The sequence below is a fragment of the Schistocerca gregaria genome, chromosome 5 (genome assembly GCF_023897955.1).
Source record: "Schistocerca gregaria isolate iqSchGreg1 chromosome 5, iqSchGreg1.2, whole genome shotgun sequence".
NCBI lineage: Eukaryota > Metazoa > Arthropoda > Insecta > Orthoptera > Acrididae > Schistocerca > Schistocerca gregaria.
Window position 1 is genome coordinate 563,262,807 of NC_064924.1, and position 144,179 is coordinate 563,406,985.

Genomic DNA, 144,179 nt, shown 5'->3' on the forward strand with positions numbered 1-144,179 from the left:
AAACTGAGATTTAATCCGGAATAGTGAAGATCATCCTCTCTTCTAGTATTGTAGCTATGCACTTCGCTATTATTTTTGATTTGGGATGGGTTATTAATGACAAATTTAATAAGTGGATATATGTATTGCGAAGGTACTGTGAATATCCCCAGTTTCTCAAATAAATGTCTGCAAGGTGATCTTGGGTGGGCTCCAACTATTATTCTAATTACACGCTTTCGTGCAATGAATACTTCCTCTCTTAATGACGAATTGCCACAAAATATGATGCCATATGAAAGCAGTGAATGAAAATAGGTATAATAGGCTAGTTTAGTGATATGTTTATCTCCAAAATTTGCAATAACCCTAGCATTAGTAGCTGAAGCTAACCGTTTCTGCAGATCATCGATGTGTTTCTTCCAATTCAATTTCTCATCAATGCACACACCCAGAAATTTTGAGTATTCTGCCTCAGCTGAAGATTTCTGTTCATAGTCTACCCTTATCAAAAGTGTTTGCCATTTACTGTACAGAATTGTATAACTGTGTTTTCTCAAAATTTAGTGAGAGTCCATTTGCAGAAAACCACTTAATAATTTTCTGAAAGACATTATTTGCAATTTCCTCAGCTGATTCTTGCTTGTTCGGTGTGGTTACTATACTTCTATCATCAGCAAAAATAACTAGCATTGCATCTTGATGAATATAGAGTGGCAAGTCGTTAATATATATTAAGAGCAATGATGGGCCCAAGACTGAACCCTGTGGCACTCCATTCTTGGTAGCTCCCCCGTTAGAGGATTCTGCTGGTTTTTGCAGATATTGTGTTCGCTGAAGAGATCCACTATCTGGAAACTTTTCACCAGAGACAGCAGAATATCGTTGTAAATGAAAGATTAAACGCTATTTACAAATACAGTGGCCAATCAAATTAGAAAACTTTAAAAATGTTTCAGAAAAAAATATTGTCTAATTTTAATGTTGCTTGAGAGCAACATTGTCAAATAAAGAGTTAACATCTCCTGCATCATCTTTGCAGGTGTTTTTAGCTTTCATAATTGTGTTTTATCTGCACAGTGCTCCATACTGGAAGCTCCTTTGTGAGATTCTCTGGATGCCTAAGTACGCTAACACGGTAAGGATCTGGATCTGTTGTTGAAAGCAACTAAAAGCCAGCTCATAGGCAACGTTCATCCAGCACACTACGAAGACACTAACAAATGCGTCGTTGGTCGGGAGGTATGTAAACATCAAGAAAACATATTTTAAAGCTACTGACTTATTGGTAATCAGGTCACCAAGTTTCTATACATATCTTTCATTCGTTGGCTTTATCACATCGACAAAGGACCTAAAAACAGAAGGAAAGGGTCGTTACTAGGAGGTCTCACAGAAGTGAGAATATCTTCAATAAATTGAGAAATTGTTTATTTGCCAAGTTCCACAACACGCGCGCACTCACGCACCCGCACACGCACACGCACACACACACACACACACACACACACACACACACACACACACACACACACACACACACATTCAATAAAATAAAGTAGTCCTTATCTTAGATTATACATGACACAGACTTACTGCACTACCTCTAGCCACGGGACAAGCCAAGTCGTAGATTTACCCTCTACCGATTCCGTGAATCAAGTCTCGCGCTAACCGATTCTAACGATCTTTCTGCTCACACCAAAGAGAACGGTTTGGCCTAGTCAGAAAAAAGACTATGTCCTCCTCCCAATTTCTTTAAAACTATCACATAATAGTATTATTTCCGTATGTGATGAAATCTATCAGTCGAAACTAGCAACTGCCAGATTCTACAAACACATTTTCATCTATGTCGAATGCTTTGTATTTCTTATTACTCTGCTAGTGGTAAGCAAAGTAAAATCTACATATTGTATAAATTTTCAAATGTGTGTGAAATCTTATGGGACTTAGCAGCTAAGGTCATCAGTCCCTTAGCTTACACACTACTTAACCTAAATTATCCTAAGGACAAACACACACACACCCATGCCCGAGGGAGGACTCGAACCTCCACCGGGACCAGCCGCACAGTCCATGACTGCAGCGCCTTAGGCCGCTCGGCTAATCCCGCGCGCAGTTACAGGTGATGCAGCTATCGAGATACGCCCTTAACTGTGCGCGCACTGCCTCTACTTGAACGTAAGTAGCGACCAAGCGGACATTGTACATAAACTGGGTAAATGTGAGGGCGTGGCAGAGCGCTAGAAAGAGGCAGTGGGGTTTTTCTGAGCCCGTGGCCGTACGGTGTGTGAAGTTCCTGAATTTGTTGGTGTTTCGCGGTGGACTCTTCTGCATATCTAGAAGTATTGGTGCACACACGTAGCCTGAAACATGACGTTAGAGCTGTCGTCTGAAACTATTCTCACGGAGAGGGACCATAAACGACAGGAATTTCTGCAGCCAGGGAATGAACATCCACTCAACTCGTTAGCGCATTGAACATTTGGAATCAGTAACGACGCAGGCACTTAAAGACGACAACAGAAAAGTTCATCGTTGTGGAAAAATACGCGACGGGTTTTCTTAACACTCCTCCATACTATTACATCTCCAGTGGTCTCTAAAATCACCTAAAGTGAACACCATAGAAAATCTGTGATAGATGTTAGAAAAGTGGGCAATACACCGACATCAGCATCCCTGCAATTTTGGTGGAACTGCCCAATAAAATCCTCAGCGACTGGCTTAACCTGTAAATGACGCACTTATGAAACACCGTATATACACTTCTCAACTGAAACCAGGCAATTATCAAGTCCAGGGGCTGAATGCAGTGGGTTCATAGTCGTTCTCCTAGAATTCTTCATACATTCAGACTTCCACCGTCATGCTGCCTGCAGAACTGGAACTCGTCTGGAAAGAGGAAGAAGTAGCATTCTGTGTCCTGTGTTGTCGTTGTGTCCACCACTGTTGACGCGTGTGCAAAGGTCTGGAGAAAATGCTGCTCAGGGCAGCAGCTGGAAAGTGTCTGTGCTGTAGTTAGTTTGGATTGTGTGGGAAACATACGTTATTGTGTTATCTTCTTGAAAGGTAGTGCCATGGACACCTCCGAGATAGGGCGCAGTCAATGTTCTTGAAACGGCAGAAGTTGGATGGCAGTTGTCCAAAGTACCGGCTATGCGAACAAAATGTGATCGTATTGTGCACGCTGTAACACCTATAACATCACGCCAAGCACTGTGTCCGTATGACCGTGACAAATGCAGAGGGTTAATGTTCGTTCTCCTAGGAGACTCCATACATTCCGACTTCCATCACCATGCTGTCTGCAGAACTGGGACTAGTAGTATTCAGTTACAGTGTTGTCGTTGTGCCCAACACTCTCGACGCGTTTCTCGCAATGAAGGGAAACTCCAACAGCAGTCACTGTGCTAACACTCTGTGGTCCTTGAAGCGTTGTTGCGGTGTTCGTGAGAATACTTGTTTCGGTGCATACAAGCCCATTTCTTGATTCAGTGTTGTACCAGAAGCTTCACGCAAGGTTCTGCTACCAGCCTTGGGATGTAAAAGTCAGCCATCGACGTACATCTGCACGAAGAGTCCTACCATCAGAAGTTGACTGTATTGCTACATGACGTAGCACGACGCAGCGTTTCCACAGCCAACCAAGTGACGGGAAACTTCCTCCTGTCCTAATACACCGTGCCTGAGGAAATATAAATGCTCCCCGCTCAGTCAGTAGCGTCTTTCCTCTGTCGTCATGGATTCGACAGCCGCGGTCTGTGTTCCAGTAGGCTGAGATTCTACGGCGTGAAGCATGTCAAGTTTCTGAAATAGGAGCTGTCATCTGGACCTGATGGCACTGGGCTTCGAATGGCCCTCCTCATTCCACACTGGGATCAGATTTCGGGAAATCCTGACTAACGCAGTTTCCATGGGCCATCATCCTGCCACTGTCAAAAACTTAACACTATCTTCTCTCAAACAAGCAAACCTTCAATGCGTTTGCTGCATGAAAGACCTGCTGTATAAACTTTCCTTGTCTAAAAGCCGTACATTACTTCATTTGTACATCTGTGGTGAATCCGACGACAATTCGACAATAGTTGCATGTCGTCTAACGGTATTTTAATTTGAATACCCAGCAGTGTATAAATGATAAATTTATCACACATCAAAATCTCACAGCAGAAACTGACACTGCCCTATCCCTTCACCAAACGGTTTTTGATTTTTTTCATCTTTTCTATAGTTTCAGTCTCAGATAAGAATCGATCAGTACCGTTAGAATTCAGGTTTACATGTGTAGAGTTGAGATGTGTGGGACGTCTTTCCTCCGGCAGAAGAATTTAAACAGTTTCATTATTATCAAGGGTAGGTCGGTTTCATTGTTCCTACTACCCAGACGGTAGACCTTTGTTTACCAAAACTGCACTGTTCTGCGCGTCCCCGTCGCCCTTTCAAGTTGTTGTTGTTGTTGTGGTCTTCAGTCTTGAGACTGGTTTGATACAGCTCCCCATTGTATTCTATCCTGTGCAAGCTTCTTCATCTCCCAGTACCTATTGCAGCCTACATCCTTCTAAATCTGCTTAGTGTACTCATCTCTTGGTCTCCTTCTACGATTTTTATCCTCAACGCTGCCCTCCTGTACTAAATTGGTGATCCCTTGATGCCTCAAAACATGTCCTACCAACCGATCCCTTCTTCTAGTCAACTTAAGCCACCAATTCTTCTTCTCCCCAATTCTATTCAATACCTCCTCATTAGTTATGTGATCTAGCCATCTAATCTTCAGCATTCTTCTATAGCACCACATTTCGAAAGCTTCTATTCTCATCTTGTCTAAACTATTTATCGTCCACGTTTCACTTCCATACATGGCTACACTCCATATAAATACTTTCAGAAACGACTTCCTAACACTTAAATCAATACTCGATGTTAACAAACTTCTCTTCTTCAGACACGCTTACCTTTCCATTGCCAGTCTACATTTTATATCCTCTCTACAACCGTTCAGTTAGTCTTCCAGGTCCTTTGCTGTCTCTAACAGAATTACAATGTCATCGGCGGACCTCAAAGGTTTTATTTCTTTTCCATGGATTTTAATATCTACTCCGAATTTTTCTTTTGTTTCCTTCACTACTTGCTCAATATAGAGATTGAATAAGATCGGGAGCAGCTACAACCCTGTCTCACTCCCTTCCCAACCACTGCTTCCCTTTCATGCCCCTTGAATCTTATAACTGGCATCTGGTTTCTGTACAAATTGTAAGTAGCCTTTCGCTCCCTGTGATTTACCCCTGCCACCTTCAGAATTTGAAAGAGAGTATTCCAGTCAACACTGTCAAAAGCTTTATCTAAGTCTACAAATGCTAGAAACGTAGGTTTGCCTTTCCTTAATCATTCTTCTAAGATAAGTCGTGGGGTCAGTATTGCCTCACGTGTTCCATCATTTCTACGGAATCCAAACTGATCTTCCCCGAGGTCGGCTTCTACAAGTTTTTCCATTCGTCTGTAAATAATTCGCATTAGTATTTTGCAGTTGTGGCTTATTAAACTGATAGTTCGGTAATTTTTACATCTGTCAACACCTGCTTTCTGTGGGATTGGAATTATTATATCCTTCTTGAAGTCTGAGTGAATTTCACTGGATCATACATCTTGGTAGAGTTTTGTCAGGACTGGCTCTCCTAAGGCTGTCAGTAGATCTAATGGAATGTTGTGTACTCCCGGGGCCTTCTTTCGACTTAGGTCTTTCAGTGCTCTGTCAAACTCTTCACGCAGTATCATATGTCCCATTTCATCTTCATCTACATCCTCTTCCATTTCCATGATATTGTCCTCTAGAACATCGGCCCTGTATAGAAGGGCCTTCCACCTTTCTGCTTTCCGCTCTTTGCTTAGAACTGGGTTTCCATCTGAGCTCTTGGTATTCATGCAAGTTGTTCTTTTTTGTCCAAAGGTCTCTTTAATTTTCCTGTAGGCAGTATTTATCTTATCCCTAGTGATATGCGCCTCTACATCGTTACATTTGTCCTCTAGCCATCCCTGCTTAGCCATTTTGCACTTCCTGTCGATCTCATTTTTGAGACGTTTGTATTCCTTTTTGCCTGCTTCACTTATTGCATTTTATTATTTTCTCCTTTCATCAATTAAATTCAGTATCTCTTCTGTTACCCAGGATTTCCACTAGTCCTCATCTTTTTACCCGCTTGATCCTCTGCTGCCTTCACTATTTCATTCCTCAAAGCTACTCAATCTTTTTCTACTGTATTTCTTTCCGCCATTCCTGTCAATTGTTCCCTTATGCTCTCCCTGAAACTCTGTACAACCTCTGATACTTCCAGTTTATCCAGGTCCCATCTCCTTAAATTCCCACTTTTCTGCAGTTTCTTCAGTTTTAATCTACAGTTCATAACCAATAGATTGTGGTCAGAGTCCACATCTGCCCCTGGAAATGTCTTACAATTTAAAACCTGGTTCCTAAATCTCTGTATTACCATTATATAATCTATTTGAAACCATTTAGTACCTTCAGAGTTCTTCCATGTATACAACCTTCTTTCATGATTCTTGAACGAAGTGTTAGCTATGGATTAAGCTATTGTGCAGAATTCTACCAGGCGGCTTCTTCATTCATTTCTCTCCTCCAATCCATATTCACCTACTGCGTTTCCTTCTCTTCCTTTTCCTACTGTCGAATTCCAGTCACCTTGACTATTAAATTTTTCGTCTCCCTTCACTACCTGAATGATTTAATTTATCTCATCATACATTTCATCAATTCCTTCGTCATCTGCAGAGCTAGTTGGCATATAAACTTGTGCTACTGTAGTAGGCGTGGGTTTCGTGTCTATCTTGGCTACAATAATGCGTTCACTATGCTGTTTGTAATAGCTTACCCGCACTCCTATTTTCCTATTCATTATTAAACCTACTCCTGCATTACCCCTATTTGATTTTGTATTCACCTGACCAAAAGTCTTGTTCCTCCTGCCACCGAACTTCACTAATTCCCACTATATCTAACTTTAACCTATCCATTTCCATTTTTAAATTTTCTAACCTACCTGCCCGATTAAGGGATCTGACATTCCACGCTCTGATACGCAGAACGCCAGTTTTCGTTCTGCTGATAACGACGTCCTCCTGAGTAGTCCCCGCCCGGAGATCTGAATGGGGGACTATTTTACCTCCGGAATATTTTACCCAAGAGGACGCCATCGTCATTTAATCATACAGTAATGCTGCATGCCCTCGGAAAAATACGGCTGTTGTTTCCCCTTGCTTTCAGCCGTTCACAGTACCAGCACAGCAACGCCGTTATGGTTAATGTTACAAGGCCAGATCATCCAAACTGTTGCCCCTGAAACTATTGAAAAGTCTGCTGCCCCTCATCATGAACCACGCGTTTTTCTGGCCTCTCAACAGATACCCTCCGTCGTGGTTGCACCTACGGTACTGCTATCTGTGTCGTTGAGGCACGCAAGCCTCCCCACCAACGGCAAGGTCCATGGTTCATGGGGGAAGCCATTTCAAGTAAACAATTAAATGGCACAAGGACCATTCCTTCCATATGCTAAATACACTCCTGGAAATGGAAAAAAGAACACATTGACACCGGTGTGTCAGACCCACCATACTTGCTCCGGACACTGCGAGAGGGCTGTACAAGCAATGATCACTCGCACGGCACAGCGGACACACCAGGAACCGCGGTGTTGGCCGTCGAATCGCGCTAGCTGCGCAGCATTTGTGCACCGCCGCCGTCAGTGTCAGCCAGTTTGCCGTGCCATACGGAGCTCCATCGCAGTCTTTAACACTGGTAACATGCCGCGACAGCGTGGACGTGAACCGTATGTGCAGTTGACGGACTTTGAGCGAGGGCGTATAGTGGGCATGCGTGAGGCCGGGTGGACGTACCGCCGAATTGCTCAACACGTGGGGCGTGAGGTCTCCACAGTACATCGATGTTGTCGCCAGTGGTCGGAGGAAGGTGCACGTGCCCGTCGACCTGGGACCGGACCGCAGCGACGCACGGATGCACGCCAAGACCGTAGGATCCTACGCAGTGCCGTAGGGGGCCGCACCGCCACTTCCCAGCAAATTAGGGACACTGTTGTTCCTGGGGTATCGGCGAGGATCAGTCGCAACCGTCTCCATGAAGCTGGGCTACGGTCCCGCACACCGTTAAGCCGTCTTACGCTCACGCCCCAACATCGTGCAGCCCGCCTCCAGTGGTGTCGCGACAGGCGTGAATGGAGGGACGAATGGAGACGTGTCGTCTTCAGCGATGAGAGTCGCTTCTGCCTTGATGCCAATGATGGTCGTATGCGTGTTTGGCGCCGTGCAGGTGAGCGACACAATCAGGATTGCATACGACCGAGGCACACAGGGCCAACACCCGGCATCATGGTGTGGGGAGCGATCTCCTACACTGGCCGTACACCTCTGGTGATCGTCGAGGGGACACTGAATAGTGCACGGTACATCCAAACCGTCATCGAACCCATCGTTCTACCATTCCTAGACCGGCAAGGGGACTTGCTGTTCCAACAGGACAATGCACGTCCGCATTTATCCCGTGCCACCCAACGTGCTCTAGAAGGTGTAAGTCAACTACCCTGGCCAGCAAGATCTCCGGATCCGTCCCCCATTGAGCATGTTTGGGACTGGATGAAGCGTCGTCTCACGCGGTCTGCACGTCCAGCACGAACGCTGGTCCAACTGAGGCGCCAGGTGAAAATGGCATGGCAAGCCGTTCCACAGGACTACATCCAGCATCTCTACGATCGTCTCCATGGGAGAATAGCAGCCTGCATTGCTGCGAAAGGTGGATATACACTGTACTAGTGCCGACATTGTGCATGCTCTGTTGCCTGTGTCTATGTGCCTGTGGTTCTGTCAGTGTGATCATGTGATGTATCTGACCCCAGGAATGTGTCAATAAAGTTTTCCCTTCCTGGGACAATGAATTCACGGTGTTCTTATTTCAATTTCCAGGAGTGTACGTCGCGTCACAACATCCCGAGCTGCAGATCACTCCGCTACGTGCAAATCGGCACAACAGCAGTTATGTATACCCACATAGTGGATCAGATGAATCACTGAAAGGTACAGTTCGTGCCTTACCAATAGTTATCCGGCCCAGTTGTTGGCTCGCAGCGCTCCAGCCTCTTACGAGATGTTCCTGCAACTCAAGGCTCCACTATATTCTTGCTGCTCGTGTTATACTGCCGTCTACATCTACATCTACATCTACATCTACGTGATTAATCTGCTATTCACAGTAAAAGGCCTGGCAGAGGGTTCAATGAACCATCCTCAAGCTGCCTCTCTACCGTTCCACTCTCGAACGGCACGCGGGGAAAACGAGCACTTAAATTTTTCTGTGCGAGCCCTGATTTCTCTTATTTTATCGTGATGATTAATTCTCCCTATGTAGGTGGGTGCCAACGGAGTGTTTTCGCAATCGGAGGAGAAAACTGGTGATTGAAATTTCATGAGAAGATTCCGTCGCAATGAAAAACGTCCTTGTTTGCTGATTGCCGCTCCAATTCACGTGTCATGTCCGTGACACTATCTCCCCTATTTTGCGTACATAGTTGCTGCACAAAGCACTACCAAAACCAGAAACTCGGCAATTTTATTGAGAATCCGTTCCATTCTTTATCCTCCAACTGTGTCAGTTTTAGCTGGTGGGGGGGGGGGGGAGGGGGGGGGGCGATAACAACTTCGATGGAGTTGGCCACTACGAACGTTTGTCGGCGGCGATTACTAAGAAGAAACACTAATTGTTAAAAGAGCGAATTAGCGTGGTACGTCTGTCCTCAGAGATAGAACTCATGTGTGTTTAAAGCAGTTCTAAGTAGTTTAGGAAAGTTTTCTGAGAGGATTATCGGCTTGTGCAGAAAATGATTATTTCGCCGATTTTGGTAGAGAGTAGACTCGCCAGGTACAGGAAAACATTCCATTTATTGAAGTCAGAGATTAGTTTCTCCTAGTTGTGATTAATAGTGCGCTCTGCTGCTTAATAGCTACGCGATGGTACGCGAACCGTGTTTCAATATTTTAGTGAGATTTTCGGTTAGATGGTGTATGTAAAGCGACGTGTTCAAGCTAAGTTGTCTAGTTATGTTGTGCTTGAGCATTAAAGCGCGCACTCGGGGACAGCAATGTTGCATTGTGTCAGTGTGGTTGTGTAGATGTACGCAGCACTGAGGAATAGTGACTTAGCCATATTTAGTTAGGTTTTATTGTGTGGCTTTGGTGTGAACGTAGTAATATAATAAGTTCCGGAAATTTCGTTGGGTGCACTAATTGTATAATCTACATAAGATATAGTTCTGTGTAAAAGCTATTTATTGAGAAGCTGTCGGAAGTTTACTGGGAATTTGACAGCTTTCCCCTTGTCCCCAAACGACAAATTAAGAACCATTTATTAGAGAACAAGGTAATTCTCTCTAAAAGAGATCATCGAGTGCTGGGTTTTCAGTTTTAAATAACAGTGGGTTTCGGAAGTCACCTCCTGAAGTGTTAGAGCTATATTTGGTTATTTAAAGTTCATGTAGTTGAAAAGAGGTGGTGACATTTAGGTTTCTTTTTGTTATTACATTTCCGCTTAGTGGGGTTTGGAATAGAGCTCCAATACTCGTAAAGCAAAACGCTGCCTTATACCTTTACCCGACTTGTTCTTTATCATCAGTCTATTACAAAAAAATAATTTATTTCAAACAGACTAATATCTTGAATATGTCTTTTCGAAAAAAGTAAATTCAAAACCCAATAAAGTAAAATACTATAACTTTGGTAAACGCCAAGTTCAGAGAAATTAAAGAGATGAATAATATTTTTCAGGTGATAACTTACAACAGAAAGAAAGATAATTAATCTTTATTTAGATAGGAAAATCAATTTTATGCTTTATTGAAAAGCGATTAATTATAAATGAAAAATTATTTCACGTAATTCTGAAAGGTTGAGATTAACGAAATAGTTTATTATGATAAAATATCAATAGACTCAAGGATATTGTTATAGCAAGGCGCTACTTATAGATGTTATCGTTGGTTGACAACGGGAGATAAACAATATTAAATTAGATCTTTGCCTTGTGAACGCATTCTCCAATTTACGTAAAAATTTATAGCGTTCACACTAATTGAGTGTATATACGATTATTCGTTTAAGCTTTAAAAGAGGAGCAACTGCAAGAAGCAACGGTTCTACGAGATATATTCATCAGTTATATACGAAAGCTATCGTTTCTGGTACGTACGTTTTCGAAAGAGTGTTTGGTTGTGTTGTCAGCCTACACATGGTTAGCTTCGCTTTAGGCTGCTGTCTTGGTAAAGTAAAAATGTAATTCGTACTCCCGTAGACTCCTGCATTTAGTATTTTTCTGGTGATCGACATTAGTTTTGGTGGTAGTTTATCTTTCGAATCTAGCGAACCCTGATAATTAGATGTGCTGATAGCTAACACTGACCTCATTATAGCATGAAAAGTGTTATTGTGTCCATCTTTTTGTACATTGTGATCTCGTAGCGAGCCGTAGTGTGCTTTATAGCGTAAGAAGCTGAATATCAAAACTTACGTGACGTCATTGTGTTAGTACAGAGGATTATTTCAAGTCACACAGATTTATTTCGTTCAGTGTAGGCAAGGTCTTCGCAGGACAACTCATTGTAGTATTACGAGAGTGAGTTACATTGTCCGACGTTGCTTCTCAACTACGTGTTACAGTGCTGTTAGAGCCTGTTCGCAGAGTATATCTCCTACTAGTTAGTGGCATCTACAGGGAGGCGCAGTACTATAACCAGCAGAGTTTTCTTGTATTGCCTGAAACCGATCCAATTACCGCATCATCAACCTACACCGCAATGTCTTCCCTCTGCAAGAAACGTAGAACCTGCATCTCGTAAGCAAGTGTTGTGCTCTAACATAAGATAGACGGAAGACGGGAGGTTGCAGGTCAATCTACAATCCCACAGTGGTTAGGTGCAACTCCAGGAAGAGCAACTGTCAGTGATAACGGGTTAATTACTTTGATCAGCAGCAAATACTTTCACAGGCCACCTACGAGAGGCACAGATTTTGGGAGAAGTTAGAATGCTCGCTGCAGGAAACCCGAGGATTAAGGAGTCTGGTTATCACCGTGTATTTGTATCCAGTTTAACTATTACTCTGAAGGGAAATTCTAAACAGCAGAAAAAGCAACGGATGCAATGCGTTGCACAAAAGTAGTCTGTGTTTGAGTTCGTGTAGTGTGTCATCAGCGCACGAGTTGCTTGTTGCCAGTACTATATCGTTCTCTGGATGTCGGTATGTTGCGGTACACTTTCACTGTACGGCTTACAGTATTGTTTTTACGCTTCCAGCATAAGACCAACTGTCACTGGATTCAGATCTTGGGAAATTTAACTTTCCCGCTTTTATATAAAACGTTCTCGGTCTCAAGCCGCGTCAATTCGAATAAAATCCTCGAGCTTTCGACGACCATCTCCGCCATCGTCGTCAGGAGTTCACTGACTGCCGGGGCTGCTACGGTTCCTCGCTTATACAGACATGATGACATCATCAGCAGCCAAATAAATACAGTTCGAAAATACAAAAGCAATAGCTCCGCTAGCTGTCCGGGTCGAAATACGCACGCGCGCCCCACATTGGGTCTATCTGATTGGCTGCTGCTGATGTCATCGTGCTTATATAAGCGCGGAAGCGTAACAGCCGGGCAGTCAGTGAACTCCTGACGACGTTGTTGGAGATGGTCATCGAAAGGTCTAGGATTTTATTCGAATTGACGCGCCTTGAAAACCGAGAACGTTTTATTCATGTGTGTCGTCGCGAAAGACTCCTAGAACACATAGCTTCCCCGCTTTTGTTTTCGCCTACAACTAGATGTCTACATCGTAAGCACATCCAACTTCCTGGCGGCGGTGGTTGAAGGTCTCCTTCACATGGATTGAAAAATGCTTGTACTTCTCCTTCACAGACATTCACTCTCCATTTTCCCACTGCCGTTTCCACTCATACGTTATACAGCGAGAAGGACATCTAGTGCGAATCTGTTTTTCATAGCAGACATCGTGCGATGTGCAAATTTTTGCATTGACTTCCGATGATTTTTTTGACGTTAGGCCAACATTTGAGCAAATCCTTTTTTCTCATGTCTTGAGTAAAACATTATCCTTTGGTCCTTCTGTACAATTAAATCATTTCCATCGCTTGGAGACTCTTCTGGCGAAGATATCTAAATCGTCGACTCTAGTCCATTCACATGGTGTGCGCTGGTCGATATATAATGCCTCCTTTTCTGTGACGTTCGACGTATTCCATTGATCCATTAAGTCCAGTACGAATGCTGCAGACGTTCTCTCATTTTCAGTTATTTCCGTTGTTGTACGTACACAATAGTCGCTATGTAACAGTTCGATGAGAATGTCAATAACGTTCAGCGGATTAATCTCGCACAACAGCAGTACGTGTGCATAAACACGATAATCTAATCGCAACACGCACGTCTAATGTCCGCAGAGCTGTCATCAGCATGCAGTTATTATTATTATTATTATTATTATTATTATTAATAATAATAATTAATATTATTATTATTACTAATAATATGTCCGCACGTGTGATTCCATTGTTCCTTTATTCTGTTGTCCCATTGTTTATGTTTATTCTGTGAAACTGTAAATGTTCTCTATAGATTTACTACTTTAAAAGAAATATAGGGAAAGCAGACTGCCAAGAGGACATTTCTGTAAGCTCCAAACAGCCCTTTTACATGTCATAAACATGTTGTCCCATGAAACACTTTCACGCTTAATACAGTAAAAAACATTGCCTTATAGGGTATGAACCCGAGACCTTTCGTACACCAACCTAACGCCCTATCAACACACTAATGGGATTAATGCGTAGCAATTGCTTTAGCTGTGCCCTGGTAGTTCTGGTGTTGCTATTAATTAACGTTTACGCCCGTTCTGCTGGAAGAGAGTACATAGCTCAAACCAGATCGTAGTTTTGATTGATATTCTTACCAACATACAACGTTTGGTACAGATCTGAGTGTCTGGCATCTGAACCTTTCGGTGTAAGACAAGCCTGTTTGTGACGATCTTCTACTGTGACGCTTTACAACACCGTCTAGGTGGTGGACGGAGTTACCAGTTAACTCTCTGGGCGAGCTGCAGAGAACCTCTGCAATTCGCAGAGCGTTACTGTTTATCTTCGGTAACCTAACGCAAACACTTTGCCTTGGGCACTCTGCATTGTGTCTCACATTTTCTATCTTGAAGTGTCCTTACTGGCTTTCAGCAGCCTGAAGCTTAACAATGTGCGAGCAATACATCGTCATGATATGGCGCAAGCAGCAGAATCGACCTGCTCTCATAAACACGCGAGGCAGAGAAGCAACCCAGGCCCGGATCGTACCCACACAGTGGTTCAACGATCAGGCAGCCTGAGTGTGGTTTTTAAGCAATTTTCTACGCCCGTTTATGCAAATGTTGGGTTAGTTTCAAACCTCCAATTTAGAAAATAAGATACGCGAGAAGTTTTAATACAACAACACGCAGGACAAACTTTACACGATCCACAGCCAGATGGTGCACGCAAGTACCTTTCCGCATGTTAATTGTCAGTTGTAATGACAGGAAAGGAATCCAGCCGCGAAGTTAAAATTATTCTGCCGAAACATGACTAATAGGAGGCCCCGTAGAATGGTATGAATGCTAGGAGAGAGAGCAAAATTATTAGAAACCAGATTTACTTCCTAAACCACAAATTACTGACAAATAAAATAAAAGGTCCCAGAAATCTACACCTACGTCAAAGTCCGCAAGCCACCTAATGGTGTGTGGCGCAGGGTACTTTTCCTACCACCAACTAGGCCCTCCAACCTCGTGGGAAGAATGACTGTCCGTAAACTTCTGTATTGGTTCTAATTTCTCGAATTTTCTTTTCTTGATCATTACGCGAGACGTATGTGGGGGGAAGTAACTTGTTGTTCGACTGTTCTCGGAAGATGCTCTCCCGAAATTTCGATCATTTTAAGTCTCTTCGCGATGCACAACGCCTCTCTTATAACGCGTGACAATGGAGGTTGTTGAGCATCTTCGTAAGGCTCTCGTAGCGACTAAACGATCCCGTGACTAAACGTGCCGTTCTTCGTTAGATCTTCTCTTTCTCCAATCCGGTAGGGATCCCACATAGACGATCAATACTCAAGAATCGGTCGAACAAGCCTTTTATAAGCCACTTCCTTCGTGGATGAGTTACATTTCGTTAAGATTCTTCCTATGAATGTGAGTCTTGCATCTGCTTCTCCCATTATTTGTTTTATGTGGTTATTCAGTTAAGGTCGTTCTGGATAGTTACGCCTAAATATTTTACGGCAGACACTGTTTCCAGCGGTTTTTCTTCAACAGTGTAGCTATACAGTAGTGGATGTCTTTTCCTATGTATGTGCAATATGTTAAATTTATTTACGTTCAGGGTCGACAGCCAGAGCCCGCGCCATTCATCAGTTCTCTGGAGGTCATTCTGCAAATCGTTACTATCTTCTGGCTTCCCACTTTGTTGCAGACAACCGCATCATCTGCGAACAGCCTTAAAGAACGTCCGACGTTTTCTATTAGATCATTTATATTTTCTGTAAGCAGTAACGTTCCTGCCATGCTTACTTGGGGTACTCCGGAAATTACCTTTACATTTGTAGATTATTTTTCCTTTGGAGCGACATGTTGAGTTCTATCTGCAAGAAAGTCTTAAATTCAGTCGCAAATGTGTTCCGATACTCGACAAGCTCAAATGTTTTTGCGCTAAATGGCAGTGCGGGACGGAGTCAAATGCCTTCCTGAAGTCAAGGAACACGGCACCAACCTGAGCGCCATTGTCTGTGGCGCTGTGGATCTCATGGAGGAGCAGAGCGAGGTGAGTTTCGCAGGATCCATGTTGATTTTTACGCAGGAGGTTTTCCTTCTCCAAGAACGTCATAATTCTTGAGCATGAAACATGTTCTATCATTCTACAACAGACTGATTACATAGATATATGTCTGTAATTGTATGCATCTATATTACGACCCTTCTTAAAAACTGGAATGACCTGCGCATTTTTACAGTCACTAGGTACCCTTTGTTGCTCGAGCTATATACTGTAAATTACTGCTAGAAAGGGAGAAAGTGGTTTCGCATATTTTTTTGTAGATTGTTATAGGTATCTCATCAGATCCTGACACCTTTCCACTATTAAGTAACTGTAGTTGATTCTCTATTCCGCGAAAGTTACCTCAATATCTGATATTTCGACGTTCGTACGACGATTGACAGGAGGGACCGTGTTAAGATCTTCCGCGGTGAAACAGTTTCGGAAGAGCGAATTCAGTGTTTCGGCCTTCTCTCTGTCATCTTCCGTTTCGGTGCCTCTATGGTCACTGAGTGTATGAACAGATGATTTTAACCCACTTACTGATCGTGCATACGAGTACAACCTCTTAGGATTTTTACTCAGATAGGCTGACAAGGCCGTCCGAGGTGGCCGAGCGGTTCTATGCGCTACAGTCTGGAACCGCGCGACCACTACGGTCGCATGGGCATGGGTGTGTGTGATGTCCTTAGGTTAGTTAGGTTTAAGTAGTTCTAAGTTCTAGGGGACTGATGACCTCAGCAGTTAAGTCCCATAGTGCTCAGAGCCATTTGAACCATTTGGGCTGACAGGATTTTTCTTTCGAAGTCATTGAACGCTTCTCTCATTGCTCTCCTTATGCTCATTTTCGCTTCGTTCACCTTTTGTTTGTTAGCTAGTTTTCTATCTCTCCCCATTCTCAGATGAAGTTCTCTTTGTTTGCGGAGCAGCTTTCTATCACGGCTATTAAACCATGGTGGGTCTTTCCCATCCCTTAAGATCTTACTCGGAACATACTCGTCTAGGGAATATTGCACGATTTCTTTTAATTCTTTCCATTTGTTTTCCACATCTTCGTCCTGATAACCGAATACTTGATGCTGTCTGCTCAGATACTCTAAAATTTGTATCCTGTCACTCTTGCTAATCAAAAATACCTTACGGTCTTTCTTTACATTCTTTGTCAGAGCAGTTGTCATAGATGCTATTACAGCCTTACGATCAGTGATAGCTTCCTCTACGTTAAGTCATTAGATTAGGTCAGGTCTGTTTGTTGCCAGGAGGTCTAAGACATTTCCCTCACGAGTTGGTTCTCTAACTACCTGCCCCAAGTAATTTTCGGAGAAGACATCCAGAACAATGTCACTTGAATCACTGTCTCAGGCACCAGATTTGATAGCATGACACTCCCAATCTACACCTGGCTAGTTGAAGCCACCCCCCTCGGCATGATCAGGAAAATTATTAACGATGTTCTGCAAGTTATGTTTGAAAAACTCTACCGCTACAGCTCCTGAATCACACGGTCTATAAAATTATCCGATTATCACTTTTGACCTATCTTTAATACTTTACCCCAAATAACCCACAATCGGAATCCGCGATAATCTAGCCAGACTTTATCGAATTCTTTACTGCAATAAACACGCCGCCACCATTGGCGACTAACCTATCCTTACGACCAATATCCCAGTCTGAACTTAGGATTTCGTTGTTGCTAACATCCGGTTTCCGCAAGCTTTCTGTTTCTAACACTATCTGTGCATTATATCGTCCAGTAAGCGATACTAATTCTGGAACCTATCCTTGTATGCTCCGCCAGTTTACTAAAATCCTGTTAACCTTTTCTATCTCTGATCTGCGACGATGAACGTTCTCTGGGGACATGAGGAATGAGCAAGTTGGATAGGTCCTCCTCATACTGCAGATGCTTAAAAGAAAAGAAGAATAGCATGGCGAGATTGAACATTTTCCCTCTATGTGAACAAAAGAAGAATGACTCACTTCTGTTCTGGGTACAACATTCTGGTAACGGCGGCCAGATTGTAAGAAAATGACTTGCAATGTGCGCTGTCGGTGGTGAGGGTACGGTAGCTGCCCACGCATGCACACGCGCACACACACACACACACACACACACACACACACACACACACACACACAAATCGTGCCGCGCTGCAGATTCCAGATACAGGCCGAGCGCAGACCGTCATCAGATTATGCCGTTCTATTGGCTATTATTCTCCGAGACCGGTAATGATTTGAGATTGCAGGCGGTCGTGATTGGCGGCCCTCGTAAAGCACGGCGTCCCTTCCCTCATCTGATGTGCGGCTAATGGCCGGCGCCCATGCTCCCAGACTGTGTGCGCTGACCACTTGCGTCTGAGTCGCGCCGGCTCTGTGATGCCAGTGTGCGCGAGGATTCTGCTGTAAGCTTTGATGGTTCAAATGGCTCTGAGCACTATGGGACTTAACATCTGTGGTCATCAGTCCCCTAGAACTTAGAACTACTTAAACCTAACTAACCTAAGGACATCACACACATCCATGCCCGAGGTGTAAGCTTTCAGCTTCCATAACCTAGGACTCAGCAGCTGCTGGAGGCCAAGAAGACACCTACTGGATTCTATGCTCTTCAGAATTGTGCGTTCAAGTTTCTATAAAATTTCACTTTAGTGGCTTTAGGCTATGTCATCCAGACACCCTCTTACCTGACACGTTAACCCATGAACCATGTACAAACGGCAACAGGCAAATTAACCACTGACGACAGAAAAAAAGAGAAATCGCAATAACAAGAAGGAGCTGTGTGACGTAAACGAAAATTTGTGGGTATTTTTTTACATCTGAAAGGAGATGTCTGTTCAAATTTTGTGTCATTCGCATAAGAGTGGCAGTAGTTTGCGTTGAATACACGCGGATGTTAGTTACCTTTAAGTAGGCAGAAACGCCATTATCAATACCTGACTGAGTTTGAACGCGATCGTGTGGAGGGTTACGAGAAGCTGGATGTTCCTGGTGCGATACTGGAGAAAGACTTGGCAGGAATGTAGCCACTGACAAGGCTGCTGCTAGCGGTTGCCACGGGAATATATGGTCTCAGCAAAACTATGCTCCGGACAGCCACGTGGCACTACCGTGTTCGGCGTATGAACCTGGCCCATCGCACCGCATCTGCAGCAGCAGTCTGAGCAGCACTTGGGCCTGCAGTGCCACAACGAACTGTCGCAAATAGGTTACTTGAAGAACAGCTCAGAGCCAGCCGCCCTATAGCGTGCATTTCACTGACCTCAAACCACTGACACTTGCGCATCCAATGGTGTCAATCTAGAGCTCATTGCATTGGAAGGCAGGGTGGATGTCTGTTGTGTCTTCTGATGAAAGATGCTACTGCCGCGATGACAGTGATGGCCGTGTCTTGGTTAGAAGGACGCTGAAACCAACCTGTCTGCGTGCTAGATAACTGCTCCTACATCTGGAGTTACGGTCTGAGTTGCGATTTCATCTGACAGCTGCAACCCTCTCGAGGTTACCCTACATACCCTGACTGCAAATTTGTACGTCAGTCTGGTGAGTCGACCTGTTGTGATGCCATTCGTGAACAGCATTCCAGGAGATGTTTTACAACAGGATGATCCTAGCTGTTGTAACCCAACATGTTCCAGAGAGTGTCTTGACCCGATCGATCACTAGATCTGTCTCCAGTCATGCACATATGGGACACTATCGGATGACAACACCAGCTTCATCTACAACCAGCATTAACCATCCTTGTACTGACCGATCAAGAGCAGCACACATGAAACTCCATCCCGTAAACTGACATCCGGCCCTGTACACCATGCCTGCATGTTTTTGTGCTTGTTTCAACATTCTGGCGGTTACATTGATTATTAAAGTACCAGCGATTCACATTTGCAACGGCTTATCTCGCGCTTACATTACCCTGCGATCTTGCAACGTTAAACACTTAAGTATGTTACCTACACAAAAGTATTCTCGAACTTTCATTGTTTTACATTAATTACTTTTTGGTGTTGCGATTTTTTCTTCATCAGTGTATACATTGCTAGATTTCAGGAAATAGTTTGATTCAATGTGACACTGCAGATTATTAAGAAAGACATGAGTGTATGGAACAGGTTCTCAAATACGTGAGTGACTAGAGGACTTCTTAAATAATAGAACCATGTACACGTGAGTGCTCACCGAAGACCAACGTAAAGGCAGGAGTGCCATCGGCATGTTTGATAGGACATGTTGTGCTATAAATACAACAACCTTACGGGTAAGGTGGGCAGAAGTCAAGTGTATGGACCGCGATGAAAAGATAAGATAAATCAGGACTCTTCCGGAAGCGTGTAGACAATCGTTTCTCCGTCGCTCCATTTGTAAGGGGAAGAGGAAAGGGGATAATTAGTATAGGCAGAAGGTACCCTCCGACATTCACCATACGGGAGTTTGTAGAGTGTATATACAGGGTAACGTAGCTTATGCAGGCCATCTCACATATGTTCAGAATGAATAAATAAATATATCAGGATGTGACTTTCACCAAGTTATGGCAAACAATATGGTGAACTTCCTGACGATCATAAGTAATTTCTATCACATATGTTCGCCGAATTACGACACAGGCTTTATTTTTTCCTGATGGAAATACATACTTTTTTCTGTGACATTTGAAAGAATCTTCTAAGAGAACTTCAACGACATAGCAAATATCAATCTTCGCAACATGTGCTAATTGTCAGTAGAATGTCGACGCTGACTGAAAGAAATGGGTAAAAACAACAGTGCTTGTCTATCAAAGATTGTTCCATCTTTCAAGACCCGCTTTGTTGGTTCCTACTTTATTGATGGGAATCTAAATACATTCAGGTATCTCTATTTCCGAAGATATACTGCTGCCGCAGTAATTGGGAAACTTCCTTCTGGACGTAAGGCAGTCCTGGTGATGCCAACATGGTGGCTGTCCCATTCCGCGTACAAAATGACAGGCCTCTTAACATTTGGAAGGCACTGGAACGATCGTTCTGGAGACGCAAAAATGGTCTATATTCTCACCGAACTTGAATCTTCTATTCATTTACCTGAGGCGAAACTTACGCTAGAGATATATTAAGAAACACCGACGATTCTCGAAACCTTAGACGGCCGCTGTGGCCGAGCGGTTCTAGGACCTTCAGCTCAGAACCGCTCTGCTGCTACGGTCGCAGGTTCGAATCCTGCCTCGGGCGTGGATGCGTGTGATGTCCTTAGGTTAGTTAGGTTTAAGTAGTTCTAAGTCTAGGGGACTGATGACTTCAGATGTTAGATCCCACAGTAGTTAGAACCATTTTTTTTTTTTGAATCTTTAAAATACCATATACCACGGGCCTCTGCTGCTGTTAACTCTAGATCCAATTCACCGTGCAGTATTCATCCTCCAGAATCACTTTACAGCGTGTAGCAATGCTCAAGGACAACATTTTGAACACTTGGTATCACGGCAGTGACAATAAACACACGAACCGTACCCGAGTTACGCATTTGCTTACATTTGGTGTAAGCGGGCAGACGTTTGTGGAACCTCTTCTCCTGGTGGCGAGACAGTGGTTTGTGGCACTGTTGGTATCTTGATACTATTTTATAAAGTCTATATGTTGCGTCGCTCAAGTTTTCTTATAAGCATGTTTCAAATGACACACAAAGTAGTATGGAGTGCTCTTAGTAAAAACAAAGTCAGTATCGTTATTCGAACGACTATAAATGACACAAATTACTTGGGAACTCAGGAAATTTGGCATATTGTCCCCTATCAATTGACGAAAATCGCTACTCGATGCATTTATTCAGTCTGAATGTATTTTGGGTGCCGGCCGCCGTGGCCCTAGCGGTTCTAGGCGCTTCAGTCTGGAACCGCGCGACCGCTACGGTCCCATGTTCGATTCCTGCCTCGGGCATGGATGTGTGTTGTGTCCTTAGGTTTTTTAGGTTTACGGCCATCTCATCCTAATATGATAGATGTAACTGCACACGGACAGGGGCAGGTATGTGCTCTGCCAGCCGTTGTCAGCTTTCGTGACCAGAGCCGCTACTTCGTGATCAAGAAGCTCCTCAATTGGCTTCACAGGGATTGAGTGCGCCTTGAACAGTGTTCGGCCGATCTGGACGGTCATCCATCCAAGTGCTAGCCAAGCCCGACAGCGCTTAACTTCGGTGTTGCGGCTAGGCCGTTGACTTTTGTTTCCCTTACACTCCATCCAAAAGTCAAAGTCAGTCCCATATTGCGGAAACGGCAATTGGAGATGGATGCTTGAATCCCGTATTTCTGTGTTGGGCAAGGTGTTTGCAAACTGGAAATTTGTGATAAGTTCCTATGGGACCAAACTGCCGAGGTCATCGGTCCCTGGGCTTACACACAACTTAATCTAACTTAAACTATTAACGCTAAGGACAACGCACACATGCATGCACGAGGGAGGACTCGAACCTTCGACGGGGCAAGCCGCGCGAACCGTGGCAAGGCACTTAAGACCGCGTGCTGCCCCGCGCGGCAATGTCATTGTACAGCTGAGCAGCGTTTCCGTACTGGAAGCTGTTTTGAAGTATCAAGTGTGCAGATGTGTCGTGTGGAGAATTGTGATTAGTGTTTGCATAGTGCAATGTTGTATTTGTGTTGTTACGGATGACACAAAGGTTGCCTACACTTATTGAATTGTATTAAGGGATCCTTGCCTTGGGTCAACCGACTGTATAACCATCTACAAAGTACGTAACTGTATGAGACACTGCTGAGACGTTTGGAATTTATTCCAGGACATTGGCGAATGGTCTGGTGATCAGGAACACCCGACCATCTCACCTTCATTTGCTGGCCCAGCACAAGTGGTGAAAGTTTCAGCCACTACCAGGATTCGAAAAGTCTACCTTCGATTCGAGCAGCAAAGCACAGACGTACGCTAGCGGCCTCGGCTGTGGAGACAACTCGTTTTAATTCTGATAATCGAATAAAAACCCGCATTGTTTTAACAAATTCTTCAACTGTAAGTCAGTAAGTTATACCACAACCGAAATCAAACAAAACTGACATTCGTGTGAAGAGGTACACACATGTATTGTGCATACGACAAATCCGTAGAACTACCGGTACGTCCTTCATTTTATATGTGTAGTGTATACCATCACCAATAAATTATGAATTCAACGGGCACTGTTTATTGAAAATAACAGCGCTAGTTTTGCGGAAGAGCACAAGAACAAAGTTAGTACTACATTATTCTTCCGAGTGCCCGTCTGGCACAAAGTTTTAACCTACTAGGAAGTTTGAAAGGCAGTATTACCTTCGTCAGAATAGTTCGTTTCGGAAAACATCAAACGTGCACATGGATGTAATGACTTGTGTCACGTTCAGTGTCCGTTACACATGGTCACACTGAATATAAACTATACATATTTATGCTTTATGATACATATTTGTTCCAGACAGGCTTGAAACAGAAAGCATCGACATCACGAAAAATAAGAGGCTTTGAGGCAGAAAGAGCCACTCATGTGCGTTGTTCTACAAATTTCTGCATTTATAAGGATCGTCGACTTGCACATAATCAACATCTAATCTCACTATGAGTGCGCTCAAGATCTGCCTGTTGGAAGATCCACTACTTTTGGTAATACTAGTACTTTTAACGACTCTCATTCGGGAGGAGGGAGGACTAATGTTAAAATCCTCGTCCGGTCAGTCTGATTTATATTTTCAGTGATTTCCTAAACTGTTAAATACACATGATGGGATGGTTTCACTGAAAAGGACACAGTAGATTTCCTTCCCCATGCTTCTGAAATCCTAGCTTACGCTCTGTTTCTAATGACCTTATTGTCGACAGGATCTTAAAATCTACTCTTCATTCCTTCCCTCATTTCTGTGTTGTCGACGGATATGTAAGTACATGATGCAGTTTAAGGCTGCACCGTAGTGTACTGTATTCCAGTTCAGACCCTTTTCTTTTCCCGGAGGTTTATAGGTAGTTCACCCTTCTAAAACAAAATATTCCACACACCTAGTAATTTATTTTTATTTTATTTGTCGTTATAATTTGTGTAATTTTTTATAATACTGGTTCTTCTGCATATTACTTTGTTGGTGGAAAGATAAGTTTACTTCAATAAATGAATTATCAGGAATTAAATACAAAAATTTTGAAACTTATCGTGGGTGAATTCAGCCCTAATATTCCGTATTCTGGATTTCGATGTATGTTGACGCGAGTCGAAACAACAAACGAGTCTTAAAAGAAATTATTTATATTTGCAAATGTAATATAGTATTAATTGATGTAATAAATTATTACATAATAATTAAAAGTTTATCTTCTCTCGGTTAATATTTCTACCTGTTTGATACTTTCTTATCTAATTACGAATATCATAATGAAAATCTACCCAAAATATAACAGCTTTTAGGCAGATTTGTATAAAAGAAAGGTATTGATTTATTACTTATGTAAGAGAACTGTCCTCTCACAGACGAGTAATTATGCGTGGTTTCGTTAGCTAGCTGCCCTCGCGATTTTCTTAGTATTAAATTTATTCCCGTCGAGAGAATCGATTACGTATTATACAGCATTACTGTGCGCATCCACACTAAATAATGACTCCTTACTTAACTATAATCGTTTGATTGACCCTTTCTAAAAGGTACAAAATCTGAATTTCAACCTAGAATGGGGCATTGCTTCCTCAGCAGGGTAGAGCAGCTGAAAGTGTGAACCCAATGCAAGCCTGGTCTTGTTTTCTTGCCAAGACGAATGACTCCCCAGCACCTCGCGCAACATGCATGGCAAGAGCCGCCATTTATCCCGAGGCGAGCAGAGCCCCTGCTAGCGTTGCATTCCCGCAGGCCGCGGTGCTGAACGCTGGCGAGGCTGCGGCTATCCATTCACCACCCCGCGCCACGCTCTCCTTTGCCGCCGTGAATCTCCGTTTCCAGAGCAGGTGAGGTGCCGCTTCTGCACTGCCTTGTAAGGGCAGCAGCGCTAACACCGCCATGTGTTACCACGGTCGGCGCTCCAGGGCGGACACACATTGTCCCCCAGCCCAAGGCTCTCACCCCACCTCGCCTCACACTGACGCAAGAGCGTAGTCGAAACACAGGAACTATGATATGTGCGCACCTGCTGTAACCTATTATGGTCCGAATTTTTTACATTGACTTTAACTTGTCTTAATGTTTTCTGAATTGTTGTAGAGGTTTGGAAACAGCCTTAGCAAAAACAAAATCCGCAATTTTGCCACAATTTTTAAATTTTTCAAAGAAAGGGCTTGAAAGATCCGTCATGTCACAACGTTATCGTTATCGATAAACTTTTTTGATGACCAGAAGACACATTCTATGCATATCAAAACGCAAAGTGTGGTACCACATATAGATACAACCCCGACTGGCGTCTCTTACTTGGCAAAGGAACTGCAAGTTTTCGTCAGGCGCCGACAGCGGTCGCGCGGTATTTGGTGGACCCAGAGGTGCGCGCCTCCTGTGCCACGCCCCCAGCGGCTCTGTACCAAGAGCGCCCTCTGCCGCCACGGCGGTAGCCAGACAGCTCCAGTCGCATTTTGACTCTCTTCGCTACGATGCCGTCGTTCGCGCTTAGTTGAGACAGCCTTTTCCTTGTTGACATTGTGATAACTGGACTCTGTTTCTTACTGCATTATTTGCAATGAGTCTTCCTACACAAGCTGTTGGACTTAACAGGACCTGTTGGTCAGAAAACTCGAACCCTCGGTCCAAATTTGTCACATAAATAAATGAAACATAAGCTACTCAAAAAGCCATTACTTATCAAAACTAAAAAAAAAAATAGCATCCACTTAGTCGCCGGCCGGAGTGGCCGTTCGGTTCTAGGCGCTACAGTCTGGAACCAAGCGACCGCAACGGTCGCAGGTTCGAAACCTGTCTCGGGCATGGATGTGTGTGATGTCCTTAGGTTACTTAGCTTTAATTAGTTCTAAGTTCTAGGCGACTGACGACCTCAGAAGTTAAGTCGCATAGTGCCCAGAGACATTTGAACCATTTTTGAACCACTTAGTCGCCCTACAGGAAAGTCATTGTATGATGTCTGTACTTTTTGTTTGGTGACTACAATACAACACTGCATACACCTGCTTATTTTTTATGCTCGCTACAAATGTAATAATTCTAATGGTCTTAAGAAGTGCACTATGTGTGTGAAACAGGTAAGGAAATAAAATTTCTTTTGTGCAGCGGGTTGGTGATATTTCAGTAAGTATATTTACCGCTGCTTAATATGGATAAAGTAGTAATATTTTCTGCTCCTAAACAGTTATTAGCATAAACAGATACACCATGAAATATGAGAAACAAGAGACCGCACATTATCACAGGAAACACTAAAAATGGATTATCGAAAAACAACATTCCGATTCCCCACAATCAAACGGCTTCAGTTCTTACTGCTTTGGAGCCACAGATTGTATCTCTGGGAAAGTTCCTCGATATATTGATAAAATATCAAACTAAGACGACTCAGGGCACTGCAGTCCCCTCAGGTTTCAAGCTACAGAGAACCTCATAGGCTCTTTTCTTGTAATTCAAATCATAAAGAAATAATATAGTTTTTCCTAAGTATTTAACTGCGAATTCCGGAGGATGGGTTTCCAGTTAAAACACTGAGTTGCTCTTAGCAGTGCAAGTACCCTTAAGACTTTGGAGTTCGGAACAGGAGGAGCAGCTTTGAAATCCTCGTCGGGGAAAGCTGGTTTCGATTTTTGCTGCTTTCCCCGAATCTCCGGAGGAGAATCTCTAGATGATTCCTAATGTTATCTTAGCCGCTCCGTCTTTCTCTAACTGGTGTTTCGTCTTAACTGTTTCCTTTAGCGAAAAGTCGCCAAAATCTCTCTTTCCTTTTTTCTCTTGACTCTTTTGTTTTTCCAATAGCGAGGGAACAAGGATGCATCTGTTAATGGTGGTACTACATCGCTAAAAACTGTTTCAAGCTTGTGTTTTTTACGTGAATAGTAACCAACACGTAATTACTAAACTTTGGCAACGTTGTTTATTAACATTGCTGCTCTTCGTGAGCACTGAATGTTGGTTTCCTATACGACTCTTTTGGAGTATTTTCCTGTTTTATTTTGAGAGGTAAAACATTATACACAGACAGCGCCTACGCTTGTCTGAGTGTGTGTGTGTGTGTGTGTGTGTGTGTGTGTGTGTGTGTGTAAATGTCCGAAACTGGTAATACAATTTTTATATATATTCTGTCTTTGTTAGAGATTTTAGCGAGTAATGTTCATTTAACAAGGAGAGCAGGAAGTTTATTAGTGGCCTCTGAAGGCGCAGTTCACAGAGGTTTTGTCATGCAGTAGGAAAGATTTCTAATTTATTTTTTACGTTATATTATTTCCATATTTTCTAATTTATTTTTTACATCACATTATTTTCACCTGATTTACAACTACGAGAATTAATCTGAGCCGGCCGAAGTGGCCGTGCGGTTCTAGGCGCTGCAGTCTGGAACCGTGAGACCGCTGCGGTCGCAGGTTCGAATCCTGCCTCGGGCATGGATGTGTGTGCTGTCTTTAGGTTAGTTAGGTTTAACTAGTTCTAAGTTCTAGGGGACTAATGACCTCAGAAGTTGAGTCCCATAGTACTCAGAGCCATTTGAACCATCTGAATTAATTCGATAAGATTCCGTCCGACAGCATCCTTAGGCGTTTTGATTTTATGGCGCTTCGCAGTTTCTGCAAAGTGTCAAAAGTGCTGCGCACTGATGGTGGTTCCGCGGCCAAGGAACTCGACGAGTGGAGGAATCATACTTTTGTAGGATACGCAAGCCCCACACTGCCAAAAGGACGAAGGCTAACCTTCAGCGATTTGGTTGGTAAACACTCCCACTTACTCCGTACAGTCCGGATCTTTCGCTGTGTGATTTTCACATCTTTGGCCACAAGAAGAAAGTCATTCGAACGTCGTTTTCAGTCAGAAGAGGAAGTGCAAGAATGGGTGCGAATAGTAAATGGTTGACAAAAAACACGTGACCGCTTAGTAACAAACAATACTGAGCTAATAACGAGCATCAAAACGAATACGAGGATTAGTGAACATAGGATTGTCGTAGCGAGAGTGAATACCGTAAATCCCAAATCCGCCAAAAATAAACAAAAAACACATCTATTCAAAAAAGTGGATAAAAATTCGCTTGAAGCCATCCTGAGAGACAACCTCCACTACTTCCAAATTAACAGTGTAAGTGTAGACCAGCTTGAATTGAAAGAAATCAAATCGACAGCAATTGGGATATGTATAACAAGTAAATGGCAAACGACGTAGCTGGTTCCGCATCGTACACAAATCAAGTCATAGCAGTGTAGCAGAATCGACGAAAAAACATGCCAAACCCAAACTAACGCAAAATTCCCAAGAATAACTACGTTTTACAGATGAGCGAAATTTAGTGTAGATTTCAACGTGACATGCTTATAGTAGTTTCCACAAGGAAACTTTTCTCTAAACAGACAGAAAATCCAAACTGATTCTGGTATTCTATATGGTATGCTAGCGCCAAGACACAGTCAATGTCTTCCCTGCGCGATGGCAATGAAGTACTATCGATGACAGTGCTGCTTAATCAGAGTTACTAAACACAGTTTTCCGAAATTCTTTCACCAAAGAAGAAGTAAATATTCAGAATTCGAACCAAGAACAGCTGCCAACATGAGTAACTTAAAAGCAGATACCTTCCGAGTAGTGAAGCAACATAAATCACTTAATAAAAGAAAGTACTCCGGTCCAGATTTTTATACCAGTTAGGTTCCTTTCCCAGTAAACCGATGCAATAGCTCCTTTCTTAACAACGATATACAACTGCTCGCTCGGCAAAGGATCCGTACCGAAAGACTGGAAAGTTGCTCAGGTCACATCAATATTCAATAAAGGCAATAGGAGTAATCCACTAAATTACAGGCCCATATTATTAACATCGATAAGCATCAGGATTTTGGATCATACATTGTGTCCAAACTTTATGAATTACCTTGAAGAGAACGGTCTAATGACAACAGTCAACACGGATTTAGAAAACATCTTTCTTGTGAAACATAACTAGCTCTTTACTCACACAGTGTTGAGTGCTATCGACAAGGGATTTCAGATTGCTTCATTTTTTCTAGAGACCCTGAAGGCTTTCGATACCATACCCCTACAAGCTTCTTAAATGGTTCAAATGGCTCTAAGCACTATGGGACTTAACATCTGAGGTCATCAGTCCCCTAGACCTATAACTACTGAAACCTAACCAACCTAAAGATATCACACACATCCTTGCCCTAGGCAGGATTCGAACCTGCGACCGTAGCAGCAGTGCGGTTCCGCACTGAAGCGCCTAGAACAGCTCGGTCAAACCGGCCGGCCAAGCAGCCTAAAATCAAATTGCGTGCTTATGGAATTGTTGTTGTTGTTGTGGTCTTCAGTCCTGAGACTGGTTTGATGCAGCTCTCCATGCAACCCTATCCTGTGCAAGTTTCTTCATTTCCCAGTACCTACTGCAATCTACATCCTTCTGAATCTGCTTAGTGTATTCTTCTCTTGGACTCCCTCTACGATTTTTACCCTCCACGCTGCCCTCCAATGCTAAATATGTGATCCCTTGACGCCTCAGAACATGTCATACCAACCGGTCCCTTCTTCTGGTCAAGTTGTGCCACAAACTTCTCTTCTCCCCAATCCTATTCAATACTTCCTCATTAGTTATGTGATCTACCCATCTAATCTTCAGCATTCTTCTGTAGCACCACATTTCGAAAGCTTCTATTCTCTTCTTGTCCAAACTATTTATCGTCCATATTTCACTTCCATACATGGCTACACTCCATACAAATACTTTCAAAAATGACTTCCTGTCACTTAAATCTAGACTCGATGTTAACAAATTTCTCTTCTTCAGAAACGCTTTCCTTGCCATTGCCAGTCTACATTTTATATCCTCTCTACTTCGACCATTATCAGTTATTTTGCTCCCCAAATAGCAAAACTCCTTTACTACTTTAAGTGTCTCATTTCCTAATCTAATTCCCTCAGCATCACCCGACTTACTTCGACTACATTCCATTATCCTCGTTTTGCTCTTGTTGATGTTCATCCTATATCCTCCTTTCAAGACACTATCCAATCCGTTCAACTGCTCTTCCAGGTCCTTTGCTGTCTCTGACAAAATTACGATGTCATCGGCGAACCTCAAAGTTTTTATTTCTTCTATATGGATTTTAATACCTACTCTAAACTTTTCTTTTGTTTCCTTTACTGCTTGCTCAATATACAGATTGAATAACATCGGGGAGAGACTACAAGCCTGTCTCACTCCCTTCCCAACCACTGCTTCCCTTTCATGTCCCTCGACTCTTATAGCTGCCGTCTGGTTTCTGTACAAATTGCAAATAGCCTGTCGCTCTCTATATTTTACCCCTGCCACCTTCAGAATTTGAAAGAGAGTATTCCAGTCAACAATGTCAAAAGCTTTCTCTAAGTCTACAAATCCTAGAAACGTAGGTTTGCCCTTCCTTAATCTAGCTTCTAAGATAAGTCGTAGGGTCAGTATTGCCTCACGTGTTCCAACATTTCTACGGAATCCAAACTGATCTTCCCCGAGGTCGGCTTCTACTAGTTTTTCCATTCGTCTGTAAAGAATTCGCGTTAGTATTTTGGAGCTGTGACTTATTAAAGTGATAGTTCGGTAATTTTCACATCTGTCAACACCTGCTTTCTTTGGGATTGGAATTATTATATTCTTCTTGAAGTCTGAGGGTATTTCGCCTGTCTCGTAAATCTTGCTCACCAGATGGTAGAGTTTTGTCAGGACTGGCTCTCCCAAGGCCGTCAGTAGTTCCAATGGAATGTTGTCTACTCCGGGGTCCTTGTTTCGACTCAAGTCTTTCAGTGCTCTGTCAAACTCTTCACGTAGTATCGTATCTCCCATTTCGTCTTCATCTACATCCTCTTCCATTTCCATAATATTGTCCTCAAGTACATCGCCCTTGTATAGACAATCTATATACTCTTTCCACCTTTCTGCTTTCCCTTCTTTGCTTAGAACTGGGTTTTCATCTGAGCTCTTGATGTTCATACAAGTGGTTCTCTTTTCTCCAAAGGTCTCTTTAATTTTCCTGTTGGCAGTATTTATCTTACCTCTAGTGATATGCGGCTCTACATCCTTACATTTGTCCTCTAGCCATCCCTGCTTAGCCATTTTGCACTTCCTGTCGATCTCATTTTTGAGACGCTTGTATTCTTTTTTGCCTGCTTCACTTATTGCATTTTATTATTTTCTCCTTTCATCAATTAAATTCAGTATCTCTTCTGTTACCCAGGATTTTCACTATCCCTCATCTTTTTACCTGCTTGATCCTCTGCTGCCTTCACTATTTCATTCCTCAAAGCTACTCATTCTTTTTCTACTGTATTTCTTTCCCCCATTCCTGTCAATTGTTCCCTTATGCTCGCCCTGAAATTTTGTACAACCTCTGATACTTCCAGTTTATCCAGGTCCCATCTCCTTAAATTCCCACTTTTCTGCAGTTTCTTCAGTTTTAATCTACGGGTCGTAACCAATAGATTGTGGTCAGAGTCCACATCTGCCCCTGGAAATGTCTTACAATTTAAAACCTGGTTCCTAAATCTCTGTCTTACCATTATATAACCTATCTGAAACCTTTTAGTACCTGCAGAGTTCTTCCATGTATACACCCTTGTTTCATGATTCTTGAACCAAGTGTTACCTATGATTAAGTTGTGCTCTGTGCAAAATTCTACCAGGCGGCTTCCTCTTTCATTTCTTTGCCCCAGTCCATAATCACCTACTACGTTTCCTTCTCTCCCTTTTCCTACTACTGAATTCCAGTCACCCATGACTATTAAATTTTCATCTCCCTTCACTATCTGAATAATTTCTTTTATTTCATCATACATTTCTTCAATTTCCTCGTCATCTGCAGAGCTAGTTGGCATATAAACTTGTACTAGTGTAGTAGGTGTGGGCTTCGTATCTATCTTGGCCACAATAATGCGTTCACTATGCTGTTTTTTAGTAACTTACCCGCATTCCTATTTTCCTATTCATTATTAAACCTACTCCTGCATTACCCCTATTTGATTTTGTGTTTATAACCCTGTAGTCACCTGACCAGAAGTCTTGCTCCTCCTGCCACCGAACTTCACTAATTCCCACTATATCTAACTTTAACCTATCCATTTCCCTTTTTAAATTTTCTAACCTACCTGCCCGACTAAGGGATCTGACATTCCACGCTCCGATCCGTAGAACGTCAGTTTTCTTTCTGCTGATAACGACGTCCTCTTGAGTAGTCCCCGCCCGGAGAACCGAATGGGGGACTATTTTACCTCCGGAATATTTTACCCAAGAGGGCGCCATCATCATTTAATCATACAGTAAAGGTGCTTGCCCTCGGGAAAAATTACGGCCGTAGTTTCCCCTTGCTTTTAGCCGTTCGCAGTACCAGCACAGCAAGGCCGTTTTGGTTAATGTTACAAGGCCAGATCAGTCAATCATACAGAATGTTGCCCCTGAAACTACTGAAAAGTCTGCTGCCCCTCTTCAGGAACCACACGTTTGTCTGGCCTCTCAACAGATACCCCTCCGTTGTGGTTGCACCTACGGTACCGTATCTGTATCGCTGAGGCACGCAAGCCTCCCCAGCGGCCGTTCGGAGTGGCTGAGCGGTTCTAGGCGCTACAGTCTGGAACCACGTAACCGCTACGGTCGCAGGTTCGAATCCTGCCTCGGGCATGGATGTGTGATGTTCTTAGGTTAGTTAGGTTTAAGTAGTTCTAAGTTCTATGGGACTGATGACTTCGGAAGTTAAATCCCAAAGTGCTCAGAGCCATTTGAACCTTTTTTTAACGACTGTATTCGATATTTCCTGTCATAAAAGCCACAGTTCATAGTAATTGACCAAAAAAATAATTGAGAAAACAGAAGTTATTTCTGACGTTCCCCAAGGTAGTGTTACAGGTCTACTGCTGTTCTGTATCTATATACACGAGACAAACTGACCAGCCGTATTATGTTGTTTGCAAATGATGCCGACATTTACCATCTATTAAAGTCAACAGAAGATCGAGACCATGTGATTTAGATAACACATCTACATGGTGCGGAAATTCGCAATTGAGGTCAGCCAAATGAGTGCCAAAAGGAATCCGTTAAACTTCGGTTACACGATAAATCAATCAAATTTAAATCCCTTAAATTGAACTACATATAAAGGAACTACAATTACGACTAACGTAAATTCGAAAGAACACATTTTGTAAATTTTGGAAATTTGTGGTAAGTTCCTATGGGACCAACCTGCTGAGGTCATCGGTCCCTATGCTTACACACTACTTAATCTAACTTAAACCAACATACACTAAGGACAACACACACACCCAAGATATGCCCGAGGGAGGACTCGAACACAAAGTAAATGATGTGGAGAAGGCGAAACAAAGACTGCTTTTGGTTGGCAGAACGCTTAGAAGATGCAACAGATCCACTAAAGAGGCCGCCTAGAGTAGGCTTGTCCGTCCTCATTTCTAGTACTGCTGAGTAGTGTCGGACCCTTATCAGATAGGATTAGCGGAGTATACCTAGAAAGTTTAAAGAAGGGCAGCTCATTTTGTATTATCCAGAATAGGGGCAAGATTGTCACGGACATTTGGGGTGACATCATTAAAGAGAATATTTTATTGATCCTGACCTATACAGGAAGAAACAATCATTGTAATAAAGTAAGGAAAATCAGAACTCGAATGGAAAGATATAGGTGTTCGGCTTCCCACATGTTGTTCGAGAGTGGAATAATAGACAATTATTACGAAATTTGTTGGATGAACTCCCCGCCTGGCACTTAAGTCTAATTTGCAGAGCAGGCACGTAGATGTAGGTACAGATGTAACTGTCTTAACGCTCGTGTTGATTACTACTGCATCGAAACAGTCCACGGCCCCCTTGTGGTGGGTGTTCGTTTTCCATTTGACTGCCATTTATAACAAGAGTAAAATAATGTTGATTCATTCTCACATCACTGTTTAGGGAATCAGTTTCACAACTATCAGTGAAAGCACAAACAGCGAAACTTACAGAATATTCACTTAACTCGTGGACCACTTACTCAGTCTACAGTTGTTGTTGTTGTTGTTGTCTTCAGTCCTGAGACTGGTTTGATGCAGCTCTCCATGCTACTCTATCTTGTGCAAGCTGCTTCATCTCCCAGTACCTACTGCAACCCACATCCTTCTGAATCTGCTTAGTGTACTCATCTCTCGGTCTCCCTCTACGATTTTTACCCTCCACGCTGCCCTCCAATGCTAAATTTGTGATCCCTTGATGCCTCAAAACATGTCCTACCAACCGATCCCCTCTTCTAGTCACAGGGCTACTATAAATAGGTCTCACTGTCAAAGATGATAGCTGGGTTTGAGAAAGATATTACATACGTAAGGTGTATTGTAACACTCTGAGTCTCACACGTAACATCTTTCCCACACACACTTAATACTGTCGACTTCGACGGCGATAGTCAGTTATTGTCTGGTGGCGCCCTTACCTCACAAAAGCTCTCACACCAGATAAGTAAATGTTGTAAAGTACCACTGCCTATGAGTTCATTAATTAATACTCATGTCTGCAGATGAACGTTGTGCCGCTTATATTTGTGATGCTAATGTGTGAAACAGAAAGCTGCTGAAGGAAAAGATACTTGCTCTTTGTGCGTAAAGGGAACGTAGGCGAAGTGATGCGTGGGAGAGGCGCGGTTCTTCCGCGTCTCATCCCGCACTGAAGCAGCCGGCGGCCGGGTCGGGTCGGGTCGGGTTGCCACCTGTGCGGGAGGCGGCCCGCCAGGGGACGGCGTCGTGACGTCTGCCAGCCGGCAATCCACTCGTTAGTCGCGCGGTTTCTCAACGGCGAGATCCACCCGGTCGTTAAATCATGCGGCACATAAGGCGCTTCAGAAAAACTCCCTTCGCTACTTTCGAACCAGTCGGCGTGCTTTCACATCGGGCATCGCCCGTATTCTTCTGCCAGCCATATGTTTCGCTCGTGCTGTGGGGCCGGGTGAGGGGGAGGGTAGGGGGGGGGGGGGGGTCGGAAGCTTCTTTATAACACGAGAAATTATTGTAGGCGACGTTCCGTAGCTGGTCGTCTCGGAGAGAGCCTGCTTTTTGGGAAGGACTGGCTACCGAGGTGGCAGTGTTCGTTCTGCGGAGAACGTGATACACGTCCGAACGGAGAAAACCAAGCAACAGGCGAAACGTCAGTCTACGTCTGACGGTGTGTGGCGGAGGAAGCTTTTGGTAGCATTAACTGAACCCCCCCCCCCCTTTTTTTCCCCTGTTCCACTCGCGAATGGTGCGTGGGAAGAACGATTGTTGGCAAGTCTCTGTATCAGCTCTAATTTCTCGAATTTTCTCATCGTGGTCATTTCGCGACATGTGTGTAGGAAGATGTAATACGTTGTCAGACTCATCCGGGAAAGTACTCTGGCCAAATTTCATGACTAAATCTCCCGGTGATGCATCGCTTGTAGCGCCTGCCACTGAAGTTTGTTTATCAGCACTGTAAAGCTCTCGTGCCAACTAAACGACCCCGCGACGAAACGCTACGCTCTTCGTTTGATCTTCTCTATCTCTTCTATCAGTTCGATCCGGTAAAGGTCCCAGACTTATGGACGATACTCAAGAACCGGTCGAACAAGAGCCTTGTAAGCGACTTCTTTCCTCGATGAAGTACATTTCATTAAGATTATTCCTATGAATCTCTGTCTGGCATCTGCTTTTCCAACTATTTGTTATATGTATTCATGTCACTTGAGGTCGCTCTGGATGGTTACTCCTAGATATTTGCGGTAGATTCCGTTTCCAGGAATTTTTCATCAATTGTGTAATTGTATAGTAGCAGACTTCCCCACTTACTAAATAGTTTTAAGAATATTTTATGATTCGGAGAAGAAAGGAAACAACGTTCCGTTGAAAACGACTTCATTAAAGACGGAGCAACAACTTGTATTGGGGAAGGGTGGAGGTAATTATCCGTGCCCATATTAGAGGTGCCATGGAAACGTTTGCCCTATGTGATTTAGGAAACCAATGAAAAACTTAAATTTGTATCACTAATTTTTGAGAACGTTTCTCATGGGGGGAAAACAGCGACCTGGCTAAATTATGAACGTCAACTAAGCAGTCGACGTTCGTGGAGTCACAACACCCGTTCCGTTCGCCGCCACCACCTATAATCATGATGTAAATGATCTGAAGATGGTCCTTTCTGAACGAAGTCGGTAACCACTCTAATTAAATATTTTATTGCGGAAATTTGGACAGCCAACCTCGTGGACACAAGTCCAGTGTCTTAGTGTTTTAGGAAATGATCGTGTCATTGTTAAGGAAACGAGTGACAGAACATAACCAGCTTTTTAATACTTCGCTGGTCGTATCGGATTACGCAGTGTAGTACCTGCCTTACAACGGAACAATCATCTTGGCTCAACAAATAAATCTCTAACACGCTCCTAGGAAATGAATAAGTTACCTCAATTGATTTTAAGAAAAATCTTTAAATGTAAACGAATTATAAACATGTCTAGTATTCAAAAGACTGTTCCTCGAAATTAATCTAAGAACGCGCATTACAGATATAAAATTTGTTTGCATTTGCTAATTTAGGGGACAAAGTGCACCAATGCTATTTAACTCCTACTATAGAATTCCTTTTGAAGACTGTCTGAGAAGTTATACTAAGTACTCTTCAATATAAGCGTGAATGACGATGCGATAAACATAGGTGCCAGTTTCCAGAATGTCTGAAACACTTGCACAGTTAGTTAAACGTTCATTCATCCAACGGTGTGGCGTACGGTAGTGCCACAGCTATATTTGTTGTTGTTACCATGATGTGTCATGATCCGTTAACAGAAATAATATGTTCTGTATGCCACCACAATTTATTTTTGAGAACGAAGTCTTACATTGCTGAAAGATGAAGATTTTGTGGTGCTTCCGTCTGACAAGAGAAATGCCACGGTTGTTCTTAATACCACTGAATATGACAGCAAAGTAGCATCGTTGTTGAAGAATAGCACATAGAAATGCAATATCAGGACCCAGCTGTGTCATACAGCAGAGAAATGGTGGAGCTCCTAAAGAATTCTGTCTACCACAGGATGTCATCAGAAGTCTTAGAGCACGAGCTTTTGACTCCTAGGCTGTACGGATTACCTACGGTTCACATGGAAGGTATTCAACTGAGGCCAATTGTTAGCGCTGTTGGTTCTCCTACCTAAAGGCTAACTAAGTTGATAACTCCGATAGTTGACCGCTGTGAACATCACATCAAAACTCTCAGACCTTCATTGAGAAAATCAAGTGGATTGGATTTGGTTCAAACGATATTTTAGTCAGCTTGGAGGTGATCTCACTATTTAGAAAAGTTCCTGTGGAGGACACAGCAAAAGTGTTGGCAAGGCATTCTCCTCCTGAAGCGATAAAGTTGCTCCGACATGTGATAATGACCACCTATTTCTTGTATGGCGGCAAATTTTATGAAATGACGGGCGGAATGGCTATGGGTTTTCCCTTGCCTTCAGCAATGCCCAACACTTTAATGAAACATTTTGAGTGACGTCCATTAAATTTTTCTTCCCTTCATCAATCTTCATTTACTTGTCATGTTGACGACACGTCTATGGTCTGACCACACGGCTTAGGGGCTCCTCTTTAGATATCCCATGAACATATGAACAGTACCCATTCAAACATCCAGTCCACAGTCGAGACAGAGAAAGAAGGAAGGTTGCCATTTTTGACGAACGTTGAATGGGAGTCTCAGCCACTCAGGCTACCACAAGCCTTTGTACATTGATTTATATCTTCACGCCCGGAGTTTTCACCATCCAATGCAAAAGACAGCATTTTTAAATCCACAGAGCAAAAACTGTTTCTCACGCGGGAAACTTGGATTCCGAAATTAATTATCTGAAGTATTCGTACTGAAAGAACGGCCATGGCTCACATAATATGAAGTTAGCGTTATCCAAGAAAAAGAAACATGAAAATGTTCAACATCCACTTAATTCCTTCATTTCTGCGGGACTACATCCAGAAAAATCGGCAGGGTCCTGAGAAGACGGCAAATAAGATCTATTTTGTGAACGCCTAACAAGATAAATGGAAATGCTACGCCGTGGTAAGGACAGTCTCAGCCTCAAAATCCCTGACACTTATAAAATCACTTGTGAGTGCTGTAGCAATTACATCGTCAGTCTATCCGCATCGTTTCCGACCGCTCTGCAGAGCATCAACGGTATACTAAAGTATCGAGGACTGGGGAAATCTGCAGTTTTTGAGCACAGCTTCACAAATAGACATAAAATACCATTTAACGAAACAAAATTTTTGTCCCAGGCATCTACATAATGGGACTTTGTAATTAAAGATGCTCTAGCAGTAAGAATGTGTGAGAATATCTTCAGCCGTGAAGGCTGATATAATCTTTCCGAGAACAGAATAATTTATACAACAATTTATTTTCAATTATTTGGTACAATACCTGCGAATAATGTACTGGCTGGCACTTTATGCCAATAAAGAATTGTAGACAACGGACATTTCGGCTTAAGACAAACGCTAAACTTTATCAGAAGTTAACTATTTCGTACATTATAATCATAACCATCACCCATCTGACGTGTTTGTTATTGTCACGGTCTTAGTTTGGAAGACTGGTTTGATATTGCTCTTTACGATGGTCTATCTTTTATCTCCATCTCCACATAACTACTGTAAGCTACAGCCATTTCAGCCTGCGTACTCCAGTTATGCTTCGGTTTCCACCCATAATTTTCACTGGCCGCACTACCCACCACGACGAAACTAGTTATTTCTCGATATCTCAGAATGAGTCCTATCAACCGATCCCTTCTTTCTGTCAGGTTTTGTTACAAATTGCCTTCCTCACTTTGTTCATCACTTCCTCATTAGTTATCCCATTTAATCTTTCTGTATTCTTCCATGGCATCAGATTTCACAAGCTGCTATTATATTCGTCTCTAAACTGTTTATCGTTCTTCGTTCACTTCCATACATGGTTACGCTCCAGATAAAACACCTTCGGAAAATCTTCCTGACATTAAAATTTATTTCCGTTCTTCAGAAAGCTCTACTTTCAAAAATCTTTATCTTTCTATTGTTAGTCTACGTTTTATATCCTCTATTTCGGTCATCGGTAGTTACTCTGCAGCCAAAAGAGTCATCTACTACTTCTGGTTCTTGTTTCCTTATCTAATCCCCTCAGAATTGTTTTAGTTAATTCGACAACATCCAATTACCAATTTTTTACTTTTGTTGACACTCATTTTCTAATCCGTTCAACAGTTCTTCATAGAAACTCTTCATAGTAGTTACCCGCACTCCTGTTAGTTATCCATTAGATCTACAACTGCGTTACCACTATTTGATTTTATGTTCGTCATTCTGTACTTAGCTGAGTAGGAGTTTTCTTCTTCCTCCCATCTTCAAAGACCTTACTGTTACACATCACTGGATTCGTCTCCATAGCCTGTGTCAGAAAATAAGTACTTTCGGAGTTATTCTTGGTGGTAATAGTTAGTGACTCACCCTGTATAATTTCACATTTACAACAGCTTCTTTTCGATATGTTGACTAGTTTTGGTCTTTTGGTAACTGCATTAAGTACTGGTTTCTATCTTCCTGTAGTCTGAGTCGCACGAAACTAGTACAGTGCGATAGTTAAAAGAAGTTAGATATCATGCGGAGACTTATCCCACAGTCGTTCTTCTACTGCTTCTTTTGCAAATACTGCATAGAAATGACAGTGGTACCAGAAGAACCCTCCACCACACACTGTAAGGAGGTTTTTAGAGTACTTGTATAGACGTAAATGTTTCTTTTGAATTCTTATCCTTTATAACGAAAATGTGATTTTCAGCACTACTTTTCAACCTGAATATGATCTGTGCACCGGATCAAAACTGGTTATCAAAATATAAAATTGATAATGGCAAGTGAATCAGAGATTTTTTCATTATATCAGTACAGGTGATGCTTTCTATAAGACTTCAGGTCTTGAGATATGATGGATGCATGTGTTGATATGGAACAGGTACGTAGGAAGTAAGAGCTGACCCAAAATTTAACTTTGTAAGGTTATATTCTCTTAATTTTTGCCGCCAAAATTTATCTGTACTTTTAGCGTTGTTTGAATTATTCAGTGCACTTTCGCATTTCTTCAGTTAACACTTTGCCGTCCGCACGTCTCGTACAAATTTATTCGCTTGGCGCCGGCGGCACTAAGTCGGATTACTTGGCTTGTCGCGGGCCGCTTGTCACCTTTCCGTTCATGACAAGCTTCAAACATATTGACTTTTGAGCGCTATAATTTTCCGGAAATCCTCTATTTTGCCTTATCGTTCCACAAGCTCGAATTTTCTTTTCAAGCAACATCTCTGCAAGTTCTACACTGTTATAACAATTATCGATACAGAGGTGATGCCGCTTTCCCTCAGAAGAGTCAATAGTTCTGTCACTGTGTTTGCCAAAAGCTGTCAAGTGCCCGAATATATCTTGACTGAGGAAATGGATCCCGTACTCGAATCACACACAATCCGAATGAGTATACCGTATTTCGTAATTTTCGACGGATTGTGAACTTTAAAATTTAACTGTCCATGCCATGGTATCATTCCTTCAGCAATTGAGATGTTTTGACTTAGATTAAACTTTTCTTTAAACTCTTTGGAAAAATAATCAGTTACGAATTGCACTTTTACAAGCCGGTCGGCACTATCCAGTTTATTGTTGCTGTCGAGAAAATGAAAAAAAATCTTAATATTTGCCTGAATGGGTAGCTTGATATCGTTTTTCGAAATACTGGAGTGTCTATCAAAGGATTCGTTAATCAATAATCATTGATCCTTGCTTTTCTTATAGTTCCCATAAGGATAGCAAGTCCAAAACATTTTCTAAGTCCGGGTCACGTAACGTCGACAAATTTAGCATTTGTTAAATCCAATTTCCTTCAATTGCGATTCTGACTGTAGTACTTTTTGGTTTCGTTGCTAATATATTCAAATAGATCGTTCCTAATATAAAGTTGTATGATATCCTCGACGCTCTGTGTATATTTGGGAAATATGTTTGGACCCGGGGATCCTCCAAATTTATTGTTGGTTCTCTGTATATCAAAGTCTGACCACAGTGCACTGTCTTCTTCGTGTGATTCAGCCGAATCAGTTGGCAATCGTAGCGTTCGCCGAATTCTTTTTCGACGTATTTCACTATTTTCCTGTGATTCTGCTTCACCTTCAGTTTTTTTACATCCAATGTATTCCTCCCAATCGACCAAGTTGTCCGCAACGTCAGATAAGACGTACGCGCATTCGTCGTAAATAATCCTATTGTCTCTTTCGCCAAGTATTTATAAGAACAAAACACTTGTTGACGTGTGTAACTTATTGTTGCCTGAACAAAACACCAACAGAATGCAAAAGATACTAACGTGCTGTCGCCGGCCATTGCGCGATACTAGGCAGACGACACCACTGTGGTGTCGCCGGACGGCATAATGTTAAGTATCATTCAAACCAATCGTTTCTATTATGTTGAGTTTCATAAAATTCTAAGTTTGCTATTAGGCGTCATGCTCTACACACTCAGTTACCACCTGATGCAGTTTTACTGTTATAGGTCTGTAATTTTTGTTAGTAAAAAATGGAACAAATAAATAAAAAATCGAAATCTGAGCACATTACTTCAGTGAATATTTTATGGGAAAATGCCAGTCCGAAAGTACTGGACAGTCTTCATGTAATGATGACTTTAGAATGTGCAGTGCTGAGTACAGGAGTCTATGAAGCATAATTACACTCCTGGAAATTGAAATAAGAACACCGTAAATTCATTGTCCCAGGAAGGGGAAACTTTATTGACACATTCCTGGGGTCAGATACATCACATGATCACACTGACAGAACCACAGGCAAGTAGACACAGGCAACAGAGCATGCACAATGTCGGTACTAGTACAGTGTATATCCACCTTTCGCAGCAATGCAGGCTGCTATTCTCCCATGGAGACGATCGTAGAGATGCTGGATGTAGTCCTGTGGAACGGCTTGCCATGCCATTTCCACCTGGCGCCTCAGTTGGACCAGCGTTCGTGCTGGACGTGCAGACCGCGTGAGACGACGCTTCATCCAGTCCCAAACATGCTCAATGGGGGACAGATCCGGAGATCTTGCTGGCCAGGGTAGTTGACTTACACCTTCTAGAGCACGTTAGGTGGCACGGGATACATGCGGACGTGCATTGTCCTGTTGGAACACAAGTTCCCTTGCCGGTCTAGGAATGGTAGAACGATGGGTTCGATGACGGTGTGAATGTACCGTGCACTCTTCAGTGTCCCCTCGACGATCTCCAGAGGTGTACGGCCAGTGTAGGAGATCGCTCCCCACACCATGATGCCGGGTGTTGGCCCTTTGTGCCTCGGTCGTATGCAGTCCCGATTGTGGCGCTCACCTGCACGGCGCCAAACACGCATACGACCATCATTGGCACCTAGGCAGAAGCGACTCTCATCGGTGAAGACGACATGTCTCCATTCGTCCCTCCATTCACGCCTGTCGCGACACCACTGGAGGCGGGCTGCACGATGTTGGAGCTTGAGCGGAAGACAGCCTAACAGTGTGCCGGGCCGTAGCCCAGCTTCATGGAGACGCTTGCGAATGGTCCTCGCCGATACCCCAGGAGCAACAGTGTCCCTAATTTGCTGGGAAGTGGCGGTGCGGTCCCCTATGGCACTGTGTAGGATCCTACGGTCTTGGCGTGCATCCGTGCGTCGCTGCGGTCCGGTCCCAGGTCGACGGGCACGTGCACCGTCCGCCGACCACTGGCGATAACATCGATGTACTGTGGAGACCTCACGCCCCACGTGTTGAGCAATTCGACGGTACGTCCACCCGGCCTCCCGCATGCCCACTATACGCCCTCGCTCAAAGTCCGTCAACTGCACATACGGTTCACGTCAACGCTGTCGCGGTATGCTACCAGTGTTAAAGACTACGATGGAGCTCCGTATGCCACGGCAAACTGGCTGACACTGACGGCGGCGGTGCACAAATGCTGCGCAGCTAGCGCCATTCGACGGCCAACACCGCGGTTCCTGGTGTGTCCGCTGTGCCGTGCGTGTGATCATTGCGTGTACAGCCCTCTCGCAGTGTCCGGAGCAAGTATGGTGGGTCTGACACACCGGTGTCAATGTGTTCTTTTTTCCATTTCCAGGAGTGTAGAAAAGAACATACATATTACTTTCTGTGTGATATGGTGTGATACCTGGGAATTTCTGAGTATCTTGGACAGGCGAAGATGCCATCTGGCAGTCAGTCACAGCTGCCAGTTTTCGCCGATCTGTTGGAGGAAACCTCAGCTCCTTCAGGATCCCACAAAGTGGGAGACAGACGGCCTGAGGGCGTGTCCAGAAGACGTTAGCACCTCTTTGGCTGCTCGAACAGACACCGACACGTGACAGTGCGCAAATGGCTGCTTCACCTTTTATAAAGCTGTTGCATGTGATGCCGAAATATGCTCAGCGCGTTTTACTGTTACCAGCCGACCGCGGTGGTATCGCGGTTTTAGGCGCTCAGTCTGGAACCGCGCGACTGCTACGGTCGCAGGTTCGAATCCTGCCTCGGGCATGGATGTGTGTGATGTCCTTAGGTTAGTTAGGTTTAAGTAGTTCTAAGTTCTAGGGGACTGATGACCTCAGATGTTAAGTCCCATAGTGCTCAGAGCCATTTGAACCATTGGAACTGTTACCAATTGTTTCATTTCTCATTGCCAAATTTTTGTGTTGGTGATATCAGACAGCTGCTAGTTTCACTGCGCCTTGCATAGAAAGACAATGTCAGATTCTTAGAAACTGTCGGAACCAGTTTGGCACCTGAACACAAAATCTGTGGATACTTTCACAATTTCGACATCAGAGTTTCTTGGGACCATTCATCAAACAAGTACGACATTAGGTCCTTATATGTACATGTCACTAATAGTACAGTAGCCACTAACAAGTTAAAGTTAATGCGCCGTGTGGCAGGTAATAATTTTGCATGTTGTTAATTTCACCTATAAAATGAACCTTTGAAATAGTATCTTTAATGGGTGGACATACCGTTACTCGCTGTGATGTTGGTAAACTCCAAAGGCCGTCCTACATGGCGTTAACCTCGATGTGATACCTTTTACGACGCGACCGTTTTCTGGAAAACTCATTTCAGGTCTGTCCTTCACGTCCGTTTAATGAACATCTAAGCGTAATTTACAGGATTATTTCCGAGGAAGCACTTTTTTGCATTGTCTATGTTTGCCTTCCGGAATGGGTAAAAAGATCTCCGTTAAACCAAGGTCTTGAAATTTAAAAGGTTTACGTCACCGTCTGCCGAAGTTCTTGTATATGTATGTACGTAAAAGAAATACGCGTTGCGCTACGTACGGATGCAGTTTTCCACGTTTGTACCGACTTTTTGTATGTCATTTGATTTATTGGTGCTATTTTTGTCTTCTGCATCTGCATACATACTTGTGCCTCTGCCAGTCTTTCCAGTTACACTCGCAAATGGAGTTTGGAAATTTGTGCCCTGGTTTCTCTTATCTTGTCTTCATGGCCCTTACGCGAGACATGCTTTGCTAGCAGTAGACTTGTTCTGCCATCTGTCGCAAATGCCAGTTCTCTGAATTTTAGTAGTATTGGTTCGTGAAAAGGACGTTTACTTCCCTCCAGGGATTTCCACTAGAGTTCAGCAACATTTACGTAATAGCCACGTGGTGATCAAACATACTGATAACAAATGTATCAGAACGCCTCTAAATTGCTTCTATGTCTTCGTTTCATCCTACCTAGTGTGGGTCCCAAACACTCAACCAGTAGAACAAATTTCCTGCATGTGGCCTTCTTTACTTATGAACTAAGCCTTTCTAGAGTTCTCCCAACAAACCGAAGTCGACCACTCGCCTTCCTTAAAAACGACCTTACGTGCTTGTTCTATTTTATGTCGCTGTCCAACGTGACACACAGTTATTTGATGGATCTCACTGTGACACTTTGCAAACAACTAAATCACCATTCGAAGTTTACACAATTGTTTCTCCTGCTCATCTGTGCTAACTTCGATTTTTCCACATTTAGAGCAAGCTGTTATTCATAACGCCAAACAAACGTTCGTCCAAGTCATCCTTTATTCTCCAACAGTCAGTAAACGAGTACAATTGCTCTTACGCTATACGATCAAACAGTTGCAGATTGTTACTCACCCTACCATCAGATCATTCATTTGTAGAGAACATCAGCGCTCGTATCATACTTGCACGGGGCACTGATGACGATATATTTGTCTCCCTCTGATGAACACTCACCGCTCAGGACATCGTAATAGGTTCTATTACCGAAAACATCTTCGAGCCATTAATATACGTGAGAACCAATTTCGAATGCTCAGGCCTTTCCTCAAACACAAAAAACAAACTGCTGTCTCTTAGGATTTCATTTTTCACGTCTTTGTTTCTACTCATATTTCTTCTAATTAACATCAATTTCTCACCTGGTAGAAGATGGTATTACGACGAAATCTGTATAATAGCGGTCCTTAAAAGGGAGGCCAGAAACATTGAACGAATTCGGAGTCGCAATTCTACAATCCTAACACATCGATGTAGCCCACACAAAAGTATAACATAAATTCTCGGGCAACTTAAATGTGCATGCCTCGAAGAAAGGTGTAGTTCGCTTGAAACACTGTTTTGTAAACTTAAACAACGTGTATGGGATGAAGACTATCACCATCACGTTGCCACCAACGTACTCACTGTACAGAGCTCTTGAGAATAAGATAGGATATTGGAGCACGTGCTGAGGTATGTGGACACTCATATTCCCCTCGCTCTATGGGATGCGAAAGTAAGTCGATAACATTTATACGATGTTCCCTCAGCCATGCACTGTACAGTGGCTTTGCGGAATACAAATATAGATTTAGATCGTCAAGTACTGCTCAGAATTTTTATATGTTTCTCATGTCATCATGCCCTAATTATCGTTATAGTTTTTTTAAACGAGTTACAGATATACGGACTCAAGTTTTACATTCATAGTACAAGCATTTTTTTCCTTCCTTAGATTGAAAGAAGTGGAAAATGGATTAACGGAGATTATCTGCTAATCGAAGAAGTCGAGATAATTGGAAACAGAGCACAGTTGAGGCTATGGGCTTGCAATGGGGAGTATCAAGGTTCGTATCACTTTTGCGACCATCCCTATTTCCATTTGCCACGTTTTCACTGCATCGGTCAAAACGAATGACGGGAGAGTTCCTTTCAGAAGAACAAGACAGATTTCCTTTACCCCATCATCGTCCAACTAGAATTCGTCGATATAGATGTGTGAAACTCTAATCTTACTTTTTTTCATACTGGACCCCGGTGGGGGTACGGATATTGCCGTGTCCTCTTCAAAGAAAGCGCCCCAGCATTTTCCTTAATCGTTACAGGAAAAACCACAGAAAACCTACATTTAGATGCTAGACGGGTATTCAAAACCCGCTGCAATCGAAATCGCATTCAGAGCTTTAAACGGTGCACTACATCCCTCAGTTTGTCTTGAGATTTCTGTAGATTCTGTAGCACGTTTTTCACATTCAAGCCCTATTCCACGAGTCGACATGGTTTATTTCGGCTGATATCGATATTTTCCTTCCCTGGGTTCGTCCCATCGGAAGCCAGATCATTTAGAAATGGAATCATGTCTAGCGCCGACAGTATTCTAGTACAAATAGCAATCCGAACATTCATCAGCAACAATTTCGAAAAGAAGAATCTAATACGTTTGAGCCATAATACAGACCTAGTTAGTGCATTGAACAATAATAGTGGTATCGGAGTGTGCCATTTTACTCGATTAGACACATTTGGATTTTATAATGAAACATGTAGCGAGGACGTGATACGTCAGGGGTGTGAGTAACAGTCCCGACCGGCCTGTTTTCAACGTCTTACCCGCGACGAGAAACGAGTGAATTTCCTGAAACGGGCGCCAATCCACCGGGGGAAAACTACACAACGTTCACAATAATGATCTCATTAGTCGATAAACAAGATATTGGTAAACAACACAAGCAGCCTCTGGGGGCACACTTAATGTATGCTGCCTTACTGTGACTATGACTAAACAGGATGTGTCCAAGCTTCGTTTTTACCGTATGACGGCCTGAAATCGTCTGGACACACTTTCAATGAGGTGTCAGAATGTCAGTCCATTCTTTCTCAAGACTCGAAACCAGAGATGTCTGGAGCAAAGTCAACGTTGTAACTGATCCCAGAGGTGTTCCACTGTGTCAGGTCGTTATTACGGACAGACCAGTCGTCCGCTCAGGAACGTCATTGATCACTAACGATTCCCTCACAGGTGCTGATTAACGCATTGTCGTCTGATACAACCATCGTCTCCTTATGGTCCTTTACACAGAACACAATGTTTTAAAATGTGTTACCAATCCGCGTTTAGCGTTTTATTAATCACAATAGGGTGACCAGACCATAATCACGAGAAAAATACCCATACCGCAACAGCACCTACTCCGAATTTCGCTGTTGGCGTTACAGTTGAGGGCAGGTAACGTTCTCGAGGTATTCGCTAAACACAAACCCTTCCGATTGCTTCAGGGTAAGGCGTGGTTTATCAGTTCGAACCACAGCTTTCTAGCCATCCACTGTCCAGTGGCGTCCCACTTTGCACTACCTCAAGCGTCCCGTAGCACTGACTGCAGAAACGTGTGGCTTATGAGGAAGTGCTCAACCACTGTACCTCATTCTCTTCAACTTCCTACCCACACTGCTGGTAGCACGCTAGAACCAACGACGGACATCTTTCATTTCAAGCTTTTTTTTTTTTTTTTTTGGCTACCCTTCACAATGCTCTGTGATTCCTGCCCCTCAGTACATGAGGTTGATGAGGCTGCCTGGTCTTGGTTTATCTACAGTTGTTCCTTCGCCTTCCCACTTCTGCCACATCACCGGCCGTCGACTTGTACAGCTTTAGAGGGCTTGAAACCTCCCTGACGGAACCGTTACTCAGTTGACATCGAACGACTAGTCTACGTTGAAATCATTGAGCTCTGCTAACCGACGCATACACAGTACTCCGCGCCTTCCTTTTTTTACCGGCAGGTCCGTGTCTAGTGACATTTAATGGACAGTTACGCATTACACAGAGGAGTCCGCATACTTTTGATAGATAGATAATGTAATTAAACAGAATCAAAAATGGAAATTATAAAATTGTTCCGAAGAAAACCTTCACATTGCATTGGTAACAATCAGGAGAACCTCAACTACAGATACCTAGCAGCCGGTAGCATTCCTGTTCGCCGTGTTGACGGCGGCGACCTGTCACCGCACAGCTGCCACGGGACACCAGGAGCGCGCGGAATTTATCGAGATCCGTGACCGCTCACGCAATAGCAGAACACAACATACGGAGACGGATTGCAGCTGGATCTAAAGGCGCAAATCTGGCGTTCAAAGGAAGTAGCCTGTCTCGAAGGGCTGAAGGCGACTGAAAGTGATTTTAAAATACGCAGGTGTGTCATCTATTAAGGTCATTTATCTGTAAAACTCGGCATATGTTTGAAATCGACGTTTGTAGATTGACGAACGGAAATACTACAGAGCGACGAGTCGCTAAAGAAGCGATACCATACAACAAAATGTTCTTACCAGTAGACTCCAGAAAGTCACAAATGAGATGTTATTTAACAAGACGCTAAACATCTGCTTGAAACGATGTACGTTACCACAGAATAGAAGTTGCTGTGATGTAAAGTCTTCCCTTATTCGTCATATCAACAAGGAAGACGTTGAGTGCTAGGTTGCAAAAGGCCAATGAAGTTAAGGGCATTCGACAACCGCATATTGTCTGCCATGCAGCCGCAATATTGGCTGCTAATAGCAATAGGGGAGGGATTAGCATCTAACAGTGTGCATGGTATGAGGTTACGGAGCTGAGCTGCTCAGTCGAAGAGTAACTCTCAGCTGCGCTACAGTGCTAGTGGTGTTGAAACAAGTCAGAGCAAAGGCAACGATTTTAAAAAAAGCAGTCATTCCATTGTATTTACAACAACATTAGTCAAAGTTGGCATTACGTCGGAAAGGGACCCAAGAAATTTGGCAGAGTGAGAAAGAAGTGCCAGATGAAATATTAGCGTTTCTTCAAGATGAGTCAGTGGAAGGTGTGTTGTCATATACGCTCGACCGTGCACACAATGTACACGAGGAGTACACTGATGACGGCACGTGCTTAACTGATATTGAAACAGAAGTCGAGCCACGTTGTTCATCATTCTTGTCACACAGAGAGCCACAAATCCCGTTTCCAGCGAAACGTTCTAAACGACAATCGTTGACCAAAGAGCGGGTACAAAACAATTAGTTACATGGAAGGACATCCACAGCAAAATAAAAAAATATGAACAGATATCAAATAATTCCACAGAATTATGACCGTGTAATGCAGAAGAAAAACCACAGACAATGAATGGAGGACAAGGCGCACTTGTTATGAGAGCTAGTATTTGTGTGATTCAACGTTTCTCGATACAATTTACGGGATTTGCATGACAGTGACACACTACGTTATGCACATCAAATTGTGCGCTACATAGAGAACAGTGATTTCAAGGGAAGCAGTAGATGCTTGCATATCTTCAAACATTATTACAGACTTGGAAGACGTAAGATAATGAAATTACAAACAATTCGTCAACTTGACTATGCACACAAAACTGCGGAATCTTCCCGAAAACTTTTAGATGATATGAACATATGCCATCGTTCACTACAGAATTTGTTTTCAGTTCTGATCAATCAGAACTTGAAGGGAAAATGCGTATGAAAGGAATCCTGGAAATTAGAGGTACCAAGATAGTTGTATCTGGTCAACAAACATCAATGCCTTAACACATTCGTATACAATTATATCGACCGTTAATCTGAATGGTAAATTCGCTGGAAAGCTATTTGGTGTACTGTGAGAAGATGGAGGTGCTTTGACCCCTACGATTCTCCATGTACGTGATCTCACGAGGGAGTAAGGAATATTCACGTCACATCATGCAAAAGTGGGGAAAATGAGCTTAACAGAAATATAACCATGGTATGAGCACTGCTTTATCCAGTAGCTAGTAAAAATAGCTGCTTTTCCTTCACTATTGTCTACATATAAAAATCACACTACTTTAAAGCGGACTGTCCCTCTGAAAAGTGTGTGACATCGCAATTTACAGCACCTGGAACGACTGGACAAATTCACCCACTTTCCTTGCCTAAAAACGTATTATCGCATTACCTGCAGCTACGCGTTGAGGGTTAGCCAGTTTAAGACTAAGCTCCACGACAGACTGTTTCGCATTCAGTTGCATGCCACCACATTCCATCAGTTCTCATCATACCGTTACAACAATATGATTTTACATGCATTCTCTAAGAGTGGGTACCTAGCTGAACGTCCTCCAGTATTTGTGACTCCCAAGGACATCGTCTTCAGTGTTGGTGGCACGAGCCTTTGTGATCATTGTGGCAAGTCATTTTTCCTTCTGTGTTTATGGTGCAAGTTAATGGATTGTTTTGAACGTCTCCTGAATGCCGCCGATGTCCATTTTGTGGAGTCTAACACATACGTCCCACAGAAGGTTGACCTCTGCACCTACCGGACGTTCATCTTCTGTGGCCCTCCTGGTGTACATAGCGAATCATAAGCAGCTAATGTTTTTCCTGTCATAGTTGTTACCAAAACACTTTCAGATGAGCCTTACTAAAGACTGAAGTTGCGAAATCGCACTCAAGGAGTTCGTTGTAAGTGCAAACCTGAAATTATTCAAAAATGGTTCAAACGGCTCTAAGCACATCTGAGGTCATCAGTCCCTTAGACTTAGAACTACTTAAACCTAACTAACCTAAGGACATCACACACATCTATGCCCGGGGCAGAATACGAACCTGCGACCGCAGCAGCCGCGTGGTTCCAGAAGCGCCTAGAACCGCTCGGCCAACGCGGCCGGCGTCAAATTATTACAACCCAGTGGAATGAAAGAGCGAGCGCACTTCTTTTGTAGCCAGGAAACATATCTGACAACAGATATGTTCCTTGGGTGCAATGAATTCGGCTTGGAGTTTTCCAGTATTGATCCTGGAACTCATGGGTGGAGTCACGCGACGTTCATATGGTGTTCATGGTGACAGTACAGGTCGAGGTAAGCGCTTGCATTGGTAAATGGTTGCTGTACTCCCCACCTCTGTCTGAGAAGCCCTTGTGTAAAATGAACTTTCCCTTGAAAGGTGCACTGTTTGCTGAAAGTCCAACTTTCACGGAAGACGGTCCGGTGTTCGACAGAAAATGAATACATTGTTTCAACAAATGTTTAGCTTTTCTCCCAGCTGCTAGTCATAATTGTCTGTTAACACTTTGTTTCTTCAATGACCAGCGCTTCTGTCGGCCTTAGGTCCGTTATTTTGTATTTACTTCTTAGAAAATATAAAATAAAACGTTACTACCTTCAAAAGCAAATGAAAGACATAATAACCAAGTTACATCGCTGTCTACCAAAATGTCGCAACTTCAGCTGTGCTCGGAGCCGCAAGCGGAAAATACTCTTCTGTGCATTATGCTGGACATCCAGAAGGTGCGCCGTGCTCTGTGGTTCTCCGCAGTCACAGTTGATGGCATCCACAAGGGTCATTTCAGGAGGCTACTTTTGGATCTTCCTTCGCCAGAAGGAAGACTGCTCAGTGACTTTCACACGATTCAGTTCCGTTTATGCCCAGGTGGGTGGGTTTCCGAAGGGAGAGGACGGCCAGAGTTATGCTTAAATAGATAAATTAACAATTTTTTGCTGTTTGCAAGACTGATGTGGTCTTGAGGAAACTTCTTCCGTATCTCAGCCTTGAGAATGCTGGTGCATGCTCATGTAAGAGATGAGTTTCCTAATAAGCCCGATTTGTTCTGTCCGTATTGGCAGCTACTTCACAACGAATATCTGGTGGCGCTATGTCGCCGGGCTGCTGGAGTCTTTCAAGTGGTGTAGGTTTCAAACAAGCTTCAACAAGCCTACACGTCTTGTCTACCACGTTAGTTTTTGCAAAGAGGGAAGAGAGTTACTGAACGTAATACAAAAAGGAAACAAAACTGAATTATACATATGTTAAGAAACAAAGAAGGGCTTATGAAAGCAGTGTTAGAAGCGCATGTGGATCGGAAGAAGAGGCAACTGAGGAAGATACTTCATACACGGGACGAGTGATGGAAGGCATCACATGCAGCAACAACAGATCGCAGGAAATGGAGACACAGAGGACCGGCTAATATAGCTGAAAACTGATGATGATGATGATGATGAACTATGTTTGTGTGGGTATATTTGTACCACAGTCGGAATGCATACTATGCAACACTGTAACATGTTTGTAGTGCCGTCGTTCTCAGGGTTTGTGGTCGCAAGCCCCGAATGCTGCTAGTGATCTTGCGAAGGATTCTGGCTCCCACCTTCATTCTCGTATTTTAGAACCATTAATCTTCAAACTTGGAATGACCTCCTTCAGTGGCAGTGCAAACATATCTCCTTTTTTAAATAATTTTTAATCTGTTTTAGCTGTCTGAACTCTGTTACTTCTCTCCTTAGTAAGACTGAGGTAATGTGGTCTAGGAGTGACAGCAGCGCTATCACCTCCGTTACGTTTATCTCAAAAGCCATTCTGATCCTTCAGGAAGTGATTGAGTGGTGCATCGCCTTTCTAGAGGTCACCAGCGGTGCACTGCCGCTGATCCAACAGACGCGCGTGAGATGACATTAGGTTTATGAATTGTTCGCCACTGAGAGACGATGAGACATGTATGGGGGATCCCATCTCAAGCCATGAAAGCCTTTTCCACATGAATGCTCCTCTATAAAATACTTCACAAATTGAGTCACACTTCTCGTCCCACGCCAACCCCACTGCATATCTAGAGGAGCGCGGTATCAGAGGAGAGTTGGCGATCCGGGTTTCCTGCAGACACAGCTCTGCAGCGGTACGAGTAAAAGGTGTATCACTGTGTGGCAGTGGAATGGCGCAGCAGCTGGAAACGCACTCCCAAGATGAAACACGCGGAAAAGCAGGATTCTTGTGGCCGATGCTGATACTCCATTCACTCCACGACTGGTACCACGCAGTTTCCATCGTTTCGGCAGGCTGAAATTACATCTGGGGGAAAAAGGTTTTCCAAGGAAGAGAACGTTCACACAGCAATTGTCGAACGCTTCCGTGATGAAAGAGCGGATTTCTGTCATACGAGGAACTGAACGATTGGCAGAAAGTTCAGACCGGCCGCCGCAACGTAGCGGTAGCGTTATCGCCTGCCATGAAGGGGGCCCGCGTTCGATTCCCGGCAGGGGAGTGGGTGTTGTGTGTCCATCATCTTGACCTATTAGATAGTGTCGGAAGCTCCATGCGGCTTTTCGCGGATGATGCTGTGGTATACAGAGAAGTTGCAGCATTAGAAAATTGCACCGAAATGCAGGAAGATCTGCAACGGATAGGCACTTGGTGCAGGGAGTGGCAACTGACCCTTAACATATACAAATGTAATGTATTGCGAATAGATAGAAAAAAAAGGATCCTTTAATATATGATAGCGGAACATACACTGGTAACAGATACGTCTGTAAAATATCTGGGAGTAAGCGTACGGAACGATTTGAAGTGGAATTATCATATAAAATTAATTGATGGTAAGGCGGGTGCCAGGTTGAGTCCTTCGAAAACGTAGTCCATCAACAAAGGAGGTGGCTTACAAAACACTCGTTCGACCTGTACTTGAGTACTTCTCATCAGTGTGGGATCCGCACCAGGTTGGGTTGACAGAGGAGATAGAGAAGATCCAAAGAAGAACGGCGCGTTTTGTCACAGGTTTATTTTGTAAGCGTGATAGCTTTACGGAGACGTTTAGCAAACTCAAGTGGCAGACTCTGCAAGAGAAGCGCTCTGCATCGCGGTGTAGCTTGCTGTCCAAGTTTCGAGAGGGTGCGTTTCTGGATGAGGTATGGAATATATTGCTTCCCTCTACTTATACCTCCCGAGGAGATCACGAATGTGAAATTCGAGAGATTCGAGAGCGCACGGAGGCTTTCCGGCAGTCGTTCTTCCCGTGAACCATACGCGACTGGAACAGGAAAAAGGGAGGTAATGACAGTATCACGTAAAGTGCCCTCCTCCACACACCTTTGGGTGGCTTGTGGAGTATAAATGTAGATGTAGGTGTAGATGAACTATGCTGAAAAATAGTGTCGTATATCTGTATCAATTTGGTGTTTTTGGCATAATTCAATAAAAGTTACTTGGCCTGTGAAAATAATGTGTAACTTTATTTTTGAAGGCCCTTGTACCTGATCAGTGCCCTGTAGCCAAGTGTGAGGCATCACTGCTTCTAAGTTTCCACGTTCCCGTTCTTGCCATCTGCGTGCGCCAGTGTGTGTCGCGACTCATCGGGGCAGGTCACCTTTCTCCATGCTGTGGACATCAAATGCTATATCATTCCAGTATCCGTGTTAATCTCCGTGCTCTGTGGCGGGCGATGCTGGACAGAGGTATCGTTGGAGTGTTTACTTATGTACAGAATAGCGAGTAAGTGCTTCCGGGTATTATGGTTGCTCACCTTTTCTACATTTTAATCCACTGACTGTTATCACTGTGGTCCCTCTATCTGGTGTCACACACAGCAATTGACGACTGCGTAGTTAGTCATTAGACGTACGGTCACTGGAATACTCTCATATCCACCTTTCTAGTACAGAAACAACTGCACCATCGCACTGACTTAAAACATGTAATGAATGAAAAGCTGCAGTTAAAATTCCAGTCGAGGTCGACGTAATCAAGGAAGGGACAGAACGGTGCTAAAAGACACGCTGTTGAGCGTCCGAAAACCACACACAGGAACAGCTGTCCGACTCGAATGAGGGCGTGACAGAACTGGTGGAGTGCGAGGGGCCAAGCAGGAAATTACAGCTTGGAACAATATTCAGTAAATGTAGCTCGTCAACAAAGGAAGGAGCTTACAAAACACTCGACCAGTAAGTGAATACTGCTCGTCAGTGTGGAATGCGACCAAATAGGACTGATACAGGAAGTAGAAAAGATGCAAGGAAGGGCAGAAAGTTTCGTTACAGGATCACTTAGCAAGCGTGAAAGCGTCACGTAGGTGCTCAGGCAACTCCAGTGGGAACTACCGTGGCCATACCTTACTAAATATCTGGTAAAGAACCCAAGAAAATTCTGTACCTACGTAAAGCCGCTTAGCGGGTCTAAGGCTTCCATCCAGTCCGCTGTTGACCAGTCTCATATGGCTGTTGTAGATAGTAAAAAACAAAGTCGAAGATTTAAAATTGACGTTCAAGAAATCGCTCACGCAGGAGAACCTTATAAACATACCGTTAGTTGAACATTATTGGCAAGCCGGAGTGGCCGAGCGGTTCTAGGAGCTACAGTCTGGAACCGCGCGACCTAAGTTCTAGGGGACTGATGACCTCAGAAGTTAAGTCCCATAGTGCTCAGAGCCATTTGAACCATTTTTTGAACATTATTGGACAAATTCCCGTGTTGACGACATAGTAATAAGTATCACTGGCTTAGAGAAACAGATCAAAGCAAATAAGTGACCAGGTCAGGGTGGAATCCCTATTTGGTTTTAGTAGTCTGCAGCACTGGCTGGCCTCTTACCCAGATTACCTTTATCGCGAATCATTCTCCCAGTGCAAAGTCCCAAGAGAATGGAAGAAAGCGCAAATGACTCCAGTATCTAAGATGGTTAAAAGAAAGGAAATTACAGACCAATATCGCCGACTTTGGTTAGCTGCGGAATCTTTGAACATATTCTCTGTTCGAATATAGCAAATTCTCTTGAGACCTTATGTCCACGAATCAGCACGGTTTTAGAATAATCGCGTGTTCGAAACTCAGCTTGCCCTTTTCTCACATGGTATACTGCGAACTATAAGCGAAGGGCAAAAGGCAGATTCCGTACTTATAGATTTCCGGAAAGCATTTGACACGGTACCCCATTGCAGGCTGGGATAATTTCGCAAGCATGTGAGTGGTTCAAAGATTTTTGAAGTTATAGAACCGAGTACGCTGACGCAGACGGCGAATTTTATCAGAGAAACGGTTATTGCCAGGCGATAGGCGAGCTCCAGTGAAGTGTTCTAGGACATCTGTTGTTCGCTGTATACATAAATAATATGATGGACAGTCTGAGCAACAATCTGAGGTTGTTTGCTGATGACGCTGTGGTGTAAGACAAAGTGTCTAAGTTGAGTGACTGTAGGAGAATACAATATCACCTAGACAAATTTTATAGTTAGTGAGATGAATGAAAGTTAACTCTAAATCTAGAAGAATCTAAGTTAATACGGATCAGTAGGAAAAACAAACCCACAGTGTTCGGATAAAGCAGTAGTAGTAGTATCCTACTTGACACAATCACGTCGTTTAAAGATCTGGGAGTAACGCTGCAAAACGATATGAAATCTGACGAGCACGTGTGGACTGTGGTAGGAAACAGGAATGGTCGATCCCGGTTTATTGTCAGAATTTTAGGAAAGTGGGTTCATCAGCAAAGGAGACCCTACATAGAACGCCGGTCCGATCAACTCTTGAGTACTGCTCTAGCGTTTGGGATCTGTAGCAGCTCGGACTAATAGAAGACATCGAAGCAATTCAGTAGCAGGCTGCCAGATTTGTCACTGGTAGATTCGAAGAACTCATAAGTTTTACGGATATGTTTCGAGAACTCAAATGGCAATCCCTGGAGGAAAAAACTTTGTGTTCTGCCTTACGGCAGGCGTTGTCTTGGTGGAAACGTCGTCAGAGAAGTCCACCGCATGAGCGTCTAGGGGATTGTGCAGTTGTGGTTTCCCGTTGCCTTCCACTGATGATGATGAAATGATAATGAGGACAACACAACACCCATTCCCTGAGCGGAGAAAATCTCCGACCCAGCCGGGAATCGAACCCGGGCCCCTTGGCGTGAGAGAGCGCCGCGCTGACCACTCAGCTATCGGGGCGGACTCCCTGGAGGAAAGGGACGTTCGTTTCGAGGAACACTGTTGAGAAAATTTAAAGAAACGGTGCTTGAAGCTGACAGCCGAACGATTCTACTGTCGCCAATCTACACTGAGTTTAAGGACCACGAAGATAAGATACGGGAAATTATGGCTCATACGGAGCATATAACAGTCATTTTCCACTCGCTCTGCTTGTGAGTGGGACATGAGGGGAAATTGAGTACAGGGTACCCACCGCCACGCAACGTACGGAGGCTTGTGGTGTATCTATGTAAATTTAGATGTAGACGCTGCAAGAGAGGTGTCCTGAATCACATTAAGATCTAATGTTAAATTTCCAAGAGTGTGTTTTTCCAGAAGAGTCAACTGATATAATTCTTCCTCCCACTCATATCTCGCAAAAGAACCCTGAATATCAAATTAGAGAAATTTGGGCTGACTTGGAGGCTTTACGCGAATGTAACAGGAGAAGGGGGGAAGTGACATCGATACACCCCTCCGCACAAGTACCCTCCGCCACATACCGTAACGTGGCTTGCGGGGTACAGAAGTAGATGTAGACTATTACGAATTAGGCGCGAGGACCTTTAATGATATTCACGAGTGATCATGGAACTATAGTCGAAAAAACTTTGAAAATATTGTGGCACAGAAGAACGCGGAAGATTAGGTGGGTAGATCGTATACCTAATGAACAGGTAATTGATAGAATTGTGAAGAAAAGAAATTAGCAGCAGAACTTAACATAAACACAGGAACAGTTGGAAGGACTCATCCTGAGGCATCGAGGAGATGTCGGCTTGGTACCTGAGCAATTCGTGGAAGGTAAAACTTGTAAAGGGAAACCAAGGCTCAAATTGATGTTGCCTGAAGTAGGTATAAAGAGATGCAGAGGCTAGCGCGGAGAGATGTATCAAACCGGTTATCAGGCTGAAAACTACAACTCATCTGCGGAAAAAATAAGGTTCCAGACTCAGCATGAAATTCTGTCGTTACTACGTGCTCACTTATGCAATCTGCTGGAAGCTTAATCCACTGCACGCGGACAAAGCTCAACGCCCACTTTACCCGGCAACAGGTATGCGGGACTTGTGATGGACTTGCGCTTTCATTACTGACGCGGATCTGTCCGCTGAATACATTGGCCGCGCGCCCGTAAAAACTCGCTTAGATTTTCAAATAGCGTGCGGCGCTTACTGATTACGATATCGCTGTCCGCAGACATGTCGCGGTCCCCCGCCCTTCCGGCTAGCGCGCTGATTGAAGGCGGCCTACGGCCTGCCACCGGGAGGCGTATCGGCGGGTGCGATCAGCGCAGTAATGCCTCCGCCGGGGCTCGAAAAAAGACACAACTCCCTCCCGACCTGCTTAGCAAAGTCACCTTCATTTTGTTCCCTTCGCAATGTCGCAGACGAGCTTCTGTTTGTGGAACAACAATACACGTGTCTGCTTTTGTAGATTTCTGATAGCACCAGGCAGCAACGATTTGCGTATCTTACATCTGAGCGCTAACTAGAGAAACAATAGACACTGTAGGACTCCAAGAGCTACGGGCATGATATAACACTATCTGCACCTAGAAAAGTCACTCCAGTTACATTTATGATTTTAATAAAAGAGTGATTCAGAGGAAGACTACACAGGAGTTCCTATTACGAAAAAGATTTATGCCTGCCTTCTTACATTGTCTGCCGTCCGTTGTAGCCGAGCGGTTCTAGGGGCTTCAGTCCGGAACGCCGCTGCTGCTACGGTCGCAGGTTGGCATCCTGCCTCGGGCATGGATGTGTGTAATGTCCTTAGGTTAGTTAGGTTTGAGTAGTTCTAAGTTCTGGGGGACTGATGACCTCAGATGTTAAGTACCATAGTGCTCAGAGCCATTGGAACCATTTTACATTGTCTTACTTCTCTTCATTTTTTGTCAGGCATATTTTGCGCTGTACGCTATTGTTTCCATTATGACTGCTGTGAGGTAGGTCATTTTAAATGTGTACATGACCTGTCAGAAAAACCACACCCATTATTGATTTATAGTAATAAGCGCGTAACTAGTTTCAAATTACTGTTATTCTGCGGTATATAGTGAAGCAGTACGCTTCGAAGCCTACACGTTAGTATAGGTTATTGGGCCCCACTCTGAAAGGCGAAGCCGGCCGCGGTGGTCTCGCGGTTCTAGGCGCGCAGTCGGGAACCGTGCGACTGCTACGGTCGCAGGTTCGAATCCTGCCTCGGGCATGGATGTGTGTGATGTCCTTAGGTTAGTTAGGTTTAAGTAGTTCTAAGTTCTAGGGGACTGATGACCACAGCAGTTGAGTCCCATAGTGCTCAGAGCCATTTGAACCATTTTGAAAGGCGAAGCAGGAAGACAGACACGATCCAAAAGCATCCCGACAATTTAAGACCATCGGTCTGGTACAGCTGACACTTTATAAACTTCTAAATTATAATTATCCTCCAAAATTATGCTGAACGAGTAAGTTGTTAACCATGTTTGCACCAGATGTTTGTGGTTAATAATAAAAAGTCGAATCAAAACAGCTTCAGCCGTCTAAATTTCCAGTTATTTTATTTGTGCAACTAGTTTCAGCGCTTCGTTATGCCATCTTCAGGCCCCCCGACCGAAATCTAGGAAGGATCCAATCTCTGGTCCAGTCGATACAGAGGCAAACATTAAATAACTGGTATCCGTGTATTTCTTCTTAACACAGCGATCCCTTCATCGAAAAAGGTATCTACAAGTACCATCCCTGAATGGTGGCACATATTTTGTCTAGACCAGAGGTTGCGTCTTTCCTACACATCGGTCAGGTGGCCTGGAGATTGCGTAATGTAGCGCAGAAACCGGCTGCACAAATAAAATGACAAATGCAAATTTAGACGGCTGAAAGTGTTTTGATTCGACACTCAAAATATTTTTTTTATTTCAGTTTTAGTGTAGTTGTTCATTCATCAAGACAAACGTTTCGCTCGTTCCTCATCCTTCCCACTTCCTGAGAAACAGAAAACAATGTCCTCGATCTTGTAATGGGATGTCTGATGATCACGGGTTGGGCACTGATAGTCGCCCTGAAGTAGCCACAGATGTAGAGGCGCCCGAGTATTTTCCTCAACCATAACGACTATGTGTGACTGGGATGGGACGCCATCTTCCTGGAGGTGTTGCAATTCCTAGTGACACTCACCTCGGAGTAGAAACTCCAGATTTTGCGACTTAAAAAAACTTTCAGACTGTAGTAACAACAGGATATATGCCTGGAATCCGGAAAGACAAGCTGACGGCTTTTGGAACACTGACCAGAATTTCACCAAAACTCCAGTGGTGTAGGGGCACAGGTCCACAGTATGGACAGCCTCGGCAATGTCGTGAATATCGAGTACCTAGGCGTTAAAGAAATCGAGACCAAGCAGACTGGATGACTCCGGGGCCGCCACCAGCAAAATTCGGGCTAGGGTTACTGTGGCGCCATGGGAAGCATCCTGCCGTGGAAATGGGGTCGCTACTAAAACTATGTCACTTGGTCTCAAAAGGGTGCAGTACAGGAGTCTTGAAAGCTTGTTATGTGGTCCAGTCGATGATTGTAGCCAACGGCCTGTTATCAGTCTGCAAGGTCTGTTTTCCATCTCGACCTATAGAGACAGATGATCTGTACAAACGCTACATCTGGAAAGCTGAGATAGGGAAGATCCTCCTCGGTGTTCCCCTGGACCCAGTACAGGAGCACTTGACTGGAGCAGAAAGAGACTTTGGCCTAATGTCCATTCTTACCACAGGCTGTATACTTTGCCTTGCAGAAACGGCATTGGTGGTATGCACGGCTAACAAAGCACTGCTTGTAGGGTGGAAATGGTTTGAAACGACGTATCCTGGAATGGTCTTTGTCCAACCTGCTCAGAGACCGGCTGTTATGAGGCATTCAGCAAGGATCTCTAATTAGAGCTCATGCAAAGAGAGATTGCATTGCTCGTTGGAACACAAACTTGTTCCTGGAGAGACCCTGAGGCTATCTATCCACTCCGCATTGTTTCGGATTGTAGATTTTGGCAGCTAAAAGTTTGTGTTGCGCTGCTGCAACGTATATTGAGCGTCGAAACAGTCAGCTAAGTAAGGAAGAATACAGTACAAAGTGCGGTGTCAGATGGTCATGTACCGTTGTAAAAGCTAGTAGAATGCGGGGCCCATATTGGCTAACAGGAAGGCTTGCTGCTATTCATCGACACAGACGTTGTACACCACAAAGAGTGTGCAGTGTTCTGGAGAAATCGTCCGCCTATTTCACGCAGATGAAGATGGCTTTCTTGCTAGGTATGCGACAGTGGACGAAATGTGGGTTCACCACTTTGATCCTGAAACAAAATAACAGTCACAACAATGGGAATATCCTTCCCCTACCCCAGGAAAAGTCCGGGTGCAAAAATCAGCCGGTACGGTGGACGCATCAGTTTTCTCCGACGCAGAAGATGTAATTAAGGTGGATTACTTGCATGAGGGTGTAGCTATCAGCGCATCATACTACTGCACCCTCCTGCTCCGTTTGAGAGAAGAGATGAAGAAAGAAAGGCCCAGAAAATTGGCGCGCGGAGTTCTTTTGCATCAGGACAACGCACCGGCACACAAAGCCCTGGCAACACTGTAAGTTCTGGGTGATTACGGGTTCGAATTGTTACGTCATCCTCCATATTCTCCAGATTTGGCTCCATCAGACTTGTTTTCTTTTTCCAAACGTAAAAAGACCTCAAAGGACGACGATTTGACAATGTTGATGCATTGATTGGTGCTGTGAACTCTTGGTTGGACTAACTCGAAGACTTTTTATTTGAATGGTTTGCAGAAGTTATCTGAGCGTCCCCGCAAATCTATTAGTGTACACGGGTATTATATTAAAAATAAATTGGTATTATGAAATTTCTGTCATGCTCTATTTGTTAGGCTAGAAACTTTACGACCCCAACTTCCCCCTCGTACTTTATCTTCCTCATTATCTTAAGACATTTGGTTATTTATCTAGAATTTATGACTGTATTTCTGTAGAAAAAACGCATATTAGTTTAATCAGGAACTGCAAGAGCGTGGAGGTGCCCGTTTCTTTGTCGGGTCTTGATGGAACAGACTGTGTTTTATAATTTTTTGGGCCTCTTTGGGTAAGGCACTCATGTGACAGCGGATTGGTTGTGCTGTCCAGATTTGGGAGATAATGTACTTTGTTATGTTTCTTATAAAAACACGGTTAAATGCGGTCGATTACGATCGGATGAATTAATTAAGATAAAACACTTCGTTGTTGCATTTGCAATTATTAAAACTACTGGATTAGGGTCACCATCTTCCATAACGTAATTAAGGCAAATGAAAATTGCTTTCATTTACCCGTGAATCACCTGTTATGAATGGTATTTGCGTCATAGAAAATTCGTTAATACCTTAACTGGTCTACATAAATCGAAACAAATAACATTTTCTTTACAAAATAAGATTTAAAAATAAAAATTGTATTATTGTCTTAATAATTAGCATTACATTGCTTTTCCTGGGTGTTGGTGAATAATAATTTTCATACAAATGGGCTCTGAGCACTATGGGACTTAATTTCTGAGGTCATCAATCCCCTAGAACTTAGAACTACTTAAACCTAACTAAGCTAAGGACATCACACACATACATGAGACATGTGGTTATCTCGCTGCGCAGGTGAGACAAGAAGATTAGATAGTGGCAGATGTTGATAATTTGTAGGCTGCGCCTGGGCTGTATCAGACTGCACCAGCTACTAACAATAATGATTGTCACAACAGCTGTCATTGCTTGAACTTTTAGGGAATATCGAACGAAATGTCGATAGCATACCACCAGTAATACATTGTACATTAAGAGGTATAACACTATTTTTGCATGAGCTATCTCTAACACGTCCACACAGTAGTATCGTCTACGACACACTGCCTCTTCTCTCGTTGTCAAAGACCTTCCCAACCTGCCTCATCAGAGAAGTTCCCATAGTGCTTGCGATATATGTCTTCACATATCCCCCGCCTAGAGTACGATGTACTGCGGTGGACGATGTCAAGGAACGTCGACCCATCAGGTGAGCATGACCGACTACATCACGGCTGGCGCGAATTCGTGACATGATTATACCATTTCTTGGTGAGATGTGGGCGATTGCAGTAAATATCGATATGTGCAGGTGCAGCCCACATTACTCACATCACTGGCCGCGCCGTGGCTGAAGTGAATGCGGGACGCGACGGGACCATTTCTTGGTAAAATGTGGGAGCCGCCAGAATGGCGATACCTACAACTGAGTCAAGTGCGCCGGAGTGTGGCGAAGACGGCCGTACCACGATTTTGAGAGCTTGGTAGGTGCAGCATGTGTGATGGAGAATGCTGCGTCGTAAGTGGTATCGTGCTAGGAATTCGTGGCAGAATAGGGCGGAGGGGGCTTTTTCCAGTCATCCTGGACACGAGTCTGTGCGGCACATGCGCCGATGTTTGTGGTGAAGTCGTGGCCTGCCGATGGTCATGATACGATGCGTTGTCCTATCCCGAACTGCACATACATGCGCACAGCTGCGGGAAGTGGAAGAGTCGAAGACATACTTTACTGACACTGCAGGTGGCGTAGTACTGATCTTGCCGGAGCTGGCATGGCGGGGATCGTGCTCCTTGTGAGACGAGTCGGAGGTGGGTCTAGGGGACGAGAGGGGAGGGGGAGGGGGAGGGGGAGAGGGGGAGGGAAGGAGGGGGGATGGGGGAGGGGGGAGCCAGGCACCTCCCGCCGTCCAGATATTTAGTTACATCGTTGATGCGACGCTTAAGGTCCATCTTTTCGATGCAAAGCCACTGGGATTGATTGTGACAGTAAACGTAGCGTTGATGTGCAGTCAGCATATCATCCACTAGGGAAACATACTCACCAAGCATGTCGAAGTATGTGTCATCGACACAATGAAGTTCGAGTGGATGTCAGCAAGTGTGAGTCATGCTGGTATAGACAGGTAAAGAGCCCCTGAATACTAGCACTGGCAAAATGATGAATGAGAGCAGCGTGAATGACGTCTGGCGAGAAGCAGTCCATGCTGATGACTGGCTCAGTGATGTCCGTGATGTAGAATATCCAAGTGTACTGCAAGATCAGTGAAAAATGCGAAGTGCAGTCGGTGGTGATTTCTGTGTTGTTTTCTGGATGGCGATGTAAGGACGTAGTTGACTCGAAACAATGAAGTCCTGAGTCGTGGCAGGGAGCTGATGTCAGATCCCATGTCAATCAAGTAGTAGTGACACGTCGAGAGGTCAATCACAAAGAGGCATCCCTGTATGAGCGTCATTGCCGCGACACGCACTTGTGCAGTGTATATGAAAGCTGTAAGTGACTTATTTCTTCTGCGTGTGCCGGTGCACGTACATCGAACCTATAGTGGTATTTGGGTAATTGTAATGCTCAGGACACTAAACGTGCGGTGCACCTGAATCAGCTGTCAAAACGCCTAGTCATTGTTCAGTGGCTTGGAGTGGCATTTACTGCGTTGTTATCGTGCGGTGTGGGTTGTATTGTTGAGCTGTAGTGGGTTGACAGCAGTCGTGTATGTGCGATGCCCTCTTCGCGAGTGGTCGTGGCGGTTCTGGGTGGTGCAGTCGTACCTCTAGCATTGCTAGGCGTGTTATCCTCACAATTATTGATCAAGCGGCAGAAACGGACCTCGTGCATGAAGGTCTCTGTAATAGCGCGGCCTTTGCTACACCATAAGTTTTCTTCACTGGCGGGCTCAGGATAGTGTCAGTAATGATTTCGGCACGTGCCGCTACGTGGCATAGCAGGTGCACATACTTGCTGGCATCATTGGAAATTTCGAAAGTCAAATATACATAGTGTGATCCCAAAACATAATGCTAGCTGGGTGGTGTCGAATGGCGATACTTTTAAATATGTCTCCCTACTACGAAGATGGGTGAGCAGTCATATCAATTGACGCCTTATGCAACACGGCTATCAAATAAGCATAGCGCACCACTGAACACGGCGTAACCGCTAGATATTGCTCGAATGCAATTTGTGGTCCAGAGGAAATGAGACGCGAACACGGCATTGTACATAGTTTGCGGCTGCTGCTGAAAGAAGGCAGACCAGGACACGGTATTGTCCTCAAATTTTATTAACAGCTTCGGTGCAGGTGGCCATTGTTGTGGTTTTGCAACGTCAGTGTCAGCACAAGGAACGGACCACTGCTGAACTTAGCACTCAGTTTTAATCGCGCGACTAGCACCCTGAGCACTGCGTCTCCTGCACTGCAGTCCTTGAGCTGTAGCCGCAGAAATTGAAATGGAGTAGGACGGCCACATTGTAGAAACACGTTAGCCCTCAACGGATGAATGCTCGTTCCGCAGTAGACGCGGTGTCACCAACGTATGAAGTATCAAACTATGTGTCAATAGGATACCAGCGGTAAAGCACAGTACATCATACAGTATAACATTTTACTAGCGTGAACTAACTGTATCACGACTGAACAATAGCATCGTCAACTACGCAGGGCGTCTTCACTATTTGTCAAAGTACAGTGTTGAGGAGGGGCACCAACCGCAACAATCACGAGATTTACGGTGGGTGGGTCAAAGTAATTGTTGCTCACATGCTCCCTAGCAGCCAAGAAAGAACATAAATTATAAACCTAGACCACAAAGAAGCCCAACAAGAGCTACAGACTACTGGGTACCTCATGAGACATCAGCAAGAGGTCGCTGGCAGCACCACAAAACTGTATCTCCATCTGGTCATGGGTAACTGGGGGCAGCACGCCTCTTCCCGAAGAGTGATTATTTGAGAAAACCCTGTGGACAGTTCCAGTCAGCAATACGAAGATGGCGTCCTCATACAAGTCATACATAGTTCATGGCCCTCCTCTATCACGATTACGGAAAAGTCAATGGGGCCAACCGCATCTGCAGACCTTCACGGCACCACCAATGCACAGTCTATGGTCACCATGTACCTCATACCCGTCTAGCCAGAGGAAAACTTTTCGCCAATATCCACCTTCTGGATTGTTATCTTCAGCTCCTATTGGCACCTGATATAGTGTAGTCAACAATAATCTGGAGTGTACGAATATACCAGGCTTCCGATTGGCATCACCAATGTTCCAGCAGTACTGAAGGACATCCCTGGAACAGTGAACCATCTCGACGAAATTATGGTCGCTGGAAAGGATACCGCTGATATTGCCTTGAACCTAGATTCTCATACAAGACGGTAAACCTTCATTGAAACCTTGCCAAGTGGTCATTTTCATACACGACATCAAGTATTTAGGACGCTTTCAGCGTAGCCATTTCCACAGCAAGTGTCTACCATCAAACAATTACTGGTTCCGTGGACGCATCCCAGGTCACATTTTTACTGGGCCAGCTCAACTGCTACCTGCGACAGATGACCACTGCACCACTTATTCCATGAGAATGTGACCTGGGAGTAGTTTTCGGAAGATGAGGAGTTCCATGACCTGAAACAGGCCGCCCTCTGGCCTACTTGCTGAATAGCGTACAGTCCGGCAACACCATTAAATTTCAGACTACTGGATCGACACAGTTTTTTTCCCACATTGTGAACGCTGTGGAGGGCCCCGTCGCATTTATATCCTAAACGCTCTTGGCAGTACAGAGGAATTACAGCCAGGTTGAAAAGTAGGCTCTGTTCAACACCTTTCGAATTAAGTGCTTCCATAATTACAGCTATGGCAGCCGTCTAAAGCTCGCAAGGTATCATAATATGGAAGTATGTTTTCGATTGGAAGGTGAGGCCATAGATGTCATGTCCAATCTCTCCATCGACTTGGGCTTCTTGGAACACCACACAGCAATCGAACCTGTCGTCCAGGAGGTTTTCGAGTATACAACATAGGGATTGGCCACAGAAACGAAACAGCTGACACACACTGACCTCCAAACACACTGGAACAGGTGGTATGAGCTTTCATACTTGCACGGCTTAGTGTCGCTACAGGGCGCTAAGTAACTGTGCTCATGAGCAGAACGCATGTTCTGCAGCAGGCGAGGGTTCATCAACGAAAGAAGTGTCGAATTATGGATCTGTAATATTCAACCATTAATAACACTTTATTTGCATGAACTAACTCCAGTAGGTCTGTGCAATAGCTTCGTCCAACTACACACTGCCTCTTCACTATTTGCCAAAGTACTATGGGGCTCAGAGGCACCAGTCGCAACCCTCACGACATCTAAGATGAGCGGGTCAAGGTAGGAGAGGCTCGTACCTTCCATAGCAGCCACAGGGGAACAAAGTATAAATCCAGACTGCGAGTAGGAGCTCTGAGCGCTGCGGACCACCAGGAACCTCTCCAGGCATCAAGAAGAGGTCTAAGACCGCATCACAAAACCATGCCTCTATCCATGCCCACACATTAGGCTTCATACTACTCAACAGTTCTTCGAGTGCTCTATTTTAGCGCTTTACTTCTCGCTCCTGGGAGTTAGTTGGGACCTATACCTCAGAATCGTAAAGGCTGGGACAAATAAAAGTGGCCCAGAGAACAGCGTTCCAGGGTACAAAGAAATACAGCAGGGGAAAGGAAATACAGTACTAACCTGACTATGGCAGATGTTAGCCCGCCTGGCTAGTTGCACAGTCTAACGTGCTGCTTCCCGAGTGGGAAAGTGTGTAGATCCCCGCCACAAATTCGCCCTTCAGATTAGTGTCGAGGTCCAGTGTCCCAGCCAGCCTATGGATGGTTTTTCCATCTACCTCAGCGAATCCGGGCTGGTTCCCCTTATTCTGCCTTAGGTACACTATGTCGGCGATAGCTGCGCTGACACTGTCTCCATGTATGCATACACCATAATTACTTTGCCAAGGAAACATTTGTGGCTACACTCATCTGGTGTGAGACGTTCGCAGACGGTTCAAACCCGCGTCCAGCCATCCTGATTTAGGTTTTTTGTGATTTCCTTAAGTCGCTTCAGGCAAATGCCGCGATGGTTCCTTTGAAAGGGCATGGCCGACTTCTTTCCCCATCTTTCCCTTGTCCTATGGGACCGATGACCCCCTGTTTGGTCCCTTCCTGCAAATGAACTACCCAACCTCTAAATTATTTAAGATAGAAAATTTCGAATAAAGTTTGCTGGAATGCAACACAGCTTTCTTGCTATAATAGAGAGTCTCCATCAGTCAGCTATTTCAGTAACGATCGTTTACTAATTACTTCAAATAATTACTTTTCATTTTCTTAACGACTTACAACTTTTGCTAATATTTTCTCACTGTTATTTTGTACGGTGTTAATATACTGGTTACGAGTGTGTGAACCTTCTCGCACTTGTTTGCTTAAATTAATATGTAATTATTGCTGTTCTCATTATTGTCCAACTGAATTGGCGACCATTGAATTTTACTAATTAAATTCATTTGATTACGCTGTGTGTGGTTCATGATTTCGTGGTAACCCTTGTTTCGTTTGGGCAACGGCCTTGCCACAGTGGATACACCGGTCCCCGTGAGATCACCGAAGTTAAGCGCTGTCGGGCGTGGCCGTCACTTGGATGGGTGACCATCCAGCCGCCATGCGCTGTTGCCATTTTTCGGGGTGCACTCAGCCTCGTGATGCCAATTGAGGAGCTACTCGACCGAATAGTTGCGGCTCTGGTCAAAGAAAACCATCATAACGACCGGGACAGTGGTGTGCTGATCACACGCCCCTCATATCCGCATCATCAACAGAGGATGACACGGCCGTCAGATTGTCCCGATGGGCCACTTGTGGGCTGAAGACGGAGTGCTTGTTTCCGTTTCGTCCTTACCGTGGTGTGAGTGCACTGTTTTACACATAGTATTCAAATTTCAAGTGAGGAGAGAGCGTAGGAAGTTATTCGTAAAAATACGTTATTGTACACTTTACCCCATTAATCAGCTATTAACTTCGGAAACGATTGCCTTAGAAATATCTTGTTACGATCAGGCTCACACGATCACGTTCAATATATCCGAATAGCTTATTAATCAAGGGGGGGAAGTTATATGAACTATCGTTGTGTTTGAAATCAACACGTGTCTTCAGGGTCAGTTGCAAAACTGCAATATGAAACGAAACAGGAACCACCCTAATATTATTTCTACAATAAATGATTGCCCTCAAAATAAGTGGAGGAAACTCGATACGCATCAAATGAAATGAACGCAAGATCTCGTGTGCATAACTGTTCTTAGAATTATTAAATATGACGCCCACTGCTTCCGAATCGATTAGTAATATAGCTGTGATAATTAAGGAAGATTCCATAGCATAGTGAGTGCTGATGTGGAAAGAAATGCTCTGCAATATGTATTAGTTAGAATCAAAGTCCTCCCGCGAGGTAAGTACGTCACTAATGAAAACACACCTCTTTTCTAACTGGCTGCACCCTACTGACTTAGAGGATTTTATACAATATGGGTACTTTATTACATTTCAAGAAACTGCAAGAATTTCGACTTATAATTTGGTCACACATGCAATTTTTAGGACTAACACTCCTAATCTTAGTATGTAGCAAAAGACGAAGAAAACAACAACAGAACAACTTTGTATCATAGCTTATAAATAACTAGTAGGCGTAATGCTACCAGAATGAAAACAGTGTTAAAAGACAGTGATTCCTAAACTATAATATTTGCTACGGGAGGTCATTTAAAACAGAGGATATCACAGTAATCACACGTTAATAACCTGTTTATTACATGTTGCTAGATTCCAATAGGAGTGGAATACCTCATCCCCAGCAGCTGTTGGAATAGACTGGGTAGGGCACTGCGCTGTACTATATCCATAGCTTGCGCTCATTCCTCTTCCTGTCCTGCATAGACCGGTAGGAGTATGTCCCACTGCCTCGCATCCGTATCTGTTTCGTTTGTCTATATCGTATCTTCGAGTCTTCTATTTGTGCGTCTGCGCTCATTATCATCATCATAATCATCATCACCCTCGTCATCTTCCCTGTAGATCGTCATCATTGTCGTCGCAGCCCTCTCGCAGCGTCCACAGGCGACTCCCCGTCTTCAGCTGCTGCCGCCGCCGCCGCCGCCGCCGCCGCCGCCGCCGCCGCCTTTACCAGCTGCCGCCATCACATCACTCCGGATGTCACTGTTGTCATCCCCCGCCTTTTTCGGTGAGACTTCGTTTTCAGTAATCATCAACTATTACCATGCCATACGTTACAACATGTCACATCGGTGTGAAAACATGTAGCATGGTGTGACCGCTAAGACTGGAACTCCAGTTTGCATTGATTTCCAGTTTTGGCAATCACAGGGTGCATCATATTCTCATAATGATTTTGCGCCTTTGGTTTGTCTATATAATATTTTAATTTCCCCTTTGGCCATTGCTCCTTTTATTTATTTATTTATTATTTATTTATTTTTACCTCTGAACCAGTTACATTTTCTACAGATCATTAAGGACATATAACGTATTATACAGTATTGATGTTAAAGAAAAAAAAATAGTGATTATAACAGTAGTACAATGATAATTATAACAATCAAGAATAATAATGATAATAGTAATAATAGTAATGACTATGTATATGAAAGTAAACATACTTTTCTTTTGTGAATGTCAGTTTTTATCAAGATGATAGTCTATATTTGTAAACAGCATTTTATTTAGGTCTGACCTTCGTTGGCTACCGTACAATCACACAAGCTCTTACCAGGTGAAAGAAGGTTTCGTCACCTACACATTTTGTTTTATACTTTTACACCCACCAAGTTTATGGCTTTATCTTTATTCTAGATTCCCGGATGTTCGCTGTATTCTGTCGTGTCTGAACTTGGACTATCGATCTCTTGACGGTTTATCACTTGACCTTAGTGATGAAATAAGTGTGAGTACATAATTTTCATATACAGGCTGAGTTACCTAAAACTCTCACCGCAAATACTGAGGAAATGGAAAGTGCTAATGATGTGTGGTTTTCACAGAATCTATTGGTAGTCAGGCACTAGTACTGTTAGCGAATAAATAGATTGTAATAATAGCTCGAAAGCGTATTTTGTGTGCAGTCTTGATTTTAAATGGAACAATGCTTATTGACATTAACAAACTAAAAGTAGGATAAATTAGAATGTCAGTCGTGTTTGTTGCATGGCTCTAGTGTAAATCGTTTACAAGTTTCTACTCCGACACTTGTTTGTGCCCTTCAGTGTGAGTAGTTGCTATGTTCGATGTTTTAATGTTTCCTTAGAATGTGCTTGTCTGTTTCATGAGCGCACTGGGAGTTGTCAGTCAGTGTGTGGCAGTCCAAGCAGTGCGTCGTGAGTGAACTACAGGATTTACCGATGCAGAAAAAGTCGACATGCTCATAGCGTGTAGAGAATGTAGGAATAATGAAGTGCTTTCTTGTACAAAGTATGCGGCAAGATATTCCAACAGACGTCAACGACCTCGGCGATCATTTAACAGCTTCTTCAACCGGTTTCATGAAAGTGGTGGCGTAACACCTAGACAATGTAACAGAATGAAACAAATGACGGCAGAAGAGGGGAAATATAACGCTCTTCCTGCTGCTGCTGCTGCAGTTGGTACGTACGCTAACTCCCGCGCAATCGCACCAGGAAGTGGCATGCGTCTGGTAAGTGACCTATGCGTTCTCCATCAGCATAGTTTCCATCTCTGTCATATCTTTCCATCAAGAGCTGCATGGAAAAGATGATGATAATCATGTTAACTTCTGTACTTTTGGCATTAAAGAAAGGATACTCCAGATGTGTCAAGTATCTTGTCTAGTGATAAAGCTACATTTACCAGTCATGGCCAAATAAACCGCCGAAACATGCGCAACCGATCTGTTGACAATCCCCGTTGGCTTCGTTAGGTGGAACGTCAGCATCCATGAAGTGAACTACCAGCCAATAGGTCCGTTATCCATAGACGAAGGCCACAACACACATAAGTGCTGCAGCCTCCTAACAGACCATCTTCCGTACATGTTGGAAGACGTTCCTCTGGAGACTAGGGGGAATCTGTGATACCAGCATGATGACTGCCCAGCTGAGTGCACGAAGTAGTGCAGCATGCCTTCGAGAATTGTTTCGAAAGCGTTGGATTTGATACAGAGGACCTGTCCCTTGGCCAACCCGTTCTTCGGATTTGACGCCTGTAGACCATTTTTTTGTGAGGAAACCTGAAAGACGCTGTCTACAAGGACATACCGACTACACCCGACGATATGCAATGACGTGTTACTGCAGCCTTCTCGGACATATCCGCTGAAATGCAACAGTCGTTCCACATCAAAGTGGAAGCGAATATTGCCGCTGCCCGTGGTCATTTTGAACATAAACTTTGAGAGTCAGTTGTATCATTGCTGGTCAGAATCGACAAAACTAGTGTAAGCACTTGAGTGGTTTTTTACTGTGTGGTGCCACATGTGTCGATGTGGGGACTTTTCTAAGTACTGAACCTCGTAAACGTCTCGTACTAGAGTCCTGCAATAAACACCGCTGACGTTCTAATTCACCTACTTCTAGTCTGTTAATGTCAATAGGCATTTTACATTAAAAAAAGTGTACGTCTGAACAAAAATACACTTTACAGGTATTATTGCAGTTTGTTGATTGGCTAATAACACGCGCCTCTGACTACGAATCTACATGAGTAGCACTTTCCATTTTCGCAATATCAGCGGTGCAAGTTTTAAGTTATTCACCCTGCATAGTTTCATGTATAGTTCAACTACATATTAACCGAAACAGGATCATTATCTCATATACCAATTGATGGTGGAGAGAGTGACAAAGGAAAGGAATAGGAGGGTGTCACTGCTGTCAGCTGCATCAGTACACTACGCAGAATCAGCGGCGACGAGTGAAAATCTATTCCAGTCAGGGATTCAATCATGTGATCTACTAATTAGACAGGTGCGTTAACCACTGCACCACCCGAGGCACGCCGTTATCAGAACTGTGTGGACTGTCACCGCACGCCTCACGGCTGACCCACATTCCCATCGAGTGCCACCAATCCGCAATCCCCGTCCACTACCCCCAAGCTCGCTAGTCCGAGATTCTCACAGGATATCGGATATATTTGTGCATCCGGACAGAATAAGGTTGATTCATTGCCCAGCTAGGCGATTTAACTATATGAACTCTGAATGTCCAAAAGAGAAGATACCACGCATGCATATGAAGGAACTTTATACGTTTTGCTCTTGTTTACATACAAATGTATTCCTGAAGATGTGGCGCTAAAGCCATGAAACTAGTTCGGTCATAAATACATATTTACATACAACTGAAGCGGTGTTTTTCATCATGATATTTTAAGAGACCATGTTGGCTGTTGAAGTCCCATGAAATACGTTGGTTGAGTTTTCAGCGTATGGGCAGTCCACATCATTACTGGTGGCTTGTAGACATACGTGACAGTTATTTCACCACAATGAGCCAATGACTTCGTGGATGTTATTCGTGGTACTGGGAGAGCCATCTTTTTAGATGCATGTTGTTACATCATACACCTTGCTGTATGTAGCGTCAATTAAATCAAATCCAGGTATTTTTTTCCTACTCTCCGCTTTCTGCATGAGTTTCGTGGACGGCTACTAAACAAATATCGTTCTCGTCTAGGATCTTGTGTGGTTTTTGGCACTACTAATGCATTCGGTGTTCAGCTGGGATATTTTAACACTGGGAACAAATTCTCCGTGCAGATTGCCCTTACGCTACGGTCGCAGGTTCGAATCCAGCCTCGGGCATGGATGTGTGTGATGTCCTTAGGATAGTTAGGTTTAAGTAGTTCTAAGTTCTAGGGGACTGATGACCTCAGATGTTAAGTCCCATAGTGCTCCGAGCCATAGAGTGCCTTTAAATGGAGAGCTGCTCCACTTAGTCATATCTACTTTGTATTTGGGGATCTGATATATGCCAGGAGGTCATTAGGATTGCCTGGCGCTAGTATTATTGACACTTGTGTCGAACCAATCAGGGGGTTACTTTGATACTGCCTGTCCATGACCAATTCCTTTGAACTGAGATTTCTGCTCTGAGTTTGAAGCTCAAAAATGGTGTAATTGTGGCAGCTTGCCTACGGAACAGTTTGCTTACAGAACACCTGTACGGTTCATTCTGGCGAGCCACATCAGATGGGACCAAAAGAAGACGACTAGCGGATAAAAAAGTCACGTAGTGCTCTCACTGGAAGGGAGTCATCTAATTCGGAAGTTTTCCTTACTTAACCCATAAAAACACCTGTCTTTATCAAGTCAGCAGTGTCGTGTCCAAAGCGTATCTGCCCAGGTCCTGGATGAGGGGGAAACTAAATTATAAAAAATGTTCAAATGTGTGTGAAATCTGATGAGACTTAACTGATAAGGTCATCAGTCCCTAAGCTTACACACTACTTAACCTAAATCATCCTAAGGAGAAACACACACACCCATACCCGAGGGAGGAGTCGAACCTCCGCCGGGACCAGCCGCACAGTACATGACTGAACCGCCAATGACCGTTCGGCTAAACCCGCGCGGCAGTAGGAGAAGAATTTAGTGTACTGTATGCGTTACTGGTGACGATAAGGACGTATAAGGTGGAACCTGGTGCTTACACATACGCTATCCTGTCCTCTCGAATGGCACGAAGGTGGCCCGTAGAGATAAGCGTCCTCAAAGAGCGTTAGTTGGCATTATAAACTGTCATGTGTTCTCTCCTCAGGACACCTTACGAAGACGTTTCGAACATAATCCAGAACACTGATACGGCGTCAGATGCTCAGAAATTCTATGAGGTACCGAAGACGTAAATTTCTGTGACCGAGCGGATTACAACCGGTAAAAAATGAAATGAATTAAAATAAAATTAAAATAAATAAAAAATTGAAAAAACCCGCCGCTAATCGACACAAGTATAATAATCGTTGAATAAGGTTTCCTAGCAAATGCTCGATGGAAAGTATCGTACAAGTCACGAAATTGTATTCAGCACGGAAACTACGAATATTCTTCAGCGTATGCCATCAAAATAACGAAAATACTTTTTTGGCTAACAGCAAAGCAATTAAACAGCTCACCGAGAACACGTCGCTACAAAAGATCCTCTCATGTAGTTGGAAGGCATTAGGAGGGAGTCCTGCGAGAATTTATGGGCTCGGTGTAGGATTTGGCGAGGAAGGGGAAGGAATGCTAGAGGAAGACGGAAGTAGACGCGCTCTCTATAGTGGCGGAGCCAAAGATCACGCAGAACCTCATCGGTCAGCCGGCCCGGCGCTATTAACGGACCGACTCCACGTCACGAACAAACCGGCAGCGCGGCGGGACTCGGCAGAGGAATCGCGGTTCGCAGGTCAAACCTCGGCGAATATTCTCTCCCGACGCTAAATCCCTCTCCGTTACGTCCCGGCCAGCCTCTGCGCAACGAGTAATGTGCTCAGCCGGGCTGAGCAGCACTCCTCTCTCCGTGTTCTGCGCCTCGGCTTTCACACCCTAGAACGTAATTACTCGCCAACAAGTTCCGTAAGTCACCTGACAAATTGACTCGGGACGGCTGGCACTTCACATAAAAAAAAGAAAAGAAAGTGAGTTAAGAGATTTAAGCTTCATATGCGAGCGCGAGTTCTTGCTGCACCTCCGATTGACATTGACATTAACAGGATATTACTACACAACAGCAGCTGTAAAACAATGAGGTGTTACAACATAAAAGACCGTTTTGTCATTGACGTAAATGAAATACGTATTATTGAGACAGACTGAAGGGGCAATTATTCAATAAAGAAACATATACAAACAGCGGTGATGTAACAGGTGTATAGAAGTAAATAAAACAAATGAAAAGAAAGGCTCAAATGGTACAAGAGAGTTATCAAAGAGAATGAGAACAATTCAAGCCCCGGGAAATATGACCAAGACAGAATATGCTGAGCAAACTCCGGGAAGCTGAGAGAGCGTAAAAGGAAAATTTTATAAGAGTATCAACTGAAAATAAGTAGAGCGTCGAGGACACTCATGTTGGTTTAACATTACTTTTCATCAGCCATCATGGCTTGTAAAACAGTAGCGAACAATAGAGGCAAAATTGTACAGGCATTCTAAAATTGTAGAATGTTGGAGATCAATCAGAAATATACATAGCATTAGTGACCATAGCAAAGTAACGACAGATACGATGTTTAGAGCTATTCGATCCACTAACCAGGCTCCTGATATTTTGTGGTTTCTTTAGATAACTGGCAAAAAAATAATTTAAAAATAATTGTCATAAGCATTTGCAGGACGTGTGTGAACTAATTCCTCAAAAGGGGAATAGTTCAGAAAATATTCCACTTTATAAGAAAGTGGACATGCAAGACGTGCAATCATGAAAGTATCTCGGTAATGTAGATGTTCATTAAAGCTACTACAAACGGCATAGAAAAAAAACAGCAGTGGGTTTTAATCACACAGAATAGTCTAAACAACTTACTCCTCTTCTGGCGTCAGTTTGTCGTAGGCAACTGGAGCAAGGAAAGGAACCTAGCAATATACACGATAAATGCAAGCAAGGTAAGGGGTATTGGCGCCATATCCGCTTGCATTTATCGAGAGCTTCTTGCCCAGCAAAAACTCCCAAGCGACTGGAGAAAAGCACAGGTGACCCCCCAGTACATCAGAAAGATAAAAAGAAAAATTACAGACGAATATCCCTCACTTCTGTTTACTGCAGAATCCTTGAACACATTGTCAGTTCGAATATGTTAAACTTTCTTGACGCTAAGCAGCCACTGTCCAGGAATCAACATGGTTTTAGAACGCATCTTTCGTGTGATAGTAAGCTTGCCCTTTCCTCAGATGATATACTGAGAACTATGGATGAAGGGCAACATGCAGGTTCCATATTTATACTAGGTCTACAACTTTGCTTCCGCCGTTTTTTCTTGAAGTTCGGGGCTTTATTGTGAACAACTTACAAAAAAATTACGATTCATAGTACTGCCCATCGCTGGCCACTACATTCTCCCATCTTTCGGATAGCATACGAATGCCATGGCGGAAGAACTGGGGGTCTTTTGTGGGACTCCTTGAATCGATTCAATTTTGCACTTGTTCGTATGATCGGAAGTGCTGGTCAGCCAGACTGTATGCCACTGATCGAAAAAGGTGGTAGTCAGAGAGAGCAGCGTATGGACAATACGGCGGGAGGGATAGGACTTCTCATTACAACGTTTCCATGTATATTTGGACGGGTTTTGCAACATGGTGTGGAGCACTGACCTGCTGCAAAATTAACTAAGTTTCTATTGCTGTATTGTGCCCGTTTGCGTTTCAGTGCTGGGCTCTAACGCATCAATTGCTTTCGATAATGATGTCCTGTGACTGTCTCCGTCTGTTTCAGTAGCTACGAAAACCTTCACTCTTCCACCGCCATGGCGGACTTCGACATAAAAAAAAAAGTTCATATGATTCTGAGCACTATGGGACTTAACTTCTGAGGTCTTCAGCCCCCTAGAACTTAGAACTACTTGAACGTAACTAACCTAAGGACATCACATACATTCGTGCCCGAGGCATGCGCGCGGTTCCCGATTGTAGCGCCTAGAACCGCTTGGCCTCCCAGCCGGCTCGACATCAAAATCACCATTCCTAAGGCGTTGAAAACCTTCTCTGTAAGTTCTTCCACTAATAGTTCCTCACCATTGGTCTTATCCAGCATTTTAAGAGCCATAGCCGCAGATTTCTTCATGGTAATGCAGAAAATTAAAACTTAGCGCAAATGGAGAGAAATGGGTACGTAAGTTGACGTACTTAATCGAGGATAACCTCTATGTGCCATCACAAATCAAGTAATATTTTCATGGCATTTTTACAGATGCCTAAGCTTATCGTATTACACCTATGACCAACCACCCGAACCACACTTGCCGCTACGGCCGTCTATAGCAAAACGGAGGAATCAAAGTTGTAGACCTAATAGATTTCCGGAAAGCATTTGACACGGTGCCCCAATGCAGGCTGTTAACGAAGATGCGACCATATGAAGTAAGTTCACAGGTATCTGAGGCGGTGGAAGACTTCTTAAATAATAGAACCCAGTATGTGGTCCTCGACGGTGAGTGTTCATCAGAGACAAGGGCATCGTCAGGGGTGCCCCAGGGACGTGTGTTGGGACCACTGTTCTCTGTATAAATAAATATTTGGTGGACAGGGTGGGCAGCAGTCTACGGTTGTTTGCTAATGATGCCGTGATGTAAGGTAAGGTGTCGAAGTTGAGTGAGTGTAGGAGGATACAAGACGACTTAGACAAAATTTCTAGTTGGTATGATGAATGGCAGCAACCCCTAAAAGTGGAAAAATGTAAGTTAATGCTGGCGAGGAGGAGGAACAAAACTGTAATGCTCCAATACGGTATTGCTAGTGTACTGCTTGACACAGTCAAGTCATTTAAATGTCTGAACGTGTTGTTTCAAAGCGGTAAGAGCTAAAACGAGCATGTGAAAACTGTGGTAGGGAAGGCAAAGGATCGTCTTCACTTTATTGGGAAAATTTTCGGAAATATTGGTTATCCTGTGAAGGAGACCGTATATAGGACGTTAGTGCCACCTGTTCTTGACTACTGCTCGAGTGTTTGGGATCCGTACCAGGTCGGACTGAAACGAAACATCGAAGCAATACAGAGGAGGGCTGCTAGATTTGTGGCCGGTAGGTTCGAACAAATGCTTTGGGAACGCAAATGGGAATCCCCGGAGGGAAGGCGGCGTTCTTTTCGGGAAACACTATTACGAAACTTTGAAGCTGGCTGCCGAACGATTTTACTGCCACCAACATATATAGCGCGTAAGGACTACGAAGATAAAATACGAGAAATCAGGGCTCATACGGAGGCGTACAGACCGTCATTTTTCTCTCGCTCCATTTGCGAGTGGAACAGGAGGAAAAAATGGCTCAAATGGCTCTGAGCACTATGGGACTCAACATCTTAGGTCATAAGTCCCCTAGAACTTAGAACTACTTAAACCTAACCAACCTAAGGACATCACACACATCCATGCCCGAGGCAGGATTCGAACCTGCGACCGTAGCGGCCCCGCGGTTCCGGACTGCAGCGCCAGAACCGCACGGCCATTGCGGCCGGCCGAACAGGGAGACAAATGACAAGTAATGATACAGGGTACCCTGCACCAGGAGCCTTACGGTGGCTTGCGGAGTTTCTATGCAGATGTAGATGTAGATGCAGATGTAGATTGGAAAAAATGAACAGCTCAGTCCCTGTTTTTGGAAATTTCTGGTAACATCTTATGGGTCCAAACTGCTGAGGTCATCGGTCCCTAAGCCTACACATTACTTAATCTAACTTAAACTCACTTACGTTATGGACAATACACACACCCATGCCCGAAGGAGGACTCGAATCTCCTACGGAGGGTGCCGCACGGACCGTGACAAGCCTCCTCTAGACCGCGCGGCTACCCCTCGCGGCTCCCTGTTTTAAAGCTGGGTTCTAAGAAAGATGGACATGGCTATGGACCTGTGTCAGTCAGTTACAGAATTATGCAAGATGTTTTACTCTCAGTATTATGGAGGTGACTACAGACGTATGTCAATCACTTATAGAATTATGGAAATTGATTTCCTCTCAAGATTATGACTTTCGGGGCAGACAACGGCGGCCAAGTTGACGGCGAGTTCCTTCACCCTTCCCTGCTGTCGATTGTTTTACGAAAACTCGCATGAGCTTATCAAGTATCATACTAGCTTTCTCGTTGGATTCGAGACCTCCTTGCAGATAGAGCTCAAAGCATCGTTCTTAAAGAGGCACCGACACATGTAAAAGTAATTTTAGGACTAATTCTCCTAAGTCGCCTCCACAATGCCTTTAAACCTAAAACGGTAATTGTGAAACACCCATTGTGTGTACTGGGTGAATCACCTTAAACCTGCACCGCAAACATTTCGGAAATGGACAGTGCTATTGACGTGCGATTTTCACAAAATGGATTGGTAGTCGTAAATGTTAGGGAATCAACACATTACAGTTATGCTTCGAAACTGTATTTTTTGCACAAACGTACACTTTTTAAATGGAACAAAGCCTATTGAATTTAACAAATCAAAATTAGGGTAAATTAGAATGTCAGTGGTGTTTGCGCAGGATTCCAGAGCAAATAGTTTACGAGATATAGTATTTTGAGAAGTTGCCACGTACATGTGTTAGCAGACATTGAAGAACAACGCAACTGGATATACTCCAGCGTTCAAAATGACCACCGGAAGCGGCAGTATGTGCTTCCATTCTGGCATGGAACTACTGCTCCACACCACCTAGCATTTCAGCGGATATGTCCGGACCAGCCGCAGCAATACATCGTTGCATCTCTTCGGGTGTAGACAGCGTTTTCCAACTTTCCCCACAGAAAAGAGTGTACAGGCGTCAAATCCGAGGAACAGGTCGGTCAATGTACAGGTCCTCTGCCTCTGATGCAAAGATTTGGAAACAATTCTTGAAGACATGCCGTGGTACTTCGTGCACTATTTGCTGGACAGCCATCATGCTGGTACCACAGGTTCTTCCTGGTCTATAGAGGAACGTCCTCTAGCATCCGCGGTAGATGGTCTGTTAAGAGACTGCGATAGTTGTACGCATTCAATGTTCCGTTTGTGAGTAACGGGCGTATGAGCTTATCGAAACATTGTTTGCTATGCATCCCACACCATATGTTTACACTACATGGACGCTGACGAAGCCAACGGTTATTGTCAGCAGATCAATCGTTTCGGCGGTTTACTTGGGCATGATTGGTAAACGTGGCTTCATCACTGAACAAGATACACGATACATTTGGACCAACCTGTCTTTATGCTCATTTGCATAAGTTAACACGTCTATTATAATCGTTTACATGCAGCTCTTGGTGGAAAGAGATGTGATAGTGATGGAACCTATATCGCTGGGGAATGCACAGGAAACTTGCCTGACTCGTACCATTTCCTCGTGCAATTGCGCGGAAGCTAACAAATGGTTCAAATGGCTCTGAACACAATTTTACTTAACATCTCAGGTCATCTGTCGCCTAGACTTAGAACTACTTAAACCTAACTAACCTAAGGGCATCACACACATTCATGCTACTGGCAGGATTCGAACCTGCGACCGTAGAAGCACCGCGGTTCCGGACTGCAGTGCATAGAACCGCTCGGTCACAGCTGCCGGCGCGGAAGTTAACATGCGGATCAACTGCAACAGCAGGAATAATTAATCCCCCCCCCCCTGCTGCCACTTGTTTCCTTCTGTTACATTGTCTAGGTGTTTTACAACTACTTTCATGAAACTGGTTGAGGAGGCTCATAAATAACTGCCTAGATGGCTGACTTGTATTGGGGTATCTTGCCGCACTCTCCATTCACGGTGAGCATGTCGTCTTTCTCTGCATTGATAAATTCCATCGCCCATTGATGAACTACGGCTTGGACTGTCACACACGGACTAGCAAACCGCAGTGCACTCAAGCAACGCACAGGCTCAATGTAAGCAAACAACATCTTCTGAGCAACTACGCAGGTTGAATGGCACAAACATTTGTCGGCGTGAAAACTTTTCAAAATACGATATCTCGTAAACAACTCGCACTAGTATCCTGCAACAAAACACCACAAACCTATTTTCAGTCTTTTAATGTCAATAAAAATTGTTACATTTAAGAAAGTGTATAATTGCATAAAATACTCTTTCTAAACATTATTACAATCTGTTGATTGTCTACATCTACATCTTTATGGTTACTCTGCAATTCACACTTAAGTGCCTGGCAGAGGGTTGGTCGAACCACTTTCGTACTACTACTACTACTACTACTACTACTACTACTACTATACCATTCCACTCTCGAATGGAGTGTGGGAAAAAGGAACACCTAAATCTTTCCGTTAGAGCTCTGATTTCTCTTATTTTATTATGACGATCATTTCTCCCTATGTAGGATGGTGTCAACAAAATATTGTCACATTCGGAAGAGAAAGTTGGTGATTGAAATTTCGTAAATAGATCTCGCCGCAAAGAAAACCGCCTTTGTTTCATTGACTGCCACCCCAACTCGCATATCATGTCAGTGACGCTCTCATCCCCATTGCGCAATAACACAAAACGAGCTGCCCTTCTTTGCACTTTTTCGATGCCCTCCATCAATCCTAACTGGTAAGGATACCACGCCGCGCAGCAATAATCCAGCAGAGGACGCACAAGTGTAATGTAGGCTGTCTCTTTAGTGGGTTTGGCGCATCTTCTAAGTGCTCTGCCAACAAAGCACAGTCTTTGTTTCGCCTTCCCCACAATATTATCTATGTGGTCTTTCCAATTTCAGTTGCTCGTAATTGTAATTCCCAGGTATTTAGTCGAGTTGACAGCCCTTAGACTTGTGCGATAATTTATCGGATTTCTTTTAGTACCCGTGTGGATGACTTCGCACTTTTCTTTGTTTAGTGCCAATTTCCACTTTTCACACCATACAGAACTTCTCTCTAGATCATTTTTAATTGGAATTGAGCTTCTGATGATTTTACTAGACGGTGAATTACAGCATCATCAGCAAACAATCTAACGGTCCTGCTCAGATTATCACGCAGATCATTTATGTAAATAAGGAACAACAGAGGACCTATGACACTACCTTGCGGAACGCCAGATATCACTTCTGTTCTACTCGATGATTTGCCGTCTATCGATACTAACTGTGACCTCTCTGAGAGGAAATCACCAAACCAGTCACCCAACTGACACGATACTTCCATACGCACTTAATTTGATTAATAATCGCTTATGAGGAACGGTAGCAAAAGCCTTCTGAAAATCTAGGAATGTGGAATCAATCTGAGATCCCTTGTCGACAGCACTCATTAATTCATTGGAATAAAGATCTTGCTGTGTTGCACAAGAACAAGGTGATTCATAATGTTAGCGTACAGTATATGCACCAAAATCCTGTTGTACATTGAGGTCAGTGATATTGGTCTGTAATTCCATGGGTTATTCCTATTTCATTTCTTGAATATTGGTGTGACCTGTGCTACTTTCCAGTCTAAAGCAACAGACACCTTTCGTCAAGTGAGCGGTTGTATATGATTGCTAAGACAGGCGCTATTGTCTAAAAATGCTAGCTGCTGACTACTAATTCATTATGTGAAAAACGCACATCAATAGCACTCTCCTTTACCGCAAATTTGCGGTGCAATTCTTAGGTGATTCACCCCGCGTAAGGGACAGTGAAACGAAAATGAGACAGATGGAAAAAAATGCTAGCGAACTGTCTATTATATCAAAAGTGATAGCAATAAAAGTTATCACACTTATACCACTGTGAGACAAAAGGGACAATGCCTTCGTGGAAAAATGTTGGCGGCTGCCTACGAAACCAACATAGTACCCAACCGTGCACCTCTTCATCCAACGGCCACGTATTCCTTTCTCCATGGCTCAAAAAACGTGGAAATCGAATGCGGAGAGATCGGGAATGTATGGAGATTGTGCGCCACCTTCCCAGCGAAACTTCCGTAGGCCCCCATGTGGCCAAGGTTGTTTCGACTAAGCTGCATATGTTTCGCTGGGAAGCCCTTATACATCCCCCTGCCCTCTCCCCATGCGATTTCCACATGTTTCGATACCTGGCGAAAGACATCCGTGGTTGTCGATTCACTTCGTGAGAAGAGCTGCACGCTTGGGGACAGTCATGGTTATGTAGACAGCCGCCAACATTTTTCGACGAAGGCGTTGTCCCTCTTGTCTCACAGTTATGGTGATTCATTTTGAAATAAGCAACAGTGCACTTAGTTTTCCAATATGACTCCTTGAGATTAGACTGCCCCCATATAACTGTGAGAGAGCAGACGTCGGAAGTCCTTGACGCAGCATGATGTGTGCCACTATCAGCTTTAGACTCCAGTTTTGAGCGAGCACTCGGACACTTTGGACGAGCAACAGCGCCGGCCAGTGTGGCCGAGCGGTTCTAGTCGCTTCAGTCTGGAACCGCACGACCGCTACGGACGCAGGTTCGAATCCTGCCTCGGGCATGGATGTGTGTAATGTCCTTAGGTTAGTTAGGTTTAAGTAGTTCTACGTTCTAGGGGACTGATGACCTCAGCTGTTAAGTCCCTTAGTGCTCAGAGCCATTTGAACCATTTTTCGAGCAACCGCGGCGGGACCAACGTGTGGCTGCATCGCAGCAGAGCCGCGCTGCAGATCTCGGTCGGTCAACGCGTGAGTTCCGGGAGCGACCTGCGATACGGGCGGAGGCAGATCCCATCTGGCGCCGCTTTGCCGCTTTGTTAATGGCCTCCTTGGAAGCACCGCCATGCGAGAGGTTTTCTGAAATCGAGACGAGACGTACTGCGCCGGCCTTGGAGCCCGTATCTACAATTCCGAGCGCTTTGTGTGTAAATAGAGCTAGCCGTGGCTCGCGAGAAATGCATCTCCTCAAAAAAATCCCTCTCTGCGTTTCCGCTAAACGCTTTCCTAGAAAAATATTCCGCATGCGGATTCCACGAGTGTTTGTATAACACAGCCACAGCTGTGGGAGGGCAACTTTTCAACCGTCGATTCGACAAAAACACGAGACTCGCCCGTTAAATACGCACCGATTCCATCGGGGTTCCGCAACTGCTGCCATTGTTCGCTTCGACGTCTGTCTTCATTGCGCCATACGGCATGTTTTCCTGTACATACTTGTACAGGTTGTGTCCACTGGCCACCATATCGAGCTTAACCACACAGGAGAAACAGTGTTAGAGTAAGATACAGTTTTTGGAGACTTGTGATTAAATAAAGCATAAGAGATGGATATTGCTTCGGAATTTGACTGGGGGAAGTGGCAACGAAACGGCTAGTCAAGATGGTGTGTAGAGCGTCTGAGAACTGGAGACGTACCGTAAGACTTTTTTGAAAGTACAATCCAGACCCTCCTGAAGATAGTAAGGACATATAAATGCTATAACTATCGCACAGTCAGCTTAACAGCGCATGCATCTAAGTTTATGACAAGAATAACCTACAGAAGGACTGTGGCTCTGTTAGACAAATTGGCTTTAGGTAAGGTAAAAGCGGTAGGGAGACTGTCCTGGCGTTGCGCTTGATAAGGGAAGCAAAGACACTCTCATAGGATTTGTTGAACTATAAAATATATTCGAAAACGTAAAATTTGGTAGTATGTTTGAAGTTTCCAGAAAAACATGGATAAACTATAAGAGAAAATGGGTAATACACAAGACCTACATGAACCAAGAGCGAAGAGTAAGAATGGAATATGAAGAGCGAAGTGATCGGATAAAAATGGTGCAAGACACAAATGTAGTCTGTCGTCCATAGTTTTCAATCTATATATGGAAAAAGCAATGACGAACATTATTAAAAATTGTAGGTATAGAATTAAAATTCACCGTGAAAGGATATCAATGTTAAGACTGGCTCATGTTATTTATATTCTCGGTGCGAGTGAAAAACAGTATTTACTGAATGGTGTAAACAGTGTAATTGGAACATAATATGGATTGAGAAGAAGACAAAAGTAATGAAACATAGGAGAAATGAGACTAGAAGGAAACTGAATGTCGAAACTGGGGACCACGAAGTAGACAAAGTAAAGAATTCTGCTGCCTCGGAAGGAGAATAACGCTGGCGGACGAAGCATGTAGAGTATAAGAAGCATACTAATGCAGGGGAAAAAAGCATTCCACGCTTAAATAGGTTTACTAGTAAATAAAATAGGCCTTAATTTTTAAATTTACATGTAATATAATGTGAAAGAAATTTCTGAAAATATCCATTTGAGATGTGACGTTCCGCAAGTGTGTTGCAAATATGCTCGTTTTATGAAACAATAAACGAGCAAGCTCTCAATATTATTTGCATGGAAATGAATATGTGATACACATTGATAAGAAGGGAAACTGTGTTAGGGTACGTGTTAACACGTCAGGAAATATCTTCCTTGGTACTAGATGAAGCTGTAGAGATTAAAACAGTAGGGGAAGATAGAGATTGGAATACATCCAACAAATAACTGAGGACGTGCACATATCACTCTGAGATGAAGAAGCTGGCACGGGAAAGGAAGTCGTATGGAGCCGCTTCAGGCAAATGCCGGATGTTTCCTCAGAGAAAGCATGTACGCATTCCTTCTCCACTGCCGCTGTAATCCGAGCTTGTGCTCCGTCTCTACTGATGTCGTTGTCGGCTGGACGTTAAACTAATTTCCCCCTCCTCCTCCTCCTTGTATGGAGCCATATCGTATGGAAAAATAAGGAAAGAGAAAAGCCACTGGAGCCTATCACTACGTTGTAGGCACCATCTTCTACGAACATTAAAAGAGCTTCAGTTGGTAAGATGCCAGAAGGCACGTCCCCAAACGATCCTAATACTCACCCACCATCAGTGTTTCGGCTTCATCTCCAGTTCACATGTCGACACGCCCACGGAACAGTTCCTGATTTGTGGTGAGCGGCACATACGTAGCTGATCGCCTGGAACACATAATACTTGCTTTTCATTGTAACTGATTATCCTATTGTTACAGTATTACAATTTATTTTTGTTACAGACTTCGATCGAAGGATTCACAACGGGAAAGGCAAATCGGAACTTGCTGGTCCGAATGGGGTGCTGTGAAGGGACGGATTATTGGCAGAGGGAGGATACGAACTTATTCGAAGCGTTGGATCGGCAAGAATGTTTACCATCAGGGTCAGTAGCGACAGTGCACTAGCCCAAGGAGCAACACTTCTAACGCCGTGCAAAGCGCATATCGTGCACATTTAAATATTCCCGCCCGGAGTCCTGCACCTTGCCTGCAGTCAATCAACATGCGGGCGGTCACCTTCAGCGCAGCTAAAAATTTGTAATAAAGAAGGCTGGGACCACGTGGGCCATGGGACAACAGCAGGCTATCCAAACAGTAGGACAGTCATTTTTGCAATCTCACCGGCAAACGGCATGCAAGCATTCAGCTGCCCTTCGACTTTTTGATCGTTCTGTGATGCAGATTCTTCATGAGAACCTCCATTTCACTGTTTTATAGAAGAAATCAGCGTGAAGCGCTGGTGTTCTTTTGTGGAGAGGCACACATTCAGTTGTTCGGGTGTATGAATAAACAGAAGACTGTTCGGTGTGCATTGCCTAGAGTAGGAACTATTTTTACTCCTTTGTACTTTTATACAATTTATTTATTTATTTATTTTAGGAAAACTAGCATAAAGTAAAAGTGATTTTCAGGAATTTTTCCACGCTGCAACTGCCCAATCTTGAACAAACAGATGTTGCATATGTGTAGCTTCAGTGAGATGAGGCCACGCCACACGAAGACCATACTGCGACGCGTGTTTTGCGGGAAAGTCGTTCTCTCGCCTGATCTCATTCGAGGATGGCATGCTCACCCGATTTACTCCCTGCCTTTTTCTTTGGGCACGTCTGAAACCATAGAACACATCGATCGTCCAAGCACACTTAACACATTTGAATATGCACTAAGGAACAGCCAGCGTATATGACGGTGTACTCGAAATTTTCCATCGGGGCTTCATAATTCGAGTAAATCAGTGAATCACAATACTGGGTGTCTTTTTTGCTATGTCTCATTTTTAAAATGTGTAGGTTTAAGTATCCACTTATTTAGGATCACAAAAATAATTAAACCACGTTGAGACAAACCTGAAGTTTGTTATTGACACTTCCATTTTGTGCGTGTATGCGTGTGTGTAATGTGCGTGTGCGTGCGTATGTATAAGACAAGTCGAAAATCGTCATTTTGAAATATTCAAGGGTGTGACATGAACGAACATGCGCAGCAGAAATGTCTAGTAATAATGGGCTTTAAAATGCATACCTTACGAGCTATGAGGACTACTTCATCTTCGGCAACACGTAACAAATTTATTTTGCTAGAAGCTTTCGGTTTTGCATGTTTTGCAAGGTGCGAGCATGGATCAAAGCAATAAAAAATTGCCTATTAAACAAGGACTCTGAAGTGCACACCTTAGGAGCTAGAAGCACTTGTTCATTTTTCCTATTGTGAAACACGTCTCTTCTACTGACGAAATGCTCATACTTCTCGAGGTAGGCATTTTAGAGCCCGGGTTTGTTGCTTAGAATGGTCATTTCGTCAGTCCCTAAGCTTACACACTACTTAACCTAAATTATCCTAAGGACAAACACACCCACCCACGCCCGAGGGAGGACTCTAACCTCCGCCGGGACCAGCCGCACAGTCCATGACTCGGCTAATCCCGCGCGGCGTCATTCCTGTGCTACGCCTCTTAGGCACATTTTGTTTGGGACTTCGACAGTTTTTGCAGCGTGCAGCTGGAGTCAGCTTAGACAAATACTACTCCTCACGTCATTGATACGACGTCCAGTGTCGACAGAAGGAATTGTTTTGTTTGTTATTTCGAGCAATATGACTTTTAACGCGGAATTCTGTGTGGTCCTTCGATTGAACTATCCCAAGTTAATGTAGTGCAAATTCCTTTTATTCTACCTGTGTTAACAGGGACGGTAAAACACGAAGACTAATCAATACTGCACCAGCGACAGCACTGCCCACGATAGCCTTGACTGCTACCGCCATGCAGCAACGTTGCTCAGTTTCTGCTGGACTACTTCGTATTTTACTCTCCTTCTTAATACATTTAGATAAAACAAATATCGTGATAGACTAATTTTGCGCCGTGGAACGAATGGAAATTTTAGTTTCCGCTACAAAAATAATTTTATTGGTAACGGGAAACAAACCGATGCTTTCCATCAGCACAGTGCGTCATATAGAAGACTTGATGATCAGTACTTGTTTGAGCTGGCTTCAGCTACACATTGGAAAAATTTCTGATATCTGCCAAAACACCAGCGAAAATGCGAACACCTGAGGACTCTTAGGAAAGACATCCTACATATGCAGACGGGAAAAGAAAGCGCAACACGGAGAAAGAACTCTGGCGTGTTTCTACATCTGAAAGATGATGTCTATTCAATTTCTGCGCCAGTCGCATTAGAGCGGCGGTTGTAGAGCATCTATGAGGATGCAAATCAGGTTTGCTTTAAATACACGCTGTATCGGTTGTGAGCGTCGGTTACCTTTGAAATCGTATGTGGTGAGTTGATAGTAAACAAGGATGCCCTAAAGGCGACAAGGACGCCATTAACAACCACTCACGGAGTTTGAATGAAGTCGTGTAATACGGCTACGAGAAACTTTATGTTCCATCTGGGATACTGCAGAAAGACTAGGCAGACTGCATTCATTGTACATGATCGCTGTCAGTGGTGCTCACAAGAATGTACTCTCGCAAGAAAGCCGGCGGAATGGCACTACCGAGAGGGAAGACCATGGTGTTGGGTGTATGGGTCTGTCCCATCGTTCCATCTGTAGCTGCAGTTTGACCAATAATTGACACCTCCGAGACAGAACGAACTGTTACAAATCGGTTACCTCAAGGACAGCTGTAAACCAGAGGCCCTGCGGCGTGCATTCCACTACCCCATACAATCACAATTTGCGACTTCAGTGAGGTCAATCGAGAGCTCACTGGAGGCTATGATGGTCAGTTTTTTCTGATGAAAGCTGGTTCTGCCTGGGTCCAGCGATGGATGTGTGTTCGTTACAAGGAGGGCAGTTGAGGGCCTGCAACCAACCTGTCTGCGTGCAGGACACACTGGACCTACACCTGGAGTTATGGTTGGGGATGCGATTTTGTGTAATAGCAAGAGCACTCTTGTGGTTATCCCAAGTACACTGATCGCAAAACTGAACGCCAGTCTGGTGATTCGACCTGTTGTACAGCTAGTCAGCAACAGCATTCAAAGGAGTGTTTTCCAACAGGGTTACGCCCGCCCATATACCGCTGTTATAACCCAACATGCTGTACGGAGTATCGACATGTTTCCGTGGCCTGTCCGATCACCAGATCCATCTCCAATAGATCACATATGGGACATCATCGGATGACAACTCCAGCGCCATCCACAACCACATAACCGACTGAGTGCTACAGGTATGGAACTTCGTCACACAAACTGAGATCTCGCACCTGTACAACACAGTGCATACACTGTCTGTATGCTTGCATTCAACATTCTGGCGGTTGCAACGGTTATTAATGCAGGTCCACCAGCCTTTCACATTTTCAGTGGCTTATCTCGATCTTGCATAAACCTGTGATCTTGCAATGTTAGTCACTTAAATATATTATCTAAACCCAATCTATTCCAAAATTATTTCTTACTGTTGCGGTTATATATAATGCTGAAGTAATATAATATATAATGTGTGTGTGCTTGTGTTTTATTGACCAATTTCGTATCACAGCCTGATAAGCATCTTCATAGGAGCTATCACGATGACGAATATCGACTTATCGTAATACTGAATTTCATGTTTCCGTCAATTTTGTTTGTTTGTTTGGGTGAGGGGGCGGAGGGTTGAGGGAATTAATCAGATGACGCTGCTGCAAAGTTTCTGTTTCCACAGCGACATTTTGATTTTTGTGGCCTCGTTAAGCACCGCTCCCTGGAGCACTCGTCTGCTCGCAAAGGTTACTAAGATGCGAGTGTCCACTTACAATAGAAGCTCGTGGACGTGTAACTACAACAAGAAAATAGGAAATTGAGAAGCTAATGGAATAGGACTGTATGTAGACAATAGTCGTACGAAGTATTCTCCGCCAGACAGTATTCAGTGGCTAGTCCGGAACATGATAGATATTTTGGGCAAAGATGAGCAGGTGAGCATCAACTTGAAAATGTTCAGATTAATGCGGATAAAGAAGTAAAGAAAGAAGAGCAATTACTTTGCACTTCAGCATTTGAGATCAATAATTCGTCTGAAGAATTAGACGAAGAAGCGTACTTCATTGACGAAGGGTCTGACTTACAGAACTTTCGCCTGGATTACTATTGAACACTGTTTGTTAGCAGGTGATCCATGCTAAGTTTGGTTAGAGGTAGAGACGATTGGCGGAAGAGCTGTACTATTTGTGACAGGTTTATGAAGTCAATTAAATACACTAACCAAAAAATTTGTGCACAGACGAAGAAATTAATTCAGAATAAATTCCGCACCGACTGTTTTTGAAACTGATTGTTGCTAGCCAAGAGTTCAGTAAATTTAAATTTGTAGTGCAAGGTAAAATAATATCTGTAGTAATCTCTATCAACGCTTTATTTAAGTTACATAATTATAGAGACAGCAGGCCGATAGCAACAGACACGGAGAAAGCATTTGCAGATGGATTGGAAATGAAATAATAGTGTGGCATTGTTGGCCGCGAGGCCTTATTCGTGTAAGTTCGATAGCCGAGTTGCACGTATTATTTCAGCCAATGGCACGTTGGGCGACTTGCGTGCAAGGGATGATGAAGGGTGGTGAGGATGACACAACATCCAGTCCACGAGCGAAGGAAATGCCCCACCCGGCCGGGAATCGAACTGGAGCCCGCTGCATGGTAGACAAACACGTTACCACTCGGCTAAGCAGGCGAACGGTGGGTTGGGAAAAAGCTACCGTCAGCCTATGAAGAATGTCTCTATAAAAGAGTCCAGACATTGATAGATAAGTGAATGAAAATTGGTGCCTTTCCTACACTGCTGTGGATTTTTGGTGCGACTATCTCACAACTCGTGAACAGTAGAACCATTTTCTCAGCAATAGCATTTTTCGACATATGGCTAAGTCGCCAAAGCTGTGTGTTCACTTTTACCGTCTCATTTTACGCATAGTAAATTCTTATGGTAGGCTCAGCATTCATATTTCATTGTGGTTGTTTAAAAAGCAGCCTGAAGCATATGTACTTTAGGCAGTCAGTAAGGCTCGTATTTTCCAAGGTTTAGCAATGTTCTAAACAAGGCGCTACAAAGCGCAATGTTCTTATGTTAAGGCTAACCTGATTCGCTCAGCGATATGGCCGCAGACACAGTAACTCTCACAGCTGGATTACTAGTAGTACGCAAGGTTCCCCCGGACTTTACGTCTCAAAAACAGATTACGGTTAGACAATGCTTGCTTCAACTAAATCTTGTGAGCTAATCAGTAATTCTTACGATGTAGCTTGTCTCCATTAAGGAGCCTGCTTTCGAGTGTTCCTGCAATTGTTAAGACCGTATATTACAGGTGTACGACCTTCAAATCTGCGAAGTACTTCAGAAAGTCGACGTGTTTCTGTGATTCTGCATTCGCTTCTGAGCCCAACCTAAGGCACCAACAGGTAAACAGTGGGCTACCGATATTCATACACTCCGTCCGAACAGACCCTGGAATGCCCAACAGTACCCATCAACCACCGCGCCATATCCAGCCGATAGGATATGAAGGGACGTGTGGTCAGCATACCAATCTGGCGGCCGTTGTCACGGGTGACCGGGGGCGTCACGCCTCAGTCAAACAGGTCCCCAAGTGGCCTCACAAGGGGTGAGTGCACCTCGTTTACCAGCAGCATGGCAGAACCGGACGGTGATCCTCCCAAGTGCGCCCCAAACCCGACAGTTTTTAACTTCGTCATCTGACGGGAATCAGTCCTACCACTGTGCCAAGGTCACTGGAGTCATAAAGGGGAACGCTCGGATTCAGCTCACTATATTGTAAAAGTGGTAGACAAGGAGGTAATACTTCTTAAACTCTGTAGTCGACATCCCATGATATCTACGTATACATCTACATACATACTCCACATGGTGAGAATGGTAAGAGGGCAGAACGGCTGTAAGCGTCGCGAGACGTAGGACTATGCTATATAAGGGACTGACTCTTGTGGGTTGATAGTCCCTCGAAACTTTAACAGAGAATTACACTGTGATGCAGACGCCTCTCTTACAGTGTCTTCTAATGGAGTTGAGTATCTCCGTGACGCTGTCGCGCTCACTAGATGAACCTGCAACAAAGGTCTTCTGTAGGTCTTCCCTATTTCCTCTATCAATTATGTCTGGTGTCAATTGCAAACCGACGATCAGCATTCAGGTATCAGCTAAACGAGCATTTTGTAAGGTACCTCACTTGTCGATGGACCACACTCCAGAAGATACTGCCAATTAATCTCAGTCTAGCATCTGTCTTTCGTGATAAGTTTCTTGTGTGCGTTCCACTTTAAATCCCTCCCTACGCAGTCCCACAGAGAGTTGTTGCATGTGACTGCTTCTAGTGGTTGTTCGAAAATCGTGTAATCATACGATGACGAATCTTGCAGTCTCTTAATGCGGAATACCTTTTATTGCTTTATGGTCAGTGTCGCTTGCCAATCCCCATACCAAACATCGATTCTCTGCAGCTCTTCCTGCATCACCTAGCGGCATGACTTCTCTATACACAATACCTTCGGCAAACAGCCACATGGACCCAGTGTTATCGGCAAGGTCAACCATATACGAGTACAAGTATATCGTGTATAGGAATTTTACTACGATACCCCGTTGAGTACTTCAAATTTCGCTCCGTTAAGAATGTAATGTGTGTTCTACATTGAGGTGACAAAACTTATAGAATACCTCCCAATCATCATGCCAGGCCTCCTACCTATCGTATTGCAGCAAATCATGTGGCTAGGATTCAGTAAGTCGATGTAAGTTCCCTAGGGACAAAATGAGGCTTGCTACCTCCAAAGTCGTCCGTTATTGGGAAATTGTTGCTGATGCAGGATGTTGTGCATGAAATTAAGTTTTTATTACGTCCTGTAAATCGTTCAAATGGCTCTGAGCACTATGGTACTTAACATCTGAGTCATCAGTCTCCTAGTCTTAGAACTACTGAAACCTAACAAACCAGAGGACATCACACACATCCATGCCCGAGGCACGGTTCGAACCTGCTGTCGTAGCGGTCGCGCGGTTCCAGGCTGTAGCGTCTAGAACCGCTCGGCCACAGTGGCCGGCGTCCTCTAAATGTTCTACGTGTTTCATATCTGGTGATCTGGATGTGTCAAATCATTCACTAGCATTGTCCAGAATGTTCTTGAAACAATCGTGAACACTTATGGCCCGATGACGTAACAGCATTATTTGTGAAAATGAAGTCCATCAATGACCGTAAATGGCCTCCAAATAGCAGAACATATCGATTTACAGTCGCTGATCGGTTTAGTTGCATGAGAGGATCCAGTCCATTCCATGTTAACACAGCCAACTTCTTTATGGAGACACCACTATATTGTACAGTGCTCTGTTGACAACCTGGAGCAGTGGCTCCATTCAGTCTGCGCCGCACTCGAACACTCGAAACCTACCATCAGCTCTTACGAACTGAAATCGGGGCTCATCTGAACAGGCAACGGTTTTCCAGTCGTCTAGGATACAAGTGATACGATCAAGAGCCCAGGGGAGGCGCTGCAGGCGATGTAGTCTTAGCAAAGGCACTCGCGTCTGTCGTCTGCTGGCATAGCCCATTAAGGCCAAACTTCACCGCACTGCCCTAACGGACACGTTCGTCGTACGGCCCATACTGATTTCTGCAGTCATTTGACGCAGTGCTGCTTGTCTGTGAACACGGACAACTCTACGAAAATGCCACTGGGTCTTGGCACTCAAGCGAAGGCTGTCGGCCTCTGCGTTGGGCTCGGTGACACGCAATTCTATTCTCGGCACCCTCTTGACCCTGTCCATCTCGGAATGTTGAATTTCCTAACGATTTCTGAAGTCGTGGTGGTGGTTAGTGTTTAACGTCCCGTCGACAGCGAGGTCATTAGAGACGGAGCGCAAGCTCGGGTTAGGGAAGGATTGGGAAGGAAATCGGCCGTGCCCTTTCAAAGGAACCATCCCGGCATTTGCCTGCAACGATTTAGGGAAATCACTGAAAACCTAAATCAGGATGGACGGAGACGGGATTGAACTGTCGTCCTCCCGAATGCGAGTCCAGTGTGCTAACCACTGCGCCACCTCGCTCGGTTATTTCTGAAGTGGAATGTCTCAGCTTGTAAACCTGAAATCCATTACGAAACGGGATGGAAGGAGCACAGCATAAACTTACGATCTGGTATTCAGTATTTGTGTGTCACGAGGATGAACAGAGCGAGCAATATTTCATACGATCTATCCTAAATCCGTGTTGATCCTATAGAGGACATTTTCGGTCTCCAGAAGTCTTCTAACACGTGAACAGAAATGAGATGTTTACTGCTTCGTTCCGAATGAATGTTCCGCAATCTCAGTGAAGGTGAGATTACAGGTCATCGCAATCTATAAAAAGGGTAGAAAATTGGATGCATATAATTGCTGATTGCTGGCCAATTCACTGACATAGATTTGTTGTAGACTCATGGAACATTGAAACGTCCCCTTAGAAAAATTTTACACGATTGTGCTTAAACTGACACACAATATTTTTTGCGCAACGCAATCTGACTTCCAAAAATCCCTACAAAAGAATGGCCCTGACTAACATTAACCTATACGTTTCACATATCTCTTACCTCACAAAAATCTTGGTTACTGGAACTACTGCAATGCAGCGAGCACCACTATTGCCAGCTAAATAAAAGATTCAAACTACGGAAGGCACTAACTACTGATAGGCATAGTTAGCAAATGAAAGATTTTAATAGAGAACAAACAATGTATTTACCTTAATAGTCATAATATATATAGCAGTTCATGACATCCAGTCTTACAAATTTCAAAACTCCGCCATCTCTCTCCCCACGTCCACCACTGCTGGCGGCTCACCTCCAACTGCGCAACGCTACGCGCTGTTAGCATCCAGCTGCCGCTGCCCAACACTGCAATGGCAGACAACAATGCAAACCAGCCACAGACTGCACACGGCACATCCAGTGATTTTCATACAGAGCGCTACGTGGCGGCGGCGTTACCAATAAAAAAAACCTAAACAGCCTACTTACAACATATTTTGTGTTCAGACATAATGACCTTTCTAGACTCCGAGAAGCTTATCTGCAGAAACCAGGACGGTTTTAGGAAACAGCGGTCACGCGAGACACAGCTGGCCTTCTTTAAGCATGATGTAGGCTACAACTGGTACTAGATACCGGCTCCCAGGTTGATGTCATATTTCTCGACTTTCTTAAGGCGTTGGACTCAGTGCCGCACTGTCGCTTGCTACAAAAAGTGCGCGTTTACGGTCTATCCGATGACATATGCGGTTGGATAGAAAGATTTCTAACAGACGGGGAGCAATATGTCGTCCTGAATGGAGTGACTTCATCAGAAGCAAGTGTAACTTCAGGTGTGTCCCAGGAAAGCATAATAGGTCCTCTGCTTTTTACGATTTACATAAACGATCTGGTTAATGGTATTGACAGTGGCCTGAGACTGTTTGCCGATGTTGCTGTAGTCTGCAGGAAAGTAGTATCACACGAAATTTGGGGACAAATCGATGAGGATTTGCAGAAAATATTTGCCTGGTGTAATGACTGGCAGTTATCTCTCAATATTAGTAGGTGTAACCTACTGCGTAGAACAAGGTGAAAATCCCCATTAATGTACGAGTACAAAATAAATGCATAGTCTTTGGAAGCGGTAACGTCTGTCAAGTATCTGGGTGTGACTATTCAAAATGATCTCAGATGGAATGATCAGAGCCGGGCGTAGTGGCCGAGTGGTTCTAGGCGCTTCAGTCTGGAACCGCGCAACCGCTACGGTCGTAGGTTCAAATCCTGCCTCGGGCATGGATGTGTGTGATGTCCTTAGGTTAGTTAGGTTAAAGTAGTTCCAAGTTTTAGGGGACTGATGACCTCAGATGTTAAGTCCCATAGTGCTCAGAGCCATTTGAACCAATTTTTGAATGATCAGATTACACAAGTAACGGGTAAGGCGAACTCTAGATTTCGGTTTATTGGTAGAATCCTGAATCGGCGCAGTCCTTCAACAAAGCAAATAGCTTACAATACGTTAATTCGTCCAGTCTTGGGGTATTGTTCGTCTGTATGGGACCCTTACCAGTTGAGTCTCATTCAAGAGATTGAGAAGGTCCAAATGAAGAGCGGCAAGATTCGTGACTGGTACATTTAGCGATCGTGAGAGCGTTACAAATCTCATAGGAAGTTTGAAGTGGGACACACTTGCAGATAGACGGTGCGCTAAACAGAAGGGGCTGCTCACTGAATTCCGAAATCCGATCTTCACCGAGGATGTAGACCATATATTATTACCACCAACTTTCAAATCGCGCAATGAGCACCATTCAAAGATAAGGGAAATAAGGGCTCGTGTTGAGGCGTTCAGACAGTCGTTTTCCCTGGCGCGATCCGCGAGTGGAACACAGGGGGGAGGGGAAGGGATAATAAGATTTTGGCGCGAATTGTGCCCTCTACCAAACAACCGCTTGGTGGCTAGCGGAGTATATATCTAGATCTAGATGTAGATGTAGATTTGAGATTACATGCAAGATATCCCAATGACAATCGTTCATTCAGCGAATGAAATACGAAGGGATGAAATGGTGCTGGTGTTGTTCGTCAAACACCACGCGAAAGTGAAACTGGGCCTTGGTATGAGAGGTCAGAGCAGTAGCCCCGTGCACTAGGTTACCCGCTGCTGAGGAACTTCGCATTCACTCGCAGGGCGGCGCTTAGCCGCTGCCTTTGCGGGCCGTGTGGCGCGACGGAGAGTGGCGGCGGGTTGTTATCCCGGTGGACCCCACGTCGTGACCCGAGGTGGCGTACCGCCGTTGCGGCCGCTGACGTTGACGTATTCACTAGCGGCCAGCCGTGACTCCGACAGCACGTCGGCCGACAAAGCCGGCATTAATCATAATTAAAACTTCACTTGTCGCCGGCGGGAGGGGGGGGGGGGAGGGGGATCGGCCATTGTGGGCCCGGGCCGGCTCTCTGGTCGCTGTAATTAAACGTGCCCGCGGAGGGCTACCTCAGCGCCGGCAGACACGCCCTCGCCGTGCCGCCGACTTCACGCCCACAGCCGCGCGGCGCGACACACGCCCCTGGCAGTAACTGTGACTGTCAGTTTCGACTCCCACCGGCAATTACTGCCCTGTAGAACGCCTGTCAGCCCGCCTGAGTGGTACCCCATTAACCTTGTTTCCGCCCTAGAGGTGTCACTGGCAGTAACACCCGTCTCCACAGCCGAAGTCGGTAACTGCTAGGATCTAGGTAGTAATCCATTCGCAGGCAGGAAGGTCAAATTTGTGAAGGAAATGAAGTTTTCCGCAAAGAATCTGAGCGTTTCAGAATAAAGCGACTCCAGAGAAACACAGGTGGTTGTTATTCGTATGTGTGGTGTCTGTTCTTTCGGACATGTCATTTGTAAGACGTCGTGGTCTCCTGACCTTCATTGCTTACATATTCTGCCCTCACAATCATATTACGCGCATCAAGACGCTTCATTCCAACCCAAACGCGATAAGATAAACTCAATGTTGTATGTATCCATGTAAACGATATGCAAATAACAAGTAAGCGGACCGTGGTTGAAATAGTCGAGGCTGGCGTACACACACACACACACACACACACATTCAAGACACGATGATCGTAGGGGCTTGCTTTTAGTTTGGGAGACGCAAACCGCACGCCAGGGGGCCGGTCCCTTCAGAGGATGACGCAGCCTATCTATGTCAGCCAGTGACCGCCCTTAGAGCAGACAGCATTGGCCCGAGTGAAAAAGGGGAACGACCCCGTGTTCGACTTAAAAGCAGATTCCGCCGAATTGTGTGGGAGTGGCCAGCCTACGCATTCTTCACACATACCACGCAGTTTCAGAGATTTTCACAGAGAGACAGCAAACGTCAAACGCCGATACTACATGTTTCCGGATTGGTCGCCTTAAACGAAACGTCATTCTCCCGTTTTAGAAGAGCAATGCTGATTGACAGACTATATTTCTGACGCCTTGAGCTGAAAGAGTAATGGAAGAGACCGAAAGATATACCCCTTCACATCTGGAGTGGAGAGAGGCCGTTCTGTTGTCGCTCTTGGAGTGAGAACACGTAACAAGAGCGTGCGCGCTCGTACGTGTACTCAAAGAGCGAGGAACAAGTCTCTCCTCAATACTTCACTGGGAGAGCACCTCTGTCGAGAGCGAATCGAATTGCGACTCTATATTGAGTCCTTGCGAGTAAGTGTTGTTCACTGTGTTGCCCGACACACTTATTGTGCGGTGTGAACGGACAGAGTTATAGTTACACGCCTGCGAGCGATTTTTTTAGTGGCATCGCGGTGGACTGGTTATCTGACCGGTGTACCACGCCAATAGTTAGACTAGGGGCGAATAGGAGTCCTTAACTTCATCAAGGCGTAGGGAGAGTGATTGGCGAAGGTCAATCCAGATAGAACGAGAGTTATCTTATTTGTCAGTAGCGAGTGGCGTAGACAGCAGTCATCGCAGCTTACGGTATTGTGTGCTACAGCTATTGCGAGTCCCATATTTCCTCGCTCCCTGTATTGTTAGAAAGAGATTATTCCCGTCAGCATTCTCAAAAGCGTTCTCTAAGTCTAGAAATTCTATAAACGTAGGGTGCCGTTCCTTAACCTATCTTCTATGAAAAGTCGTAGAGTCAGAATTGCCTCGCGTATTCCTACCTACCTCCGTATCCAAACTGATCCTCCCCGAAGTTAGCTTCTACAGGTTTTTCCAGTCTTCTGTATAAAATTCGTTTTAGTATTTTGCAACAGTGACTTACTAAACTGATAGTTCGGTAATTTTCACACCTGTCCGCAGGTTACTAGATAATCATAATATCCGTACACGTGAGACCCGAAGTGCAGGCCCGAGATGTCAGTACTTGCTGTTGAAAAAAAAATGTTTGTCGGCCACTGATCTAGAGGCAGTGATGCGAATAAATTTTTCTTTTTTCAGAGTTTTTCTTCTGTGGGGGTAACAGTTTCTGTGATGACGACGTACCGTCTCTCTCAGAAGTTGCTCTTTTTAAAAAAAATTCAGTGAGAAAAAACGATAGTTCAGAATTTTTTGGTGTGTAATAAAAACATTGGGACCTGTCAAATCGTTTAAATATTTAAGATATGAAATGTAATGAACATCTGTAATCTGTTGTAGGGAAGACGAATGACAAGACTCGGTTAGTGGAACGTTTGTGATAAAATATAGTGCATCAGTTGGCGAAGGCACTTACGAGATGCGCCCAATTGTAGACCTGTTTTACAACGTTGCTCCAACATTTAATGTCCTTACAAAGTAGGCATGATAAAAGGGCATGGAACTAATTCGGGGACGCCATGTTAATATCGTATCACGTTGACAAACCAAATACGAAAGTGCGACAGGAACATGAAGAACGTTGGATAAAACACAGCATAACTCATGTGAAATCCCCTTGCGTGAATTAAGACGTAATGAATTTCCCGGCCGTCCATGTGCGGCAACCTGCTTCGTTATTGTGATCACCTCGGACTCTTGCTGGTTGTAGGTGAAAAGTGGCGAAGTTTTTCTTCAGCCAGAAGATAATGAAGGGCCGGTGTCTGCCTAATCCTCCTATATGGGCGGTGGTCAAAGCGGACCAGACTTAACAAAAGTAAGTCATTTCTACAGAATGACCGGTGATTTGCAGCACCTGTTGGAAATAAAATTGAAAAACTCCGGCAGGTAGCAACTCTTTTGCTTAGTTCCGGTAGTGAGAAATGGAAGTGGCCAACGTAAGCGTTTTAATTCTGTTCCTGAGGCTCAAATTTAAATAATTTCGTGGGACGACCTGGATGCAGGGCAGTCGGGGAACGGGCCAACAGCACATGTGCGGTGGAGGCAGTGTTTTCGTCGTGCATTTCGGAAGTCAGTAGTTCCTGCTCCTGAGTGGTAAAGTTACTTTTGCAGAGAGGACGGTAAATCAACAAGACTTGGAACTGCGGTCCCGTGAACTAGCGTAAATTTTTGATCAAACATTCCGGATTTCCAGGTGAGTGTAGCCTGTAATGAAAAGTGTCGTGATGGTCTCTCCATTGGTAATAGATTTCGGTATAGATCCCCTTTCGGATGTCCGGGAGGGGACACCCAAGGGATAGATGACCATGAGAAAAAGACTCATTAACCAGAGAAATAATAACGTTGTACGAGTTGGGATGTGCAGTTTCAGGAGTTTGAAAGTGGTATTGAAGCCAGAAAATTTGAAAAGGGAAATACAAAGATTCATCTAGATACAGTGGGCTTCAGAGAAGTGACATGGAAAGCAGACAAGGATTTATGGTCAGATGGGGATAGGGTATTATCAACAATAGCAGAAAATGCTATAACGGGAATAGATTCGTAATGAATAAGAAGCTAGGGCAGAGAGTGTGCCACAGTGAACAATTCAGTGATCGGATTGTTTTCATCAGAATCGACAGCAAACCAACATCGATTACGATAGTTCAGGTGTATGTGCCGAAATAGCAAGCTGAAGACGAAGGTATAAGAAAATATATGAGGATGTTGAAAGGGTAATACGGGACGTAAAGGGAGATAAGAATCCTGTAGTCATGAGGGGCTATAACACATTTGTAGGGGAAATAATAGAAGGAAAGGTTACAGGAGAATATGGGCTTGGGACAAGTAAAGAGATGGGATAAACACTAATTGAATTCTGCAATAAATTTCAGTTAATAGTAGCGAATAATCTGTTCAAGAATCACAAGATGATGAGGTGTACTTGAAAGGACCGGGAGATACTGAAGTTTTCAGTTCGATTGCATCGTAGCCAGACAGAGATTCTTTATCAGATACTGGACTGTAAGGCGTACCCAGGAGCAGATACAGACTCAGATCACAATTTGGTAGTGATGAGAAGTAGACTGAAGATTACGAGACTAATCAGGAAAGATCAATGTGTAAAGAAGTGGGATACGGAAGCACTAAGGAATGAAGAGACACTCTTCGAGCTTCCCAAGGCTATAGATACTGCGATAAGAAACAGCTTAGTAAGCAGATTAGTTGAAGAGAAATGGACATCTCTAAAGAGGACAATCACGGAAGCAGGAAAGAAAAACACCGGTACAATGAAGGTAAGTGCGAAGAAACCATGAGTGATAGAAGAAATACTTCAGTTGATCCATGAATGAAGGAAGTACAAAACTGTTCAGGAAAAATCAGGCATAAAGAAACATAAGTCATTTTGAAATGAAATAAACAATAAGTGCGGGGAAGCCAAGGCAATATGTTTACATGAGAAATGTCAAGAACTCGAAAAAGAACTTACTCTCGGAAGGACTGACTCAGCATACAGTCAAAACAACAGACGGTGAAAATAAAGCAAGAGTCATTACCTTAACAGTGTAATGGGAATTCCAATGGTAAATGCAGAAGAGAGAGAACCGATAGGTGGGAAGAGTAGCTTGAAACAGGAGTCGATATAGAAGAAGTAGCGGGTCGAGTGTTAAAGTCAAAGTTTAAAAGAGCTTTGGAAGACTTAACATCAAATAAAAAGGTATAGGTAACATTCCATCAGAATTTCTAACATTACTGAGGCACGTGGCAACAAAACGACTATCCACGTCTGTAGAATGCATATCATCCGACTTTCGGAAAAATATCGTCCATATAATTCCAAAGACTGCAGGTGCTCACAAGTGCGAGAATTATCGCACAATCAACTTAACAGCTCTTGCAACCAAGCTCCCGACAGCAATAATGTACAGAAGAATGGAAAAGAAAATTGAGTATGCGTTAAGTGACAATCAGTTTGCCTTTAGGAAAGGTAAATGCACCAGAAAGGCAATTCTGACTTTTCAGATAGTGGTGGAAGCAAGAATCAAGAAAAATCAAGATTTGTCGACCTGGTAAAAGCGTTCGACAATGTTAATGGTGCAATATGTTCGAGGTTCTGAGAAAAATAGAGGAAACCTATAGGGGAAGACGAGTAATAGACAATATGTACAAGAGCGAAGAAGCAATAATAAGTGTGGACGACCAAGAACGAATTGCTCGGATTAAAAAGTGTGTGTGAGCAGCGATCTAGTCTTTCACTCCTGCTGTTCAATCTATACACCGAAGAAGCAAAGACGGAAATAAAAGGTTCAAGAGTGAAATTACAGTTCAAGGTGAACGAATATCAGTGATAAAATTCACTGATGACATTGCTATCCTCTGTGCAAGTGAGGAACAGTCACACGATCTGCTAAATGGAATGAACGGTGTAATGAGTATAGAATATGAACAGAGAGTATATTGAAGAAAGACGAAAGTAACGAGCAATAGCAGAAATCAGAATATCGAGAAACTTATTACCAAAACTGATGATCACGAAGTAGACGTAATTAAAGAAATCTGCTACCTAGGCGACAAACTAACCTAACACGGATGATGCAAAGAGGACACCAAAAGCTGTCTACCACTGACAGAAAGGGCATTCCTGTCCAAGAGAAGTCCATCAGTATCGAACATTGACCTTAAATTGGGGAAGGAATTTCTGAGACTGTACGTTTTGGGTACACCATTGTATGGTAGCGAATCATGGACTGTGGGAAGAAAAGAAAATTGAAGCATTTGAGATGTGATGCTACAGAGGAATGTTGAAATTAGGTAGACTGAAAACAGAAGGAATGAGAGGTTCTCTCCAGACTGTAAAGAAAGGAATATACGAGAAACACAAGAGGAAGGGACAGAATGGCAGGGCATCTGTTAAGACATCATAGAATAAATTCCATGGCACTAAAAGATTGGAATACATTCAACAAATAATTGAGGACATAAGTTGCAAGTGCTACTCCGAGATGAAGAGCTTGGCACAAGAGAGGAATTCGTAGCGGGCCGCATCAAAGTATTCAGAAGACTGATGACACCCCCCCCCCCCCCAAAAAAAAGGCAAGTGTTGTCTCTAAGTGAGCGAACTCCCTCTAATTGAGCAAGCCTGTATTTGGTATACAGGGTATCATACCATATCACGGAATGGTGGCGTTTTAGTGAATAAGACGGACGTGGCGAGGTTTTGTAGAAGTCGATAAATCATATTTGTTTTCGTGGAAAGTAGAGAGTGATATTTTCAGTGTAACTCTTTCCCTACTGACTTGCATTCGTGTTTCGTAGTTCAACAACTCCTCATACACTATGTTATCAAAAGTATCCGGATACCTGGATGAAAATGACTTCCAAGTTCGTGGCGCCCTCCATCGGTAAAGTTGGAATTTAATATAGTGTTGGCCCACCCTTAGCCTCTCGCAAGCACACGTTCAATTAGGTGCTGGAAGATTTATTAGGGAATGGCAGCCCATTCTTCACTGAGTGCTGCACTGAGGAGAGGTGCTGATGTCGGTCGGTGAGGCCTGGTAAGAAGTTGGCGTTCCAAAACAGCCGAAAGAAGTTCTATAGGATTCAGGTCAGCACTCATCACACATTACAACCCTCTTCAACTGTCGGCGGTCTCTGTCAGTCAACAGACGAGGTCGGCTTGTATGCTTTTGTGCTGCACGTGTCCTTTCACGTTTCCACTTCACTATCACATCGTAAGCAGTGGACCTACGGATGTTTAGCAGTGTGGAAATCTTGCGTACAGACTTATGACAAGTGTGAGTTCGGCGGAGCGTCCCATTGTGCTCTCTCACGATGTCTAATGATTACTGAGTTTGCTGATATGGAGTATCTAGCAGTAGGTGGCAGCACAATACACCTAATATAAAAAACTAATTTTTTGGGCGGTGTCCGAATACTTCTGATCACACTGTGTAGCTCAACGCTAGGCTGGCTGTCCTTACTCATGCTAATTTTGTGTGTGTAGCAGTTGAAGAAACTAATCGCAGTCAACCAATAAACGTTCCAGTTTAAGTCTTCAAAGCCAAGGCTGTGCAGTTCCAGTATACACGGTGCACTAGTTTTCCTCACATGCCGTGCGTCACTAAGAGTAAATGCATTCTGCCCGCGGCATTGGGTATTTTAATTCCGCGATACTGAAATGGAAGTATTAATTAGTCAAAATATGAGCTAGAAATCGTGCGTTGCTGTATCTTCTCTGAGTGTGGCTTTAATATCAATCAAATTAATGAAAGCTGGTTCAGCGAGGAAACACTCCACTTCGCACTTAGCATTATTCAGGAGGGTAATCATACGATGGATTAAAAAGCCTTCAACAGCCAAGGCTAGACATACCGGGTACACATTTCAACATACAGGGTACACCAGATATACATAGCGGACTAATTTCTGAGATTGTAACCCGACAATGGTGTCCACACATGCATTATTGGCAAAAGAACATTATACACAATTCTCAAGTTAGAAACTACCAAGAAATGATCGAAATGCTCTCAGCTTTCAGCTACACTCTCGTGAGAGTGGCTTTTTGTTCTTTTACTCCTTTCATTCAGCTTCAGACGGTGTCTAACGGCCGCGCGGGATTAGCAGAGCAGTCAAAGGCGCTGCATTCATGGGCTGTGTGGTTGGTCCCGGCGGAGGTTCGAGTCCTCCCTCGGGCATTGGTGTGTGTGGTTGTCCTTAGGATAATTTAGGTTAAGTAATGTGTAAGCTTAGGGACTGATGACCTTAGCAGCTAAGTCCCATAAGATTTCACACACATTTGGTGTCTGACGGTCTCAATGGCTTTCAGGTCAGGTTGAAAAAGCACATAACTATCAGGAAAATCTTCTACCTAAACCTGTTTTTTCAGCTGGCACCAAAGAAGATCCAAAGGAATGACGTTTAAGTGTAACATAACAACTATGAACACGCACATGGACGGTCTAGTCAGATTAGTGTGCCGACAACGTATTTTCGACGTCAACGTGCAGTAACCCCTCAAACGGCAGGTGGCAGCACTAGCAGCTGAGAATGTTAGAGGGACGCGGTAAACGGTGATTTTTCTGACGTAAAAAAAAAAAGATATGATTATTGGGTTGTGGGTCAAGGATGGACTCTTTGCTCGAGGCCGTGGTTAAAGTTCACCGTGCGTGGTGAAACGGCGCTATCCAAAATCGGCGCCGCAGCAGCTTTGGTACACCACGGACCATACCCCAGCGGTGAACGACGGGCAGCGGAGATGTGTACGGGCGAATAGACGGGCATCTGTGGAGCAGCTGCCCGCCCAGGTAAACCGAGGGGCTACGAACAGTGTCTCCTCAACAAGCGTTTGGCGAACGTTGGTGCACATGGGCTTCTCCAGCAGGAGCCTTCTTCATGCACTCTTTCTGACTGCTGTTCATCGGCGATGAAGGATAGAATTTGCATACCAGTACCGTAACTGGACGTCCACTGAGTGGCGATCGGTGGCCTTTTCAGATGAATCATGAGTTATGCTTCATCGGGCAGATGGCCGGAATGAAACGTCTGCAAGCGAATGTTGTGGTCTGGGGAATATTTTAGTGGAATTTCGTTGGTGATATGATTCTGGAAGGCACAGTGGGTCAACACGAGTATGCAATTATCCTTGCCCGCCCGGTTAGCCGTGCGGTCTAACACTGCTTTCCGAACGGGAAGGCGTGCCGGTCCACAGCACGAATGCGCCAGGTGGATTAGTGTCGAGGTCCGGTGTGCCTGCCAGTCTGTGGATGGTTTTCCATCTGCCTCGGCGAATGCGGGCTGGTTCCCCTTATTCCGCCTCAGTTACACTATGTCGGCGATTAGTGCGCAAACACTTTCTCCACGTACGCGTACACCATAATTACTCTACCACGCCAACATAGGGTTTACACTCGTCTGGGGTGTGATGTTCCCGGGAGGGGGAGGGGGGGGGTTGACTGGCGGGCGAACCGCACAATAACCCTGGGTTCGGTATGGGGCGGTGGTGGAGACAGTGGAATGCTGTAGGCTGTTGTCGGGTTGAGAACCACTGAGGGCTATAGAGAGGACGAAGCATCTCCGTCGTTTCTAGGTCCCCGGTTCCGTACAATACAGTACAGTACAATACATTTATTCTTAGGGTCCATGTCCACTGCACAAGCATTTTGTTTTTCTTCTGAACAATAGCATCTATCAGCAGGACAATGCAGCATGCCACACACAGCTCGCAGTGTGCATGTGTGGTTCGAGGAGCGTCTGCATGACTGCTCCCCTCGCCACCAAACTGACCGGATTCAAAACCACTTTATAATATGTGGGACCACCTTCTATGGGGCTGTCCATGCCGTGGATCCTGAAGCGAGAAACCTATCACAGTGGCTGTGACACTGGTGTCGGTATTGCTCCACACCCCTGTCGGTACCTTACAAAATGTTAATAACTCTCATCCTGCAAGGCTGACTGTAGTCTGCACAGCAGAAGGCGGTCACTCACGCTTCTGACAGGTGGTTACATTAATATGATTCCACAAAGTATATCTGCCATGCGTATTCGTATTAATTATACTCTACATGTTATCCCCTGCTATACCCGCAGGACAGGACAAATAGTTTAATTTGTGGAAAGGGGCCAAAATCAGTGGCTGTCAGTTGCGCTCGAAAATACTACATTCATTTCACAAACTTTACAAGAGTAAGGAAAACATTAAAAACAGAGCAAGCCAAATATTAATTTTAGAACTTAATTCCCGGCTAAATCGCCATTCAGTCTCATGCATCAAGGGCAAAACAACTTTAATTTAAAATCGACTAGGAGCCATACATAAACAAACAACAATGACAAATAAGAAAAGCAGTACATCAAACAGCGCTCAGAAGTTTCCAAGGGTCGGTCTGGAATTCAAACACTAACGCTCACTTAGGTGAGACAGGCAGTCGGCCCAGCAAACGTCAATCCGACAGCAACCCAACTGACATACAGTCAACGGACCACCGACAGGATAATTTCCGCTCCACCCGAACAGCACACAACAGGGAGTTCAATGGAACAACGCAGAAGGTATCGGCGCCTACAATGATTTACACATTCAGCTGTCAAATTACACGCCGTTCTGGACAGCCACAACACGACGAGGAACATACACTGCCTGAATTTACGAAACGACCAGGGCAAAGAACCGGAACGTAAACGGACACGACTCAGAAGATTCCTCTGGTGCACTTCAATTAAAAATAATCACGTTAAGTTAAAATCCACAGGAGGACGGCTAGAATTTCGCCAACTTGAGAAAACACGTTGTTGCTCGTGGGAATGTCCCAACAGCCCACAACGAAATCCAAACGACACAATGCGAACAGTTGGGACTGGCTGATAGATTAAGTAAAGACTCAACTTTCGTGTCCGGGATCGGTGAGCCACGGACCTCGTAGCAATGGGAACAGCACCACACACTTCGACCACACTTGGACGCCGCCAGCGGCCCCCGGCCAGACACGCGCCACGGAGACTTCCTCGTTGCTCCACGCCCAACGACCAACTGCCCAGGCCCGGAAACGGTGAAGGATCAAATGTACGTCGGCCGACGAGACGACGAACCGAACGACCAACCAACGGTCGTCCCGCTCCAGTCTCCCTCCGTCGGACAGTTCATGTGTGTCGCCAGCGGTCGGCGAGCACTGGCTGTCCGCTCCTCACCGGCGCTCCGTCCCCCGACTTCAGTGCTGCTGCATGCCGACTGCCCTGCTAGTCCGTTTCCAACTGACTGCCAGACACACGACGAACCGAAAATACTATTGGTCGCTCCAGAGATGGTACGACAGTGCACTTATCGATACGCGCTGCTGCTGCTTCTCACAGGCAAGTAAGACAGGAAGTTAGTGACGCCAGTAAATGGAATAAGAAAATGAGGCGGCAGTACCGTAATAGAAGATGAAAACAATAAATGGCATTAATACGAGCTGTGCAAGGCTTACTACATAATTTTTGTTTTGTTTAGCTGACTGCATTCTGGAAATTATACGTTATTACCGCTGCGTCTTCTTTTGAGGACAACTGGCTTGCAACTGTTGTAACTGGTCGTTCATACCCTGAATACTGATTCTGGAATGCAGTTTACGACGGAGCTGGTCCCATATTTCATCTATAGGGGCAGATGTGGAAATGTTGCTGGCACAAGAGTTTCTAAAAATCACGTGGGTGTGTCATGGAGACACATGAAATTTGTGGACGAGCGTTGTCTTGTTAAAAAATGACACCTTGATACTGACGCTTGAGACCTAACTCTCGTGGACACAGGATGGCTGAGCAGTACCGCTGTGCAGTCAGATTTCCTTCAGTCACTGTCAACTGTTACCTGACGTCACACCCGGCGCTCCCCCCCTCTCCCACCACACCCCACACCTTGACACCAGGAGTAACATAGCTGTGCCTCTCCAAAACACCACTCCGAAGGCCAGCACCAATCAAGCTAATAATGGTCATCTGGGGTAGCACAGAACTGTGATTTTTCGCTGAAGATAATGCGAGGACATTCATCAGCAGCCTACGATTCCCATTCCTGGCACCACTCCAAACGTAGTCATTTCTTTTGTGTCATTGAAGGCAGCCTACTAATGGGACAGTAATCCTCTAGTCCAGTTGCTGCTGTTTTCCAACCAATAGTGTGGGATGATGCAAAACATTTCAGGGACTCCATTACTTGTTCTCAGATGGCAGAAGAAATGTCGAGGGCTTACGCTGAGCTACGTGGCACAATTCGCCGATCCTCCATTGTGGTGGTTGACTGGAACATTGATGACAAATATGTCTGCCCTCACGTTCCCATGCTGTTCAACACTGGGCCACTGTCACATTCGAATGTTCGACAACAATTTATGTTACAGGATTCGGCAATTCGGCCAAATAGAGACCAACACTGAGGACTCTCTCAAACTATGTCATGTCCTGATAACACTGTCTCACGCGAGTAAACGGTATCTCCACGTCCTTCACAGTGATCACCCAACATCTGATGCAGTTCATGACGCTTATGTAGCCTAAGAGGCCTGGTAAACCTATCACGTAGATTCGCGACGCTAAGCATTCAGAAACCTCTCGATGGCGTGTGTGTCTGGTACATTGATATCCGACCATATTTGTTAAGTGCTTGACCTTTTTGGTTAACCAGTGTATTGATCTATGTGTGTAGTGACTCGAACGTGTGATTAAATGTACTATTTACTCTTCCAAAGCTCTGTGATTTAGCTGCTTTATGAATACAGCGTTGAGCTCTGTCTTTATCTTGACAGCAACGTGGCTCTGATATTTTAGTCTATGTGTGACGTTATTTGTGTAAAAGCGCTTATGTACAGAGTATTGCCGTATTTATCATGTACCAGACGTGGTATAGCATTAACTTTGGTTTTTATGGTATCTGTATGGGCACTGTGTTATCTGATTATAGTGTTATCTCATTATAGTGTTCATTTCAGTTGCCCTTCTATGAGGACATCAGGGCTATATAACGGCGTCATTAATGCAGCTGCATGGCTCGGAAGCGCAGGGTGTATCATTTATTCATGTAGTGAACAGTTCACCATAGATCGAACTCGCTGGGGTATGTGTGTAGCATTATAAGGATCACGACGCCAGAAATTGCGAAATATATTTAAAACGCTAGAAGTGTGCTGTAAGTAAACTAATGTTTATTTTTGCAGTTTTTTTGACATTTGAAGTAACGCTATTGTATGGTCGCTGGGTTTTGTGCAGTTGAATATGTACTTATTGGTGTCCATTCATCTAATCTTAACCCACATGGGTTAGCTGTGAGGTTGGGTGAGTCGATAAAGAACGTAGTCAGAAATTCCAATGAAAGCATTAAGTGATAGTGAAGCTAACATTCTAGAAGTAAACGTATTATGTTTACGTTGACACTACACGACAACCAAATGAATATTGTAGCCTGCAAATTTGAGGTAACACAGATCTGCATTGGTGTATTGCAAAATAAACCATTTCAAATCATTAAAAAAGAACATCAGTTCACCACTAACTCCAGGTCCAAGCAATGCGGTTTTTCAGTCTGAAGAACTAACTACCAACAACAACCAAGAACAAACTACTTTACAGAAGTGGTACCAACAAAACACAGCTTTACAGAATTGATACCAAACATTCACATTGCTCCGATATTAATCAGTAAACTGAAATAAGAGTTGCTCGAACCTGTAGAAACTTCTGCTCTGCTCTGTGTGGCCCTGATCCAAATTTTTTGAAGAATGAAAACATTCACTATAAAAATCAACATGGATTCTCCAGAAATCTTACTAAATTCAGTTCGCTCTGTTCGTCCATGAGATCCAGAGCCCAGCAAACATTGACGCCCATCTTTACGCCGTGCTCTGGACTCAGAAAGGCATCTGATACAATTGTGCACTACTTTTTAATGAGAAAAAAATTGAACTCACCGAGCGTCAGAGCGGATTTGCAGTTAAATTCAAGCCTTCCTTGCAGGCTGATTTCAACAGACACTCATAACGGCATGACGTTTGAAATGATGAAATGAGTCTAATTTATGGCGTTCCGTCACCGTCAGGCTGGAACTTAAGTCCTAACACTCCAGAATACGGGGTACCTCCTTAACAAGTGTACAATGCAGGACAGCGAGAACATACAGTCATCTCTATCAATGTCTGAACGGACAGGCACATGAAAATTAACTGTTAAGTACTTTAATTAAAGGAAATATGTATTTGAGCTTGTTTGGTGCCATTTCTAGGCAAGCTGAGGCCCAGTTACTAAATTCATGACTTAGGTTTGGCGATAGTTAACTTTGGCAATGAGAAGCGTAACGGAACACATCGTCCACAAGGGGCCAAATAGAATTTAAATTAATCATATGTGTAGCTGTTTTTTGGCCCTGCAGTGAATGAATAAGGCGCAACTGTTAAATTTAAAGTAACTGGTCTTCATAGGATTTACTCGTGAATTGTACATGTTGGTTCAATTTCCATAGACTGAAAATCTATAAGCACGTCTTGAAATGAGCGCAGAGGGAAGAAACTTAATACAATATACAATTCCGAAAAAGGCTGTCAGATCGTTTTTCCAAGAATTGTGCTGCAATGGTCCCTGCATATATACTGCAGGTCGAACTTAAAACACTGTGTTTTTAGAGAATTAGCGGTTCAGCAGCGAATGCAAAATGTTTATAGAGCTGTTGTACTCAAAATGTACACCGCAGAGCCCTGAGGAACATCAAGTGTTGTCACACACTGAGAAAACAATTCTTACAGAATCATAGCGATGTTGGTTTCATGAAAGGTATTGTTTCTCTCGGTGCTTCACAGCTGAAAGTGAAGTGATAAGCAGCATTAAAAAATCTAAAAAATGCTACGATAAAAAGCTACAAACAAAAGAATTTAACTTGTACGGGCAGGTATGTGGCAACTCGATACTCGTAACTACACATGCACGAAGCGGCCGTGCTAACGCTTCCTCTTTCTCTCTCTCTATCTATCTCTCTCTCTCTCTCTCTCTCTCGCTGCGCAATGTCTTATCTACAGATACAGCGAACATTCCACTACGCTCTCTCCATCTCTCTCTCATCCACAAACACCACAAACCAACTCAACGGATTTTGTCGCTTGGCTATCTGTGCTTCATCACGCGGCGATATATAAACGCACAGCACGCAGCACAGTGAACAGTTCCTACTCGAGTTTGTGAATGCAACTTGCTTTCCAGCTCGCCACATCGAATCTGCACATCGATTCATGTTTACTATGAACTGCAGTTATAAAATTCAGCATGACAGTTATTGAACTATATCAAATAAAATCGTCATAACTTCTGAACGGATTGCGTTAGGACGTTCAAACTGCACAGATGGCAGCGGTAAATCATGGGGATTAGACTGCGTAGTATGTTTTGGTTTAGCGACGAAGCCGACTTTCATTTGGATGGGTTCATTAGTAAGCAAAGTTGGGGTCTGAGAATAAGCATTTCGTGGTCAAGAAGTCTCTTCACATTCAACGGGCGATTGTGTGGTGTTTAATGTCCAGTCACGGAATAGTCGGTGCGATATTCCTTGATGGTACGGTGACTATCGAAAGATACGTTAAGGTTTTGGAAGATGATTTCATCCCCATTATCCAAAGTGACCCTAATTTTGAAAAGATGTGGTGCATGCTAGACGAAGCTCGACCCCATTGAAAGAGGAGTGTGTTTGATGTCCTGGAGGAGCAATTTAGAGACCGCATTCTGCCTCTGGGGCTACCCAGAGGCCACTAACATGGGCCTAAATTGGCCGCCATATTCTCTGGATCTGAACACATGCGACTCCTATTTATGGGGCCATATCAAAGACATGGTGCATAGCAATAACCCCAAACCATTTCTGAGCTTCAAACAGCCATCCAGGAAGCTATCGACAGTATCGATGATCCGACACTCCAGCAGGTCATACAGAATTTCGCTATTCGTCTGCGCCACATCATCGCCAGTGATGGTAGACACGTCGAACATCTCATATCCTGAGTCCAAATATCTGTAGTGACGTTTACATGTTGAATAAAGTGTGTGCACGCCGTAGTTTGTAACTAATTTACATGCTTGAGTAATTAACACCCTACATGTTCGTCATAAGGTAAAATTAAACTGTTGACTTTAAGATGTAGGATGGAGTGTTGACTTAAAATCGTGGTAACAAAATTACATGTTGAAAGTTCAGAGGTAGTTCACACAGAAGATGAGGCATCAGCCTCAAATGTTTCTGATAAATACAATGAGATACGAGAAGGTCATGTAACGTCTTCAAGTTTCAGGGTTTCAAGCAGTAAGATATTTAACGATTCTTATATCAATCTCAGAATGATTGTAAGCGCTCACCTCTCTGCATGTAATGTAGCAAGCTGCTTCCTAACAATCCTATGGTACCTGCTATGATGCGCTGATATTTAGAAACCGTATATTTCGATTGCAAAGACAACAATGAGGTACATTTATACGTAAGAAATATCAATCGTTAAGAAGTCAAAAAACTATTAAGTTTGCCACCAAAACTGTGAATCAAAAAGGTACGGAGGTGTTGCCTTTGGTCAGTTAACGGACTGCACAAGGAGGAGAAATGCACACTATCGCTGAGAAGTTAATAAATTCATTTGTGACAGACAACACACGATACATGCTCGATGAAAAATCTGCAAAGCATGTTTCTACGGAGCATCTTTCTAACGACACTCTTTCACTCGCAGCCAGTTGGGCAACTTCAATACCACACGCTCATCTGAAGAATGAATACATCGATTGAAGCTGCTGGACTGGCTATCTTCCTGATAACTGCACAGGTTTCATATAAACAGTCGTTCGAAGAAGACCTACTAATATGTGCATTGCTGCCAACCAACACTACTAGAAAAGAAATTTTAAGCAGAATGAACAAATGTTTCGAAATATTCTATTGGAACAACGGTATCGAATTTGTACCGATGGGGCCAAGGCAGTAACTGGTACAACAGCAAGAGCGGTGTCACTCATAAAAAGTAAAGCACAAACTGTAGTTCCAACCATAGCATTCTGCATAGACAAACACTGGCAATAAAGAAGATGCCACCAAATCTAAACCTGGTTCTTGGTGATGCAATAAAAATAAACAATTGTATTAAATTACACTCTCTTCTGTGCTGATTGTTTACAGTATTGTCTGAAGATTGTGGAAGGGGACATAAAACACTAAAGCTCCAAACCGAGATAGGTGGTTATCTTGGGGTAAGACCTTAACAAAATTATCTGTACTAAGCTATGAGGCATTTATGACTGATGTTTCTTTTAAACTGAAAGACCATTTGAACGGTGAGACTTGGTTGTTCAGACTAGCCCTTTGGCAGACGTCTTTAAAAAAATTAATGAATTAAGGGGAATATGGACAATCTTTCTCAGTACTATTAAAATAGCGTCTTAAAAATTCGATTTCTCGATTGTTTGTGTTGGAAAGACAGAACTAGAAAGCTTTTTAATGCTGAATGTTTCCGTTGATGAGGAAGCAGAATTGTTGTTGCTGTTGTTGTGATCTTCAGTCCAGAGACTGGTTTGATGCAGCTTTCCATGCTGCTCTATCCTGTGCAAGCTTCTTCATCTCCCAGTACCTACTGAAACCTATATCCTTCTGAATCTACTTAGTGTATTCATCTCTTAGTCTCCCTCTACGATTTTTCCTCTCCACGCTGCCCTCAAACACTAAATTGGTGACCCCTTGATGCCTCAGAACATGTCCTACCAACCGATCCCTTCTTCTTGTCAAGTTGTGCCACAAATTCCTCTTCCCCCTAATTCTATTCAATACTTCCTCATTAGTTATGTGATCTACCCATCGAATCTTCAGCATTCTTCTGTAGCAACACATTAAGAAAGCTTCTATTCTCTTCTTGTCCAAACTATTTGTCGTCCACGTTTCACTTTCATACATGTCCACACTCCGTACAAATACTATAAGAAACGACTTCCTGACGCTTAAATCTATACTCGATGTTAACAAATTTCTCTTCTTCAGAAATGCTATCCTTCCCATTGCCAGTCTACATTTTATATCCTCTCTACTTCGAGCATCATCAGTTATTTTGCTCCCCAAATAGCAAAACTCATTTAGTACTTTAAGTGTCTCATTTCCTAATCTAATACCCTCAGCTTTACCCGATTTAATTCGTCTACTTCCATTATCCTCGTTTTGCTTTTGTTGATGTTCAGCTTATATCCTCCTTTCAAGACACTGTCCATTCCGTTCAGCCGCTCTTCCAGGTCCTTTGTTGTCTCTGACAGAATTAAAATGTCATCGGCGAACCTCAAAGTTTTTATTTCTTCTCCGTGGATTTTAATTCCTACTCCGAATTTTTCTTTTGATTCCTTTACTGCTTGAACAACATACAGATTTGAGTAACATGGGGGTATAGGCTACAACCCTGTCTCACTCCCTTCCCAACCACTGCTTATCTTTCACGTCTTTCGACTCTTGTAACTGCCATCTGGTTTCTGTATAAATTGTAAATAGCGTTTCACTCCCTGTATTTTATCCCTGACACCTTTCTCTAATGCCTCACGTGTTCCAACATTTCTACGGAATCCTAATTGATCTTCCCCGAGGTCGGCTTCTACCAGTTTTTTCTTTCGTCTGTAAAGAATCGTGTTAGTATTTTGCATCTTTGGCTTATTAAACTGATAGTTCCGTAATTTTCACATCTGGCAACACCTGTTTTCTTTGGGATTGGAATTATTATATTGTTCTTGAAGTCTGAGGGTTTTTGCCTGTATCGTACGTGTTGCTCACCAGATGGCAGAGTTTTGTCACGGCTGGTTCTCCCAAGGCCAGCAACACAGCATAATGAATATAAGCTGATTGCATTATAAAATATGAACCTAAAGAATGGCTCCTATCACATGTTCCAACTGAGAGAGGATATATACTTATTGTATAAGCGTGGATGGTAACAGATTGAGCGGATACCCTGGCACCAGTGGGCACAATAGTCAGAGCTGTTCACAAATCAAGATTCCCAGTATTATTCAGAAATCCAATGAATGATAGTTATAACCATGTGTAAAAGCAACTTTGTAAATCAGAATATTTGTTGTGAGTGAGAGGTTCTCCCAAAACTGTCACATAACTAACATAAATCAGACTTAAAAAAGGCTAATTATATTAGAACAATTAATTCTCACAGACTAATGACGTGTATGCCACTATGTCTGCCAGCACCTAATCAATGCACTTTATATTCTTATGCTGTATTGCATGGCTCAGTGCAAATAAGAGGCTACTCTGAGAGCATATACTCGTATATTGAGCTGTAAGTGAGCGGGAGAGGTAGGTCACAAAGACCTACGGAAGAGGATCACCACAAGACGGCTTCCCAAAAGGGACAAGCTGTGATCCTCACAGGTCTAAATCACGTGGCTCACCAGCTTTTGTATGAGGTGATGGTCACTAGAGTAACAGCAGCATCTCGTATAGTAACACCAGCAGAAACCGTTTTGTGACTCAAATGTGGAAGGAGCAGCAATTGCGTTTCTAGCAAGGTTTGCTAGCATTCTTTTGTGAGAAAAATGTACAAAACAGGGCTTTCTCCGAAATACACTGCTCCCAGGAAATAAAGATCGAAATATGGAGTGAGAATCTGTAGTCGAGCCCCTCTTGTGAGCATCAGATGCCACGTAACTCCAGCTGTGCAAAAAACCGAATACGTAAGATAATGTAAGAGCCGCCAGGACCGGCTGACGCAAACAAATCTACACTTAGAACCTGTGCTGTCGAGGGCCCATCTTTTTGCCGATAGAAAAGACAGTGAGAGATAGTAGAACACACTTTCCAGCACCAAACGTAGGGAAACGTTTTACTGGTTAACCGCATGAAATCAGAGACGGAGAGTGGACAAGTTTCTTTTCAGGCATCTTTTTAGTGATCACGACTCAGCCAATCAAACATGAGAGAGAATGGGAAATCTAAAGCCGGATTCTTCATTTCTGGAAGCATGTGGAACAAAATGTTGCAGTACTTGATCACCAGACTTCATTTCAGGACTTATACTTCATCGACAAGCTCCATCACCGCCAACCGAGCACCCACACCCCTCTTCAAGCAAGTGATCTGAGGGACTCGGAATGTTTCGGACCGAACTGCACTTAGCCGGAGGCGCAGGTCATTGGTGCAGTTCAGTCTCCATCTGCAGATAAAGATGATGATATCCAGCCGCGACAGTGAGAAGAACCGTAGGGACAGTAAAAGCGTTTCTACTGAGTTTCAGTAATTTTCAAGCTTCACTCTGAAGATTTGCTGGCAGATCAATATGCTTTTCGTTTCGGCCACAGCTACAAAGGCATGGCATTCTGTAGCTATATTATTGTTTTATAGTTCGATGGAATTATCAGAATCAGTGCCTCGGTCCTTTACCCAGATTTGACAAGTTAATAGTCTGATACTGTCAATGTTTCTCACAAGATCTACTGTGCACTTTGACGTAATAAACTGAACTAACTGTGATTTTTTTTAACTTCCTAGCTAAAGATTTCCTTATTGTCAGCTAATGTTCCTGAGTCATATTGGGTCTCACCTTTATCTACGATTTTTATGCTAGATAAAGGAGAGGCTCAATATGTCTCAGGAATACCAACTGTGTTATCGTAGATAAAGACTTCTCTTCATTCAATATTTTGAAGGGGCTACGATTTATTAACATCAGATTAACAGGGCCAGTTTCTCACAACTTTAAGCAAAAAACCCACATGTTATCTACCAAACAGAGTCTAAAACCAATGATTTTCCTACGCACCAAAGCATGTAGTGACCTCACAATCAAATGCCACATAACACCCTGCCCATCTCCGTATCCGTTCTATTCCATCAACAACTACCAAAACTATGCAGCAAGAAAGTATCATGTGAAACCTTCAGCAAACCAAACACTCCGGGGCAAGGCTGTTAGTGGGTGCCGTCATCAAAGAGCTTCACGTGCAACATTATTATCACCCTACAGTGTCCAAAGCCTTCTGTAGATATTCCTATGACCCGTAAAAGAGTCAGCTCGGAATACTTATTACAGGATGCTGTATCGATGTACACACCCATGCATATTTCAAGTAGACGGTGGGCAGAATTACCTCAACAATGTAATGAAACGAGACGAAAAAGCATACCCGTTCCACACTGGAAGAAAAACGAACTGTTCGAGTGTTTCAGTACAAGTCCGACCGCGTGTCAGAGAAAATCTTAGGCTCGATCGATGTAGTCACACCTTTGGCAGCCTTCTGCATGCAGCTGTCCACATACGGGAAACGCGAGCGTGTACGGCTCGGCTAAACCGGGAATCGATCCCGGCCTCGGCGGCGCGCGGCGGTGTAGCGTCGCTCAGTGCCAGCCCCGCGGGACATGCGCCTCGTGTGACCGCTGCGCGGCCCGCACAATGCGCGATAAATTATGTCCGGTTGGCAGCCGGCGGCTGCTCCTCACAGCCGGCGCAAATTTATCTGCGGCAGTCTTAATTACCGCGCGACGGGGACGCAGGCGCATGCTTTCCGCAGATCCAGATACATTGTGGAAGAGACTGTTCTAGAGCACTGTTGGCGCAAGATTTACGAGATGGCGACCATTTTTGTTTTTCCATTACTATATGTCGCTGCGTTTAAAAACTCGTTTCAGACTGCTATCATCAACAGTTGCGAGGACAGACGAAAGGCCTTGCGCTCGCACATACAAATCTCACTGTGTACTGGTGTTAGTCACCGTTCAGTATAAAGCAGGACAGGAGATTTACACGTCAGTCCGCGCTATGTATAGATTAGCCACTCTTACATGAGGGCTGTAGGAGGTAGGTTGGCAGTTTCCTGTTCAGGATAGAACTATGCGTATAAGTAGCTGTAAAATGTGATGGAACAAAGGAAGTGATTGTATAATGACAAGTAAACAACACATAAAAATCATTCTTCTAGAGGAAACATACATCCATATACACATAAAAATGGTTCAAACGGCTCTGAGCACTATGGGACGTAACATCTGAGGTCATCAGTCCCCTAGAGCTTAGAACTACTTAAACCTAACTAACCTAAGGACATCAAACACATCCATGCCCGCGGCAGGATTCGAACCTGCGACCGTAGCGGTCGCGCGGTTCCAGACTGAAGCGTCTAGAACCGCTCGGCCACAACGGCCGGCTCATGTACATATAGATCTATTACAGTGCATAACGTACTGTAGTACATAACAGTATTATCCACTCCGCTTTCTGCTGCTTTTTCATATGTAGTGAGGGAAAAATGTCTATTTGCAACGGAAAATGCACTAATGTCTAATTCTCGTACGCCCAATACTATATAAAAAAATTGAAGCAGTAAAACCGTAGCACGCAACGGATAAAATGGTTTCTTTCTCCTTCCTCCCATTTTAAAACACTGTCGCAGTTATCGTTGCAGATGACGGGTTACGACCGTCTCAAAAGGCCATCTTCTAAGTTAGGATTAAAATTAAAACTTGATCATCATTTCATCCCCATCCGGATCGCAGGTCACCCACTGTGGCGTCGAATGTAATAAGACCTGCACCATGGAGGCCGAACCTGCCCCGCAAGGACCTCCCGGCTAATGACGCCAAACGCCCATTCCCATCTGCTAAAACTGGATCTGCAGCTTGACGTCCTGGGAGATCTTTATGTTCTGAGTATTGTAACGGGACATCCTCCTCTAGCACTACTTTTCCCCAACAGTAGTTGTCGATACCAGTATTATTTTTCGAATTTTGGTCAGGTCACTCTTCTCTCAGCTGCTTTTCATACAACTTTCATATAATTTTATACACAGTACGTTATATTTCAAGTTAGAATTTATGAACAGAAATTAGTCTATTTTTGATAGTATAATCGATAAACTCTGGTTCTGAATGTACAACAAAAAAAATTTTTTTTTTGTACATTTGAAATTACGAATTATTTGGCACTCCTAAAATTCCTATTATTAATTACACAATTTAGTACTGTTTATTATGTTTGTTTCTGGATTCATTTATGAAATAATAATCGAAACTAATAAAAATTCATTTGTCAAGTAAAACTGTAAACCCTGTTATTACCGCAGAATGAGGGAGTAGGAAGCATGCCTCTGACGTTATCGGAATTATTTTTGGATTGTGGGCGAACAACGTAATTTCGACTTTGTTAATGTGAAAATTCTAAAGACTGTATGATATACTAAAATGTCACGAAACATGTTAACGTAACAACAAAAATTCTGCAGTAACAATCTTCAAATTTATTTAGATCAATTCAACTTACAACACTGTCACTGCATTTACATAGCGTGTGCAGTCAAATACAAAATGTGGATTATTACGTACAATGCCCCAACAGAACAAACAGTCCTATTACGGAAAAGCCACGTATATCACTTCTACTGCAACTGCTATACTACAACCTCAAAGCAGGAGACAATTCGTACAATGCAATTATTTTTATTCAAGATATTGCATTATAAAGAAGCAGAGCAGTGTTACCCTCTGAAAGGAATTTAGTTGTGTTGACCGTGATATACCTAACGGAAGTGGCATATCGGAAGTGAAAGTTAGAATTATGTAAATATTTAAACACTATCGAACAATAATTAACCTATCCACACTGTTCAAAGAATAAAGAAAACGGTCGCCAGCCTAATTAGGCAAGAGAATGATTAACATTCTCGTTCAAGAAAATAGGTGTGAGTAACTTCAATGGACACACACAGCCTATACTTTATCACATGAGAGTGCAATGAACTCTGTCACTAGCAGATGATGATGTTAAAGGAAGTGCAAACAATTAAGGAGAACAAGGCTATTTGCATAAGGACAACAGAAAATGACATACACTTTTTCTTTCAAGGCTTGGTCAAACTGAACGATTTGAATAATATTACTAATAAAGTGCACTTTAGGAATATACAATTAAGCATAGATTTAATCTCACTTTTCAAACATTTTCCAATCTGACATGAGATGTGAATAAAGTTCACTGCAAAATTAGTTATTGTGCATCGATTACGTCTCTCACAACTAATCACCTTTCTAATTAGAATGAAAATTAAATGGAGGTGACTAACAAATTACTTCTCACTGTCCTTTGAATCAAGAAGTTATTGTTTTCATAGACAGTGATCTTTCAATTAATCGTTATCTAGCTTGAGCACAATAGACAAACTGCGGATAGTGTTACATTATTAATATGTACTTTCAATACACAAGAGACAAGCACCTAGGAAACATGAGTATATAAGTTTCCTTTAATTTACTTCTGTGGTGACAATCTTTTTTGTTTAACAGATTACCGGTTTCGGTCTTTAATGAAACAAAAAAGATTGTGACCATAGACGTAAATTAAAGGAAACTTGTTACATATACGGGTCACTGTGTTTTTTCGTCACGATGTCGCAGCTTGTGAAATTAGTATAGAACTTTCCACAAACAAATACAGTTCACGACTTTTACTGCAGTGAGACACAATATTGACATATTTGTAAGAAACTGACTCACCTTTTACAATTTACAACAGGCATCACTATGATCATTAACTAAGCAGAACTTCATAAGCCTCAGTTTTAAGAACTTTTAAATTTTAAAAGTAACAGAAAATTGTTTATTAATAAGAACATATGAAGCCAAACTCTAGTAATATTTACTTTTGGAACCACCCTCAAGATGGTTTATTGCCTGTCCTTATTACCAAAGCCTTCTGCTTTCGAGTCAATGATTAAATAGGTAACTTTGAAAGTCCACAAAACTTTAAATTGGGCTGTTTCAATCACTGGGAGGCTTTCACAAAGATACATTTACTACCTCCCCCTACCAAATCTACAGTAAATCTGAATACTCCCTTCTTACCAAAGATCAAACAACTCTATTTAATTAATTGTCTGGTTTCATTTTCTCCACAACAAGGACACTCGGTAATCATAGTTCAAACGGAGAGGAACCTGAAAGGTGTTTTGATAAGGAAAAAATCCAGGTGGGTACATAAATTCAGTTATAAGTTACCTTATATTTGAGCACACTAAAACATCCAATGAGCTGATCGTTCACTTTACATATTTACAATTCCATGGTTCCTTTTCAGTGAATGCGCAACGTGGTGGCGATTGCATGTCGGTGGGTGGATTTGCAGGCGGAAATGCTGGACTCTGTCATTTCTTGGTGGTGATGATAGGTTCCAATTCCAGAATAGTTCCAGCTCTTTATCCGTCCATACGAGGCATTGGGAAGCTGTAGGAAATCCTCTCTCGGCACCAACACAATACACAACCTTTACATGAGCAGTTGACAGCTTGGTAGCTCGTCCCCCGACTGACTCTTTGTTCCACCTTTCTGTCCATGCCCATCACATTTTGCGCGCGCTACACAGTTCCGTTCTCGAGGGGAACCACACCACCATTTACATACAAAATAACTAAGAACCCTAAGTGGAGGTCAGTAGTTTACATAACAGCAACCAAACATATTAAATAAAACAGAACATTTGCACATATTGGTAGTTCTACACAAAATTAAACAAAATTATTCAACTTCAAAGATAACCCTCGAGATTATGTGAGAAAGACAAAACATATCATTTGCTCATATTGTGCCTATTAAGGAGATTACACTTCATTACAGTACAGTATCGAATTAATCATACACTAATTACAGAAGTTCAACGATGGGATGTTGAACAAAACCGAAAGCTAAATGAATGAGCAAAAGGTGTGTAGTGTGTAAGCTATGGTGTATGAAGACTTAAAATGCGAGAATTTCAGCTCCAAGAATCAGACCCCTAGACAAGAAGAACTGGAGCCAACTCTACAAGAAAAGCTAAGTAAACCAGAAATTTAATTGTAATCTTTCTCTTCTCAAGTTTTTCATTAAAGACTTTGCTTATTGAGGACAATAGCTGATGAAAGGAGAGGGGACATAACAGTACGCAATGTTGTGTTCCAAACACGCCTCGTCAAGCACATTAAGCCTCTTATCACCAAGACCCAATTTCTTTTATTTTTTTATTTTTAATATTTTTGAAGTTTTGCAGAACGTCCGCTGTAATTATACCGCGGAAAGTGCAATTCGACGGGAAGTTTGGCGAGAATGCGACCAACTCCTATAATGGGCCTCCTATCACGTATGTTACGCTACTGTGGTGGTTGTGCTCTTTGTATCTCACTATATATCAAATCGTCAGCGTCGATCCAGATGTTTTGTGTCGCGGGAAAACCTAGCCATTTAACTATTGCTCAAGTCACTCGACGTCTTATGACACACATGTGGTTCTCAGTTCTCCTGCAATTTCGCGGTGTAAAAGCATCCCGAAATTTCATTGCCACTGCTACCCTTTAAGATGTAATTTATGGGATTTGTTCTCTGTACTTTGGAAACTGTGAGTATCTCACTCGACCAGTTTGAGAGGCATGACTTCTCAAACACTGTCTTTAGTTTTGAGATACGTACCAAATCACATTAAATTTCTGTTTGTATGCATCCAGCATTTTAATACGGTAATACACCGCATCCGTCAGTCTGTTATCGTGAACATCGATTTATATTGTGCTACAAATCCTAGAACTGTCATCGCTACAACATCGGCCTACTGTAAGTCATCCAAGCCTTTGACCATAACATACCTACGAGGTAGCTTGTTTAGCCCTCGAGCTATTGCCTCCACATTCCTTCGATTATACCTCTGTCTCTAAGAGATAACCTCATTCGAATGATTGGCACTGCCCGCAGCTGCTGATGCCGTGAGCAGTCGTAGCCGATCTATTTGCTGTCATAGTATATATACTGAGGAGACTGATTGCTGACTCCTTATGATGAATGTCAATGCGATCAGCACTGGTTACCGAGCGTCTCATCACAATGGCTTTATACTGTATTTTTATTTCGCACTTGTTGGCTTCCTATTTTCCTGTGTACACCGGTCAATTGTAGTGTTTCACCATACATCTAAAGATCTTCGCATGAAAATTTTACTGTTTTTAAGGGTTTTAGTATAATGAGTTTCACTGGACCTGGTGTTCTTTCAAATTCCCTACCCCCTCTTCATATTGCTTTTTCATTTAAAGTATAGGCTGCGTGCTCAGAACGTATCGTTTCTCACCACTGATACCTAATGTTTTGTCTACCATAGTGTCAATGTCACAGTAAATGAAACCGGCAATAGCATAATTTTCGTCGTTATGTAACTTCGCTGAGACTTCATCAAGAGATTCATAAATGGTTTAAACATTTCTCGCAGTGCCTCTGCTTGGCCTACATGTCCTAACCTCAGCAACTGTAACTTCTCTCTAACAACCTTTCGTGCAACAGTGACCTTGTGCTTTGTTGACGTCTTGCTATATACTAACTGGACTGCTTCACAGGCTACAGCTTATATACATTTCGCTCAACTATTACATTTACGTAATGTGCTTTCTTTTCATTTCCATCAACCTTTACAGCTAAGTCATCTACTTTCTTTCTCAGAATGGTGCAGGTGTACTTCTCTAGTTCCTTAACCGTAGCATCTAATTCAAATGTTCAAATATGTGTGAAACCTTATGGGACTTAACTGGTAAGGTCATCAGTCCCTAAGCTTACACACTGACTGAAATTTTCCATCTCCATACAGACACATTGTCTGGCTATGCAGTCCTATCCTCTCAGGCTGAGTGTGTAACTTGTACATGGTGTGATGTGTACTAATATATTCATCACTTTTTTTTAGAAACTCTTGTAAGTTCCATCAATACCTAACATCACTTAGATTTCTTGATTTATCAATATCAAGAAACTCGTATTGTGTGTGATTCTAGCAATCTGCACACATCTTTACAAAACCATTGAAGGACATGTCAGTTCCTACATGCGGCTGGTAAATGTGTTTTGCATTCAAATTGTATTGTCTGAAAGCTGTAATGAGATTTATATTATCCCTCACCAACTGATTCGTGATTTTGGAATATGTCTGATTCAAATAAAATACAGAAATACCCATATGATGACCAAAGCAGAAATATCTTAGAACTTGATCTTGATTTTCCACAGCGACATCGTGAAATATGAACACTGTGTTTGGCTTTACTTTTTCTAGTGGTGAGATTTGATTTCTTCAATTGAATGTCGTGTATGTTACACCATCTACATCCTGCAATATCTTTTGCGGTATTTGGTACTTTGGTTCAAACTGCTTTTTCGAAATACCCGTACGTGCTAAATTGGATCCCATCTGGGTGTGTTGGTAATGACACGAGAACCTTTATCTTGTTGCAGTTGGATTCACCCATAATTATAGCTCTTATGTTATCAGGAAGGAGCATCCCGTTCTTCCTCTTCTTCTTCTGGGCTTCTTCCACACCATCACAGGGCCAGTCACACGCAAATAAACTGGTACATCAGCCTGTTCAGAGAGTATATCAGCCAATTCAATCATTGAATGATGTGGCCTCATTGAGTCGTGGATTCAGGTACGCTTTCAGCAGACCTCTCCAAGTCTTGGGAAGTTCCCTGCCAGGTGCTACCAGCGATCTTCTTGATATCTTTGTCCATTTGTTCGCTGGTCTTCCTCCAATCCTCCGATGCTCCTTCGGACTCCAGTACTAGCTTTGTCCATCTGCTGTCTTTTCTTCTGGCGATGTGGCCAGCCCTCTGCCATTTGAAGGAGCCTACTGTCTCTAAGGTCCTTATACTTCATCACAGACTGGATGTCACCTGCCCTTTTCCTGTCGTTCCTTGTATAGCCCAGCATTGATCTTTCCACTGCTCTCTTTTGTAAATGTGTTCAGTGTACATGTCTCACAACCGTACCCCAGCACAGGAAGAATGCATTGATTTCTTCAGATTTACTGGCAATTGTGATCTGAATACTGTTGAATTCCTCCCAAATGTTTGCCATCCAAGCTTGATGAGCTGATAGATTTCTGGCCTTACAGTTCCCTTCATATTAATAAGCTGGCCAAGAGAGGTATATTCACTGACCTCTTCTAATGGACTGTCCTTGACATTCACATCTCAAGCTGGGACCCATTTGTTGGACATTACTTTTGTTTTGGAAGGGTTCATGTTCAAGCCTACCAACTGACGTTCCGATCAAGAACTATAACTGAGTTTTGGAGCTCTGTAAGTCGTTGGCCAGTAAGGCAATATCATCAGCAAATCGCAAGTTAGTAAGCCTTCTTCCATTAAATCTAATTCTCTTGGCTTCCCAGCTCAGCTTTGACATAGCCATTTCCACTACAGCCCAGAGCAGTTTTGGGGATATGGGATCGCCTTGCTTGACAACCCTCATGATGAGGAATTCTTGAGTTGATTCACCCATATTAACATACGCTGAAGAAGTCTCGTATATATTGCTGATCACTTCAAGGTTCGGAGCTCCCACTTCTTGTTCACTCAAAGCGTGGAGGACAGCTATATGGCTAACGGAGTCCAAGACCTACTCGTAATCAACAAAGGCAATGCAGAGAGGCAGCTGGTATCCATTTTCTCTGCTTATCACTTCACTAACGATCAGAATGTGGCCAATAGTGGTAAAATTGCTTCGGAATCCTGCCTCTTCTACATGTTTGGCTGAGTATAGGGTGGAAAAAACTCGATTTAACAGGATCTTTGTGAAAATTTTGTACACAATTGAGAGCAAGCTGATAGGACGATAGTTTTTGATATTGTGAATACTTCCTTTCTTGTGCATCAATACAATCTTTGCTTTTTTCCACGATATATACTGAACAGTGAAAGAAGATATATATCTGCAAGGTGAACATCTATGGTTGAATGAGGAATAGAGCGAATTTGATGTGGGCTGTTAAGCAATTACAAAGAAGGTAGGCAGTTCCAGCACAAGCATCTGTCTACGTCAGTTCTGAAATGTAGCTTCACCCCCTACAGCTGCACTTCCATTATTTGTCGGAAAGTATTCACCACAGACTCATCCATTATCTTTTCTCTCCAGTCTTCATGTAGGAGGCTATGGATACAGTCCTTACCTGTGTGCTTGCATGTAGTACACTTATTACTCATCACCAGCATTTCCTCAATTTTACACACGGATACTTGCATCAGAGCAGGAAAGTGTCTCACCTGTTATGCTTCATAAGACTGACTGGACTTTTATCACATGATCTACAGTTCGAACACACGCATTTATTAGCATCGGTTGCAAAATGAAACTTAGCCCCATCCTTGTGCATCTTCATTATTTGATGAAGTGTATTCATCTTCCTCATATATTCACCAACATATCGCCGCTTTCAAACATCATGCAGGTGGCAGTGGATACAGTAATCAACTACATGGTTACAGATAATATACCCGTTAAACTCATCCTTGATGGATGCAGACATCTCATTCATAGAACACATAGTATGCAGTAAACACTTTGACCGATCTTCTCAGGAGGGTCACCACAGAGTGAAGCTTCTTCAAAAGTGGAGAAGGGAGGGGGTGGGTGGAAGTTCAGCAGTGAGGAGGGGGGAGGGGTGCTGGTGGAGGTGGACGATAGTGTCCTCTGTTGGTGGGATTGTGAACTAGGTCAGCTGGTCTCCAGATCTCGAAATGAACACACAAAATTTGGTATCTCCCCCAATAAATTTGAACTTCCCATCATTTTTTTGAATTTACTGCCATTTCCAGGAACGGGGAGGGTGGGGAGGGCGGAGGAAGGGACACACGTCCCAACTGGGGAAAATCAGGGGACGGGGTTGCCCCTGAATGTATGCAACCAACATCAACAGTGTGGGAAAAATTGGAAATTTGTGGTAAGTTCCTATGGGACCAGACTGCTAAAGGTCATCGTCCCTAGTCTTACACACTACTTAGTCTAACTTAAACTAACTTACCCTAACGACACCACACACACCCATGCCTGAGGGAGGCCTCGAACCTCCGATGGGGGAACAAAGTGGGGTGTTAAGGGATTTATCCCACAAATTCCGAGGACGGCGTGGGTGCCTCAGTGGCCATTACATGTGAATGAGAGAAATTTGAGACAGAATGAAGATTTAAGTGACAGCTCAAACGATATAATTGGTAGCACGCTCTCAGCGAGATGTGGAGGTCGAGGAACGAACCCCAGTTCCCCACACAATTAGAACTTTTTCAAAGATATTCGCCACATAATCCGAAAAAGATTTCTTGTTCATCATCTGAGTACTGTTAAGAACTTGGTGTTACATTTTTCATTAAAACAGCAGTATATGTAAATACCATTAATAGCCAATAACATATAGCATACCTACTGTTCCCTTAAGTAAGACATCTAGGAAATGTAGTTGATGCTGTTTCGCACGTTGTAAGTAGGCTGTTTGCTATGTAAGTGGTTCAAATGGCTCTGAGCACTATGGGACGCAACTGCTGTGGTCATTAGTCCCCTAGAACTTAGAACTACTTAAACCTAACTAACCTAAGGACATCACACACATCCATGCCGGGGGCAGGATTCGAACCTGCGACCGTAGCAGTAGCACGGTTCCGAACTGCGCGCCTAGAACCGCGAGACCACCGCGGCCGGCTGCTATGTAAGTAGACTGTTTACGTTTTTATGCCACGTAGCGCTCTGTATCAAAATCACTGACTGTGCTGCGTGCAGTCTGTGGCTGGTTTGCATTGTTGGAATATTTGCTATTGTAGTGTTGGGCAGTTGGATGTGAACAGCGCGTGGCGTTGCGTAGTTAGAGGTGAGACGCCAGCAGTGGCGGATGTGGGGTGAGAGATGGCGGAATTTTGAGAGCGGAAGACCTGGACGTGTGTCCATCAGAAAAAGTAAATTTGTAAGACTGGATGTCATGAGCTGATATTATATATATATATATATATATATATATATATATATATATACTCTCCTGGAAATGGAAAAAAGAACACATTGACACTGGTGTGTCAGACCCACCATACTTGCTCCGGACACTACGAGAGGGCTGTACAAGCAATGATCACACGCACGGCACAGCGGACACACCGGGAACCGCGGTGTTGGCCGTCGAATGGCGCTAGCTGCGCAGCATTTGTGCATCGCCGCCGTCAGTGTCAGCCAGTTTGCCGTGGCATACGGAGCTCCATCGCAGTCTTTAACACTGGTAGCATGCCGCGACAGCGTGGACGTGTACCGTATGTGCAGTTGACGGACTTTGAGCGAGGGCGTATAGTGGGCATGCGGGAGGCCGGGTGGACGCACCGCCGAATTGCTCAACACGTGAGGCGTGAGGTCTCCACAGTACATCGATGTTGTCGCCAATGGTCGGCGGAAGGTGCACGTGCCCGTCGACCTGGGACCGGACCGCAGCGACGCACGGATGCACGCCAAGACCGTAGGATCCTACGCAGTGTCGTAGGGGACCGCACCGCCACTTCCCAGCAAATTAGGGACACTGTTGCTCCTGGGGTATCGGCGAGGACCATTCGCAACCGTCTCCATGAAGCTGGGCTACGGTCCCGCACACCGTTAGGCCGTCTTCCGCTCACGCCCCAACATCGTGCAGCCCGCCTCCAGTGGTGTCGCGACAGGCGTGAATGGAGGGACGAATGGAGACGTGTCGTCTTCAGCGATGAGATTCGCTACTGCCTTGGTGCCAATGATGGTCGTATGCGTGTTTGGCGCCGTGCAGGTGAGGGCCACAATTAGGACTGCATACGACCGAGGCACACAGGGCCAACACCCGGCATCATGGTGTGGGGAGCGATCTCCTACACTGACCGTACACCTCTGGTGATCGTCGAGGGGACACTGAATAGTGCACGATACATCCAAACCGTCATCGAACCCATCGTTCTACCATTCCTAGACCGGCAAGGGAACTTGCTGTTCCAACAGGACAATGCACGTCCGCATGTATCCCGTGCCACCCAACATGCTCTAGAAGGTGTTAAGTCAACTACCCTGGGCAGCAAGATCTCCGGATCTGTCCCCCATTGAGCATGTTTGGGACTGGATGAAGCGTCGTCTCACGCGGTCTGCACGTCCAGCACGAACGCTGGTCCATCTGAGGCGCCAGGTGGAAATGGCATGGCAAGCCGTTCCACAGGACTACATCCAGCATCTCTACGATCGTCTCCATGGGAGAATAGCAGCCTGCATTGCTGCGAAAGGTGGATATACACTGTACTAGTGCCGACATTGTGCATGCTCTGGTGCCTGTGTCTATGTGCCTGTGGTTCTGTCAGTGTGATCATGTGATGTATCTGACCCCAGGAATGTGTCAATAAAGTTTCCCCTTCCTGGGACAATGAATTCACGGTGTTCTTATTTCAATTTCTAGGAGTGTATATTACTTTTGAACAATATTAAGGTAAATACATTGTTTGTTCTCTATCAAAATCTTTCATTTGATAACTATGCCTATCAGTAGTTGGTGCCTTCAGCTGGCATTATTGGTGCTCGCTGTGTTGCAGTAGTTCGAGTACCGAAGATTTTTGTGAGATAAGTGATTCATGAAGGGTGTGGGTTATTGTTAGTCAAGGCCATTCTTTTGTGGGGATTATTGAAAGTCAGATTGCGTTGAGCTACAAAAAAAATGTGTGCCAGTTTAGTGATGATCAGATTAAGTAAAGAGAGAAATGTCTGAGTACGTTCAGATTTGCTCAGCAGTTTGAAAATCAAATAACGTAAGAGGTTTATCAGCAACGTAATTCATAAATTTTTCCAAGGGGACGTTTCAAAGTACGGCAGTGAATTTTTTTGTAGAGTGAATAGAGTTTTGATGTTCCAACAAATATTCTGATGTTGTGTCCAGTCCAATAATCGCTTTTAATCCGAAAATAAAATCAATTCAAAAATATCCCACACATACCTTTTTTTTTTTTTTTTTTTTTTTGTAGGATAAGCTTGACAGTTACATTCCTCTCAAATGCCATGACATGTAGCGCAAATGAAATCTACAATACTGGCGCGCCTGCGCTTCCGTGGGATCGTGAGAGCTACATTTACTCGCATGACGGATGAACAGGGAGCGCAGTTAAACCATCAAGTATCGTTTACATTCAACAGCGCAAGACGTATGTCCATAGAGCAACGCAGCTCCGTTTCGGTTTCTGCTGCGCGTTGCGTTGTTAGCGAATGCAGACAGGAGATAGGCATCTGGACGCAAATTAAGCTGGGTAATCCGCAAGATGGACGACATGAGCAAAGGCAATATGCCGCACGCCTGCAACAAGGACACTTTCTAATGGCCTGCTCACGACCGCACACCCGCGTGATACCGTAACGCAGCACGGCGGACCCAGACCGGCGTAAATAAATGCACGTGGGTGCCACCTGTCAGCCGCGGCAAGCTGAAGCATTGTTGTTATCGGCGACTGCTTCCCCAGTGGCTGCAGCCGATCATTTTGTGGTCCTATCTCTGTTACATATCTGTTAGCACCAGACTGGCAGTTGGTGCGTCGCTGATGATACCGAAACCAGCGTCTCGTTTCTGCTCCTCAGTTTTTGTTCTTAAGCAGTTCGCGGATGGTGCCTTTTTTTTTAGTAATGTTCAGTTTCGACTTTTGCGTCAAACTGGACTTGGAGGATACTTGGCTCATACTTCAAGAATTTTTATAAGTTACCACAAGCATTTCTGCATCGCGGAAGGGCACAGCAGCAACTCTGTTATTTGACTAGTGGGCAAATAAAGAAACATGTGTAACAGCCCACGAAAGCAAAATTTCAAAAACGATTTATGACGGCTACGCTCATACTGGACATTTTTTTATTCCTTTTTAGGAACTATTACCCCACTCACATTAAAGATGAACGTTACATCCGCACACAGACCATGGCACTCATCGACACCGACCGAACGGTGTGTCACCTTCCACCCATGACGTCATTTGATAGAATATGGAGGGTCGTGGTATCAGCACACTGCTCTTCAGCTCGTTGTCAGTTTTCGTCACCTAAAGCCGCTACTACTCGGTCAGCTATCTCAGTGCAGCTCTTGCACCCAGCGTACTGAATTATTTGTTAGATGTAGTCCAGTTTCTGTCTTCCCCTACAGTTTTTCGCTATACAGCTCCCTCTAATAACATGGAAGTTATTCCCCGATGCCTTAACACGTTTGTATAGTCCTGTCCCTTCATCTTGTCAGTGTTTTCCATACCTTCCTTTTTTCGCCGGTTCTGTAGAGAGCCTTCTCATTCTTTACGTTAGCAGTCCATCCAATTTTCAACATTCTTTTGTCACATCACGTCACAATCGCATGATTCTCTTCTGTTCCGCTTCTCCCAAAGACCATGATTCACTACCATGTAACACTGTGCTCGAAACGTACATTCTCAAAAATTTCATCCTGAAATCAAGGTTTATGTTTGATACTAATCGAATTCTTTGACCAGAAAAGCATTTTTTTCTTGTGCTAGCCTGATTTTTATGTTCTCCTTGGTTCGTCCGTCATGGGCTACACTGCTTCCAGGGTAGCAGAATTGCTACGCTTCTTGATCATCAGTTTTGATGTTAAGCTTCTCGCTATTCTCACTTCTGATGCTTCTCATTACTTCAGTCTTTCCTGACGTTAGTCTCAGTCCATATTCATTACTCATTAGAATATTTGTTGCCTTCTCAGATTCTGTAACTCTTGCTCATTTTCACTCAAGATAGCAATGGGATCAGCGATTCTTACCATTGATACTATTTCACCCTGAATTTTTATGTCACTCTTGAACCTTTCCTTTATTTCCGTCATTGATTCTTCGCTGTATAGATTGCGAAGGACTGCATCCCTGTTTTACGACCTTTATGGTCCTCCCATCAATGAAAAATCCGTGGTAGAACAAGGAATAGAACCAGGGGCCCCCACATGGCAGTCAATCGCAATGACCACTCAATTGCGGAAGTGGGCGTATTATAAATATGATTTTCTGCAATCCTGCTTAAAGTGACGAGACAGTGCATGTAGAAGAAACGCCATAATAACAGAACTCATGCCATGTCAAGCTATTTTTCGTTACGGCACCTGGCACTCCACATCCTTATCGTATAACCACTTTTATAATATACTAGCCCAAGTATAAAAATCTAAGGGACATTGTGCCAGCAGTTAGGATGTGTTACGTTCACACCCAGTTCAGAGATACTTGACCGAGCGAGGTGGCGCAGTGGTTAGCACACTGGACTTGGCAATCGCGAGAACGACGGTTCAAACCCGCCTCCGGCCATCCTGATTTAGGTTTTCCGTGATTTCCCTAAATCGCTTCAGGCAAATGTTGGGATGATTCTTTGAAAGGGTACGGCCAATTTCCTCCCCTCATACGATGGGACCGATGAGCTCACTGTTTGGTTCCCTCCCCCAAGTCAATCAATCAATCGGAGATTCTCGTGGGGCATGGATTTCCCTACCTAGAGTAACAGGCATACTCTTTCACGTAGCAGAAACTAACATACGTCGTAGGTGCACGCTTGCCGAGTATATTAGACGTTGTTTTACAAGGGACCCATTGACCAGCAGAGATGTTACCACATGGTTTTTTTTGGGAGAATATTCTTCCCGCAGAGATTTTTTTAAATATAATTCGTGGTTAGCGGTAAAATCTTTGATTCATAATAAAAACGTCTTCAGTCCCGAGTTCGAATCCCGCCGCTGCTTAAATTTTGATTAATAATCAGCATTGGCGCTGAAGACTTCCGACATATGAAGTCACCCTCAGTCTGCCAACAGCCTTGTCAAAGAGGGTGGAGGAGCGACAGAGATTCAAGGCACTCTCTTGTCCTAGGGGTGCGAAACTGCCCCTAAAGGCGGAAGAATCAGCAGTGATCAACTGCATGAGGATCCAGAAGGCAATGGAAACAACTTCATTAAAGACACGTAACGTGTATCCAAAGGACATGTGGCCTGTAACTGAAGAAGTGTCATGAAGATATCTCCATAGGCAAAAGATTCCGGAATAGTCCCACATTCACATCTCCGGGAAGGGACTGCCAAGGGGAAGGTTACCATGAGAAAAAGTCTGAATAATCAACGGAAGGATAACGTTCTACGAGTCGAGGCGTGGAATGTCAGAAGCCTGAACGTAGTAGGGAAACTAGAAAATCTGAAAAGGGAAATGCATAGGCTCAATCTAGATATAGTAGGGGTCTGTGAAGTGAAGTAGAAAGGAGACAAGGATTTTTGGTTAGATGAGTGTAAGGTAATGTCAACAACAGGAGAAAGTGGTATTACGGGAGTAGGATTCATTATGGATACGTAGGTAGGGCACAGAGTGTGTTACTGTGAACAGTGAAGTGATAGGGTTCTTCTTGAAACTTCCTGGCAGATTAAAACTGTGTGCCCGACCGAAACTCGAACTCGGGACATTCGCCTTTCGCGGGAAAGTGCTCCACCATCTGAGCTACCGAAGCACGACTCACGCCCGGTACTCACAGCGTTACTTCTACCAGTATCTCGTCTCCTACCTTCCAAACTTTACAGAAGCTCTCCTGCGAATCTTGCAGAACTAGCACTGCTGAAGGAAAGTCGTGCTTCAGTAGCTCAGATGGTAGAGCACTTGCCCGCGAAAGGTAAAGGTCCCGAGTTCGAGTCTCGGTCGGGCACACAGTTTTAATCTGCCAGGAAGTTTCATATCAGCGCACACTCCGCTGCACAGTGAAAATCTCATTCAGGGTTCTTCTTATCAGAATCGATAGCAAACCAACGCCGACAACGTTAGTTCAGGTATACTTCCTGACGTCGCAAGCTGAAAATCGAGAGATAGAGAAGATGTATGAGGATACTGAAAGGGTAATACTGAATGAAAATGGATATGAAAATCTAATAGTCATGGGAGACTGGAATGCAGTTGTAGGGGAAGGTGTAGAAGAAAAGGTTACAGGAGAATATGGGCGTGGGAAAAGGAATGAGAGACTAATTGATTACTGTAACAAGTTTCAGTAGTAATAGGGAATACCCTGTTCAGGAATCACAAGAGGAGGAGGTATACTAGCAAAAGCCCGGATGATACGGGAAGATTTCAGTTAGATTACGTCATGGTCAGACAGAGATTCCGAAATCAGATACTGGATTGTACAGCGTACCCATGATAAGATATACGCTCAGATCACAATATAGTAGTGGTGAAGAGTAAGCTGAAGTTAAAAAGATTATTTGGAAGAATCAATGCGCAAACAAGTGGAATACGGAAGTACTAAGGACTGACTAGATACGCTTAAAGTTCCTTAAGGCTATAGATACAGCAATAACGAATAGCTCAGTAGGCAGTACAGTTGAAAAGGAATGGACATCTCTAAAAAAGACCGTCACAGAATTTGAGAAGGAAAACTTAGGTACAAAGAAAGTAACTGCGAAGAAACCATGGGTAACAGACGAAATACTTCAGTTGATTGATTAAAGAAGGAAGTACAAAAATGTTCCGGAAAACTCATGAATACAGAAATACAAGTTGGTGAGGAATGAAACAAATAGGAAGTGCAGGGAAGCTAAGACTAAATGGCTGCAGGAAGAATGTGAAGACATAGATAAATGATTGTCAGAAGGGCAGACTTAGCATACAGGAAAGTCAAAACAACCTTCGGTGACATTAAAATCAAGGATGATAACATTAAGAGTGCAATGGGAATTTCACTGTTAAATGCACGGCAGAGACCAAATAGGTGGAAAGAATACATTGAAAGCCTCTAAGAGGGGAAAGATTTGCCTGATTTGATAGAAGAAGAAACAGGATTCGATTTAGAAGAGATAGGGGATCCAGTATTAGAATCAGAATTAAAAGAGCTTTGGAGAATCTAAGATCAAATAAGGCAGGAGGGATAGTTAACATTCCATCAGAATTTCTAAAATCATTGGCGTAAGTGGCAACAAAACGACTATTGACGTTGGTGTGTAGAATGTATGAGTCTGGCGACATACCAACTATTTTTTTGGCTTAGCATCATCTACACAATTGCGAAGAGGGCAAGAGGTGACATGTGCGAGAATTACAGCACAATCAACTTAACACCTCATGCTTCCAGGTTGCTTACAAAATAATATATAGAAGAATGGAAAAGAAAATGGAGGATCCGCTAGATGACGGTCGGTTTGGCTCTAGGAAAGGTAAAGGCATGAGAGAGGCAATTCTGATGTTGCGGTTAATAATGGAGGCGAGAGTATAGAAATGTCAAGACCCTCTCATAGGATTTGTGTACCTGGAAAAAGCGTTCGGCAACGTAATATGGTGCAAGATGTTCGAAAAAGGAAGTAAGCTATAGGGAGAGACGGGTCAAATATAATATGCACAACAGCCAAGAGGGAATAATAAGAGTGGACAACAAAGAACGAAGTGCTCATATTAAAAAGGGTGTAAGACAAGTATGTAGCCTTCTGCCCCCACTGTTCAATCTGTACATAGAGGAAGCAGTGATGGAAATAAAAAAAAGGTTCAGGAGTGGAATCAAACTTCACGGTAAAAGGATATCAATGATACGATTCGCTGGTGATATTGCTATCCTGAGATAAAGTGAAGAAGAATTACATGATCTGCTTAACTGAATGAATTGTCTAATGAGTACAGAGTATGGACTGAGAGTAAATCGAAGAAAGACGAAGGTAATGAGAAGTAGTAGAAATGAGAACAGCGAGAAACTTAACATCACGACTGATGCTCGAGACTAGATGAAGTTAAAGAATTTTACTTCCTCGGCAATAAGCAATGATTGAAGTAGCAAGGAGGACATCAAAGGCAGACTAGCTATGGCAAAAAAGGCATTCCTAGCTGAGAGAAGTCAACTAACATCAAATGTCGGCCTTAATTTGAGGGAGAAATTTCTGAGAATGTACGTCTGGAGTACAGCATTGTATGGTAGTGAAACATGGGCAGTGGGAAAACCGGAACAGAAGAGAATCGAAGCATTTGAGATGTGGTGCTACAGGCGAATGTTGAAAATTAGGTGGACTGATAAGGTAAGGAATGAGGAGGTTCTTCGCAGAATCGGAGAGGAAAGGAATGTGTGCAAAACACTGATAAGGAGAAGGGACAGGATGATAGGACATCTGCTAAGACATGAGGGAATGACTTCCATGGTACTAGAGGGAGCTGTAGAGGGCAAAAACTGTAGAGGAAGACAGAGGTGGGAAATCATCAAGCAAATAATTGAGGACCTAAATGGGGCAAAAAGTGTCCGTCAGAAGTTTGCTAGTAATTATTCTTTTCCAGCTCCATCTGGCAATTGACGACACAGAAATTCGACGCTCCCACTACAAAAAGCTGTGTACCTCATGATAAATGTAGGAGTAAAGTGATTTGATATGCGGATGATTCTATTTACGTGTCATTTCATCCTACGACAGTCGTTTGTGGGAAAGAAACACTTAGCGTTATGAGAAGTAGTTTTCCAGCAAACGGCCCTTAAGATATTTGTCATCCGTAGGCTGGGTGTAGCCATCTGATATCCAGACGGTACACGTTGGCACAGGGAATGTCTTTGTACGGAGAAGAAGTTGTACAGGGTGACACAAATACAACAGAGACGCCGCTACAAAACAGCGGATCGGAGGAAACAGGGAATTTTAGAAGGAACTTTCCGATGGCCACAACCAAACACAGAAATTCTGATCGCAATGTGTCTCTAGAGAATTTGTTTGGCAAATGGGCAGACGGGCACCAAAAAGACGTAATACAAGCCACGAGCGCGTTATGTCACACTCCGTTGGCTGGATAACGTTCCAATGACAATAAATCATGAGACAGAGAAGAGGAAGTACCCAACATGTTGCTCATGCTGCTACTTGTTTGTAGCCTTGGAACAGAACAACTGACGATCTGTCAGTTCTGTGAGAGCCTTGCCAGTGCCTTTCACTGTCACTGTGCCCACAATTTTCTGGTTCTGCAGGATTTTACTTTGGATAATCTTTCCCTTCTTTCTGTATATTTATCAGTTCTCCATATCTCTGCCCCATATAGTAGTACTGGTCTCATTATACTTTTTCGCGCGTGCGGGGGGTGGGGGGGTGGGGGGGTGGGGGGGGGGGGGGGGGGAGTAGCGTGCCAGCTAATGATCTTATTGCAGGGCGCAGTTGTAAAAACTGAACTGGCAATGAATAGGCAACTTTAAAAGTCGAAAAAAACTTTGAAGCCCATGTAGTGGGTATTGAAGTGTAATTCCTTTGTTAGGTAATCACCTGCTACCACATTACATCCTTTTCGCAGCAAGTAACAAGTCAGGTAGTTTGTCAGTCTTTTCATTCGATTTTTTGCTATATGTTGGCATGTGGGCAAACCAAGACATTTGATTTTTTCTTCAAAATGCTATTGCTACTTCTTTGATGATTATCAAAGAGTTTGGAAAAAATTATTGACAATGGTAACAAACAGCCAACTTGCCAGTGTCAGAGGTCGATAGGTTGTGTTTAACATCCAAGCTACGATGCTTTAAAAACATCAGTTTCAATATTGAAACATTGATTTTTGGACTCCCAGCATCAATATCTTGCAAACATCGCTAATCATCAAACATCCCTGGTGTACATCGCATCGGAGAGGAAGGCTGCCCAAGGAATAAAATAACTGCATACATAATTATCCAAAGTACTACGACAGGAAGAACCACATTTAAAGGGCGATAAATCACTAACAATTAAAAAATAGAAGACTGAACAACAACAAAAAATACCTATAAGGTAAGATGACTGTCGACAACAAAACTTTCTTCTTAAAACTAAATAAAAAAAGAAGACCTAAGTCACGAATCAGTAATAATACCGATGAGGGCGTATGGCTGTTGGAAGGACATATATTCCACTTCTAAGAAAAATATCTGTTGAAGAAGCGGTACACTGGTTTATTTATGGATTTTTTGCATATTTAGTGTTCATCAGTGTAAAAGAGGTATCCTACAGTGCCGGTGTGGTTACCTTTTGGATGGGTGCACTGTCGATGACAAAGCACTGTGCTAAAACGACGTGCGTAAATCAGCTTTATAGCCTTTTGTCTTCCGTTAGTACGTAAATTAGCGTGCAGATGTACAAAGCGATTGAGTGGAAAAAGAAGTCGAAAGGACGATAGAGTTATTTCACCAGAAAGAAAGCAGCATGAACGAGAAATGTCTGAAACCTCTACAGATATCTGTGTCGTGTCACTCATGTGGAACCACTAAACACAAAATATAGGCAAATTATGCAAATCGTATAACCACAGTGACATTACGAATCGAAATAAAAAAGAAAACTGGGTTATTAATACTATGCTTGAAGTCCTTGCCAGGAGACTGATGCAATCGTAAACGTACATTTAAGGAAAGGTGAGCCAGAGATGTTAATTTGGAGCCGTCCTCGCTATAACTCAGAAAACATTCTTTGCAAAAACAAATTATCGGAATTAATGTGATCCAAATTCGAAGCGGTGTTCTCTCTTTTTTCCTTCTTTTTTCTTGTGTTTTCATTTTGAAATTTCCATCATTGTCTCGTTGACAGAGACACCATCATACGCTTACTTGTTTCTCAGACCTCCGCTGTGTTACCAAATTTTTCTGGCCATCCACTGCTGACCGGTTCCTGCAACGCCAACAACTTGCTAATAGCTTGTAGCACTTTTTTTTAGTTACCGTTACATTCTTCAAACACCAAGGAAGATTTATCTTTCTAAGGCATAAATTACGTCTGCGTTCCCTGGAGCATGTTGATTAGATGTTTCAGTAGTTGTTGATGAGTATAATTCTTTAATTAATTCAAAGATCTTCGATAGCATTTATTTCGAGGACCTGAGCAGAGCAGGCCAGAAAAACTGCATCAAAAAATAATGGCACAGTTCGTTGTGAACAGCAGCATTATCATGCTGGTACAAAAGAATTCCGATTCAATTCCTATCCTTTCAGCACAGCACGGGAAGCATGCTGTGGTTTAGCACGTCAACATAAGTGATCCAGTGGGTTTAGAGCATGCAACCGTAATAGCTTCAGGTTACTCCACTATGTGCGTTGAGAATGTTACCAGTGGATTAGCGACTGAAGCTTTAGTTTCATTTCTTTTTTTATTATTATCATTAATCTTTTCCTTCAACCACCACAGAACAGGCGCCATTCAGACACCACTCGTCCCATACATACTATATACGTAAAACATACATAGATGTTTAAAAGTACCGAAATGAAATTAAAAATGAAGTGAAGAAGCATATATAAGCTATCGAATTTTAAGCTAGTGATCGCGTTTTGATGCATGTCCATAGCTGGTGAACGGATAGTTACTTCTGGTTAAGTGTGGGTAGTTGATGAATTAGACATGAAATTAGGTGGGTAGAACGACCATGGAGTGACTCTTGTACGAGAATTAAAAAGAGAGTTGGATGTGACACTGGTTTTCTACCGTATGTGGAGTTGCAGGACGTTTAGGAGAGTTTCCATTTGCGGAGTGGGCATAACTATAATTCAGTTTGATGAAGATGTCTGTCGTTTGGATGTTTAGAGGAAGGTGGAATTTGTTGGTAGAGTTGCGGAGCAATCCATGTTGGGGGCGAATTCTCGATAAGGAGGTCTACGCTGATCAAGTTTACGGAGTAAGATCTCCACAGGTTTTCTTGAAATTTGAGACTGTATCATACCTAGATAGCTTGTTCAATAATTGAAGTATAGCCCGTGAAGGAAAAAGGTCCATGTCCGGGTCCAAGTGTGGCAGAGAGTTTCCTGAAAGCATTCACTTCACTCAAGAGTAAATAACCTTTCTGGGAGCACCAGTAGGGTCTTGTGCATCTTAGCTTTTAGTGTTCTTTGTTCGGCAAACAGAACTCTACTTCGGCAAGGTATCCTTCAGTTTTTCTTAACCTCTGCCATTCTTTTAACTAGGGAGATATTAACAAAAATGATGGCAGAGGTGATTGATAGCAGCAAATACGATGTTATCTTGTAAATTACTGTTTTTTTGTGGTTTCTGCACCTCATATCAGTACATCACATCAGTAACAATATTTCTGTGCCTACTAAAGAAAGTGTTAAATTCCGCACCCCTAAATGTTTAATGATTCCTCTTATCAGCACCTCGCCGTTTCGGAACTGGACAGTTTCCACGGTGCTCTTGTAACTGTACCGCCTGTTACTTCCCCTCGTACGAATGAAAGATGAGAATTACTCTTTAGTCTGAAGCTGTAGCGGAATTTAGCTGTGCAGAGCTGATGCTCTGGTCTGTATATGAGGTTATAAAAGGCGTCCAAGGATTCTGGTCTGTACCCTACGAACTCTGTGGCATTCCTTTGAAAACATCTCATTGAGAGTAACTCTTGCAAGGAAAGAACAACGAGAGTGCGACATTATAAGTATACTGAGCAGCTTTTTGATATCTGTGAACCACATATCTATTTGAAGCAGAGATAATTACTTTTCTTCAAACGTAACGCAGTTATATTTGTGGTGAGATTTCTCTAGTCACTTACAGTGACCGTTTGAATTTTCTCTTCCGATTGTTGACTCCCTTTCGAAATTATGGACAACTTTTGAACGCTAGTGTAGATATCGAGGGTGTGATAGTGCTTTCTCAGCCTATCGTCTCTACGTGGTGTCAAATGAATTCACGTAATTGTAATGACTGTCTTTAAAAGGTGTAGGACTCAGAGATCGTGGAGCAGTATTCAATATGTAAAAAAGGTTTCAAAATAGAACTTTTACTGCACAGGTTGTAGTTGATGCATATCCTGATTCTTTCCAAATTAGTAAATTCTAGTAAAATTATACTGACGTCTCCAGATCTGTCAATGTTACAATTACGTTACAAGGTTTATAATTATCAGGGAGACGTACTTGAGAGCAATATTATGGAAATGGAAGAGGACGTAGATGAAGATGAGAAGGGAGATATAATACTGCCTGAAGAATGTGACAAAACACTGAAATAATTAAGTCAGAACGAGGCCCAAGGAATAGACAACATTTCATTAGAGCTATTGATAGCCTTGGGAGAGCCAGCCATGACAAAATCCCATCCATCTGGTGAACAAGATGTATGAAACAGGTGAAATACCCTCAAACTTCAAGAAGAATATAATAATCCCAATTCTAAATGAGACATGTGGTGACAGGTGTGAAAATTACCGAACTATGACATTAATAAGTCGCGGCTGCAAAATACTAACACGAATCCATTACAGGAGGATGGAAAACCTGGTAGAAGCCGACTTCGTGGAGGATCAGTTTGGATTCCGTAGAAATAATGGAACACGCAAGGCCATACTGACCTTTAGACTTCTCATAGAAGATTGGTTAAAAAAAGGCAAACCTACGTTTAGAGCATTTGTAGACGTAGAGAAAGCTTTTGACAATGCTGATTGAGATACTTTCTTTCAAATCCTAAAGTTGGCAGGTGTAAAATACATGGAGCGAAAGGCTATTAACAATTTGTACAGAAACCAGATGGCAGTTATAAGAGACGAGGGACGCGAAAGGGAAACGGTGGTTCAGAAGGGACTGAGACGGGGTTGTAGCCTATCCCCGATGTTATTCAATCGGTAGATTGTGCAAACAGTAAAGGAAACAAAAGAAAAATCTGGAGTGGGAATTAAAATCCATGGAGAAGAAACAAAACTTTGAGGTTTGTCGACGATATCGTAATTATGTCAGAGACAGCAAAGAACCTAGAAGAGCATGTGCGTGGAATGGAAGGTGTCTTGAAAGGAGGGTATAACATGAATATCAAGAAAAGCTAAACGAGGATAATGGAGTGTAGTCGAACTAAGTTAGGTGATGCTGAGGGAATCAGATTAGGAAATGAGACACTTAAAGTAGTAAAGGAGTTTCGCTATTTGAGGAGCAAAATAACTGATGATGGTCGAAGTAGAGAGGATATAAAATGCAAACTGGCAATGGAAAGAAAAGCGTTTCTGAAAAAGAGAAGTTTGTTAACATCGAGTATAGATTTAAGCGTCAGGAAGTCGTTTCTGAAAGTATTTGTATAGAGTGTAGCCATGTATGGAAGTGAAACATGGACTATAAATAGTTTGGACCAGAAGTGAATAGAAGCTTTCGAAATTTGGTGCTACAGAAGAATGTTGAAGATTAGATGGGTAGATCACATAACTAATGAGGAGGTACTGAATAGAATTGGAGAGAAGAGGAGTTTGTGGTACAACCTGACTAGAGAAGGAATCGGTTGGTAAGACATGTTCTGAGGCATCAAGGGATGACCACTTTAGTACTGGAGGGAAGCGTGGAGGGTAAAAATCGTAGAGGGAGACCAAGAGATGAATACACTAATCAGATTGAGAAGGACGTTGGTTGCAATGGTTACTTGGAGATGAAGAAGCTTGCACAGGACAGAGAAGCATGGGGAGTTGCATCAAACCAGTCTTTGGACTGAAGGCCACAACAACAACAACAAATATTTTACGTAATTTCGATAAAAAATTAATTCAGTTTTACATACAGTCAGAAAATTTAATTATACAGCCACTACTTCTGGCACATTCCCATCTGATCTTTGAAAATTTCGAGGTAAACTGTGAAATTAAAAATGTGCCATAAAAGAAAAGACTAAAAATTTAATGAGGACTCCAACATAATAGACTAAAATAATGTTTTCTTCACAAGAAAGACACACTCATGTAATGTTGCAATAATTTTGGAAGGTTGTCGTTGCTGTAAACAAATTGATACACTTTGTATGTAGCTTAACGTTATTCTTGCAATATATGTTTTGGAGAAATTCTGTAATATTATGTAGCTCGTTTGAAAACGAAGCCGGCTAACCACATACACACACCTGACGGCAGTGAATATACTCTATTTGATGTACTTCACACCCCTGTGCCGTGTTGATACAGTTATGGTTTTTATTTCCGTGGACAGTGCTGGGAGTGCATTTTTTGTGAGGTCAATATTATTATAGCCTATTAATCTAGTCAACTCATCTACCCAGTTAGAGAAACTGCATACAAAATGTAAAATCGACACATGTAACTTGATAATGATGATTACACTGTCTCACAAAAGAATTAAAGCACACGGAAGTGGAACGAGTACGTAATGTTGTGATATTACTAAGTCATTGGAAAACCATATCAAAATGACAATGAGCTTGGGAGTATTAGCCCACCCCCTGACTGTGAGGTTGTACATACCCTGGCCAGGATACACGTACCGATTCGGTTGAAAAGGGTGTCGTAAATTCTTTGGCTATGTGTTTATG